This window comes from Diuraphis noxia, unplaced genomic scaffold, assembly GCF_037042655.1.
Source record: "Diuraphis noxia isolate RWA-SAM2 unplaced genomic scaffold, SU_Dnox_SAM2 contig0003, whole genome shotgun sequence".
NCBI classification, from domain to species: domain Eukaryota; kingdom Metazoa; phylum Arthropoda; class Insecta; order Hemiptera; family Aphididae; genus Diuraphis; species Diuraphis noxia.
The window spans coordinates 40,418,200-40,562,378 of record NW_028301713.1 but is presented as its reverse complement, the minus strand read 5'-3'; the positions used below and the strand labels follow the sequence as shown (position 1 = coordinate 40,562,378).

Sequence of the window (144,179 nt, the reverse complement as noted above, 5' to 3'; positions counted from 1 at the left end):
GATAAACAATCAATTTGAAACGAATTTAATAATGGCTGGTAAGGAGAATGTGACTCACGATTAACATTACATTTGAATGCTAAAATACGTATGAAACGATTTTGAACATTCTCTAAGCAGTGAATTTGATGTTTTTTGTAAGATGAGTAAATCACAGAGTTATACTCTAATTTTGCCCGGACTAAAGAAGTAAATGTTGTTTTTAAAGCAATGGGATCAGTGAAGTCTTTGCAGTTCCTTATAATACAACCTAATATCATAACTAACTATAGTTAATTGTGATAAGTGTTTATTGAATGAGAGATTGGAATCGAATATTACACCTAGATCATTGATATCATGGGCACGTGCTAATGGAGACTTATTTATATGATAAGAATGGAGAAGTGGTACACGATGAGACCTAGAAAATGTTATACATTTACACTTTTTAATGTTGAGTGGTAATTTATTAACTATACACCAGTGGGACAGAATACAAAAGTCTATTTGTAAAAGTGATGCATCATAAGATGAATTAACTATTCGAAATAATTTCAAATCGTCAGCGAAAAGAAGTTTTCTCGAATTTGTGAGTTGATATCATTGATCAATAATAAAAATAGTAAAGGAGCTAAAAGAGAGCCTTGGGGCATACCAGACGGAATATTAAACGGATTAGAAATGAAATTTTTATATTTTACGATTTGTGTTCTGTTAGATATGTAGGACGAAATCCAATATAGTACAGAACCACGAATACCAATTGTATGTAATTTAGATAATAGTAATGTATGATTTATCTTATCAAAAGTCTTTGAAAAATCTGTATAGATAACCTCAACTTGAGAGCCAGATGCGAAGGCATCTAAAATATATTTCTGGAAAACTAAATAGTTTGTAGCAGTTGTTTTACTTATGAAACCATGCTGGTCATTAGATACCGACGAAGAAAGCAACGGTGTTATTTTTTTTAGATATAATTGATTCAAACATTTTAGGTATAATAGAAATTAGAAAGTAGGCAGATAGGGCGATAATTCGATATACTAGTTACAACTCAACTCTTTGAAATAGGCATAATATAACTTAACTTCCAGACTGTTGGAAACAAATCGGTTGACAAAGATAGATTGAATAAATGTAACAAAGGAACTGTTAATACAAATTTACAATTCATAAAGAAAATACTCGGTATCATTTCAGGACCTGGTTTGGCTGATGAGTGATCATATCGAATTCATTAAGAACTTCAGTGACATTTAAGACCAAAAAAAATAAATTTTAACTGAGATAAGTTAAAACCTGGGGAGATTGTAGTAGGATCATGTGAGTTGGAGGCTGGTATTGTCACATCATAAACACTTGAAAAATATTTAGAAAAACTAATCCTTAACTGACCTAACCTGAACTATATATCCTTACCGCCGCTTATAAGTTGATTATTTTACGTCATCGAAGTTGGAATAGAGTTATTTGAACGTTTACTTTTTAAAAATTACCGAAATCTTTTTGAATTTGATTTTAATGAATTCTGAGTATCTATAATATATTTACTATAACTTATTGTAGAATGAAACTTACATTGAGCTCTCAGGTAGTTATTATAATTAGCTTGTGAAGGAGATGATTTGAACAATTTGTGAGTTATTTTTTTTTTTTAAACTAAGTCCCTCAATGTAGAACTAGACCAGACTGTATATTTGATACTTAGCTAGTATACGCTTGTTTTTTTTTACAGTTAGTATCAATGTGCACAAACTATGTGCACGTATTACACTAAAAATTCAGTATTACGATTTCCGTTTTCTTAATTCTTATACAGTCCACAGTTTGAACAATATTTTTTGATATCTACTGTCAAACGGATGTATAATATTTATTTGGAGTTTACCCCGCGTGTTTAGCTTTAATTGATGTATAAGTGTATACTGCGGTATTTAGTGTTTACTCGTGAAACCAAAATGGTTAATACGATTATCATTATGTTAATGTAGAGTCATTGTTGTCTTTAGGTAATTACATTTCGTATGAATAATGCTCGATTAATAATTAGTTATAGTATTACTATATGATATTAATATATTATTTTAAATACAATTTGCCACTTTTCGGTTTTAACGTGTAGGTGAAATATGAAATAGTATTTAAAATAATACATTTATAATCTAAAGTACGAGTAATCTAAATAATAATGTGAACAATATAGGTATAGGTAATAATATCTAGATGACAAGATATATTAGATATTATTATATATTTTATTACAATAAATTATAATTATGAATTTCATTTATGATATCGTTACTCGATAAAGGTCACATAATATAATTAAATACTTGTGTACGATAAATTGGTTTAATAACATTAATTTTTTTCGTATCAATAAGTCAAAAAGTCAGAAACCGTATTATTTTTTTTTATCAACACACTTATTATAAAAATATAATAATCATATATTGTATACTGTATAAGCTTCTCCAGCTGTAATTTACATTTCTTTAGTGATAACTGATGACCATTGGCATAATATATGTAATGTATGTAGAATTGGCCGTTGAGATTTCTATAAAATTCTGTTCACGTTCATATAATAATTATATTATGTTGAGTGTTTATATAGTTGTTCAATCACGCGTATAGCTGTAATTAAAATCGAAAAATAATAAACTGAAAATGATAACGGTATGAAAAAGCAATATTAAATATTATAATTATTAATCGATTGATAAAACAAAAAGATTTGAAAAGAATTTCAAAAATATTTACAACAAGTAAATTTACTATTACACAATCGCGCGTTTAGATAACACTACATTACACATTACACTACTACGTCAGAATTATATTTTATATTATATTATATTAAATAAATACGGGAGATATATATTTTTGTTTTTTTTTCTGATTTCTACAATCGAATTAAATACAAAGAGTTGGTTTGTTATGCTTGGTCGAATGTACCATAATATATATAATATATATATTATACAATAAAAATACGTAAATATCATTGGAAACATTCTTCCATAAACACACTAAAATATAATGTATAAATGTATAATATAATATAGGCATAGGTATAGGTATAACAATATATTAAAATATTTTTTATTTTTTATTGTCGTTTAATATTTTGGCTATATGGTATATAAATAAAAAAGTCCTAAATATTTAATATAGTATTTTTTTTTTTGTATATGAAATATGCGTATTTGTGAAAAAGTGATTAAAATTTTCATGAAAACGTTAAAAAAAATGATAATGAAGTTTTCTTGTATACATACTCGTAATATACACAGTACATGTTTCAGCTCACATTTATAATATGTATCTACTCTTATAATATACGGTACTACGGTAGTATAATTTTGGTTATACAATAGTCAATAAGAATATTTCTAAACTAAATGTCGAAATAACTTACTCGTTTAAAGACTGAGACTTTTGATCGTGAACAATCAACAACTAATACTACTAATAAATAAAACTATATGGTTTTAGATGACTAGTTTGTATTATAATTTCACGACTGATCATTTAAGGTTGATTTTCGAAATTTTTACAGTTTGATGTAATAGATAATATGCTACGAATTGTTCGAAAATTTTTAAATACTCAAACTTAACCAAATACATAATAGTTCGTAACCAAACTAACGAAGTCAAAATGTATGCCAAATTTGACGAAAAATAATAATATAGATTAGAATTATTGTTTGGATAAATATATAATGTCTTATTATTTTTCATCAGAATTTTATTGATGTATCGAATGATTTTAAATTTTTTATAATTTTTTCAATTGTTCTGTTTTGGTTCGATATAATATATTATTATTTGTTTTATTTTAAATTAGTAAATATTACTAGGCCTCACTGAGTTTTAAACTCTTGTGGAGGATTAGAATAATAGTCGGTTTAGTTTGGGTTTGAATACAAAAGAACGTGCTTGATTTTGACCATCGGTTCAGATTCACTCTAAAAATAAAGTCTCTTAAACATAAACCTGTTTATAAAACATGTAAGTCAATATCCTTGAGTTAGGATCCTCTCATATTTGTACTTTTGTGTTGCAGAAGTTCACACATTTCTATTGGTGTGATCTGGGATAGCAAGGGGGGTAACTGCTTCCTCCCAAAAATGTATCCCAAATTACGTCTATGCAGGTCTCTGCACGAGATCTTGTTACTTCTTACAGTTAAAACTGGGTTTTTGTCCTCAATGCGACTATATATATTCACTTTTGAAAATTTTGAACAGTTTATAAGCATTATAACTTAGATAAATGTCAACGTCTATATACTATTAGGACAAACTGCATGACTACATTTTGACATAAACACATTTTCTTGGACTGATTAGTGGTTCACCACCAGAATTTTCATTCACCTTAGTCGATTTTATCGCAAAACGTAAGACATACGATAATTATGGTTTTAATGTAAGAAATTTCCCCTTATATTTATAATAGCTAATTTAGTATGTATAACAAATTGTTGTATCGTGTCTCTTTGATATTTTAATATGGTCTTTATTCTTTTGGTTGAAAATTGTGTAGATAATTATTGCGTTCAAACGAAAAACTGGCAGTTCTAATTTTCAAATGTACACGTCGTAATGCACGTGTAGCATTAATTTCAAAATCAGCCATCTGCTATCTGCAGGTTCCTATAAAAATAGGACTAAAAATATGTACGAAATGAATAAACAGTAGTAAATGTTTTTGAAATGGTAATAAACTTATTAGAGAGTACTTAACTTTAACGAGTACTGTGAACCATAATGTAATATCTAATGGTAGATACCGTAACTAATGTCTGGAGACGTTCTAATGACACACAAATGATGAAAGGTAACAGCTTCAACTTATATAGGTTATTGGCGATGTAAGTACCTATTCTTGTGAAAATAAAATAATATTAATAATTGACCTAAATTCCTATAATTAATAATATTATTATTATACACTATATTTTTTTGTTATTGGTAACTTCAATATCTTCCACAAACGGCATTGCAATTTCAACATGCAATGACATTATTATCGATCAAAATCAAATACCAAAATGTTGTATTAATTTTATTGGAGAATTGTCAATAATATAATGTACTACGTCATTGTGTTCTGCAGCATATACGGTATGTATAATACTATATATTATTATTATTATTTTTTTTTTTAATTCTCATATACGATTTATACATTACAATATTGGACAATAAGCATATTTTTCTTTTCTTTTTTAATGTTTTACACAGAGTCTGGATAAATGGTTAAAGGAGTCAATTGTCGGTGACACTTTCATGCAAGTTTCATCTTTCATAAATTAAATTTTAGTGTAGGAAGTCACGACTTTTTTCACGAATTTTCTTTTGTGATGTCGGGGACAATTCTCGTAGGTACATAGTTCTGACAACTATAATCTACTCATACATTTGGATTTTAGTGATTTCGGAGTGAGCAGCGATAGCGACGATTAGACGAATGGTCGTATATTATTCTAACGTATGCATATGGTTATCAGAATGGATAGTATAATGTGTGACATATGTTTGTAATTAAACAAAGAGTTTTTGACTGGAATGTTTGGATTTAATTAAAATTAGATTTTTTGGCTGAACTCCAGATTTTGATGCCATATATTGTATATACTGTATGTCAATATTCTCAATATTATTATTGCGTTGCATTATGTTGGAAAAAAAGGTTTACCTTTCAAAAATACATTATAAAAAATATTTCGACTTAACATAGATAATATCAAAACGTATAATATAATATAATAATTAATGGGCGTATTATATGTATACGTATATAGGTAGTACATTAAATGACGATGATATTCGATAGTTATGAGTTCATGACATACACACACACACACACATATACATTTTTAATATATGTAGACTATAATGTTGCTACTTGCTATATTTTAATGGTTCCAGTTATCGAAAATCGTGAAAAGAAAGGATATAAATATAATGTTGTCGACTCAAAATATTTATTTTAAATCAAAATATAGGGTAATCGGTGACTTACCTAAATCATAAGACAAAGCTATAGGTAGTGCCCCGAGTTTCCAGAATTCAGGGGCCCCACAATAGTTAGTGTATATTTTGAATTTTCATGAAGATAATATTAGTTAGGAGGAGAGGGCTAGTTTATTTACTTCCCTGGGAGCTTTTCCCACCTACCTATGCCGATGAGGGGTGATATGGCATTATTATATGAAAATTTCGCAACAATGTAAGCATATAAGATAAGATTAGGTATTGATAAAAAATGTGCTTCTATTTTTTATTTACTATTTTTAGTCGACGGAAGAGCGTGAAATAAAGTTTTTCGTAGAAACTATGGCGTATTAATTCAAAATATATAAATAATAATTTCACAAGAAAAGATGTACAAGACTAACGAAAAGAAAATATTATAGGTATTATATATAGAACAACGGTTCAAATAGAAAAGGCAAACAAATAATTAACGAAAGACATTGAAGAATAACATTATATATAGGCTTTGAAATGTATTTTGAAGATTGCAGTTCGTCCGTATTTATAAATAATTTATTGTGAGATTGTAGCAGCCGGTCGGAATGTTGAAATAATTATCACATTATACCTACTACAGCATGCCCATTATTATGGCGCACTGTAATAAATTTACTGTTGAGTATGAGAAATTGAAATATTTTAGTGGCCGAATCTTGTATTTAATGCTATGTGCGCGCTGCATTGAGGTGAATAAACGTGCATATTATTTCAGGAGTACTATGCAGATGAATAGATGATATTCTATTTGTTATGATGTCATATTTATAAAATACGTTTTTTTGGAAAACTTTTTGTGGGAGTTTTAACCACCAAAAACTTTTATTTATAATATGCCAGATGCGTACTATGCAACTAATTATGCCAACAGTGTCGCACTAGCACCGTCAAAATCTATTACCTATATATAACAGACCATCAGGCGGCGGGGATCAGCTATTTTATATAATATAATGAATGTTCTTAAAATCAGTATGCTGTAAAGCGTTTAACGCTATATGTTTTGTCATTTGAATGTCAAAGAACTTTAAGCTGTCATCGTCACTGAAAGCTGTGCGCACTGTTCTTTGATTCGATCGTTAATAGCGTCTGTTGTTTGCAAGTATACGTTTACAGCAGTATACTCAAATAGGCAAATTTAAGCTTTGGGTTCAGATACGTTTTTTATCATCTGACGTTTTTTGAATAAAAATTAAACGTTTTCAGCATATGATTTCTTCTTGGATTAAATTAGTCTTGACTTATATCCTTAGCAGATAAATAAATGACAACCAACTTAGTATTCTTTCAAAAGTTGATAGACTGATGCTTCTTCTATCTTTTCTCAAATTAACTTTAAATAGCAATTAACAAATCACTCTCAACTCTATGGAATTTATATCATATACATTTTTTGTTTCTTTTCTTACTACTAATTATGTAAAAAGTAATCTAATTTATCGGACGGTGCTTCGTGCCAATGGACAACCTACCTACTTTGTTCAGCGTGTAACAAATAATTATTTAAAATTGTATTTAACATCCAACACGTTTGTGTTTGTTAATTATATGTTATGATTGTTTTAATTTTTAACTGTCAACTCTATTAAGTAATTGTACTGTAAAATAATAATATTGCGTACTCTGTGATAAATTTTACATTACTCATGCCCGTTTATCAATAGTACATAAATAAATAATCACGTGTTGACTGGCCGTGGGGGTACCCGCTAGTTATATATATAGGTGTATATATGTTATGCATTATATATAGTGTTACTGCTCGTTAGGTCTATAGATCGTTTACTACTCGTGTGTATGCCAATTGCCACATACGAAAAAAAAAATAGTAAAAAATATATATATATTATATATGATATCTTTCTGACGATAGGCCTTTCTTTATGAAGATGGCTTATAGCCGTGCGGCCACTAACGCTGTGTGTGGTACACTAATTGATAGTTAATATCATGTATTATATCCGCGCGAGAGAGAGTACAATATTAATAATATAATTAAATAGCGACGTATAATAAAAATATCGTATATTTCGTATATTATAGGTATATAACGCGAGAGGTTGGCTCGTTACATAATATTATAACAAGTGCTGTAGTACTTTTATAGCTGAAACACAGCCTAGGAAACGTGCATTTCCCACCCCTTCTCCAAATATTAGAAAAAAAAATGCATTTTAAATTTAAACATATCTTTATGTACGTTTATAAGTTAGTTATTTAGATTCGTAAATAAAAATTATTTGTTAGCAGAGAAAATCATAAAAAGCATATTTTTTAAAGTATTTTAGGATGGAAATGAATTAAATATGTGATATTTAGAAAACTCCAGTTTTTTTTTTACAAAATCGTCTGTAAACAGTTTTTAAGGGATTGTACAAATGGCTTATACAACCGAATTATCTCGTTTTTAAAAATTTTAGGTAGTCAATTTATATATTCTTATAAAAATATAATCTACGTGTAGAATGTCATAATGCACAATTTCCATCGAAAAGTTTGATAGTTTAAAATTTTTTATTAAGGGGCTAATGCATATGACGTGTTTGAAAAAACCATGTGATACACAAAACACCCTGTATTATTATGTGATACTAATATAATATTAATATTATACTCTTAAAGACTTGGAAACACATCGACGACACACATATTATTGTAATGACTTCGCGTCGTGACGTACGTATATAGCCAATGACCGCCCGAATATATAATATAGGAACTCGTTTTTTGGTTTTTTGGTTTTTTTTTTTTTTTATTCTGTATACCTACTGTTTTACGACCGTTGGTTTTCTAACGGTTTTTTAACGTCACCAGAACTATTTTTATTCAACTTATTATATTACTATACCTGTAAATAAGTAATAATTTTTATCACGTTTTCGATATAGCGATTTATAGGTATCTGGTATTTCAATACATTATTATAACGCGTTTGAATATAATCATACTATCATGTTTCGCGATGTTTTTTTCGATTTATATACTTTCTCGTTCAACGACGACCGACCTGTTATATGTTTTCGCCACGATATGCAAATAAATTAACCGTTGAATATTATATTCTCAGCATCGAGTGTTTTAAGGTATAGGTAGATACGTGGCATGCCTTAATTATTATTCAAAAACAGTAAACGAATGCGTTCTTTTTGATTGTTTTTGGAATTAAAAGATTTGAATATTTCAACGAGAAAGACGAAAACTGTAAATTATTTTATTAATGTCTATAATACTCGGGACTAGAGAAATCCGCAAAAAATATGACGTTTCTCGAGCATAAGTTATTTAGTTATATATAATAATTAATTGGTAAACAAACGCCATAAGTACGCACACGCACACACATTCATTATTCATATATTAGTTCATGTGTTTCGGTATTACCATAATCAGTTTATTAACTTAATAATGGCTATAATGACTTTATAGTTTATAAACGATTTAATTATTAGGTAATTTAAATTTTACCACTTTTTACCTGTTACCAGAAGTCATACAACAGTACCTATTATAGGAGGTACACAATATACATGTAATTATTAGTTTACTAAGAAAAATTTAATAAGTTTTATGAATTAACACATATGTTGATATTCATTCAATGAGTATATTGTTAATTCTATATTATCAATACATTGTGGAATATAGAATATTGATAAGATATTCATAGTTATATAGAACGAATCGATGATGAATTAAAATTAATAAAAGATATATAAATGTTTTAATAAACATAGTAATATTATTAATATTAAATTAAAATATTAATGTTATTTTGATTGTTATCTTTGACAAACGTCTGAGATTATTGAGTTACTAATAAAACGGAATGATTTTGGCCTACCTTTAAATAATATAATATAAATAATAAAAATTTTATTATTACGGCCAAAGACCAAAGTTTACCTACTATGGAGTTACATTTTATATGGTTTTGTATTTATGTTTACCTACGTAATAAGCTTATATAAGTATTTGTAAATATTTCATGATGTTTTTGAAAGAAAAATTATATGCTTATGACAAATTATTATTATTAAGTGCTTTGGAAAGCATAATAGACCATAATTTTTAAACGTAAAATGTTACAAAAGAATCATTAACCTATTTGTTTTATTTAACGTGATATTATAGAAAGACACATAAGTTACTGCAATTCGTTATTAGTGGGATAATATGTCATATTATATTATTATAAATTATAATTGTTTGAGATGATACTGCACAATCAATTTACATTTAAATTGTTTTAATTGGAGAAAATAATAATTTGTTGTATAGGCGTGAAATATATTGTATAATTTCGTACTTTCGACACTTAATAAAAATTAAAGTATAACATGGAATCCATGTACAAACTCCCCAGTGCCTGCTCCGTCTTCACAGCTGAATCATTCGCAATAATCAAAGCCCTCGATTTAATAACCGTTCACCAGCTCCAAGACACCATCATATTCACTGACTCCCTCAGCGCCATCAACAATATTAACAATACCAATAACCCATCAGACATCGGTCTTCATATTCAAAACAAAATATATACTCTACAGAAAAACAATAACTTCAAAATCAAACTTTTCTGGATCCCCGGTCACTCCAACATCATTGAAAACGAGCGCGCCGACCTTGCCGCTAAAACTGCAATCACCTCTACACTATCGTCTCCCACCAATATCATCGCATACGGGGACATACAAGCACTGATAACTAACAAATGTCATCTAAGATGGCACCAGCAATGGTTATCTTACTCCACCAAACTTAATCAAATAAAACACAACACAGACAATTGGACATTTCCCATCGAAACACCCAGAAAATTCGAAGTCATCATAACGAGACTGAGAATCGGCCACTCTCAAATTTCGCACAGTTTTTTAATGGCTAAAGAAGATCCTCCAACATGCGCAACATGCGGCGTCCAAATTACCATAAAACACTTACTCACCGAATGCCGCACATACCACAACATCCGATCAAGCCTCAACCTTTCCGAATCACTCTCCGAAATACTTCAAAATCATCCCAAGGCCATAACAGACATCATCCAATTCATCACAACAGCAAACCTTCAATCCAAAATCTAGAATTAAGTTCTCTCGTTTATGTTTCTTACTGTAAATATTTAATTTAAGCTATTCATATTTTGTATGCCCAATGGCCTATGCTGCCGAGGGCTCTTTCCTAATAAAAAAAAAAAATTAAAGTACATCAACGAAATTCAAACCGCAACTAAATACTAAAATCTTGTTTAAGATAAATTATAAAAACGACGCCCCCGGTACGCGGATGTGACTAATACGTTTAAAATAGACAAAGTATGATTAAAATAATTAGATTTAAATTGCATTTTTAGAAATGAGTTATCATATTATATTATTTATCGATCAACTAATAAATAAACAAGTAATAACAACGCTACACAATTACGCATAATCGTAGGTTCAAAGTATAATATATTTGAAATGCGAATTGAAATATTAGACAAATGATTATTCATATTAATAGCATACCTAGTTTAGTAAATTATCGATATTATGCATTATATCTACATACGTTACATTAAACTATCTCACAGTAACTTTTCGAAAACAAAATATTTAAGTCAGATAATTTTGATTTGAGCTTTTTAAATTAGACTTAAAAATTAATCAATACTATTTAGTATTCAATACAATCCTATGCATATAAACATAATAATAAACCCAAATATTTAAACAAAAATTGATTTAACAGACAGTATTGCAGCATTTCTGCAAATTAATTTGCTTGAAATGAGCTGTACTTTATACATAATATTATGTATATATAAAACAAATTTGATGTGAAAGGGAGTGTTTGACATTATTTTAACAGAATTCGCTTAATTAAAACTAACATTATTTTATATAATATTTTGTTGCTGTTTACTGCTTTTACATTAAACATACTAATCAATATTAGTTAAGACCATCATCAAGCTACTTTAACCAATCGTTTTGTCTTAATAATTTAATTTGTAATTTTTAAGCTTCTCGTTCTAAGCCTAATTAAGCATTTCAAACCCAGAACGAACTCCACCATGTAAAATATGGTTATTGTGTGTAGTTAAAAATAATTACATTACGTAGGTATATCGTATATCCATCGTGAAAAAATATTTTTCACGTAAATCGTATATGACACAATGTATTTTGGCATCATTTGTACAATAAATATGTGTGATTAACTATAATAATTTGTAATCAGATGAAAATAATTTTAAACATTAAATATATATGATTATTCTTTGCGAGGATTGATTATATATTTAAACTTTTATAGGAAAACTATTTTCAATTTTTTTCTTTTGTGAACAAAATATAAAAGTATATAACCGTAAAACTACTTCTTGAATGTGATAAACTAAATACATACCATCTTATCTGACATAAATAATAAATAAATAAATAAATAATAACTGATCGGATGAGTTTATCGACACATGTATGAATGTATACGACCAAATGTATTGAGATAAATCGAAAAGATAACCCGTAAACTATTATAGTATGAGTTTATTGACGGTTGGAATTGTTAGCTATACTGCGTACATGGTACATATATAATCCATAATACGACAATTGAGCGATTATACTGTGTGGAAAGCTGATATTATAATATATAAATGGGTGTGCGATATGAAATATATCATCAAGAGTTAATAATAATTATTATACAGTGAAAAATTCATTGTGCAACAATCACACAACGCTGCACTCTGCACTTATAAAATATATAATATTATAATGTGACTGTATTATATTATCCTTCCGCTTCCGGCTGCAATACGACAGCCTATATAGACATCGACTGGTTATTCTGTGTATTATATTATTTAGATTCAATATTGTATATGTATAACTCTGTCACGTGTATGAAGATTATTTTAATTCAAAATAGCTAGCTTATAGTGGTTTCTTTGGCATCACAATAATGTTCAACATTTCCAAACAGACGAGCTGACTGTTCTAACTACTTAAATACCTACGCTTAAAAAACATAATATTACATTTCAAAACGATAATTTTTTTAAGTGTAATATTTGAAATGGAATTACAGAAAAGTGCATTAATTACTGGGATGCAACATAGTATACAACTTTATTTATTCATATTATAAATTGTGTTATGTATTTTTATGTTTTATCGTGAAATCTGAATAAGGAAATGAAACCATTGTCCGATTACGTCATCTGTTCAGACAATATATTATACTCGTTATCAATATGTCGCATCAAATGGGAATATCTATATGAGGTCGTAGGGGGTTAATAAACTGCGACATTGCCAGCATTCATGTGCGGGTTACTGTATTTGTTAAAAAACTTCCTGAAACGCGTTGAGATGTGATACATAATATTATATCTATAAAATACTAATGAATAGGTACCTAGAATAATAAATATGAATATCGCATAACACACAGCGACGGTTTGCAACATGCGGAAAATGGAAATGTTCAAATGTATATACATATATAACAACTGACTACCAGCAATTCGTATATTATATGAACAGGAAAATGTATATAAGAAAAGCACATGGTAATATTATATATTACAGCACACAAGGAATAATAATTACAGAGGTCATCGGGCGAAAAACTCTTTCGGGTCATAACACTTTAAATTTATTAGATGACAGATGATCTAATGATCAGGTAGGTAATATTATACATTGCCAGCTTATTAGTACTGATTCCACTCGGACCATAACACTCCACCGATATAAATAAATTACTTATAAACAGATAAGATTGTCACGGATCACAGTCCACAATTATATTATAACATTATGAGTTATAACTTATAACTGTTTAAATGGTTTGCAAATTGTTTAGCATAAAATCGTGAGCGAAAAGTGTGCAATCGTTATTGTTTTAAAAGATGAAACCATACTGTATCAGAGAAATACTTCTCTCAGGTAATTACAGTGACATCATTTTATCCGGTCCACGTTATAAAAACGAAAATTTAGAATTTTTATTATTTTTATAAGAAAATAGAAAAAAAGGTGATTTATTAAGATCTCAATATGGGGCTTTTGAGCTTTAAAAACGGACCGTTTGGTAAGTTTGCGAGTAGCTCAGCCCCGTATATTATAATACACGTTATCATAATTGTATACCACAGTATACCGTGTATAACACCGTTCATAGGGATGACCGTTGATTGGGCCGTCGTCATTCTGCACAATGCGTGCCATTTAAACACTTATCCGCGTGCAGAGCGTACGTGGAGGAAAGGTTTTTCAAGAAACAATGATAATATTAGTATAATAAAATATGTTAGAAAACAATTTTAAATCCATGACAAAATAATAAAACATAATATTATTATTATATTATATTGAACCCGACGCAATATTATATCGGCGTGCGCATTAATTTTGTCCGGCGCAACGGCCTGCGCGTAACCCCTTCACGCACCTACCCACCGACGACCGCCAAGGTTCGTTCTCCGCGTGCGTATTACATTATATATATATATATATATATGTATGTATTTTATATGTGCGTGCGTATATACTATATAATACAACACATCCCGAACCGATTATATACACCGCGTGCGTGCGGCGGCGGCGTACGTATATATACAGAAAGAGAGAGAGAGAGAGAGAGAGCCGAGAGAGGTCTATGACCGGACAACGTCCTTTCACTATTCTCCCGCGTCGCTGCCGCCACGGGTACACACATATATATATATATATATATAATACACGTACATTATATTATATATACGCACACTCTCCGATGTGCATATTATGTATGTATATAAAATATTATTATTATTATTATTATTATATGGTTTTTTTCTTTCGTTCTCTCCTTCCTGTCTGTCCAGGATTATATTATATGTATATGTTATTTCTCTCTCTATCTATCTCTCCTTGGTTTTTATCATTCTCTTACTCGATCCATTTCTATCTCTCTCACACGCTCTCTATACCACGGTCTTTCTTCCGCCACAAAATCGTATTCATTTATATATATATATTATATATATATATACGCGGGTTCGTGATGCGGTGCAGTTGTGGCCCGCGCGTGAGACCGCCGCGAGACCGATGACCAGAAAACACACACACACACACACATCGGCGGCGGCGGAAGAATGGAAGGGTATAACGCGCCGATGTTGAACCGTATACATCTAGAACGTCGTACAATGCATATTATTGTATACGAAAGAAAAATATTACGAGGAGAGGAAAGAATAAAGAAAAAAAAATAGGAAACCGTGAACGGGTAAAAAGAGCGAGCGCGTGTGCACGAACAGAGAAGGCGCGCGTAGTGTACAATCATCGCGGAGTCCGTGGACGGAGAGCGGCACCGAAAATGTGTATATTATAATATGATTATTATTATTATATTTAACGCGCACGTTGCGTGTGCGCCGCCGCGCGTAACACAAAAGAGTTGTTGTGTGCGGACGGTAATAATAATAATTCGCGGGCCGCACACGTTCGCGCCGGCCGAGGGGGCACGATGATGGTCGGCATCGTGACAGCAGCAGGAGGACTCGGTCGAGTGCTCGACTCTGTGCGGCGTGACGTCAGTCTCTCCTGCGTATTACGCTGCACCAACAGGTATACCGAGGTATTCACCAATGCATACCACTCAAGCTGCAACGGGCACCGGGGAAAAAATTGCGAATTTGCAGCTTTTTTGGGTTTTTGCGGTTTTTTCGCCAACGAGTTGTGCCTATCGCTGCTGACGTCATACAAGTTCATAATATTTTGTGATGTCTGGTGTGTGGCTTTACACACATCTCCTGCAGCAAACGAATGTTGCCCAGACGAATTTTTCGTGGTACCATTTTTGAAGTGACTTATTCCCCTTCCGAAGTGACTTATTACTGCACTTTACGGCGGTTCAATAATAATGCAGATCCCTCCGTCTCGCGATACACAATCGACATAATTGTGTGAAAGGTTTTGTGTATATTGTGCGTACATTAGATAGCCATAATTGATGAAACCTTTCTACAGGTTGCATCATTCAACTAAAATATGTTCGATATTTCAGTGGTCAGCGCGTCCTTATGTCTTTTATAAATTTAAAACTATCGATTTATAATAAGTTTTTTAATAATTATTATCAGTCGAGTTATGAATCTGAGTTCAACATGACCCGCAGAATGTTAAATTCTACATACAGAATTTTTTATAAATATTTAAAAAAAATAAATACATTTTCAAAGTCTATATAAAGGTTTTAGACATATTCCTATTTATCGGATGGGCCAGTCTATGAGTAAGAGGTTTATGGTTTTAGGGCACCAGTTGAAAAATTTCAAGAAAATGCCATACAATTCTAACAACAATATACAATATCATTTCTTCATTTAAAATGTACCTACCTATTCATAGGATATTAAATCAGTTTCATACTTTTTTACAGGGGAACCACGATCATTTATTAAAATTAAAATAATTTATTAATAAAATGTATAAGTTATAGCCATGGAGAATAAAGATATTCTTTATAGCCTATAGGTAACCTACATAGTTTATACATTACATACATTTTTTGTTTGTATTTGATTTCATATTTGCTCATATCCTACAAAAACTATGTTTTGTTTTGTATAATATACCTAATTAAAAAATAACACTAAAAAAATGACTGACACGTGAAAATATTAATTTTTTAATCAACCTACAATTCATGTTTGAAATTGATTATCTTGTACGCTTTTTAACTATATTTACAAGTGTTCCAACATGTGCTTTACACAACATTTTAAAAATAATGTGTGCTAACATTTTAAAAATTTGGTATACAATGAAACTATTAGTCTTATGTATCGATACATGTTATAGTATACAATATACGGTTATTATCACATTACTGATATTATTTTAAGTATGATTTGTAATACATTTGAGTAGTTACCAATAAAATATGTCTGTAAATTTTAAAGAAAAAATATTTTTATTAAACACCATTTGAGACGGTAACATAAATTAATATTTTGTGTACGGTATATTATGTTTAAGCTTCGTAACACAGCGTCTGGCATAATTACTTTAAATCAACTACATTGGAAAAAATATTATAAACACTATATGCTATTTATTTTAAATACCTATATATCTTTACATGACCTGAAGTACTGGCTACTGAGTATATATAGACTATATAGTTCAAATCCACTTGACGGTACTATACTGTAGTTTAATATAAAAGAATACAAGATAGTATATTATTATACAAAATAATTCTTTCACGTAGGTATAGCCAGAAACGCCAAGGGATCACTTGAATTTTCATCGAAAAATATACCTATTTTAGAAGTTTGTATAAAAACCATTCGATAGCAAAGTATCTACTTTGTTATTTAAGTAAAAAATTAGATAGACATAATATCATTCATAATTAAAAATATTGTAACCGGAAACGCGTTTATTTCATTCATAAAACAATTATAATATTATCTATGTTATTCGAATGTATAATATATTATAGTATTTAATAAACTTTAATTTGAATAGTTAATAGTCTATATATACAATCCAGATAGTTTGTATTTAAGTGTAAACTATTATTTGCTTTCAACGAAAACCAAGTATAAACATAATAGAGAAGAATAATTTATAATATATAATCTATACATAATATATATAGTGATTCACCAAGTTTGGTCACCCCAATTTTTTTCTTTGATGATGAATTTATTTAAACTCTGATTTTTGGAGATTTTATCTACTCAGTAACCATTTTTTTTTTACACTTTATATAGTGTCTCATATAAACTACTGACTTTCAAATAAGAATCCTTTTTTTTTTACCGTAAATTATTTAATGAATATTTTTTTTGGAAATGTTAATGTATCTTATTCGAAATTCAAACGAGTATAGTTTATCAGTTATTAACATGTTTGTACTAAAAATAAATGATATTAGCCTTTAAAAATTATTATTCAAAAATATAAAATATATGTTGTATTTAATCTAATATATTTACGTATTTATTATAATCGGGCCAATTTTACAAGTTATTCATATTCGTTTCTTAAAAATTTATTGGTTTTGTATCTTCACAGGATTTAAATCTTACGCAAAACAAAATATGTCAAGAATTTAAAACTATAGTCATAAGTATATTTAAAAATTCTAAAAATGAGATTTTGAAGAACTGCATTATTGAATAAAAGTGAGTGAGTAGGTATGCTAAGTGAAATTCGTATACTCAATACTCATATATAATGATTTAACTGTATGTATATAGAAATATGGATCTATATAACTTGGCAACAATATTGAGTCCACTGCACGACGTATTGTTTACCAATTATCATCTATTTTTTTGTCCATTTGTTTTTTGAGTTCTATATGTTTGGACATTGACTTGTAAATATTGTCAGATATTATATCGGTACACTGTAAACAATGTTTTTAATTTGTTTGAAAGAGAATATAATATTTCATTGGTACTACAACACTTTAGAAATAAAACGAAAATAACTCTGTCATAATAATTCAACTAAATAGCTAGATACGATTTATAGTAAATTTATTGCATAAAATGTCCATGAAAATCATTATTTTATGCACCTTAATAACCAAAAAAATAGATGAATATAATAATTAAAATCAAATACAAATCGCCAACATTCAAGTGTATTATTACGATTATAATTTTAAATGAACACCTTTTTATTGCTACAAGCAGTAGCTTAAAGAAGGTGTTCTAACTATGTATATAAATATATTTAACTATATAGTTATGTAACATTTGTGGAATAATAAATAATAATTACTAATGCAAATAAAAATGCTTTGAATTTTATTGGTGTGTGTATTATTGTAAAACAGAAAGCGATATAATATATTTCAGCCTGCAGAGACGCCAGTTTAATATCGTAATAATATTAAAATTAAAATATAACAAAGTCTCCGTCACTAACTTTTTTTAAATTTATATTTTTTAAATACGATTTAAGGAAATTATTACGGTATTAGAAATTATAAAGGTATTGCCACAGTTATTATAGTATGCAGCCATGCAAAAATAGGATAGAGGAGTACATATAATTTGTATACGTATATACAAGGATATAAACACTGTGAGACATCACTCTGTAATCTATTTAAATGTCTGTAGGTACTCGGCAGGTTGTATATTATAATATGTATTAATATTGTTAATCTAATACTGATAAATCAATTTGTGTTTTGGAATGTCTTTTGCAGGACTTTAACGATCAATCATCCAAAATCATAATACTGGATACCCATAGAGTAAATTAGCAATAATAAAAGTATAAGTACTGCAGTCGGATTGAATTATCGGAATGATGATAATGTGTCACGGTTGATGAACCATTAATGCCTATAAAATGTGATATATCATTTGCAATAATATACGAATCAACTATACATTTATGTATTGTTCCAGTAAATCACTACCTAAACGAACACACATGTAAATGTATGTCTGCAAAAAATTGTAATTTTTTTTTAAACCAGTCTATATTCAATATTGGTATTAATACATTGATTTTTTATAATAATTTTGGTATTTGTATTAATATTAATTGTATGTTTAATTTGGATTACGCTATACACTACATAATTTAGGCGTACGGCGCCGAATGTTGCTGATAGAGTTGCTACTAACGTGAATGATGTTGAACAATTAAAACAAAAAATACCAACAATATTTCTTTCAGAAAATCTCGTGCAAAAAGCTTTAGGTATAAGTGTCTAAATCGTACAAGGGTTTAATTATTCAAAATGGAGTTTAATATTTGTTTTTGAAATAAGCGAAAAGAGGACAAAAAAAAACGATCGTGACAACGAATGACAGATGTACGTCCGTCACGAATTTCCATACTTATGCAAATTAAGATCACTGAAATTCGGATAAAAAGTATGCATATTATAATATTATACGTTCTACGTGATGCACGTTGATAATAAATCATAATAATATGTTTTTTATGCACATATTCATTACAGTAAGTCATTGTGTATCCGGTCACTGGTCACTATAAAAGTCTGAACAAATGTTGTATGTTATTTAATCTTGCCCAACATAATATTATAATATTTTGTATACTGCAATATGTTAAACTGCATGGGCGATATATTATATATTATTTTAACGTTAGATGAAAAAAAATTACTTGTCATGCGTTTTATATTAGATATAGATGTATGCAGACATCTGACTTATATTATGTTTTTTTTTTTTATCGTCCATTGGTTTTTTTTTAAAGTGCATCGTTTTCTAATAATGTACATTAAAATTTATAAACATATTGTTTGAATTTTAAATTGAATGTAAAATTAATTATACATATTGTATATACATCATGTATACCTATGTCATCAACTTTTAAAATTTACCTATATGATATAACTGGTGGAAAACGAATTTATTAGCCAATGAATATATTTATGATTTATGTAATACATTTAGAAATTTGTGTAATTTTATTATTGTGTTTAGGTAAATAATATGTAAAGTTAATTAGAGAATAATAGTACAAACATATACTTTTCAACCATAAATATACAATAAATAAATTATAGTTATGTATAACCAAAAATATGTGATTCTACATATATTTTTTTATTTTTAAAAACCATACATAATTGAGATATCGTATTTAGATTTCAGTAATTTTCTATTCAATTACAATATATAGGTATGTGTTTTTATTTTACACGTGAATTCGTTCCTTTGTTCTCGTGTAAAAAATCCACTCCAAGTACCTACCTATATATGTGAAAACCATGTACTCGTGTACAGTTATTTTTCAACTTGTTCGACAGACCATGAAGGCATTGTTGGGAAAATAAACCACTGTAGGGCCATCGGAATTAGAATCATTTCAGTCATGAGAGAATATTATAGTAACTATAGTAAGTATATATATGTATAATGTATATAAATATAATATCATGTTTTCTAATTTATATTTTACGGCTATTATATGTGGGGCGACAATGCAAAACGTACTATTTGCATTTTTGTCAAAATGGAGTTATACATTGAATTATATGTTTGAAATGGCGGCGGATCGATTGGCATCATCAGATTAGGTAAAAACGTACTATTTCCCATTCAATAACCGTTTTTAAAATAGTAAATTGAAGCAAAACGTACTATTTGCACAATATACATTTTGTCAAAACGAACAATTTACTGTTTGATGCAGAACGTACTATTTGCTATAGATTCCGTAATAAAAAGTAAAAAAAAATTTGTCAAAACGTGCTAATTACATCAATTTTTCCAAAACGTACTATTTCCATTCATAATGCAAAATGTACTATTTCCAATGTACACGGTATAGGACTAAAAATGTATTGATGCAAAACGTACTATTTACAAAAACGACTGTGTTTTAAAATTTGTTTTTATTGTTACATTTTATTAAATTATATAGATTTAATATATGATATACGTATTTTGTTTAACATATTATCTACGTGCTAACCTAAATTATAAAAAAAAAAAAATCGTTTATAACTTTGAAACATTAATTATTATGCGCGCCAAAACTTAGTGATAAGGTCTAATCAATGAAACTATTTCATTAATTCATTTATGATAACACATATTCTATTTTTAAAGTACCTTACTCTTGCAGCTTGCTATTTAGGTACTTAATGTTTTTTATAATTATTATAATTTATTATAATTTACCATGTCGAAAAGAATAAAATTGATGATGGACAAGGCGAAAAACAAGGTAGGTACATACATCTAGTAAAACAATATATATTATTGTACTATTTAAAAAATAACATGAAAAAACTTTTAATATTTTGTATACTACCAATTCTATAATACAATAATCAATAACTATTTTTTAATTTCTATAACTCATATCTTCAGGTAGTTGATGCTAAGAAGCTGTAGAGCATCAACATTCTTAATACTGCTAGAAATAAGGTAATGCTTACACCTATACAAATTGTTTTCTAACCTATTAGAAAACTACTATTTTATACTAACTTATTAATTTATTATATGTATATTTTGTCTAGAGTAGTAATAGTCATCTACATTTTTGTTCTAATGCAATTATAATAATTACTAATTATTATATTATAGATACCTATTTTAGTTGCCAATGATTCAAATCATGGACCACTGACAGTAAGTTCATTAAAAAAAAAAAAAGTTATGATTATGAATCACAACAAGCTGTATCTAATGACAAGATATGTGCACAATGGTTACAGGTATCAGATATTTGTATTTGTATTTTATAATAGTCACCTACTTTATTTAAATTAAATTAAAGTTTATAAATATAAGGTTTTAATTCAGTTAAAAGTTGTATCATTATTTTGTTTATATTCTTAGATATGTATGGTAAACTATTTAAATACAACAGTGCTTTTATTGGATATAACACTAATTCATTATTATTTTAAGAATATATTTTTCTAAGCATATTATTTATACTATTTTTAAACAACCTATTTTTGAAAAGGAATATATTATTATAGATTTTTTACAAATTAACAGTTAACACTAAAATTAAAGATTATGTAATGCACTTAATTACTGCATATTATATTATGTTGAGTTAATTTTTTTTATTTTAATTTATAATTTTCTTCATCACATGTAAGACTAAACTTTAAAATAATACTGATGGATGACGTACATTAAGAACTATATTTTGATTTAATTGTAGATAGGTACAAAATATTATTTTCCTAACAACACTAATGTTATCATTAACTTAATAAATAGGTACTTAATAGATATTACTTCTAAATAAAAACTTAATTATACTTCATAACTTAACTAGATGTATTCTATCATAATACAGTACCTATTAGTTGTTTTATTTTTAAAAATTTTCAATTATAAGAACATTGTCTAAATATATTTTACACAATTTTTACATTTTAAATATTTAAAACTTGATATTATATTATTCTTTTTTTTTACTTTTTTAAGTGTTCTTTAATCTTTTATTTACCTTGTTTTAGTTTTTATTAATTAAAAGTTATTAAAAAAGTGTTTTATTAAAATATATTATACCTAACTTGTATTCCTTTCACCTATATGGATGCTACCATCGGTTCCCTATATGTTATATATTTTCTTAATTTAAATAAACTTAATTGAATAAGTATAAGTAACTAGTAAGTGTAATATTATTACACTTAGTTGAGTCAAAGTATTTTAATTTCTTAACATATAATTATATTAAATTATATTTATTGTAAAATGTAATTTATGCAAATAGAACGTTTTGTAAAAATATTGGTCAAAACGTACTATTTTGGTTAATCAAAGCAAAACGTACCATTTGTTGTAAATAGTACGTTTTGATCCAATTCAAAATTTAAAAAGTTATATTTAAGTACAAAAAATACATTTTAAAATACTTTTACCTGCAGAAATTTATTTCATAGTTTTTTATCTATTTTTAAACATTTTCACAACATGTATATCTCAAATATTTAATGCACAGCAGAAAATGACCTTTCCTGAAAAATATGTAAAACGCAAATAGTACGTTTTGCATTGTCGCCCCACATATAGGAATCGAAACTAAAATATCTTAAGTACCAAGTATGTACTCTTATAGTTTCGTCTATGTTTATTGTATAGCTTGTGTGTATAGGTTAAAGCCGGCGTATAACCTTGTAAAGTTGTAAGTCATAATGCTCGTATAAAAAAATTATAAAGATTTTTTTTTAAATTAACGAATTATTGAAGTATTCCTCGGTAAAAGTTGAAGAAAAAATCCGTTTAGTAATTATTATGTTCAAGTAATCTTTTTCGTGACTTAAGGATTTTCAAAGTTAAAAGTAATTTTATAGATAATTACATTGAAGCCGTTATAAACGTTTAGATATTATTGTTACTATAACGAGCTATTGTTATTACATTCCTGCATAAAACATAACATTAAAGACATCAAACTTATTGCATAATAATTAATAAATCTATATATAAAGAAAACTATACGAGTCTAAACTGGTTATGTACTTATCAATGAATTTATTAGGGTTTTAAACGCATGCAATGCCGGTAAAAGGAAGAAACCAACCATAAATGGTCCGTTGAATATTATTTTATTGTTCTCATTTTAATTGTAGTCCTCTTTAAAAGGTGTATTATTATTTTGTACAAAATATTTTATTGGTATATAAATAATTTTATTGGTAAAAAAAAAATATATATATATATAATAATAAATCTACGTACATTATTATATATTTTAAATATAATTTTTTTGCATTTTTAAATGTATACAATTTTGTATAGATATAAATTTCAGATTTTATCTTACTGATATTGATATCTTAATTATAGGTTTTAATATAATATAATACAATATGTGTACGTTACGGTTTTAATGTCGTAGAAAGGTACAGTCCGAATAAATAACAGTTGATTAACAACCAAGTGCATTCTGCATAAAGTGTACTTTCGTAGTTACATGGTTATTATTGTATTTTACATACGTTAACCTATTTATGTAGATGGCAGTACCGATTGGAAAAGTTTTTGAATAAACCGTAGGCGCTACTTGCTTGGATATGGAAACAATCGTATTCCAATACAATATATACCTACGATTGGAATAGTTTAAGTGTAGTGCTCTATATACACATCCACTATGATATGATATCAGTATAAGTGAACGTATATACTTGATGAATTAGTTTGTAGATCGTAGTATTCGGTGTATATATATATATAATATAATAATATTATAAATAAAAAGTATTTAATAATAGATAATATTATTCTTTTTCTTTTTTTTGTATAGGTACCTAAAATCTGAATTCATCATTTTTTGCGCGTCTCATGATCGACGAACGGATCTGTGACTTTTTAACAATTGGGTGATAAAATTTAAATTTTTTTCCTCATCAAAACCAGTATCAACTGCTGCGAGAAACCTGTTTTTACGCATACTTTTTTTCCGCCCCGAACAAGTTTGCTATTTTTCAAACTACAGTACTGCAAGCGCTTGAAAAATAATACTACCTTTACATTATATTCATAACGTGGAACGCATAAACGCAATAGTATTTAATAACCTACACTTTAAAAAATATATTATGCTAATATACTAATATGCTTAACAAGACATGCACTTGGCAGCGATGAGGAGTGGCCGATATATGTACCTACCATCTACCCATAATATGATATAGGTAACGGACGGCGATGAGACACGTTTGAAGATATTAAAAAAATATAAACTATAATGATAAAAATCATGTTGATGATAAGAAAATCGAGCTTGAAAATTGTTACATATTTTGCATAATTTTACTTAGGTATAATAATGTGTTAGGACATCAATTGTTCAATATATTTTATACAAAAGTGAACAACATTTTGATTAATAAATACGAAATACACAACATGATTTTGAACTGTTTCTGCTCTTGTATGATTTTTAAGAATATAAGCATTTTTAATACTTTTTGGTCGTTTTAGGAGGAGTTAATTTTTTTTTAATAATTACAATTGCGTCATTTTAGTATTTGAAATATAATTATAGGTACGTACTGTTGTTAAATTCATTGTACAATATTGAAATAATTTGATAATAATCTAGTTTTTAAATGTTGCCATTAGTTTCACATTTAATGATATTGTATAATATAGTTTCATATTTTTGGCTAGATCTTAATGCTTCGTTTTCCTAGCTCTTTAATAAATAATAATATTTTACGAGCATCTATATTCTATATAATGTATGTAACTACATTATATTCTCACAATTAGTAATTTATGTTACAATATATGACTTTGTATAATGTACATCTATAACACGGCGTTATACGATGAGAGTGCAGTTGTAAGTGCGTTTTTTGCGTTTCTATATATAAGAGCACACTGCAGCAGTATTATAATATATTATATAGATGCGTCAAATTATATACCTTTATGATTTACCGCTCCCACCTCCTCGCCTGTGAACCATTCCACCTGACCCGAAAAAGAGTAATCGAAAAATAAAAAATTCGACAGCCTCACATCAACCCCGCTCCCCCAACCACTACCCGCACCCACCGCACAGCCGAGTTATTTTGCCTCTTTCCACCGAAACGGCTACTGTGCGACGGCCTGTATTATAGTTGCATCGCGTTCCGACGGCGACGCACGCGGAGCTCGTTTTATCACGCCGGGGTCGTCGACCTCCAAATATTTCCTGAAGGCAATGCACGCGGCAGCGGCCTACACCACCCCGCAGCCACCGACGATGACGCCGCGCCGCTGACTCCGACGAATGCGTTTTCGAAAGTGTGCGCGCCGCCCGTGGAAATCTCTTCACGCGCGTCCGGTGGACGCTGCAGCACGACGGCCGAAATATATAATGTTGCTGATTATAATGACGATGATGATGACGATGATGATGATGATGTCATGATGATAATGATGATATTCGTGCGATTAGTACTACAATGCGCGTGGCGTATTATATTATACTCTCTGCAGCTGCAGCAATGCGCATATTATATACACGACGAACTCCATAGTATAATAGTAATACAATTTACTGTACTCTGTATAGTACTAGTAGTAGTAGTAGTAGTAGTAGAATAGTGGAAAGCAAAATAATAATTTTCAAACTCGAGGCAATAAGATTAAAAATTAAGAACTCACCAGGTACCGAAAATATGGACTTCTATATTCTGAAAAATAACATTATTTTATTATAATATGACGTATTTTTTGGATTTATTACATTTAATCACACGTGAGTGCACTCGCCCATTTTAGACTTGAGGGAATTGTCTCAAAAACCCCTTCATCGGCACGCCACTGTTCTGTAACGAGAGCAACGTTGTATTAAACTATATTATAATATTGTATCACTGCAGTTGGGCATAAATTATTATTACACGTTTCAAGAGTTAGTTGCAAATTTGCTTCGAAAACGCTTTTTTTCCATAGGAACATTGTTAGTAATTCGTGTCATCGTTTTACCGACATTATTTTTCCGGATAAAAGCGTGTTTTTTGGACGAAAAATAATATTTCTGAATATTTTCACCATGAGGTTTTCCTTTACAGACAAAAAAATTACAAATAAATATCACAAATTATACTATTAGGCCGTGTATTATTAGTACGCTAACTTAAAAAAGTACCACTTTCATGTTTTTTGTACATAATATGGCAGTTGCAATGCTGAAAATCTAACAATGTATTATCCAATATTTTTGATTTAAATCTATATGATATACGCTATTGAATTTAATAAATTATCATTATTATCTTTCGCTTAAATAGATCGCAAATTTCAAAATCGTGATATTGTGCACAATATACGTTTTAGCTGTAATATTGAAGAACAGCTCGCTGCCCCGCTCCGATTTTAAATTGAGAAAAAATCAAATCTATACTATTCGACCTTACTATTGTGATTAAAATGTGATATTCGATCAAGTATAAGTTCGATGTTACATAATAATAATAATACATTGCTCGTCGAAGTATGGATATTATGATTTATAATGTGCACCTGTATAAATATAATCCGCGTGATTTGCAAACTGTACACCAGCACACACCAACGTATAGGTCCTACAATATATTAATAATCACATTTTAATAACTGCAGCCGTCCGGTCCGCCACTATAGGTATATAGTTTTTCGCGTAAAAATACGATATTGTTCATTTTCCAATATTTATATTGACGACAGCATAAAACATTACTGTAACAAAAAACATAAACGAGCGCTCGTATATTGTAATATAATATAATTTGTTTGTCGTGCACTGTAAAATATTATACAAAATACAGTACACTCTATTGGAGCGAGGAATTTATGTACACTATCAATATCATAAGGTTAAAAGTTCCCAAAATGATATTATAAAATATTCGTGTTTCGAATTCGAAAACGAACAACACAATGATCATTCAATATGATTCTAATATTATATCACATTATACAGATAGAAACAAAACAGAAATCTGGAAAACGTAATAGTATAATAATACTTCAGCAGAGACACCGCATCTGTGTGACTGCAGTCTGTGATGAGCATTAGAATATCGTCTCGCTTCGTTTGATGGCCCAGCCGATTACGATGAACATGCAGTGGTAAATCTTATGTATTATGTATTATAACATATAATCAGTGATAAATCATATTCACATTCGAAAACTACAGAGAATTGCCGGAACTCGGTTAACCATCATGGTTTAAACCGTTCTGGGTTGATATGAGATTCGCTATACATTTTTTTTTATAAGATATCGGTGTATATCATATATACATATATGTACATATAAATACATTTTCCTTACGCTCAGAGGAAATCGCTGTGATATCGATTCGGTTCGTTGAAAAACGATAATGTAACGCACCTGGATTTCAGATAAAACGCTGTACATTACCTATTATATAATATTATGTTAGGTATTGCATTTGATCGTTCAAGATACCAAGATACGATGTGATGTAGTCATAACAGCAGGGTTGGAAAGCGTTTTAAACAAAATATTCTAGATAAATTTAACAGTGGTTAATTAAAGGTTATAAATAATTTAATATAGCCTATAGAGTATAGGTATAGGCACACCATATAGGTATATATATATACGTACCACAGTGGTACGTACTAAAATCTCCATCACGAGTTATGTAATAAAGTTGAATATTGCGTAATTGATATTAATGTCAAGTTATATTCTTCTTAATAGAAATTTTTATAGGTACTGCAAAAAGTCTCGTACGAAAATATTTCATATTTGTATCAACCATATTATTATTTTTTTAACATTTGATTAGTGAATGGTCAAAAGCGGTCAAATCAACAAATAGCGTTAAATATATTATAATAATATAGCGTACGGTTAAATATAAAAGTTGTATTATAGAATTTGTCAGGGCTATTTTATAGGAAGGAATAAATTTATTAAGTGTTGACTTGTTAAACGGTGGTAGATGAGGTGGTACGATCCTAAAAATTCTATATATCATGGTCAATTGTTTGCTTGAGATTTATCTGCCCTACCACGCCCATACAGAATTTGATTATCCTTGTTAGTTTACATATTATCTTATTTTCGGTTGCAACTTAATTTCTAGGTAATCAAGATGATAGACGTAGTCATTATAATAATATGTGCACCGTTTAAATTGTGCGTTGAATATTTTACTCTACGTGAATTGAGATGGTCGGAGATGAAAGCTATTTTAAACGATAACAATAATTATTAATATAATACGTGTTATGGGGGTCATCATACATCGCAATGTCGGATGATGAGAAGCAGATGTCGACACGTGTTAGACTATATTGTTAAAAAATCAATTATTATGATATAATATTATATCGTATTCTTATAACTCGCTTTACTCACTAATAAAATGTATTAGAATATTAGTAACATTACACTTGTATAATTTTGTAAATTTATTTTGATTTAATGTTTACAAAGTAACAACGTATGTCATTGCTCAAGATTCCTCAAATATCGTATGAATTTGATGTCGTAATTTTATCTAAATAATTTTTGGTGCGTACGCGCGATCAAAAATATACAACCTAAACTTTTCTACAGTCTACATAATGTGGTTTATTTCAGTTGCTGCAGGGTGTCTCTCGTACTTCACGTATTTCAGTCGTACGTGCCGTATAAAATATTAAACAAGAGTCTAAATTTACTGCAATATTGTATTATACGATGAAATATTGTACCAAACAAGTTGACGAAAAGATCTAAAATTAAAGTTTAACTTTTCTCCTTAAAAATCTAACCAGCAACCGTTATAACGATGATGGTCAAAACTAACAATAATATAGGCAACATATAATACATTTAAAATTTAAATTCGATAATTTTCGAACCTACATACAGGCGGAATACAATAAAATAATAGCTATTTTATACCAGATGGCTGATATGTCATCATTTATATTTATTAAAAGTATATATAACACGGATAGTGTCGATAGTCGATATACCAATAAACTTTTTAATATTTTAGTTATACTTGCTGTGCCGTGGAACGAACAGGCGGTTAATTATTTTTGTACGTCATAAAATTATTATGATGGTGTTCACGCTTTATCGTGTTATAAATTATAATAGAAGTACGATTTGACTATTATAATAATATTATATTGTTCAATATTATTACATAATGTTATTGCAAATGTACACGAATTAACCAAAACCGCGTTTCTCGGACGGGTCTTTTCGTGAACAAAATGCGTTTATTGCGTGTACAAGGACTGGTCGCGGTTGAAATTTCGCGGGGAAAACGGTTCGGAGCGAGGTGGGTGGAACACACGACGACGATACCTACGGGTAGCGTAACTGAAAAACGCGAAAAACCGGAAAAAGAAAAACCTCCCGAAATGTCGCGAAATCGATAGCGCGTTTTACCTGTGTGCCGGTTGCCGAGCGCGCCGTGCGTGCGTGCGTGCGTGCTTAGGTTGCGCGTGTAGCGGCCTGGCCGGGTCAACGAACTCGCGGAGAAATGCGCGCGTGTACCACGCGGCAACGAACGACGACGACTCAGTTCGGGGCCGATTCCGACGACGGCCGAACGTCGCTGCCGCAGCGAGGTCGTCGAACCCGGCGACGCAACAAAAGCCGCTTTGTGTCGTGGTGCGTTCGAACGCTCGCTCGATCGCTCGTTCGCCGGCCGCCGCTCATCGCTCATTTCGCCGCAGCGGGCGCGGCGTGCGCGTACGACGACCGCGGCGACACGACAACAAACGTAATGATGAAAACGCGGCGTTGGTGGCCATCGCTCGCGAAACGCACTCCTCCCTCCACTCGTCCACGGCCCGACGGCACCAGCAGCGATGATCACGCGCGTTCGTTTCGCTGTGCAGCATAATAATCATATAATATCGCAAATTGTTCTAATATTATATGACGCGACTCCGAGCTTATAAATAATAATAAAAAATAGCACACGCCTCGATTGTGCGGAGTCTGCCGAAATGCCATCATGTCAGTAGCTTTTGTAGGGTTCTTTCGCAGTACCTTTTTTTCGGCGTCCAACATTTTTTAAACGTATTTTCCATAATACAGAGCGGTTCAATGACGTGATGATTATAGCGGATTCGCGATCGCGGCGAATGAGAGCGATGAATGATCATAGTTCGAACCGGATGCCGGACGTTTATGGGGCGTTCCGACGTAGATTTGATATTTCATCGAGAAAACAGATCCCATCGCACGAGCCACCTTCATGGGTTGATGGAATAGCGTACTGTGTAATGCATTCCAAACGCACCTGTACAATTTCGAGATACCATCACCTACGATTTAGATTTTAAATTAATGTTGATACATACTCCATAATTCGATACATAGTCTGTGATTCCTATAAACAATATTTGCTTCCGTAAAATGTATCAAATGGAAATATATTATTTATTACTATATTAACATATAATAATACATGAAAATGTTATGTTATAACTTTACAAGAACAAGACATAATATCATCATTAATCCTGTTACGAGGAGAGTACCTACTTTTTAAATAATTCGTGTTATACTGAAATAATTTATAATAATTATAATATGCTCATCTAATATCGAAATCGATACGTAAATTTAGGTTCATAAGTAATTTCAGTTTCCAAAAACGCATCACGCATGTACACCACGGAGTTGATGACGATTAATTATTTATACATCGCAATAAGTTTTCTTGTCCAATGCATCATATTAAGAGAACGTTACACCCGCTTATTTTGTCTCCGTCTTAAAAATGTGTAACATAACAAAAACTGTTTTGCTCTGGCTAGAACCACTCAAGCGTAGTCCAAACTAAGCAACCAAATCTTCACAGTATGAAGAGGAGAACATGTAATGTGCAACGTGTTTTATTTTTTTGATATCACAAATGTAAAAAAAAGTTATTCAAGTTTGAAAAATTCAAAAATAACGATATTTTAAACACCAATAAGAACTTATATATTTAGTAATATCGAAAAAAAAATTAACAATGTTCTCATCTTTATAATTAAAAGATTTGGTTGCTTAGCTTGAACTATACAGCCAGAGTGGTTCTATTTTTCGCACTAAACAGTTTTTGGTATGTTATACATTTCAACATTTGTAAGATGGAAACAACTCATATGGGTGTAAAACTGTAGAGCCCTCTTAGTACATGATATATGTATATTTTATATAATGTATATATGATATTATGTATATCTTACAGGCAAGGCGCTAACAGTGCAACGGTATAGGGTATAGCGTTTTTAGGGACCACAAATATTTTTCATTTAAAACATTTTTCTTCTTTTCTTAACCCACATAATAGCTACAATTCAATTATATTATTACCAATCATAATATTATATATATATTATTATATTATAAGTTTTATCATAATGTTAATAAAAGGCATCAATTTTTGTTTTTTTAAGTTAGTGAATATTTCCACATTATAGAAATTATAAGATAGGTATAGTCAAATAGTCTACCTCCGAAATTTCATAATAAGATTCAACCGATTAAAAAATCAAAATAAAATACCATCACTGCAATCGTCATTATTATATTATATGGACATTAACTATATATTATTTAAGCTATTATTTAGTAGAAACAAACCGACCGTACACTGACGTAACGTAGGCCGTAGCTATTTGTAAAATAATTGAACTGTTTCACTTATGTTTCAAATAATAACGACAGCAGTCATTTTCATCGCATTTCACCCGAACAACAAAGACGATTTAATAATTTGTTTTTTCACTATTCTTACGAGAAGTAAAAACCTAACTATTCAGCGTTCCCGTATCATACATACATAGATCTTTGTACATCTCAGGCCATAAAATGACGATTTTCTGTTCGCCCACCCAAACATCTTCGGTTGTATCACACTTACTTTATATAACATAATAGTACATAATACAATATATAGGTATTGAATAAGGGTACATATATACACAGGTGGGTGCATCGTAAATAGTGATATTATATTATAATATTATACAGTTTTACGGCTGTGAATTTAAATGATTATGTTGTCCACTGTCCATGAACTATGCACACTACGTGTGACTGTGTGAGTAGAATTTGTCTGTGGTGCATAACAATGAGCATTTTTTAAACAGTTATTTGATTTATTTATTTTTATTTAATCATATATTATATATTTATATAGTATATAATAGTGACCACAAAACACTGTCAACGTTACACCTAGGTTACTCCAGAATAATCGACGCTGCACTCGTATTGGACGAAGTTTTTTTTTTCATATAGTAAACTTGCCACGACCGATCGTGATTTTCACTCTGGCTTTGGAGATTATATTAAACAATTACTATACATACTATTATATTATATATTATCGTTTCGTCACGAACTGCACAGCCGACCACCGAAATAATCGAACAGTCCGTCATTTTTTCAAGTACCTATATATCTTTAGCCTACGAATATCATTAATATCGTACCAAGATATCCGGTGTACGGAGAAAATGGAAACGACAAAGTCACGAAAACGACGACGAATTGCCGATGTAGTAGATAAAAAACATAAAAAAAACATTTCGGAAATTAACTGAAAAAATGTACACACTTTATACTGTGAGTGTTAAGTATTTACCGCTGCAGTCCGTAATGGCCAAATATTTAGGTTGTGTAGCTGCATCTAATGATGTACACCAAACGTTAATAAAAAGTGGACTTAAAAACACTTGAAATATTAGTACGTTTTGTACGGTTCTCGGGTGCTAATATATGTATATAGTGTAATAATTCACAAAAAAAAAATTAATTTAATAAATTAAATAAGATTTAATTATAAATTAATTAATAATACAACTAAAGCCAATAGTTATATTGAAATTAATAAATTAAATAGGGGAGATTGAGTTGATGTTAATAGGCTCTGTATCGTTCTCTACTTTTATAAGAGCTGGGCAATATTATAGGTACCAGATATATTATAAAAAAGTATAAATTTGAGTTATTATCTTCCTCCCGATCGTTGGAGGGCTCTCGAGGTCGTAATTCGAGAATATGATCAAATACACCGAAATTAATAAAATATTTATAAATTAAATTTAAAAATAATTAATATGCGCAAGATTATAATGCTCATGCACCTTACCTAATACGCAGTTGTATTTGATTTATTCAGGTGACTTAATAAAGTTAATAAAAAAGGTTTTAAACATTCAAATCGAAATAAATTTTCGTTAAGAATGGAAAAAAGTCAGTTGTCGCTCGCAGGATTCGTTTGATTGACTTTGCTGGTGCTCGTGCATTCTTGAATGGTTGTTGCAGTGGTGGTTGGTGCTCATGCACTGTGGAATGGGGCTCATACACTGATGAGAGGAGACGACGTGGTAAAGCCAGTCAGAGTCGCATGCAGCTCCATGAAAGGCCTCTACGTTTCCAAAGATTTACCGTTATCCTTGGTGGAAGAGACCCTTATTGGCCCATCCCTTGTATCCGGTGACACACGAAATAGCTCACACGTGCGGCGCCACATTGTCACTACTTCGTCTGAGTTCCTACATGACCAGACAATGCAAATCGTTCCTTTCATCAGTGATTAAAGGAATTTATTGTGTTTTAATGGTTATCTGCGTGCGACAACTTAACCGTTATTTATTTTATTAAATATTTAAATAACTTATTAACCTGATATATGAGCATAACATTACAATATAGTATTCAAACGTTTCAGTGTATTTTATCTCGAAATATATAAGAAATAATATCATTTTGTATCTTAAAATCTTTTATAAATCAAACTGGTACCTATATTGTAGAATTAATTGAAAATCTAAACGGGAGTGCATAGAACTTATTTAAAAACGATCCTTAGCCGCACTTCAGAACTTGCCATTACCGACTATCGGTTTCTTCAGTTTTTGTTATATTTTCATCTTCGTGCAAATTGCTAACTAAATACATACTTCAAACAGCTAGATATATAATTGAGGTGATAGTAAAATCATACTTTACACGAGTAAAGTAACAATATGTGAGAGTATAAGACTTATTTATAATATGATTGTTTGTTGAAACAAGCTCGAGGACATGTTAATCGAAAATTTGCGATTAAATATTTTCAATTTTACCCTTTTATTTCAAATCGTTTGTTGGTACAATAGGAAATTACTATTTTTCAATCCAAAAATATCTAATTGTCTACTTAAAAGTCTTGTTGTATGGAATATTATTACATTTTTTCATATAATATATTAAGTAATAACATCTTTCCCTGTATTTTAAACCCTATTTATTTATATTTTTGTTAATGTATTTTACTCATTGTAGGTACAAAATGTTTAATTTATAATAATAGCCAAAAAAATTCATGAAAAGTTATTTTCACCGTATTTTTATTTTGGTTTATATAGTTGTTTTATATATTATACAGGTATAGATAATATAATAATATATTTGATAATAATAGTAATATATATTATATTTTGTTTTTACGCACGTCTAGCCACTACCATGAATCATGTACGCTGCAGATTACCAAATGTGTTTCCGTGTAACGGTGGTTGCATCGAAAACTATTATACGTGTATAATAATAATATAACACAATACACAACCGGGTGAGTCGTGATAAATTATTACATTTTATTCATCGTATACCCCGTTTGCGGTTAAACTATACAGCACAAATTAAATGACATGGGATTTACGCGAGGTCGAGTTTATTTTTTTAACACTGATTATCACATGAAATATCGTATACCATGAAAAATTACACGAGTTATTCGAAAAATGAAAAAAAAAACGGAAGGGACATGACTGACAACCGTTTTATATATTTAAATATTTATGCATATATAATATATATGTATGTATGTATGTATTTATGTATTTATGTGTCATGTGTGTGTGTAGTGATCCTCGTAGAAAACAAAGAATTTTGTAAAACGTTTAGAATTACTTACGAAGAAGTATATGCAATGAACAAGGAATGTTGGAAAATTTTAGGCATGAAGTTATGTGTTAATGATGCATGGTGAGTTATAGAATTTATTTTTATTTAGATAATTTTCGCGGCTTTGTTGCGATGATGAGTAAAGAAGCTAATTCAAGTCAAGCGTGTTTCATTTTAATTATATAGATATTACTTAGACTAACTAAATTTAAAATATTTTACAATATTTATGACCTAATATATTACGTTTGACGGGAATAATATTATCAGACGACAACGACGTTGAGTGATTGACTGCGATATTGCTAATATTTTTGACGCAGCTGACCGATCATTTATCATATTTTCATATTATATCAAGTTGCTTATGATCGTACGAAAGTTAATCGATGTTATTTGGTTCTTATGGAATTGAAAAAAATAATAGTTTAATAAAACGTAAACAGGTTTTTTTAAATATATACATATTACTACATATTTACTGTTTTATTGATGAAAATCTAATAAGGTTAGACTTTAGAGTGGAATATTTGAGAGTAAGGTCCTATGAACTCAATACCAATATCAATTCCAAGAGTAAAATTTAAACATGTCACATTATAATTTCTAAAAATAATTAGGCCTAATAATATATGTATTTCTATACGGCCACCATAGTACCATACTCAGGATATACAGCTGTCTTTAAATATCAATTATTTTTATATTTCCGATTTCCGAACAATAAGTGAATTACGTATTTTCATAAAACAACTAATATTATTTTATCGATATATTAAGCCGATTTTTTTTTTTTTTTTTAGTTAAAATTTTTTTTATGCACCTATTTACGATGGTCGAGGGCCCCTTCAAGTCCAGGGCCCCGGGGCATTGCCGTGCCTTGACATCTCGTAGTTACGCCACTGTATATAGCTAAATTTGAGTTTTCATCATATCGAAGTTACCATCAGCAGTTTGAAAAAACAAGTTATAAATTAATTTTTCTGAAAATTCGACAAAATCACCTGTTCAAAGTATTTTGAAAAGCAGACTAGAAATTAATGCTGAAATATGCTTAAAAGCTTAAAGGTATATTATCTAACCTTATAGGTGTATAATATTTACCCAAAATTCAAGTTCTGCCGTCATGAAAACGCAGCAAATTTTACACTTTGAAACGGTACTTTTTAAGGTATTTGTCCGTTTACTAATGATGTGAACGCTTTTGTTTACATGTATGTAATAATTCACTTTTTTATTTCTATATAATCATATATACATAACAATACTAGGGAGTGGGAAACTATTTCCCATTAAATTTATACAAAATGAAAGGAGATGGTGTTTATCTTACATTAATGGATGGGACAGCAACTATATTAGGCCCGCTCAAGTAAGTGGCGTTTATTATAATCACTGTCCGGATTATGCGAAGCCTAAACAGGCGCGCTCGGGGGGGACTTGTTTTATTAGGATTGTCCTGAAAAGGACAATTTATATTGCAGCGTGTACGCCTTCCGCTTGTCGGTACCTTCTCCGCGTGTTTGATAGGTTGATTTGTTCGATGTTCTATGACCCCCTCACTGCTGTTTATTCCGCCCGATCGGGTCTCTATGTCACACGGGTATTGCGGAGGCGCGTCGAGTACCCGCGTCGGAGTTCCGGCCTAGACCATTCTCCGACGTCAGATATAACGAGAGGTTACCGTTGCGTTACTCCCGTGGACATAGAGGGATAGGCAACCAGCAATGTTCTCACTTGTTGGTGCGCTGGAACGTCGTTGCTCGGGATCTGCTTAGTTACTGAATCGTACGATCTATTTGTGGTGATACTCTAAAAAAGTTGCACACGGGATCGTACTTGTTCACGATGGGTAGCTTCTCAACTCGTTGGGACGCTGGAACGTCGTGGCACGAATTCGGCGAAGTCACCGATTCGTACGATCTGTTTGTGGCGATGCTCTAAAAGAGTTGCACACGGGATCGTACTTGTTCACATTCGGTTGCGCACTCAGGCGTCGTAGGCCGGTGATAGTTTCGTCGTTAGACCGTATGATCAAACTGTGGCGATGCTCTAAATGAGTTGCACACGGGATCGTAGCGGTCTGTGCCCACCGGTGCACTTGAATGCTGCGTGTCGGAATCGGCGTTGTAGTTGAATCGTACGATCTGTTTGTGGCGATACTCTAATAGAGTTGCACACGGGATCGTACTTATTCACTCTCGTTCGGGAACACTGACGATGCCGTGGCCGGAGACTGCTTCGTTGTTAACCCGTACGATCAAATTGTAGCGATGCTCTAAAGAGTTGCACACGGGATCGTATGGGTCGTTGTCCTCAGGAGCTCTGGAATGCCGCGTATTGGAATCGATGTCGTCGCTGATATTCGGGTCGGTTGGTTCACTGGATTACTCCTCTTGATGTTTCTTCGGTTCTTCTGTCTTCGTTGGGGTTGAGTTGAAGTTTGAAGAATGAAAGAAAAAATGTATCTGTTCCGATGAATCTTACTAGTCTAAGTACTACTATCCGTACCGACTAGTAAACTCATCTACTGCCGTGCTGCGTGTTGTGTTTTCTTTCGTAATTGATTTGATGATATCACCGTAGTTTTTAGGGTTACGACCCTGGGGAAAGTACTGTTGCCTTCGTCTCGATTTCCCCTATTCGTTGATGTGCTTTTTATGACTGCCAGATGACCGGAAGTACTTATAACACCTCTCAAAGTCCAAAAAGCGGTGTTGTGCTTACGATCTGCCCTGTGATTGGCCGTGTTCGTTCTCTACTGTGATTGGCTGTTGGACATACGAGTTGTTGGCTCTGACCAGAGCCTTTTTATGATATTGTTCCGTTTTACGTTCTGTTACAACTTGTGCCTATAAAATGTACATATATAAAAGTTCACGAAACATATAACACTACGCAAAAGACTTTTAATAAAACAATAATAATAATCTCATTAAAATTCCAATTTCAAAACTCCAAATTGGTACCTATTGTTACGTTCTATAGAAATACACAAATAGCGAATAAAACAATTCGAAATTACTAAGATTAACATAATAGTTGATATCAATGATTTATATTTATATTTTTTTTTTTACCGAGCTTTGTTACTGTTTTTAAAATTCAAAATGTTATTGGTATAATGGTATATAGTATAAAATATACACACATGAAACGGTGAATTAAAATATATGTATGTTCATTGCATATAATATCTGTCACGAAGAAAAATCTATACATTTTTTATTAATATTTTTTCTACAAGGATTACATAATTATTCAAAAATAAGAATACAGGACACTCTATAAAATGTCCGACAAAGGATTTTATATTAAAAAGTAAAATAAAAGCATTAGAAGATGTAAAAATCTGCAACTTATGTAATAGACAATAATATTTAAACTAAAATCCTATTTAATTATATTATTTTATGGTAGTGTATTGTATACTAATCCAACACTTGCCTATAGCACTAAATAAATCAATCAATTTTATGTATATACAATACCTAGCTATATTCATCGACCGTCTGGTAAAAATAATTAAACAAATCAATTCCCTAAAAACTCTACCTGTCCCCACATTTTCAAGAATGCATTCATAGACTTTTGCTTACGCGCCCACCCACAAACTCATATATATATACAGATGCCTCCATCACCGAAGGGCGAGTCGGGATGGCTATCATATGCGATAAAACCACAATACAATGGAAACTCTCAGACAAATGCTCTATTTATACAGCAGAAACCCTGGCGATTCTTAAAGCTATCGAGTTTACCATATCTGACATAAACGACAACAATATTACAATATTTAGTGACTCCCTCTCAGCTCTTACCAGCCTCCAAAATCTGTATTCCCCTTCTGATATCGTTAGAAAAATTCAAAACACCCACTACATAGCAAAACAACAGGACAAAAACATCACATACTCTTGGATCCCTGGCCACTGTAACATAGACGGCAACGAACTTGCAGACACAGCCGCCAAACTCGCTCACCCATCCCCAAATTCTATCACCCTACCCATTTTCTCTCTTAACGACATAGAGAGGGTCATCGAAAATGATACATTACTTCAGCGTCAAAAGGAATGGAATGAAATGTCAACCAAACTTAACGAAATCAAGAGATCCGCCTTACCGTATCCTTCTCCAGATAACATCTCAAGAAAACACAAGACCTCTATAAACCGTCTCAGAATTGGCCACACCCACTTTACACACTCCCACTTAATGAAGAAGGAAGACCCCCCAGTTTGCACATGTTGCGGAACACTCCTTACTGTGAAAAACATCTTAACCGAATGCAGAATATACGACAAAGAAAGAAGACTATATCAAATATCCAACCACCTTGCTGAAGCACTCAACCCGGACCACAACAATATACACAAGATGATACAATTTCTCAAACAAACGAATCTTATAAACAAACTGTAAATTGTAAATAATACTAATCACTTAACTCCTAATTATTACTACTTTGTCTTGTTTTAAATACTAAATTACTTTGTATATCTTTTTAAATATTAATGTAATATGTAAATATACTAATAGATAATGTACTATTACATCCAATGGCCATAGACGCCGCGGATAGTTGTTTAATAAAAAAAAAAAATTAAACAAAGATTTTTCCTTTTCATAGTAGGCCACAACTGAATTATATTCATTATAATATAATGGGCATCAAGAATGTTTTTGCTAGATAACTCGGTTTCCATGTAATTTTGAGTTGAAATATGGGATAAAAATCGTTATGAATAATAGTATAATAATATGTACCGTGGGAATAATATAACAATATTCATCGTACTAAAAGTAATTATTTTAATAATATGTAAATAGAATATGAATATAAACGTTCTATTTTCTATTTTATTGTAGATATATTATATTAGAAATATTTCATGAATATTTTAAGTGATTAATATTATCTTAGGTATGTACATACCTAGTTTATTTTTATTTTTTAATATTACATTATTTAATTATTATAAATTTCATTTTTTTAGTTGTTTTTTTGAATAATGGTTAATTTTAACATAAAATTCCCGACAAACACGCAGAATATCTCTGTACAGTTTAATAATTTAATTTTTCGCAACACTCACCATACATATATAAAAAGCACAATCAAATTAGAAAGAACTGAAGAAAAAAATCGTATCCGACCTAATAACTTATTCAGATTTTCTTTCATATATATGCATTCGTCCTCTTTTCTAATAACAGTAAAAGCCGGGCCGTTTCCATACGAGTACAATGCGTGGTGCATGCATAATACATTTGTGTTTCTTTTGAAATGTTTTGTTCTATACAATTCGGATGTTTTATATTATATTTATTACGTTTACTGCACATAGATTAAATTATTTCAAGATACTATGTTTTGCTTGCTTTTTTTCTATGCCAATGCGCATTTACTTTTGATTTTCGTACGTGTACATATTTTATGTATTACGTAGTTGTGAACATTTAAAACGCAACAACCGAAACATGTTTATTGCATTAATAATATAATGTAGTGTTTATTGACTGTATTGTAATAAAAATAACAATAACAATAATAATAAAAAGAATAAGAAGTTGACAAATAATAAGTAACAAACTCATTTTATGTCGAACATGGGTTAGAATACACTAACGACTTCACGAGATAGTAGATTAAAACTGATTATACTATTGTAACATTCCTATAAAATTTTCCGCTCGCTTATTATTATAATATGAATATATGGTTATTGATTATTAATAATTATTACTAATTAATGAGTTGTTCTTAGGATAGCAATTAATAATATTTTACATAGCCGAATTTAGTTATCTCCGATAGTCAGGAATTTAGGTTTAACACGTCATATTCTACGGTAGGTATATAGATTATTGGAAGCCGTGCCAGACGTCTTTAAGACTTATAACTTATCTGTACTTTATAATAAGTTCGAACCGTATGTACTAAGCTCATAATAAACATTCGTAAGTCAACTGTATTATATAATTGGTCATAATTTCAGTGTACAGCCGGAACGTTTTTACGTTAATAACTTTATAGTTTATATCGTGCATAATATATAGATATTATATAGTAGGTAGGTAAGTGTACCTACTTAAATAATTCATTTTCAGAACTATACGTTATCCTTATCAACGATTCCATTATATTGTAGACTGTAGTCATAGATAATAAATGAATGAGAGTATGATACATAAATGCTTATCGTGTAATAATTGCATGTTGTCTGCTATCTCATAAAAAAAAAAAAACCAAAAACTGTATACAATATCTCTTCCTCGAAAACGACCACGACTCCATATAATGCATACCTAGTTGAAACCATTAATAGTGTCCATTATTGTATTATCTATAATTGTATTAATATCGATGGATTAGAAATTGTATTTTACGTATTAGCCATATTTGTACAATAAGCGCAATGATCGCAGGTAATTGCTTATAGAACAGTGTCATATATATTATTGGCACACCCCGAACAGGTCCGAATACCGAAGTACCGTAGCAATTTCAAAAGTAAAAAGTATAACCAGCGGTCTGGCGGTCAACCAAACTTTCAGGGTTATGTGAATATGTATATATATTATATATAATATAAAAAATACCACTCTCAGACCAATAATAAAACAATGTGATTACATAACTACCTTAAAGCAGAACCTAACCAGTGAGTCGCGTCACAATGATATTACCATGATCCATGTGGCCAAAAAATTGTTTATTTATGTGTTACATGTTAAAAGTATAAATAGATGAAATTATTATGGCAAGCGATTGAGATAGGCTACCCGAAAATCTGTTAAATTTTCGTACGAAGTAACGTTATCTGCTATTAAAAACATTATTATTAATACGTCGTGCAATATTCTGCAAGTGAGTCACTGTAACTATTAACCGTGACTGGCGTATAATAGAATACCGAATTAAGATCAGTACTGTTTTATCCCGTTTATCGTGGATATAAGTTTTATTAACATATCTATACCTACACCGGGACATGTATGCTATCTGAGTCGAGAGTGGCCGCCAAGTACTACATCAGCATCCAGGTTAGGTTCAGGACACACTCTCGTGCATTGGCGTTTCTACGAGGGCAGCAGGGTGGGCAGTTGTCTCTCCAACAAAATGTGTGACATGTTATATTTTAATAACTCTCAAGGACGAGATTTCAGAAGAGATCTATCTTAAAAATGTATTATCCGCCGCTCTAGTCATGAATATATGGAAGCGTCTATGCTTCCGAACGCACCATTATCGCTTGCCAGCGGTGGGTCAAATCAAGAATAGGCGCCCATGGAAAAGTTCCTCGGAAGAACCTCTAAGCCCTGGATCTTATGGAATTGCTGTGTGGAATGGAGATATACTAATTGACCATCATTCAAGAATAGTTATTTTGGCTAAATCACCGTTTAATGAATTCTACCATCACCATGAGTGAGAACAAAAACCTTCGAGAGAAGAAGCAACATATAGGTTATGATGCAACGCCATTCTGGAAGGTGACTGTGACTCCTCCATTATTTTGTGTTTGTTTAATCGTATTTATATATTTTTTAAATTTAGACTCTGGCCATCATGGCGCATATGTTGTATATATTGGACAAATGTATTTGTTAGATGATTTTTTTCATTATTTTTTCTGGCAATTATTGTACAGTAAACAGTGATTGGAGGTAGAAGTAATATTATCTTGATTCCTGCCTCAGAAAAAATCATCTGAAAAAAAAGAAAAATACTTCGAACATCATAACATATAAAAGGTCAATCGTTGGGATCGTTCCCAAAAATAAAGGAAGTCGTTGGTGGAATAATCCTTTTTTTTACTGCTATAGCATCTTTATTTAAACGATCAAAAGTCTTAATAAATACAATATGTTATGATTGTGTATATTATGATAATTTTTAAGTAATAATAATAATAATATAATCAAAATAATTACTTACACACACACACATATATATATATATATTGTACAAGAACATGTCCGGAGTTGTACCTCCAATGAGATTGATGAATAGTTCTGTATAATATTAATTTCGGTAAAATTATGTAATATTATATAAATCCGACTGTGACAAAATGAGTGTATTACATTATATGTTCTATAGTCTATACCGCACGTGGACGACAACGTGCGATATTAATATACTTATATATATTATATAATATGCGACACAGGCACGTGTTGGCGTCGTGCGTCGCAGGCGTTCACTTAAAATAGGCACCGATTGTCTTTAATTATTATTTTATCAAAAATATCTAGTTACATTATCGCATGACATTGTACAGAGATCAATGAACACAATTTTATCTTAAAATCTAACGTATATGAAGTTAAAATCACCACGTCGATGGAGAAAACATGTTATAATAAAGGAAACATATATACCTGTGCCTAATTATGCATTAGGTATAAAACTTTTATCCAAATAAAATATAAAACAGATGGACTATCGTGGCCTTCCTGGTAGTTCTCAAACAATAAGCTACGAGGTAATATATTTTCTATTTCGTGAATGAAATGCATTGCTTATTACTCTTATTAGTTATTAGTGATTGGAATTGTGGTTATTGCCTAATGGTTAATGGTGATGGTAATATAACGATGAGGCATTTTTACAAAACACGGGAACGTCAGTCTATCGGTATTTATTGCAGAAACGATCGTGTCCATTCTATATTAGATCATACAAATACACCTTTACGTTATAATTTATAATTATGCTATCAAATATCGTATCGATATTATTAGATTTATGGCATATATACATATAATTTGATCAGTAGACTATTTGGAATAAGACCACTACGAGGACCATGTCAACGGTGAATGAACGTGTAGAGAATGATTTATTGAGGATAGACTAAGCTATTTTAAAAAGTAATTGACATAGCTGTTAAGGTTATAGATATGTAGATTGATGTGATAATATTTTCGTCACAGAGAAAATCGTTAGTTTAATATGCCTGAATAAGCCGAGTGTAGAAATTCATTTTAAACGTAGGTACAAGTTCATTTCAAGCTCATCTGCAGAAGCGATCCATATATCAAAATATACTTATACCGTTATACTATAGACGTATACGAATATTGTATATAGGTGGTTTAATATAATATATATAAATCTATACCCAGCAATTGATTTGGCAAATTCTAATTAAAATGTTCATTAATGGGATATAATATGCATTATGCATATATATGTGTGTGTGTGTGTGTGTGTATTGGTATACTCGCACTGGAATTGCTGTTTCAAAGTTAATCGACTTCATTGTTTAATATACTATATATATTATAATACGCACTACATGCACATTTACAACACTATACGACACGGTTTTATGGTTTTAATGGCGAAACGCTCGACAAGTTTTCGTCACCGAGTCTTTTCTTCTGACTTAATTAGTGTAAAACGAACACTTTAATTTCTTAGAAAACCATAGTAGGTTTTCAAACAATTATGTATTATAAAATACCGTAGCAACATTGCTGTTGGTTTCTCTAAAACATAATTTCGTTGTTCTGCAACACGTGTATAATATATATTCACTATATTGTATAATATAAATAATTTACTCTGACAAAGCAAAGACGAATTTTACCGAAATCAAGCCGTGCCTATTAAAATTAAACTACTGACGCAATTATAACCCACCCATCATACTTGCAGCCTTCTATATATAATATATATAATTAAATACTCATTTCGAACAGTGCATGAAATTACGACGGTGATTTTATTATTATTAGATACTATTATTTTTTTTCTGTGTCATTAATACTAGTGTATTGATAATATAATATTATATTCACATGTTTACGTGGAAAAAATGAAAAATTAATTTTCCTTTTGATCGCCACCGTAGTCGCTGCCGCGCAGTAGGATATATACATAAAATGCCTTTTAATGTGATAATTTTACTCGTTTTCTGAGAAATGTATATGTAATTATATTCGGCTGTTTAATAATATGTAATAACATGAACGTTGCGTGTTTAGTAGACATTTTTTCAAAAACACGTAATAATGAACGATAATTAAAAAAAAATTAAAAGAGAAAATTTAACATTAAAATGCCGACGCTTGCTGATGATATAATATAATATCATACTCGTCGTATTTCATAATTTATTTACAAGAGGAAAAACTTCCGTTTGGCCAGTTATTATTGACAAGACGGACCGATAATGGTATCGTAGCATGTAATTCCATAATATATAATAAATGTCAGCGTTATTTTAATGCGATTTTAGTTTCGTTTGACTTGCAGGATATAAAGTTGCTGTTGTATAATGAAATAGTTACGATTACACGGCGTCTTAAATAGGCCACTTGGCTACACCACTGTCTTACTATGGCAGAATACATCAATTATTAAAAATTCAATAATTTAATGGTCAAGGTTTGTAATTATGGCAAAGGAAAAGTTGCAGGAATTATTAATTAATTGATTTCTACTATATACCGTCGATTTACGATGACTGTGACGATTTATAAATAATAATATATTGTGTATAAATACAATACTGAATTGAACTATAAATATGGGCGCCTGTATATAGTCTATGATATGGAAGATTAGACTAACTATACACTCCAGTTGTATTGTATAGTGTAACATTACAAATAATTTTAAACAAAAATTAGTGTTTCGATTCTTATTCTTATAAGTATATGATCTGAATAAATCGGTGTGTATGCCCGTAGAATTATCGGCTTAGTATTTTAATTATTATAATCATTATCATTTATGTTATTTATTCATTCAGGTAATACATTGCTATATAGTGGTTAGGAAGACATTCACAATAAGTTAAACTGAATAATAAAACAAAAGCATTTCAATAATCAAAAATTATTTTTCATATTAAAAGATTACGCTTTGTAGAACAATGAGATTCTGATAATTTTATTTTTATTTGAAAGAATACAACTTTATTCAGATCGTAAAATAATGGACTTCAATTTCTGAATTAACTTTCTATAACACCAAGAAGTTACAAACTTATGAATTTAAATATATTGTTATAGTGAAAATTACAAATTCTAAAAATAATGTTTTTGAAATTAGGGTCAAATTTGACTGGCAGCATAATTTCATCATATTTCAAATAAAAAATAAAGTAAAAATTTGACTTACACGAGGGCACATGATATTTCCTGTGAAGCAAGTTTTTGAACTATACTTAAATGTGTATATATAGATTCGACTATCCTTAAATAAATCTAATGTAATTTTAAAAAAGAATGTAAGGATGGAATTTTTTTTAATTTGGAACACTTTTCGGTACCGCTACGTGGATACCTACGTTATATTTTGCAAAGAGATTTGTCGGAAAATAAAAATATTTACCTCCATTCTGCGTATTATTTGAAATAACACGTAGGTATGTTCTGATTTTCAAATGGAAACATTATTTTTTTGAACTACCTAGCTTTACTTATAAAAAACTACAACCTTGAATCATATAATATATTGACAAGTGAAAACTTAAAAAAAAAAATTAAAATTTTCAGAAATTATAATATATAAGACTGTGACATAGTTTCTTAAATATTAATTATGGTTATTTTTTAAAGTATATATTGAATATGTTTCCACTTTATAAATAAATATGTTATGTTTGAAAAAATATATTCACAGAATTGAGTGACGTAACCGGTATCCTGCAGATGAAGTATTTTAAGTGATTGCTAATGAAACTTTTAAAGCGTATAACTGAAAAAGCTGTCACGTACATGACTGGCTAAAAATAAGAAAAAACGAATGTTTGTCAAATTAATAAATACTATGCCTTACTTCGTTTTTATTTTAAATTTAAAATAAATAAGCAGAATCACAATAATATTATTTATTTTAGTTTCAATATTATAGTCAAGAAACTAAAAAATATTATAACGTTTTTAAATTAGTATTATGTGAACCAAATTATACGTACACAGATGTTTCGATAAAAATCTTCGACGAATAACAAACAAAAAATTATTCAGGGTTTTAACGGCATAAACAAATATTTGTTGATAATGTACTACGTATATTTTGATGTTACATTTTTAACAATGTTTATACGTCGTTCGATTGTGTTTACAGACCATGATGTGAAAAAAATAATACGGACTTCCAGTCTTGACAACATAATGGCACGTCAACAGGTATTCAAAATAATCAAATATCATATATTATTTATGGCTATTACAGCATTAGTTCAACAATACATTAACCCTGAAGTAGTAAACCCTATTCGGTCTTTTCAATTTTTTAATATATTTACTTACAACTATGAATGTAAGTGTTTGTCTATTTCGTTATAATAATTCAGACTTTATGTGATATCGTTAAAGTAATTGCCGTTTTATTATTATATTTATTTCATTTCTTTTTTTCTCATCTCGCTTTATTTGTATTCATTATATTCTATAAACATCTAAATGTGTAAATCTAGTCAATTCGTTATGCTTTACTTTTTCCTCATTCTACATTGTTATTATTACGTATTAAACTGCACCCTTAGGACTTAGGTCTTAATCGGTAGTGTTTAAGCAGTTGAATTGTGAGGTAAATAAAAAATGCAGGTTTCAAGCGAATATACATATATTTAAGATTAAAATCAACGTGAGTAACCAATTTACTATATTGTGCTTCAATATTTTATATACGCAGGAAATTCTTTTAAAAAAAAAACATCAAAAACATTTTTTCAGTTTTCAGTAGTTTTTAACTGTAAGTGTTTGTGTTCATTTATTTGATGCTTTGCGTCCGAATATTTTATATACCTAACGGTGCAGTACTCATATCTTTGGTATACATGAGGTATTTATATAATTGACATATATCTATTCTGAAGGGCCTTCGCAGGTTGGTTCTTCCCTCAAGACACTCAAACTAATACATAATATACATAATTTAAAAAAAAAAGATCATTTATGCTTAGTGTACTTTTTTTATGTACAGATTGTATAAAATCTAAATAATAAATAAATATCTATAGAGCCCAAAACTTGTTGCATTTGTCTTTTTTTAAACTTTAATTACGTTATTTACACAAATTTGATTCATTGTGTGTATAGTGTTTAATACTATAATGTGATGATACAATTTTTATTTTAAATTTTAAAGAAACTCAAACACTCACGCATATATTACTTATCGTATTTATAGTGTATTTTTAACTGTATAATAGTTTTTTGTTAATAGTGTGTACTGGTTAGTGAATAATGTCTGCAGGATCATTTACAATTCGAATCAACTTCAAAATGCAAAACATTTAATATTCAAATATTCATGTAAAAGAGCATTTTAATTTAGTATATTGAATAGGAATAATAATATATATTATATTCGATTGACGTGACATTCTTGTTTTTTAATTAATTAAATTAAATTAAAGAATTTGTATTTTAATAATTTTTACGGTAAATAGACATTTTTATTTTTCATTGTTTGAAATCTTTTATCATCAAGTTCTAGTCAATAATTATGGCAGAGAAATTAATGTGATAAACTGCTTATTATAATAGGTAAGTAGTAGCATTTAGTAATTAAAAATTGTTGTTCAGTTTTGATTGATAACTCATAATATTAAAGATAAGTTTCTAAAGTAAGTTTTTAATTTCTAAAGTAATTGTAAAGTATTAAATAACTTAAATATTTTAGGCTTTTTATACAATATTTTAATGATTGTGTTAAATTAATTTTTTTTTTCATCTTTAAAAATAATTTATTATTATGAAGTATGGCTGAACGAGTAGCCATATATTTTATTCACATAATAAATTACTCTAACAGGAAGCTGTTCTAACACGGCGAATCGTGTAGGCAATTTCGCAGCATCCATGCATTACACAAACTCAGGCACGTCATAGTAAATCAAAAAATAAATGACATTAACGGATTATTTATCAGATGAGCTGCACGCTGACCTGTTAATAAACCTCAATAATTAAATTATAGCACGGAGGTGAAAAAATAACGAAATTACGTAGAACGTTTCTTAGTCGAAATTCGGAAATAGTCTTAAACCGGGCTAATTCCGTTTGCAAGAAAACCTTAAAAATCACAAACCAGTTTCTTTCATTATAATGACAGATTTTATTGAGTGGATATTCGAGGCTATGTGCTACCAAGATAATCGTATAAATTATGCATATAGGTATTATTATTGTTTATTATTACATGTATTAATACATTTATTATTATATAATATGTATTATTCTTTTAAATTTTGTAAACATAATAGTAATGCATACGCGTGATACAGCCATCAATTCATGCTTTTCGTTCAGACATGTTATACAATGTAATAAATGAAGTTCACATACCAAATTACAATTTAATTAAATTAAAAATTGTCAATCTTTGAAATAAATTATGTAACGCATTGTTGTACATTTATATTGGTTTCATTTTTATGTGTACATACTCTCTGCTATACATATCGATAACATAAATTTATAATATATATTTCTAGAAAACTATGACGGCGGTGGTGGCGACGGCGAGACTGCGAGGTATGGTGTATATTATAGCTGCTGCTGTTTCTGCTATGAGTCATCGTATAGTCCCGAGGACGACACTACGTTAATATAATAATAATAATTATTATTATTATTGTTTTATATAGAGCACGTCGTCGTGATATTTTGGAACGACCGTGGGCCAAGAGGCCGTTGCCAAAAATCACCGAAAAACCATCGTCTTTCCGCTAAAACATTGCACGAGTTTTTGGACGTGATTCAAAAACTCGAAAACGTTTCGCTGGCCAGAAACGACGATGGCGCGGGGATGACAGACGATCACCTGGTAGCTATGCATAAAATATACACGTTAAACTCACATACACGTAATAATATCTTACATAGGTTCCTAACCATGCAGTACATTTGTATTTACTTACACCTTCAGGTTGATGACTGTCAGCCAATGATGGTATTTACAGTTTTGGATTTAATTTTTCTCCCAAAACTTAGCGATTTGAATTGCATTGTCATTTAAGAATTGTCCCACAAATTTTTTTTAAAATTGTATTATCTCACCGGCAACTCTGTCAATTTCAATAGACAAATCGATGTTTACTTACTTCCCTGCAATCATCACCAACCACATCGAAGTATGTGTGTATTAGTATGCTTCATTGAATATATTATTGTCATTGAACTCTAGCTGAACCATAAGTGGAGATAGACTTTTTAAGAGTATATTGCGGATATTATAAGTCCCTTAATCTAAACATGCTGTAAAATCTATTATATTGTTGCATCATTTACGGTAGGGTTACTCGGACGGAAACAATAATCGTCTCGAAAATAATTTTTAAAACGTCTTTACGATGTATCTATAATATATTAATATTTCAATACATTATTGACTAAAAATTGAGATAAAATTATTAATTGCACATCACTCATCTTCTAACATTATCTTCCACACAATCGATCAAAATTTAAATTGAGTTACAATATTCAGAATAAAAATAATAATAAATCGTATAGGCATACGACGCAACACACCGTTTTATCCCGATAGCCTATACATGAGGTGCACAACATTTTGCATATAGTCTTCTGAAAAGAAAGTAAATTTATATTAACACAAGATGTATTGGATATAAAAAATTGTAAACATTAAAGAATAATACCAATACGGTCGCTTCTAGACACGTATTTCAAAGTATGTCTGCACTGAGAAAGAATTTATTTTTTCACTTATACTTACGTATGCTGTATGCAGACATGTTATATTTTTAAATTAAAATTAGTCCCTATATGGCTCATAATTTAATACCAAACGGATTATTATATTGTTTAAGCTGAATTGGTAAAAATAATTCTAAAAACTAAATTAGTTTTTCTTGCCAATGGGTGGTGACTTATAAAGTTAAAAATACTAGCTGAAAAAATATGGAAATTCTTAGTCAAATATCAAATAGATACATATTATTATATTAATACTATAAAAATATGTATATCAGTAAACTACTGAACTCAGTACCTATTATCCTCATCGTTTATTTTTATTAACTTCAATTCTCTTCTGAAGTTATCATCATTTTAATATGCGAGGTAGGTACCGAGAACAAGAAAAAATTTAAATATCTAATCAGATATAATGGGAACCTTTTTACTGCATCATAACGGCTGAGTAATGGCAGTCAATCCAGCAAGGGATGATAAATGTCCTGTCGTAGAAAAAATTAATCAATCAGAAAGAACGGTATAATTATATTAATATATTATTCACATTGTTCACATTATTGACATTATATTATTGAATTCACGTACAACAAAATTATTTATTTTACATTCAAACGTCACAGCATCCAGCATATTACACAGAAGCCATCAGACTCCGTTTGATCATACGCATTCAGCGAAAGTCTGATTGAAATTCGAATTTTGTTTACAAATAAATCCTATGGTTTCCTATACTAAAATAAGTAATATATAATGTATCGTAACAGCAGTCCTCTATTTTCCTTCTAAATTATTCGACCCCCACTATAACAATATAATAATTCAACAGAACTATAATATAGTTTATCGTATATGAAATCTATGCATAGGATGTTTTATTAATAACAGACAAAATTGATGATGTTGCACAGTAATAATGTTACTATAGATATTTTATTTTACTTTTTTTTAGGATTTTCAAAACCTGATACGGAAGCTATCGTTTAATATTCATTTCGCAAAATTTTCATCTCAGTGCACAGCATAATGCATCTAACTTGATCGTGCAATATATTTCAATTTGCGCTTGCGGATCGCGGATGAGACGCGGACGAGGCGACGATTCAACCGTCACATTTAGCAAATAATTAAAAAGCAGCTAATCTGAAAGAGAAAACAGAATCCTGCACCCGTAATTATTGTTGTATAAAACTGATGACCGACGGAAAATATTATCTTGCAAGTTACCCTCGCGTTACGGATACCTAGGTATATTTACCGCATCAATGGTTTCCAGCAAACCATGTCGTGTCTCATGTACCTATTTAATAATTAACAATACGTACTCAACACAAAATGTCGGTAACACGTTACTTATATTCAAGTCGAATACACGTCACGGTGTATATATAGTGGAAATCCGACTTCGTACGATTATTGGACGTCAGCCGCCTAGGCCGAGCTCACTGCAGTTGGGGCGGATGTGTACTTCACTGTGAAATTTGCGAACGAACGCTTCTGAAAAGTTGGTCCCGATACATGCTATATTGGTACTGAATATTACACCTATAGACTATCGGCGGTATTCTGACGAACATCAAACGATGTTTTGGTAAACGTTTTTGCATAAGTAGTCATTCCGTCACAAATATCCTAAGTAATATAAACATTTATTATATTATGTGTATAATAATATTGTGTGTAACTATATATTAAGTAAACACTAAATATTACATACCATGGCTAAGTACTACATATTTACATGAACATCTATTTGTTCATTTATAATACTATAAATAGGCAATATAACTAACTTAAAGTTTATTATCATTAAGTTTAATCTAATTACAACAATTAATTATAATTTAAAAATATCAATATGTTTATAAAAATTGCATTTTATATTTAATTATGTTCAAAATAATATAATTGTTGTACTCTCGTATTTAAAATAAACGTCAAAAATATTGTTGGTCTAAACGCGTCTCCAACAATGATAAAAATAAATTGTTATTATTTTTAAACTCCAATTCTTGCATTGTTTATATTAATTTTTAAATTTCTATTGCTTTATAATTGTCGAGCTAAATAAAAAAAAACTAAAAAAAGAAATTGTTAAATGTATAGAAAAATATTATATTCATCTTATAAAATGTTATAAATTAGCAACGATAAAATAATCACTAACCTGGATCGTCCAACCCTCTTGAACACTGGTATAACCTCTCCCCCCCCCATGAAGTTAAAAGCCCTTTCAATAATTAAAAACACAAACGTCTATAAACTTTTATATTATTAATCAAACAATTAACCCAGAAGTGTGAACACAGATAGTTCATTATAAGTAACTAAAGGGCCTTGCCTCTTGTTGCTTTGCTCACCAACCATCTGAGGGGGAGGGGGGGTTAAAATTACCTGTCAACACAAGCCGACTCCCCACGGGGTCCATTACATTTTGGAATTTAAAATACTCAAACAATGTTTTTATATACCTAACCACATGCAGTGACTAAAAGAAATAGTAAAATAATTAACACTAATGTAATTACTAATTATTACAACCATTATATTCTACTTATGGAACTTAGTTTTTAATTAATTAATGATTTAATTAGTCATAATATGCCAAAAAAAAAAAAAAATATATATATATTACTTTGAAAAATATTGGTAAGTTCACTACAATTGATTCATTAAAATATGTTTAGAGATTTTTCGTATAACCCGACATAAGTTTTAATAACTATAATTTATGCTATAAGCAAGTAGGTACCTATCTATTGACCAGCTAGGTCTAAATTTAGGTATACCTTCGGGCTTCGTTGGCAATATTGTGATAAACAGTTCCCACCCGTCCCTGGTTTTCGAACTCGAAAAACAAAAAGGTATTACCTAATTTTGTTGATTAAAATTTATTAGGTATTTTAGATACGGATGTGTTTTTTTTTTGTCTCTAGCTTCACAAATACGCGTTATATAACGTAAATAGTTACGTAAATTACACGAACAACAACGCATACTTCTTACAATATATCTGTTGATATTATAATACTAAACATCATCTACATAATATTAATATAGTATGTATAAAGGTACATATTGTACGAAAAATCGTACACAAACTTAACACATATATATTTTTTCAAACACCCATTAAACACAAATTGACGACGTACAGCAGTTATATATTCCAGGTGCAAATCGCACGCGCGTGTCGAACAAATAAAAATATGTACAAAGTTGCGTTATTCGTAACGGCGAAACTTTGGTGTATATATGTTTATAAATATTATATAATATTATGCATAATTATTATCGTCCGACACGCGATATCCATCAACAGTGACTCGCACAGCAGTGCCTACTCGTGAAATAAATCGGTCATTTTATTTTTATTTAATGGTGCACCATAACACGTTATACTTAGGTAATGTTCTAGTGATATATAAAATATATACCAGAGATATTGAAATTGAGCGTTATAGCGGCTCCCAAGGGCATCACGAGGGTTTGCAAAGGGAGCCTTGTATAATTATTAAAAATATTATTTGCAATCATCATGGAAATGAAAACGATACGCGATCATTTGAAGTTTTATTTCTAATACTAAAGTCACATGTTATTATCGCCCATATACATATGCATAACATATTGGCCGTAGTGTATCCATGTGTCGTTTCAATTCTTTCAATGTCATTCGGGAGCCGTAAAAATATTGTGAGCACCCAAAGAAGCCGCGGGATGAAGAAGTTTGAATACCTCTGCAATATACGTCAGATCATATAAAACACGGCGAAACCTCCTACATGATGGACATCTCAGAATAGTGGACTTTTTTTTTTTGATGACCAACAACAAAATTAATTGTTGGAGAAAATTTCAGTGACTGACAGTGTCCTGTATTTATTATTCAGAGGTTCAAATAAATTTTAGACGCCAATTAGTTGAGTTATTTGATGTGCGAGGTCTGCGGGTATGTCGAACACTAAAGACAACAACGATAATATCTAGCTATAGTGTTATGTGATTGTAGCTCCTCAGTGGCTGAAAAAGTTATGGAAATATAAAGCTCGAGTAATTTGAGTAAAGTCGATATGTATTAGGAATTTAGGAACGTTCAATAACATAATATTTTTTTAATCGTTTATTTAAATATACACAATCTGTAAATGTTGTTTTACAATAAGTGCATGTGATGGAGGTGACATGGCTTGAGATAAGAAGCCGCCCATTGGAGGCATTTAAGGTTAGGATTTTAATTTGCTAGTAAGAGAGGACGGGATTACAAAATTAAGGGGAGGTAAGGGTATATACAATTTTAGATTAGTAAGTCACGACACCAGGTACGTTATTTAGACGCCTTCTGGGGTCACCAGGAATAGCGTTGGTAGATAGCTCGGAAATCAGGGGATTACGATGGCTGTGGAACTTGGAGTGTGTGCGTTTGCAGAAAGTTTTTGCGACGTTTTGGACTGTTGGGATGGCTAGATCCTTATGTAGAGTTTCGTTAGATACATAGTAGGAAGCTTTAGTTATTTGACGGAGACATTTAAATTGAAAAATTTGAATTTTGTTTAAGTTGGACTTTTTGGCTGCACCCCAGAGTTGGATACCGTATGTCCAGATCGGTTTGAGTAGGTGTTTGTATAATAGTAGCTTGTTTCTTAAGTTGATGTGTTGTAATGTGAGGAGAAAACGTAATTGGCGAGAGCGATTATTTAAGGCAAGTCTTTTGTTGTGGGTGTGAGTTGCCCAAGTTAACCTGCGGTCTAAATGTAGACCTAGGTATCGGACATTTTGGGCGGTTGGGAGAGGTACATTGTTGAGGTAGATGGGAGGGCAGACTATTTGCCTTAGTGTGAAAGTACAATGGATGGATTTTGTTTCGTTGATTTTTTATTCCCCAGTCTACCAGGTTGATAAGAGATTGAGATGGTTTTATACGAGATTAGAGGCTTATTACATAATATCGAACAACATGTAATGTAACTCACAATGTTAAGCTGTATACTATATTATAATATCTCGTATATAAATAGTTCAATTCATGCTTATGGACTAGTCTGTATATGATAAATTACATATATTAGTTATTATAACAAGCTGTCGTCTAAATAACAAAAAACATCGAAAACAATAAATTTTAAACTTTAATAAAAAAGTTGTACTCAAATTTTAGAAGAAAAAAACGTGCAGAATATCAAACAGTCTTATAAAATAAATATTTCATGTAAAGAATAATTTCTTTTTTAAATTCTTTATACACAATTCATATTCATCTATACATAGATTGCTAATGTATAATATATAAATGTAGACTGCATATCAACACTATGCGCCGTGTTGACCAGACCGATTTTTTGCAGGATTCGTCAAAGATGTAGACGTCAATCATCGAGTTCGGTCTTCGTTCACTTCGGTGGAGAGAGCGGATATCGGCTACGTGAAGAGAGGCGCAGCTGATCGCTGGTCAATCGACCGACCGACCACTTTCCGCGGCGTATCACGAAGTCTCCATGAACTCGACCGGCGGCATCGGCGACAACGAAGATTCGCGACCACCACCGCCGCCGTCGTGTCCATGCTCTTGGTCGTCGTCGTCTTCGTCTTCGTCGTCGTCGTCGCGGCGTCGACGGTGACGGCGATTACGCGATTCTGACTTGCACGCATTCGCTGAGGACGCGTTCTTCCGTCTGCCGGTCGGCGGCGTCTCGATCCTGGTGTTGACATTTAACATGCCCATCTGGCCCAGAAACAGAACTTCGTTGACCAGCCGCTTGGCGATGATCACCGACTGCCTGTCCATCTGCCGGAGCTCGTTGGCCGCGTACCTGCCAAAACCGTCGTAGTAGTCGGCCACTGGAGGGTCGGCAGGGTCGCCACCAACGCCACCCAATATTTGAGGTTCGTAAAAGTCGGCGGTTCCGGTATTGCCCGAGAACCGTTCCAGTGGCGTCAGCGGCGGCGGCGGTGGCGGCGCTCTGCTGGACAGTCCGTTCGGCGCCGCCGACACGTCCAACACCCGTCGCCGTCTTTTGGGTCTCTTGACGCCATCTCCGGCGCTGGTGTGCAAATTGCTGCTGGTCGCGGTACATGGCTGTTGGTACTCGGGTTCGGTGGAACACGAGTCCTTGTCTTCGGACCCAGCTCGGTCATCGACTTCCTCGTACACCAAAATGTTTTGCGTCTGTAATTTCGTAAATATATGTATGTAGTAAGGTATATATGGTAGTGTAGGGCTATGTTTTAATTAGGTTGATGACTTTTTTTCTTTTGAAATTTTGAAACTTTTATTTTATATTTTTATATCTAATGTTATAGATATTTTTGGTGTTTAAACGACTTCTCTCATATTTCATACTTTTTCCTATTATGTCTTTAATAATTTCCATCGATTAAAACTTTTTTAGATGGATTTATAGTGCAGTTTTTGAGATTTTATGTGCATATATAATGTTTTTTAATACATTAAATTCACAACCCTAATATTATAATAAGTAGGTATACAGGAGTACAACTTTAAAATCTAGAATACGATTTTTAACCATCAGTTTTTGATCATTGATTGATAAGGTTCGTTCTAATTTCTATATTAGGTTAGGAAAATCGAGTGTTCTGCAATAAAATACATGATATGATCAAAAACAAAATGTTTGTTACTAACTGTTTATCTTATGAATAATAGGCATTTAAGCTTAAAGCACCATTTAATTATATAAATAACAATAAACGTTTGATGTAACATAATCGGAGTTACAGAGTATACGATTGTGCAATTGCAGTCTTCCATCATTTATCAAATATTCAGATGATCGTGCAAGTTGAAGTCAACGTTTTGACTGCAGATTACAACATAAATAAAATATATGATTAGCTTTTGTATTTTTTTAACTCTCAGTGGAAAATAAAATATAAAATTTAAGAAACTAAATATAATGATTGAATAGTGACCAGTATATCCGTTTTAAAAACTTAATTAAAAATAGTAAAACTTAAATAATTATTGTTACATTAAACAACGATATAATAACAATAACAAATTACGATTATAAAATGGTTCCTCTATAAGCCAGCTATATTAATTATTACTCGGTATACATAGGGTTAATTAATAAATAATGTGTAGGACAAATAAAAATGTAAAATAACATGGAAACGGAAAATATTCAGAAGAGCGAATAGAAAAATGACATTGCTTTAATACTTGAACATTTATATCTGAATTAATATTGCTGCATATTACCAATAATAGTTGCCGATATCATAATTTTATGTGTAAACTGAAGTGTACTAAAATACTCATGTGTCAAAATATGTATACGTTGTATACGCAATATAGTATGATAATGTGTATAACAATAATAACATTGAGGAAATTTCGTCGATGCAATAAACTTCAGAATACTCAATACAGATTATATTATACAGACGGAATAATCAACATACCAGCGTTATTATTTTGAACATTATACTTATATGATTATCTGCATATTGGTTATATAGTAGAATAATAATATAATAGATACTCGTATATAAATTTCTTTTATTACTATATGTGCCAAGAAATAATTTGTGTAATAATGTGTAATGTCTAAAATGTGTAATAATATTGTATTATAGATGTCAGTACCTAAGTATTATATTGTAATATCGTAATCGTTAATTTCCAATTTAAAATCATCATTATTGGTGGAAAATTCGGTAAATCGCATAATATGGCACTATATAAAAGTTATGACGTCAAAAATTTATGTCACTAAATCATTGATAGAATATCGCTTGTCACAGTAAAACGCATTTTCTAAATAATTATATTTGCATTGGTTGTATATTATATTATACCGACGAAATGCATGTCAACTGAATATAATTATTAGGTTCAATTGCGTCGTAATCGGATGCTCCATAGCTAAACACATTTACATACGACATTACGATGGATGAAATTAAAAAAACATAAATTACTTTTGTCGGTAGTAAACACTACACATACGAACGAGCAACATACTCGCACAAATTTCCGTAAACCAATTATTAGTGTTCTAAAATAAATAGGTGATAATCATAGGCGAAACTAGAAAATTGTATTAGGACAGGCCAAATGAAAAATATGAAAAAAAATTCTAATTCTAAAATAAGTTTTTTTATTTAAATTTTAAATTGTATTATATCAGTATATTATCCAGTTAGTATTAGGTCAGGCCACGGCCTGCTTAGTGGCCTGGCCCGTAGCTCCGGCTATATGGTGATAATAATACTTGAACATTTCTTGTATTAACTTGATGATGTACGAGTATGTATCATATTTATAATATAATGTTCAAATAATATGATATATAATGTTAATTATTTGAATATTCTAAGTATCGGGTTTATGATTTAATTGATTTATTATCTTTAAAATAATTATCAATGTTTTACATGTTAAAAACCTTTTCTGGATTTATAATACGAGTCATCAAAACTCAACTATTTTATACTAGCTATAAACTTATTTTTCTTTAAAAACTATAAAATGTTATCGAATACATATCGCTATCACCTAAAGTAATCACTATATTATTAATTGTAAATAAAACATAACATATATATTACTTATTGATCAGTTTCATCGCTGTAGACGTGATTATGTGAGCATACCTACTCCCTAACTAGCAAATATCTTCAAAACACAATAATTAATGAACGGATTTATCACCATATATTACTATTATTAAATAAATATTACATGTTATCTACAAATATCTGGTTATAGAGGAAATTCGAATTTCAAGATGAGGAAGAGACTGTGAGAGAGATACTATAGGTACCTTATACTACTTATCTAATATTTATAAGTACAGAACAAAAAAAAAATGCTTCTATAAATGATCATACATACATACATATATACATACATACGTATTATGTACATATTTATGGCTCAATATAGTAACTAGTACCTCGTTTGACTCATTATCTTCGTCACTGTTATCCGGATAACTGCGGCCCAACCGCACCCTGTCTTCACTGTGATGCTGATCGTTTAGAAACTCTAAGGATCTATAACATTATAATCGAAATAAAACATATGAAACAAATTCAAAATTTTTTACCATGTATATAGATACTTAACAGAGTGGGTAGTAAACAAACTAGTATCGATAATAATGTTTTTAAACTCCCCTTCCTCGCAAAAGCTGAAATAATCATTTACGCCTTAAGGGTAGTTACTAGTTATAATCTTAAAATGCGTTGAAAATAATAATACAATAGATAAACGTATTTAATATGATCGTATGGTCAATAATAATTTCAAGTAGGTATTCTTGTTTATACGAAAAATACTAACGATGTAACATTCATACAATTCGTATATGATATAATATGTTGTGCTTTAGTACTATTATTAGTATCATTATATGCTTAATATTTGAAATTTAAATACCCATACATTGTTTTTAAACATTATTTTTTTATTATTTACTATTATTTTTGCGCACTCGTTTAAATTCTCCTCGTCGTTTGAATGTTGACACAAAACGATATTGTGACTAAATTTTAATCTAATCTTACTTATTAATAGTCGTAATTTGAGGACATAATAATTTATAAGTCCACGAATTAACTAACTATTATCTATTATAAATGTACTTAGTATAAGTTAAAAAAATTAGTAAACGTCATAATACGACCTAATTGCACTTAGTAACTACAGTCCATGTTACTTTTAATTATTGTGAAAGGCATTGGGATTTAATGAGTTTTTGGATATATTTACGTAGAGGTACATAACTTAATTACTTTATTCTAATATTTATATATTACATGATTTCATTATTTTTCAAAACTTATTTACCTCCAACAGTCCATACGTATGCAGTACTACTGATAGTATAAAATTATTTGTCGTACTATGTACTATTTTATATTATATACTATGTTACTATATAGTATAGTATTATAAGTGCATAACAGGATCTCTTACTTGTAATACCACAAACTGGGCTCGTATACTCCACCATATCTTTTGGCATCCATTACTTTTTTGAATTCCCGCAAGTAACAAGTTCTCAGATTCGCTATTTTACGTTTCAGGTCGTCCATTGTACAGCTCTCGTTATACCTAGATTCAATATATAATATAAGATAAACAAAGAACAGAACGCACTGCATAAAATAAAAATGTATAAGAAATGAGTTCGAGTTTACCATATACTTTTAAAAAAAAAATAAGAAATCTATATACCTTTCTGATTTTTAAGTAGATGCTTACACATAAAACTGTTGCTGACCTGATAGTATCAATCTAAAATATTTTATATTTATGCATCGATAATTTTCCTGGCGTCATCTTTTATCATACCTAGCAGTTGAAATCAACTGATTTGACTGCAAAACATATTTTTAATTTATTTCAAAATTACAGACTCTTCGTGTTAATGCAGTAAATTTTTTTTTACAATTACACAAAGTATTCATTTGAAGGAAAACGTAAAGAAAAACAGGAGTGCTAAGGTTTGTACATTATGGTTTAATTGTTTATTTTTTTATGATAGTCTTCTATAAATATAAGATTTTACTCATATTATTATTAGCCAATTTCAATAACACTATTCATAATAACTTAAGAAATAAAATAGAAAAAAGTTGGTCTTAGAACGTCAAAAAAAAAATATGGTGATAGATAAGATTAATCATATAGAAAATATAAAACGTGAGTACAGCGTGAGAAGCTGATTAAAAAAAATTACTCAGAACTTAGCAGCTCCAAACCAAAAGTCAGCAAATGTACATCATACGTGGCCTCCATTATAGCAGCCGTCGTCGACGTGCGTCAATAATATTCTTAAAAACGGTGGACGGTGGAGGGAAAAATCGTTATAGGCTTATAGCGCATGTGACATAACGCCGTTTATTATAATGATATTAGCTGCAGGCGGCGACAAAACGATAGATTGACACAATGCTACACATGGCAGTGACGTATCTAAGGGAAAATTTAGAAAGTCATTAGACCTGTACTTATTTCCTGATCAATTTGTCCCCTAAAAAATTTTTTACCTATCTATATTATAAATATATTTTTTTATTTAATATCCACTCATATACTCATAACACTCAATGGCTGTAGTGCTGTACATTAAGTGTCATGTAAGTCATTTTAATGGATGTATTAAATTTGAATTCAACGATATAAAATTATTGCATACAAAAAACGATTCTGAGTGATAGGGTCATTGGCCTATATACCTACCTATAGTTGATAATATACATAAGTAAAATGTATTATATTATTTCTATCAAAGTAATTTATTTGAATATTAGTAAAGCAGTAAGTTGAATTAATTTTTGCCGAAAACATTTTATGTGATATACCTACCTTCTTTTGAAGTTTCAACTGTTTCAAGTACCTCGTAATAATATTTTTAAATTATAACAAAATAACTTTATTCGTTATTCTTCGTTTAAATATCTAACTTCGTCAAAATTTGAACCTATAAAATGTCTATAAAAGGAAATTGTGTATAAATATTTTTTTTTAATTTCCAATCCATAATCTTAATTGAATATTTTATAAGTTTTTAACTACATAATTATTCACAAATTTTCAATTTCATAAACTTTGTCAACACTTGAACTTTAAATGTTTATGAAAAAAAAATTGTCTTTGTATTTTTAGTATTTTAAATCTGCTATTTTAACAATGTCCAATGTATAAAGAGCCATAATATTAGAGTTTCAAAATTGATCCATCGAATAACATTTTAACGACATTTATAGAAAAGAAAAAGAAAATTTTTAAAAATTTTAAATGTCATAATAGCTCAAAACAATCCAAAATAGTTTGAAAAGTATTTACAGTTATTCGTTTTTGAACTATAACAAAAAAAGAAAATCTTTCCATGATAAATCGGGTGAACTTCAAACACTCATAAAAAATTATTGTAGTTTTCGCTAAACTTTTATTAAATTGTTGGTGTTTAAATTTAACATTTTATAAATTATTAGGTAACTTAAAGTTTGTAGATTTTGACAAAATTAGAACTACAAAATATTTTTTTTAAATCCATGCCTATGTATTTTAAATATTTTTAAATTGCTAAAAAAACAATTTATGATATGCGATTTTGAATTACATTTTCAAACTTTTAAACTGAGTCTCTTAGCAATGCTGACTGCCAAACCTGGCTGACTTCCTTTATTTATTTATGTTTATAAAACTGAAGCGTTTGTATGTTTGAACCACAGAAACAATTGGTACAATTAAAATTAAATTTATATCAATTGATTAGTTGATTCTTGGAGTGTGATTTTAGCTTTTTTTTCAGTATCAAGATTTTAGAAAAGTTAACACAGAAATTTTATGTATGGTCGAAAATATAACAAGTGCCCGTTTCGGTCAAATTAGTTCACAAAGCACGCTGATACCGATTTGACTGTGAAATGAAGTGTACCAAAGCCGAGACACAACGAAAGGTATAACTGATGTGTTGTTAATTTTTCCCTCGATTTTTCCCGAGCAAAGTCGGGTATAGGTACAACACACTTATTATGTAACTAGTATGTACTTATATAGAATATAAGTACTATATAATATACATATATTTACTACAACAGAAGTGTCTGAAGTAAATGCCGACATAAATTGATAGTGGCTAGGAGGTCCCTAACGACTATATTGGCCAAGTAAATGAGCGGCGGTGGTGACGGAAATGCCATTCGTACAACTAGTAAGAACCTACGTCGCAACTAGCAATCTAAACGTGCGAATTATTATCTCAAAGGTTGTCCGCCGCTGCCGAAAAGCGCGCTCTCCCCCTCCCCACACTTCCTTTCTAATTCGTCTCCCACCCACCGCGGTCTACAACAAACTGCTGAGGTCGTTGACGACCTGTCACGCTCCGCAATCGTCCATCGCGTGTTTTTTTTTTCGTAATATCGGCGATATTATATTATTATTATTGCGCTCGTCCCCAACGTAACAGTGTTTATTATTATAGTGGTCATAATACTTTTTTATCAACTGCAGCAACGACTCGTACGCCTCGTTCTTCATCTCTTTGTTCTTATAGTCGGGGTCCTTGATCCTCCACAGGCAGGTGCACGTCTTGTACTCTTCGATCAGCTCCGATATCAGTTTCCTCTCCATGGCCACGATCATTTGGACGCCGTTCAGGCCTCGTGTGCCCCACCTTAGTCGTTTATAATCGATCGACGTAACACGCGACGTTCTCAGCAGCGAACACGACGACTACGACCGAATGTCGTGCACGAGTCGTACGGACTACGGTCGTGCGACGACGGCGGTACTACCACGGTCGAGAGTGTGCGCGGCGAACACTGTTACCACCATCGGTCGCCCGCCGACGGGTGTAGACAACGGCGGCGGCCACCGCGACACATGTATACGGACGGTCGGTCGGCCACCGATTTGTCGTCGATACGCGGTTGGCCAACCTGTCGGGCTACGCGATGCGCGTCGGCGGCGATCTGTCACCCGGTACCACCACCTCGCCCTACGCTGCATCATCGCTATGGCTGCACACAGCGCGCGCGCGCACGTGCACACTAACACATATACATACACTCAACCTTGCAGCCGGCCCGGGCACGATTTGCAGTCGGACAGACAATCAAGCGAGGGCTCTCGAAAAAGAAAAATTTTTATTTTTATTATTGTGTAATTTTTGTAATATTTAATGCTATCGTAAATTACCGTACCCGTATAGGTATTTAAAACATACTCAATTTATCACGCCAAACTAAAATACGTTTTTGTGAATGAAAATGTATAACAATTTAACATAATAAACCATATTATATAAATATTTACAGTAGGTTCCTATGCAAATTTAGCGCACACAAAAATAGTATGATAGGTACCATACAGTTTTATAAAAATATATGTCCTAATTCCGTACATAAAAATAGTTCGATACCGTACAAATTTATTAAAACCTATACAATTTGAAATTCAAAAACATACATAGAATTAAATTTTAATTTCAAAATAAAAATGTGTGTGTTTCAAACAAACAATAAAAAATAGTACCTATATATCAATATGGTAGATGTATATATTATGGGTGACATTACGCACCGTTTTTAATAGGATGACAGTTCTTTTTTTGTACCTTAATCCTGTTGTCACTATTGAGAGACACTAAAATGGCTCGTTTTCAAAAGGCAAACAAATAATTAAGAAAATGAAAAAAAAAAAATGGAACTGATGACCTGCAGATGGTATGTACCAGTGGATATATGCCACTGAAAGATTATTTCTTAAACATAAAAAAGTGTCAAACAAATTAAAAATTATTTCCTAGCAATGAATAAGGATCAATTACGACAAAATATCTTGCAATATAATATAGGCCTAGAAACTCGATAGCGGCTTAGCCGAATGCTACGTGAATACGTATGGTGACATTTTATTGGAAAGCGTATGACAAGAATAACGGATAAGATAGAAAACTCTTACTGAGGTTGATGCTATGATAACTATACATTATGCAAGCCCGCGATAACCCTGGATTATCACTCCAAATTCCAATCAAACCTCCCAAATTATACCTCGTAAAAGTTTTTCTCATAAATAAACACAACAGGCATCAGGCACTAGGCAGTATTGAGTGGTAGCTATATTATGAGATATTATAGAGAACAGAATCGTAATAAGAACGGAGGCGTTGTTTCATCGCTCATTTTTATACTTTTTACAAAATCGTAGTCCTCGTAGGAATGTATAGGCACCTGTAAATAGTAAATAAATATTACTATACAAATTTTTATATATTTTATGTATAGATAATGCCATATATAAATATATGCATTGATTATAACTAATGTTTTATTGTATTTGTATGATTATATTATACCTAAGTAGGTATTACAGTAAATGTTTTTTTTTCGATTACAGATTCATCAATTAAATTGATTCTTCTTATCGGTTATTCCAAGGACACTGTAGTCCATATGAAAATGAATAAAAGTTTCAAGTTCCAATGAATACATTGTTATATTAAAACAAAAAGAAATAAATTCCTTTTTTTTTGTGATATAACCAATTTTTGTCAACATTTGAACTTGAAATATCTATAAAAGTAGATTGTGTCTGCGTATTTTTGAAATTTTTAGGTTTCTGTGTAATTCGGTATGAAAAGCATATGAAGAGCCACATATTAAATTGTCAAAGCCTTGCAAGATATTTTTAAATATTTTTAACTAAGCAATTACCTGTACATTTTCATAATTTTGTCAATATATGAACTTGGAAAGGTTATAAAAATAAAATCGTGTATGTATAAATTTTAATAATTTTAAAACAAATTATGTGAGATTTTGTTTAACGTTTTCATATGTTTTGACGAAGCCTAAAATTTTAACCAAAATATCATGTTCTAACTGATAAATAACCGTAGTCTTAAAGTTAAATTAATTTTCAAGTACAAAAATTGACAAAAATTGACAAAACTAAACAAAGCTGATCCAGGGATGTCATGCCTACAATGTTATCTAGCTACGATTACAACTTTCGTGGTGTGTGGTGCCCGCCAACTAAGAAACGTAGGAGAATTTATTTAAAAAAATGTATTAAAAATAGCTATATAGAAAGTCAGGTCACAATTTTTTATAATCAGTAAAATAGGTAGTCCTTTTTATTATATTGACTGAAACTAAGAACAATAATTACAATAAATTGTAAACATTATGTTTTATTTTTATTTTAGATGTATATTATTATTTTTTTATATATACCTACAGTAAAAATGTCAAAACATTTAGATTAATTTCAAGCCATTTATACCATCATATACGCCCATTCACACTGTTCTATCGTGATACGATGGTAGGTATACATTTTGTTAAGCGTCATTATAGTAATATATTAAATATATGAAATCATATAAAACAATTTTAATATATTATTATGATATATGCGATTTTAATTAGAAAATATTATTTTTACATATTCACTGTAATACAGTGACTGTATATTACTAATAGAAAAATAGACGACTTACTTAAATCAATATATAAATATAAAATAAAATACCCCTTATAATATATGTTAAAGCCTTCAAAGATGAAAACACAATTGCAATCAGTACATTTTTCCATAATATAAACACAAAATACCCATTGTAAATAATAACTATAATAATGTAGTAAAATGTATTCCAAAATGTAATGTATACATATATATATTTTCCTTTCTTTTTCTTGTATAAATTTTAACTAAAGTAGGCTAAAAACCTGTGTTGTTGAAGCCTTAATAAACTTTGAAAAAAATAAAAATAAAAATAAATATATGTTAACAGACAGTCCTCGATCAGCAAGTTTCTATATGTAAGGATTTATCGTTGAGTTCAAATTAAAGTTAAACACATCCATTATAGTGTGACTTGTCGACTAAATCACGATAAAAACTATTTGCACCAACCAAACAACAGAATGACTATATCCCTGTTTTTTGTTCATGTGTAGTATAAATTAACCACTAGCAGGGCACTATGAGCCAGATAAAAAAAGTTTGGGAATCGCTGCTCCTATGATAATATTCTATTATGTAAATCATAGTAGGTAAAATGTACATAAATTCCTTGATCAATTGGTTATTTGACTGTGTAACAGTATATTGATGTTACTGGTAATATTAGCTAAAATATTATTTACTCGTATATTTATTAGGTTAATAAGGCTTCAACTTCTGAGGTCATTAACCAGTAATAATCACAAAATATTGGTCTTAAAATTATGGGGAAACAATATGTTTAATATTAGAGGGAGTATGTGAAATATATTATATACATGTGTTTTTGCATTAATTTTTCTAATCCTATATTAGTGAAAAAAGTGTACATGTTTTTGGAGTTCTCTTCGCCAAGTGCTTGTTGCATCGTTAATGGACTTCCGAGAATATTTGTGGCGATGTTGAAATTGGGACATTCTATAGTGTGATCGTCAGTTCTTTGTCAGGGCAATGCCTGTTTCTACCAAAAATAGATCTTTCTCTTTTCCACCGATGCCCGTTTCCACGAAATAAAATAATTTATCACGTTTTTACCAAAACAATTGTATACTACTATATAATAATAATTATGGTATAGTTGTAAATGGTCAGATATAAAAATGCGAAAAAAAACGACCAACGATACATTGATTATATTGTGTATTTGTGTGTATATATTATATATATACAATTTACATCAATTCGAAAAACTCATGAAAAGTATAGGTATTCTAATATTGAAAAAAAATATCAACCAATTATATATTCGAGTAGGTACAATAATACATAGCTAAATACACTAATATATCATTTTTTTCAATCCAGCATTAGTATTTTAAACAAACTTATTACTGTATTGAAGAATTTTATATAAGCGTAGGTAGTATACAAATTATTTTGGTAAATTAACCGTGGTTGAATTAGGTGGATCTCATTTGGTGGAAACGGATATTGGTGGTAAAGGGGAAAATACACATTTGGTGGAAACGGGTGTTGGTGGAAAAGGTAAAGGTCTATACTTTTAGTGGAAACGTGTTACGCCCCTTTGTCACAGAATTCACAAATCGGGCAGTCTTCTTTATATAGTTATAAGATGCAATTATGTCAGACGGGAATGTCAAATCCTATAGACATTGTGACAACTACTTATTTAATCTAAAATTGACATTCCTGAATCACAATCCCGTGTCTCATTTAATGTCCCTTCCCGCCGTACACGATCATCTGTTCCATTTCATATACCTTTCTCTTCCTCAAACTACTATCTTAACTCACCGATCATCCGTCTTATGCGCATTGTTAACACTGACCCTTCATTCTTTCTCCAAAATTGAGCCTCGTTTCCATAAACAAAACTATTATTATTATACTATTATAATCATGTACTAAAGGGTTCGTCCCGTATTGTAAAATAAATTAAATAAAAATTTGTGCCTGAATGAGGGTGAATGGGTTTTCCATGGGTTGATTGTTAATTTGATCTCTTCATGATATTATTATATAGTTGAAAATATTCACAAATGACCTTTAATGACTTTAATACAAAACTCAAATGCTATTTGTGATCCAAATTAATAAAATTACTCATAGTATCTATTGTACTGTTGTGAATTCGTATAAACTGTTTATAATTATTCATGTTATTTTAATTATGTTCAATAATATAATTATCGAACCAAAATTATACCAACAACTTATTCCAACAAAACATTATCAATTAGATAATAATTTTCTAAAAGATTATTATCTAATTATTTAACCTGCTATAATAGTTTGGTTCTGTACTCAAACCCCATGTCTTATATTATGTAGCACAACTACTATAAAAAAGACATCTGGAAATCAATGTATACTAATATTTTTAATTGACCTATAGGATTTTGCTATAAAAATAAAATAAGAATAATATAATGTCACATATTTTACCATTATTCGACGTGCAGTTAAAGTAATAATCATAATGTGGCATTATACCTACAGCTGGAGTATTCACGTTAAAAAATATCAATAAATTTATTATTCGTAAGGTAAATAATAAACTAGAAATAAAGTAGTAAAACTAATAGAACATAAGATAAGATGTCAGTAGGATTAGTATATATATGTATATATTATTTTAAAAAGTTGAAGTTACAGCTATAAAATATAATTTAACTTTCTTAACGATTGCGCCTGGTGTCGATGGTTTGACACCACAACTAACTTACTATAGTTAGAATGTAACGAACAAATAAATAAGCCTATATATAAACGAATTATTCTACGAAGCACTCGGACCGGACTATGAAAATTCTATTAATATTCTAACTTTCCTAAAAATAACCAAACTTTATAACCTCATATAATTTCATATGTTTTCCTAGATATTCCCCTACTTTAATTACACCTGTATATATAAGTAATATTTTAAAATATGTAAGCTAATAACCTTAGTTGTTGAGGCTTTAAAGTAATAAAAAAAAAAAAAAAAATAAACGAATTATAAACATAATAATCAATATTCAGTAAACTAAAATGGCATTCGTACAAATTTTGCTGTAATCATGCTTAATATCGATTATTATTGTTTATCGATACGCAGCTACCAGTCAACACTGCACCTGCACTGCCTATGTAAGTTTCTACGAATTAAAAGTGACAATTGATAATAATATTATTTTATCATTATTCATTAGTTTATTAAATATACGTCGTCGTATTAACGCACAACTTGTTGGGATGAAAAACAGTTTTTAAAAAAACTAGCACCTACACGGATTACGTAGGTCAATAAGTCAATAAAAATATTTGCTTATTAAATTATACAATATACGCATAATAATATATCGAATTCATTATTATCACCGCACAAAGACCAGTTAACGTTCAATACTTATGTCGAACTTATATACGTTTCTATACCTATCTATGTACAACCTTTTGATTTGAATTTCGCACAAAAGAAGTATAATATACCGAGATTAACTTACGAAAATAATTTAAAAATCTGTTCCGAAAACATATATATTAAATATTTTAATTTGCACAATACTATAATAATACATGCGACGCTGCTGATCGTTGCATTTATTCGTTTTATCGTTTTAATTTTTTTTATCAACAACAACGTTCTTTTCGGTATCTGATTGTGCCATTTGATATTGCCATTTTTTTTTTTGGCGCGTTCGATCGTGGAATATCGACATTACGAGTAATAATACCTCCGCGTGAATAATATTAATATTTGAACGTAAATAGTATATCAACGTGAGAAAAACGCATTAAAAAACAAGGGCCTGCGTTTGGTTTCAAGTTACTCTTCCGTCTTCTTAGTCGGATAAAAGCACAGCCATAGTCACCGTCTGCACCAGTATGGATCACTGGAAATTCATAACGGTAATGGTCACCGTTTTCACGTTCACGGTGGAAATACGACCGATGGATTCGTTTCTGACGGCTTACTTGACCAGTCCGTCCGTCAACGCTACGCTAAAAGAGGTATACAAAAAGTTATTAACACACACAAACTTATCAAGTATTAACGTCCATAACAGTGGCGGGGCGAGGTAAAATTTATATGTGGGCGAAGTAGACTTAAAGAGGCCTTTTAAAAAAAAATTTTAACTTCCCCCATATTTCTCTAGGGTTAATTATAAAGCCCTTTAGAACGCAATCCATTAGTATATTAAGGGTATCTGCTGTGTTAAAAAGACGAATATAGAGATCTAAATAGTAAATAGTGTAAACATTCTAGTTAAATCGATTGACTTGAAATGTTTTTCATTCAAATAAGAAACAAAAAAATATTTCGGTACTAACAATTTATGATTACAGTATAGGTTAAAAAATAAAAATAAAAATGCTTGATACAAATACTATAATGCACCTTCACCAAGAGTCTAAAACTAAATTATGCATAGTTTGATAAGCCGGGATAAGCAAATAAAATCAGGTTTTAACTTTAAACATTTATAACTATTATATAGGTGTATGTGTATCATCCTATTTATAAACCTGTTCAAGCTTATACTTAATAGTTTATAGTTAAATTTATTTCATTATTATCTATGCGATTATTCCCCACTTTAATAACAATAAAACTATCGATAAAGTAGTAATAATTGAAAATTAGTGGTAATTAGTAATATCTGAAAATACGATGGTTTGCAATATTATATTCTCCGTTTCGCATCACGATGTTGCGGTCCGATTTGATGATGATAATATAATACGTGCACTCGGACAGAGTTTACGTACGTAGATTCTACCATTAGTATAATCAATGATACTAAGTATACACTTCGATTCATTTCACTGTGTATACAGCTGAATACAGCATGACTATATATAATATTATATACATACTAATATTTGAATATTTCTCGTATAATACATGAAGTATATATAGATCAATATAAACATGCATGCAGAATGTTTTCTTTGTCTGACTTGTTCGATAAAAGTAATGCAACAGCCAATAAGTGTATGGAAAATAAATTTCAATAAATTTTACATGAAAAAAAAAGAAGTTATTAAAATATCACCTGAGAGGCTGAGATTATGCGTGGCACGGTACGCTGTTGCAACATTGCTATGTTCAATGTGGCGCACCGATATATGATAATGATATATTACGCAATTTATGAGCACTTAAACTCAGTTTCGATACGTCTACGGCCTATGCACAGTATGTACTTGAATGAGTAAACATCCACCGAATGGCTAAACACTAGACTAGACGTATATATATATTTGAATAATTCACGCGTACGCGTAGATATGAATAAACGACGAAATTGAAACGAACTCGAAATTATAAAAAGGCTGCAGATCCGACCTTAAAACCACTGAGCTGGACTCAACCTTCTACTCCCACCACAATTCAGTCATTAGTGAGCTAAGATGTTTAAATTAGGTGTGAAAAACACATAATTTTTTTGTATAAAAATAAATGTTTCATTACATAATTGATAACATGCATAATGCATAATGATATATACATCATTATGGTTGCATGAATCAGTCTAATTGAGTTACGATAACCGGCAACCCGATAACACGGTTTGTGCGTTAATGATTGGCATTTGATTGTTAATTAGGTCTGGGACAGTGTGGTGCACCGTTATACGTGATTGAATTTTTTTTTTTACTCGTAATGGAATGATGACTGATACATTCCCGTCCACTTAACCTCGTATTGTCATTTGTCTCACTACCTGTCTACTCGTATACTTCCGATTATTGTGCCAGACACACGTATCGACTAGAACTTAGCCTACGTATAAGTTACTTACGGGAAATTAGTTTTAACATTTTTATTACAAGGCCATTACGAAATGTGTGAAACAAAAAAAAAAAAATTGATCTTGTACTCTTATCAATTCAGATGAAACTCGAATCGATAAAAGACATTGAAAAGGATACGTTTAAAAAACTGATCAGCTTGCTGCAGCATAGAATAGTGGAAAGTCCTGTTAAGAACATTTTTAATCAAATGATAAATATTGATGAATTTTTCATCTGCATCGGACAATTATTGCTCATCATAGAAAAAAAGAAAACCATGAAAACCAGCACTTATGAAGTGTCAATTTGAATTTTGCGGATTATCTTTGCGATTTGCCATACGCCGCTTTATATTCTGTAGATAATTGATAGTACACTATATATGACTATAGTATCACAATAATTAATACATGGATTATGTGTGGAAATATTATCCAATATTAATTATATAATATTCTTACGGACAATTAATAAGAATCTAAATACTACAATGTACTTATTACTTTATATGGTGTTTTTACAATGTTATCTGACATGCCAATAAGCTTAAGCCGGTTTGGTTATCATAAATTAAATATAGGATATATTTAAAGTTTCTACACACAATTCACTTCATAGTTAGATTTTACCAACATTTATCCACTTTCCCTACAATGTGTACCTACTTACCAGTTACTAAACATTTCATTTTCTACAAAAACAAACATATGCATTTATAATTCAAATTATTATTTTTCTATTTTCTTCCTACAATTGTCGAGTCTCGAGTCTGTACTGTATTTCCACTGTAATATTAGATAGCTACACAGTTGTTAATGAAATCAGAAAAATAAATTAAGAGGATACAGCGCATTTAAAAAAAGAAAATTATTACCAAACAATATTCTTTGCACTAAAATAGCTTTTTCGAAGTCTGTGTAGATATATAGCTGAGAATTAGATAAAATGTGAGATTGGTAATAGTAGATTTCCCATTTCATATGTAAGGTATATTTTAAAATCTAGGTAGGTATATAAAACAATTCTTACTTTGACATATGTCTAAGAATTCTTCAAACTCTCAAATAATTTACGACTTGAACCATCTTTTATTTTATATTTATTTTTTCATTCAGTAAATCAATCAACTTTTCTGATTTGTCTACAAAAATTGATACTAAGTTAGGGCAGTTGTACAATGTACAAAAATCAATATCAATTCAAACAAACATAATACAGAATAACTAGTTACTTATATGAGTAAGAACTTATTGATGAAATTTAAATAGTAATTTACTCAGTGGCGTAACTATGGGGTAGCGGTCGTGACTCCAAAAAATTTTATGAGATCGCAAGAGTGTCATTTTGCTGCCACAACAATATTTATATAATTTAATAAAAAAAAATCCGCTACTTTACTATTTATTTATCTTTAACCAATTATCAGAAAAAAAATACGTTATTTTAGAATTTTCGTGTTATAAAACTGTAAATATGATAACTATTTTTAGAATTATTGAATTATTTTGGAGGAAGTTTTGCGTAAGTAGTACTCACCCATTATGCTTATTGTAGCTGGTGAAGCATATAAAAGTGTTCGCTACCCTAAAAATGTGCTGCTAGTTATGCCACTGAATTTAACTAGTCTGTATCCAAGAGGGTAGTGTAAATCCAATCCATTTGTTTAATATTTCAGTGGATGTGGATGCTTTTTGAATTTCATTCAACCTATAGTTTGTCGTAGCTTTCCAGTTAATCTCAAGATCAGGAAATGAACAATTTTTGTCATGCATAGTTTGATCTAATATGAACTCAATTCCTGTCTCTATTTCTGTACATAAAATAATATTAAATAGAAATAATATTTCTATACATAAAATTTAAAATTATAAAACAATAATTATACATAGTAATATGTAGTATGACGTACTGATGCTTCAGTGTACACTCAAAATCCCTAACGAGTTTTATTCAAGTATCCTCATGTTGTGTCAATGTTATAATAAAGTCACTCGAAAGTTGTTTGCTTATAAGTTTGAAGCTATATATTATAATATATATATAACTATATTATATATATTTTTTAAGACTAAGTCTCATATCCATATTATTATTATTACTCTTTTGTCTACATAAATTTCTTGCAATATTATGTCAATCCAGATGGAGTTTTTTTCTGTACTTTGTTCAATCTATTGTTTTACTATAATACATCGTATAATATTATTATTACTCATTCAGTCTACGGAACGAGAACGATATTATTAAGTCTTCTAACATTATGTTTTATAGTTTTTTTTTTTCTTTAGAATCTTTAAATAATTTAATATAATTCTAATAATCCCTATTGTTCGTAACTCAAAACGTTAATTGTATATTTTACCCACTTCATGTACCTCACTATTCACTGAATAGTGCATACTAAAAATGTGTTTAATCTTTGTATTTCGATCCCAGATTTTAGATGGATTCATACATGCATATATATATATGTGTGTGTAGATACGAGTACACTTGCTCAAAACGCAGTTATCATTGATTTTAAAATATAATAATACATATATTTATAACTATTAAATACAAAAAAATGTAAATCATCGATCCCCAAAGGAAACATATATATATATATTCTCAGTAAATCATTATCTCATATAGACGGCTGAGTTTATTCAAACAAATTGTATTCGAAAGCTTAGAAAATTCTGATTAAATAGATCGAATAAAATAATACAATTTAATCCTAACAATCATCTATTTATAACCAAATGTATTCATTTCTTTCCTATAATCAATCAGCAAGGTGAAAAATTTAAGAAATAATATTAAAACACGAAGTATTTAACTATAATTTAAGTTGTTTAAACACGAGTAAGTAGTCAAAATAATGACTGATTATATTGTGGCCACTGATCATCATTCGCATCAATAATGCCTGACTCTATAGCTAATTTGCACCGCTACAAAGCGGAAAAAATTCAAATTGCCAATTTATTTACCTTTTTTCCTCTACTGGCTTACTCTTTTTTATTACGTGGCTCTACGTGGCTGCAGCATACAGGGATTGTGCAACACGGTGTAAATGAGGCGAGACTCAACTAGGAAAATTTCAAAATTGTGTTTTTTTTTTTAGAAATCAATTCGAATGCAGTGTTTTTATAATATTGTCACTAATTTATATAGTTAATCATTTTATACCGATGTACTTAGTTAACATTTATTTTAATAGGTCAAAAAAATATACCGTTAGAATTGTTAAACATTTAAATTCAACCTTAAAATTGACTTCCTGGGAATTGGGGAATTTTCATACATCCAACTAAACTTACTAAACAATACACTTGACATGTCGATGTATAGCTGTTAAAAATCGTTTTCGTTTCGATTAATACATTGTATTATTATTCTGTGGGAGTTTGCCGAATCGATAACTCAAACAAATCCAAAGACCTTTTGTATTGTTCCCGGCGAACACGCGTCACTCTTGAATTATTAAGCATTTCCAGTTTTGGAAAAAGTTAACAAAAGTCACGTATATATAATATGACTGTCGTAAAATTAATTCTATATATAAATAATAAATAAATAAAGCCAAAATCATCAAACTCAATAAAGAAGGAAAAATAAAAAAATAAAAGAGAAAAAAAATAAAATCATTCTTTCTTAATTTAAAAAATCTATATTGTGGTTTGTGTTGAAGCGGAAAGAAAACACCAAAAAGAAACAGAAGTGAGAAAATAGGAAAATGAATTGTGTGGAAGTATTGAGCTTCCTGTCAAAACAAACGTAATCGTTAATGCGATTCCGAAAACCTTAATTGCGTTGGCGTTTTATACATATAAACTACAAAATATCATGTAAGAACGGAATTATAACAATAATAGCATTAAGCATAGATTATTATAACAGTGATGACGGACATTCAGATAACATCATAAGCGTTTTTATTTTATTTTTTAATTCGCAAAGTTCGGTGTACGTCGAGCGTCCCCCTCCCCATCCACTCGGCGGCATCAAGGCAGTATTCAATTTTATTAAATATAATAAAAAACATATTATGATAACAATTACTGGAATATTTATGTCTACATGCTACATCCGAAATTGGGTTTTTGTTTCTATAAACGGTGTTATTTAAAAAAAAAAAACAATTCAGGTCAAATATTGTACAAGCTTATAACATTTTATACGACATACCATACCATACCATGTGTTGTACCTAGTACCTGTCCTGTCTTACACACGTGTTACATAAAAAATAGACGTTACAGATTCTTACTACAACTCAGTTATAGTTAATTTTTAGTGACATATTATTACTACCAAATTTGTAAATAAAAATATGAACTATGCTCAGATGAAAAGTTTTTTTTTTCATATTTTAATTGCATTATGATATACAGCCATTCAGGTACAGTGACACCTCATATTCGGGTAAAAAGTTCTCTTAACCATTTATAAATAAAAATAACGATAACATAACAATATTAGTGGGCTCGTGACGTGTATATTTGATTTCACCACAAAATCAAAAATCCATGAATCCGAACGTAGATACATAATATTTACATAATACAAACATGGGAGAGTTTCATCCGATTTTAAAAATTCATAATTATTTCTAAAAAAAGAAGATACAGCGGTTAGTAGTAATACTAAAATATTATATTCTTAAGATAGACAAGTTTTAATGCAATTTGACTAGTTTGTTAATAAATGTTTTATGATATTATGACCCACGTATTTTCCACTTGGCGAAATCTATACACGATTTTCGAATTACCACGATCACCGATTATTGTTTTGTATAAATTCGTAATCAGATGAAGTTTTTAAGCAAACTAATTGAAACATGATTATCTTAAGAATGTATTTTAGTTCAACCCACCTTCTTTTATTAAAATAGATTATAGATATGATTTTTAAAATCAGATGAAAACTTTTGAAACTTCGAGTTTTACATATTTATTATGTAATATACCTATTATAGTGCAGTGTAATGGAGTTGTTGGTTATTGCATAGCACGTTATAATACGATCATATTTCATAATCTTATACCAGTACACAATATTCATCTACTGCAGCTGTTACAATAAATAACAAACCGGTTAAGCTTAGATTTATGTTTATTTTTTTCATTGTGCACAAAAAAACCTCGGGTAAGTCCAAAGATTTATATTGTATTATGAATTGTGTTATTGTCGTACACAGGTTTCCGACGTATTGACACCGATCAGGATATACTTTGGAGTGATTGGATCGTTTCTGGTATTCCTGTCGTCCGACTACTTACGATACAAGCCGGTGATGATATTAAACGGGATTCTGGGTGTGGCGGCATACGTAAACCTGATCAACTCACCAACCACGTTTCGAATAATGGTATAATTCGTATATAGTTCGTTTAACACGTAGGTATATAAAAGTACACCCCAAGTACCTATATTAAATATTTTTACATAATTATAATGTGATCAATATTAAAGCGCGTTAGAATTATAAACAAAGAACCAGACATTAAGGGTAGCCTTTTTTCCCGTTATCATTAAATAATAGTCGGCAATGTTACATATCAGGCAGTGACTCCACAATCTAAATAATATGAGGTACAGTTCAGTGGGGATTTTTCCACCTGCATATAATACGTCTAGTACGTTCCTGCAAAAAACTTCTGTCGATCTATAAAATCAAAATAATTGTTTTCTGTACAATAAAACATGTTTAACATTAAGATGGCATTTTAAAACTCAAATGGTTTCAGAGACAGGTTTAATATGTTAGCCAGAACGAGGGAGAGTGGAGGTTCAGGGAAAAATATAATTTTAATTGAAGATATACTAGGATTTTTTAAATTCATGAACGATTTCTCTCCTTTTTGAACAAGTTAATGTAATTTTTGCCGAACAATAGTTCACGGTGGTGAATTTAGGTAACATTATTTTTATGGTATTAATTATAGATCGTAGATAAATATTTGAAATATAATGTGATTTTAAATCAAACTATAAGGTTCCGTTTTTTTGTCTTTATATTGGAGATTAACAATATTTATTTTATGCCTAGTTAGATGTACCTACCTATACGGTCGCATTTGTGCGTGTGTCCAACAGGTGACCGAGGTGTGCTTGTCGCTGTTCGCGTGCATAGAGATGGCGTATTACGGCTACTTGTACTCCAAGATTGAGGACAAAGAACACTATCAGATAGCCACGGGGTTCGCAAAATCCGGGATGCTGAGCGGCACGTGTGTGGGTGGCCTCCTGGGTCAACTAGTAGTCTACTTCAATGATCGCAATTACTCCGTTCTGCCATACTACAGCCTCGCCTGTACGGTTTTCGAAGTAGTTTATTTTATAGTATAAAATTGTATTTTTTTACTTAACGCACAATCGACATCTGATTGCAAACCCGGGCGGTGGAGAAAAAAATCTCGCCAATATATTTTTTCAGATATTATGTGTGTTTATTCGCGCTACGAACAAATCCACACATAAACATAAAGTTTGAACCGAAAAACTAATTTCTATAAATAAATATATTTTACCTATTTTTAACATTTCTGGAAAATATAAGTTATGATAGTGTGTGTGTGTGTGTGTGTTTTTTAACTCTTTGTGGCAAGTATGAAATATACATATCACCCCCTCCCACGATGGTCTTTGTAACGCCAATGAAACTGATCGTCCTCGTTGCTGTTAGCGTACCTATAGTAAACGAGTAACTGGTTTATTTGATATATTTTCTAGTCGTGACATTTGCGACTGCATGGGCATGCTTCTTGCCATCCGTCGGAAACAGCAAAACGTTCGTTCACACGCAAGACGTCCGTGGCAAAGTTTTCTCAAATGCAACCATCCGAGACCCAGGCATATCCAAGTACTCCTCAACCGAAAAAGCTGACACACCAAATGTGAGCACACAAGTGACATTTGCAGACGATGACGTCTGGTCAAAGTGGTATTGTTTTAGTCTGAAAACAACCATTATATTTTCGCCCGAGACGATTATCAATATTTAGTTATTCTACCAAATATGATGCACTTATACCGATGTTTTTACTCTATTCGCCTTCGTTTCTACAGTTAATATTTTAGGAATCAAGCACATACATTTTTTTAGAGTATTTATATTTCAGTAAATTAATCTATTAAAATATTATCTATCCTAATCAGAGAAACTCAAGAAAACTAATTATTTTCATAAAATCAATAATTTTAAACACAATAGCTAGGTAGGTACTATGAAAATTTATTGTAATATTACAATGATCAATAAGTGCATATTGGTAGATAAATACGCAAATTTATTTTAGGTTTATTTTTAAAATATTTATCGTATTTAAAATGTATCAACATATTATAATGCTCTAAAAAAATTGATAATATATTTTTTGAATAATTTTAAATACGTTACTCTAACTTAGTACTTGATGCTAAAAGAAGTCTTATATGCTAATTTTCCTACCTCATACATTTAGTAAACTCTTCTTAGCATTAAGTAACCTGGTGAAAAGGGTACTTACTATTTTTGGAGAACATAACCGTAAATTTATTTTATTTAAATTTGTGAATTTTAAAATTGTAAGTTAGAGATATTATATTTACAAATTTAAGTAATCAGTTTCGTTTTCTATGGTACTAGTGTTGTATGCGATCTATCAGTATAAGGAATTATGTTGTATGGGATTTAGTATGATGGATTTCTTTTATGCAGGTAACTATGAGCAGCAAAAGTTGTTATGTAATTTTGTAATTACAAACATTTGAAATAAAATTGTACAACCCAAGTTAAAAAACCAATACTGATATGCAGTTGCTATACGCCTGGCATGAATTTAAATAATATTTTTAATTTAGGTATTATATCATAATATGTATTTACAATAATTTTTGAAAAATGAATCATATCAATTTTTGCTGAAGTCTAACAATATTTTCATGTAATATGCATTATGAGTATAAAATGTATATTTTAATGTTAACTCCCAATTTCGAGTTATGGATCAGTATTGATGTTGGTAGATGGTAGATCTCATACACACGACACCAGTAGGTTAGGTTAGGTTAGATCTTCAGATATCGTTATGTACAAGACATATTGTTGTATTTGGATACCTTCAAGTTTCAGATCGTGCAATCTGAGATCCAGTTTAATAACTTCTGCGACTTCAGATATTCGTACGCCGATCGAACGGTTTTGATGTGGTCCATTTGGTACGTCATAGCCATGGCAGCATTCACACAAGTATACATGATATTATTATATGTACTAGTACTGTCACACAGATTCTAAATTTTCATATTATACATTTTTTTATGAAGTATTTAATCATTATGATTAAAAAAATAATAATAATTAATTTAATTTTTAATTTTTAATTTAAAAGTAGGGTAGTTTCAGGTACTCGCTTAAGTGAACACAGTGAATTCTATGAAATAAATGTTGCATACATAAATAGATCATACATTACTCAAATTATAATATTGCGTGCTTAATAAATGCTTCAAAAGTTAATTTTTAGATTGTTAATTACATTTTACTTAATAATATATTCATTTTTTAGTTGAAAAATTATATTGAGGACTTAAAAGATTTTATTATTTTTAAATTCATGTAGTTAAATACGGAATCAACGATTATACTATGCTACAATATTATTTAATGCATAATATTGTCTACAGTAAAAATTACTCAAATCTAAATTTTCAATACTTTCATAGTTATTTTACAATCATTATAATAATTATAATCATATAATATGTAAATTACATAAGACGTTCCTATCATTATCAATAAGTCTATAACCTATCTAGGTCTGTTTTTTTCTATTAAATTGTAATATTTCATACTCATAGAGTAATAAATATGTGTGTGAAATGTTTAAAAAAGTTAGCATCAAACATACGCTTAAAAACTTATTGAACACTCTGTAGGTATGAAATATATTAATATAAAATACATGTACGATCAATCGCTATTATGATCGTTTGTTATAATTTCGTTAGTTTATTTGTTTTAATTGTTTCGACTTTTCCACAGACGAATTTGTACGTAAATATTTTGTACACATATATCGCAGACGAATCGAACGACAAGCACATATTGCTGAACGGTTTGGTCGATTCTTTGGCCACCATGTGTGGTGAGTATTATGTTATATATGTCACTGTCAATTAGGTAATAACATAAATTCCTAGCCAATATTATGAACTCCTGACATTAGTAGACAATATCGTCCTTCAGTCATTTCCTATAGCCTATATAGGTATTAACTGACAACACAGGCAATGTTATAAAAAATCATATATTTTGTCAACACACTTACCAGAAATGACTAAGAAATAACCTAAATGAGTGATATTGTTGATATGTTGATAATTATTTGTATAGCAAAATATCTAAATTGGATCAGAAATTTAATAATATACGATCAACTATCTCTCATAAATGGACATTATACATGTACATATCACTGCAAAGAGCAAAAAAATAATTCAAATAATTTTAATTGTACACAAACATTAAAAAATGTTTTAAAAATGTTTATACCCACTTATTATTACATAAATATTGTATATAATATAATAAATAATGAATAAATATGTACCAATTTCAATATATGTATATTATTTATACATATAATAACCAATTCTCTATTAACGTTTCCCTATACAGTGCAGATCAACTCCCTATGGCAGAGGTATTCAAACTGTGCGTTGTGGCTCCCAGGGGCATCGCGAGAGTTTGCAAAGGGAGCCACTTCAAAGCACCGGAAACCAACATCATACCTACGCCCTTGTATAATTATTATAAACATTATTTGCATTTATTATGGAAATGAAAACGACACACCTTACGACGCGACCATTTGAAGTTTTATTTCTAGCACTAATGTCACTGTTATTAACATATTGGCCATAAATTATTGTATCCGTGTGTTATTTCATAATCATTTGAGAGTCGTCAAAATATTGTGAACACCCAAAGGAGCCGCGGGGTTAAAAAGTTTGTATACCTCTACTCGTATATTATAGTGAATATTTTTTAATTCCCCATGACTGTTAACTATATAGAGATTTCACTGTAATACATAGTGTGTATATATATTTATTTATTTACAATGTATTACTATATTTTATAATGTTTTCCCCGTTTTGTATATTGTATGTTGATATAGGGATCTCACCGTTCAACCGTTTCTGGTTTTAATCCGGGCTAGACCCTAGACAAAAGGTGCGTCACCTTTCTCTATGTTTCTCTGTATCATATAAGAAACTATCAATGGAAAGATCACCCCGCCCCCCCGAAAACTTTGAATAGCAGAAACTTATAGATTGCTCATATTAAAGATTGTGTCTAATAGCTTATACCGAATTATATAGTAGCCATACAGAAAAAAATAATACATTCATGCCACGATATCTATATATTTATTACGTATAATATATAGCTGCGTTAAGTACTTACCAAATCGGCAAGGTGAACGTGAACTGGAACGATCATGGATTCGCGTTTTTGGCTCTCTGTTCTCTGGTGATCGCATTGCTCCTGTCCCTAGGCTACTATTCAAAAAACATCATTGTCGTGTACCTAATGTACATCTGCTTCGATACGGTTGTGCAATCCATTTTCGTCATCGCCATGTGAGTATATAACTTTATGTATTATTATTGAAACAATATTATAATATAATACAAAGTAATATGGCTATCATTTGAAAGGCCACGCGCCCGCCTATAATATACTTACTAAAAACCATCAAAGAATTTTCTTGGCAACATATACAGTATTTAAAGAAACGAAAAATTAAAATTAAAATTTTTAGAAAATCAATTACAATCTTTAATCTATAGTTATATTATTGGCATGATGTAAATACTTTCATGTATCTATTGTGTAAATACTAAATTGTAAGTAATTTTGATAAATTATACAGGGCAGTGGCGGACCTAGGATTTTGTTTTTTTTTTTGGGGGGGGGGGGGAGGGAGGCCAATATTTTTTTACATCACTACAAGATAAGACGAGACGTTAAATTATAGTAGCTTTCAAAGTTGACTTATAAATATAAAGTATAATATAATCAAATATTAAGCATCAAAACAAAATCAGAAACCTGAATTTTTCGTGAATCGTGATTATTAATTTTACGTCACAGTTATATACTTACACATCTTATGAGCCAAAGGGAGCCCAGGCTTCTTTGGCCCCTCCTTAAATTCGCCACTGATACAAGGATTTCAACTTTTCAACTTTAAATAGGTATAATTTGATTTTGTGTTTTATGTATATATATTAATGATATGACATTATAGGTATATCTTTTATGTACAACTATCACTAATCACTTTAATCATCGTATACGACTTTGGCAACATTTTGTTTCAGGTCACAAATCGCCAAACAACTGAAACACGATTTCTATACCTCGGTATTGGGGTTCAACGCTTTCCTGGGCATTGGTTTGTCAACGTGCTTGTCATCACTCCTGGTACGAATTGGAACGTCCCTGCCAGCCCGGGTGAGATGATATTTGATCTAGTCGTTTTTGTATTCGTATATATTATAATACATTCACATTACAAACATTATAATATACGTATAAAATCGCTTAGGTATATAATACTCATGTATCTTGAAAGCAAAGGGATGTAAAATGGACGCGTAACGTCATTGAGTAAATAGGATATGAAACGGTGCAAACACTGACAAATAAATAATCAAATACAACATCCGACTCGTCTACATTTTATTTTATTTATCGTTAATATATTTTAAAAGGGTCATGAATAAACAGTTAGTAATAATATCATATTTCCTGATTATTTGGAAAAGATCAAGCTAGATCAAAATATTATGCTACCAGAAATCTGTTTAACATTTAATATTCATCGTTATTTCTACTAGAAAAGTGTCATAAGACAAAAATAAAAACATGCATTTCGTGCCGTTCGTGGTAAAATAAATAGGGTAGAATTTAAGCTTGTCTATAGTAATTTTAGTACCCCCCCCCCCCCCACCCAGTCAAACTAAGTCGGATACGCCACTGTTGACTCGACTATTAACATGTTCGAGTATTTCTCTATTTGTATGGTGTAAACTAATATCCGGATTCGGGAATCGAACGTGTGTTACAGTTTTTGGTGTACAGCAGTATGTTTGTGATCCTTGGAGTCGTGTACGGGTGCACTGCAGTCATTCATGTCGCAAAGGATACGACCGTGAAGAGACGTTTAATTCGGCTCCCTTAACAGTATTAACGTATAGTCAGTTGCATACTATCCGCCATCGACGACACTGTAATCCAATAAGACTCAACAAAAGCAGCGGTGTTAAACTATAGGGCTTTACCATACGTCATAATAATTATTCATTCTCTTAACTTTTAATACAAACATTTCACATTATCTACTTACTTTTGTTACTTTCATCGAAAGAATTGTGATGGTTACTGCAGGTATAATATGTAGTTCAGCGTGAATTGCCTACTATGGACAAAATCAATTTCAAAAGTTTATTTATGGATGAATTGCTTTTGATCGAACGAACTGTTACGCGGAAGTGACATTATTTTAGACAAATAAATATTAAAACATATAGTAACATAATATTATAATTTATTACCTGTATATTAGATCAATACATTTATGTGTGTGTGTGTGGATAATAGTTATATGTATTAATATTAAATACATATAGTCAGGGTTAAATATTATTAGATGAGCTTGGTGAATTTTACAAGTAGGTACGCGTAAATGTACGTACATAATATTATCGATATTTTTCTTACCATTCATAAAAACGAATAATCTCAGATTTTTAATGGTTTTACTAGTGTAATAACATTTATTTAGATAGCCAGAGTAACCTATATGACTATAAATGCAGATATTGTATTTTAATGTATATTCTTAACTCTACCAACTCTATTCGATATTGAATTTAAATAAAATTGTTTAATGTTAAATACTAATAATACTATAGTTTCACGATTTATTTATGTATTGTTTTCTGTTCTGACTTTTAAATAAGATTGTAGCCCATTTCACATTTGCGCCCCAAAGTAGCCCATTTGCACCCCGAAGATAATGGATATTTGCGCCCAAAACGTACCGGTAAAAATGGTAACTCGAAAAAAAATGTTAACCATTTAGCGATATTACACGAATGATTCTTGTACAATTTTTTAAGATCTGACAAAAAATTTATTTTCAGTATCAAGATTGACCTAAATGAAATCTACAGGCTTTTATTTTTCTGTATGGAAATACGTTTAGAAATGGATTGATAATGGTGTAAATTTTATCAGTACATAATTGGTAAATAAAGTTCCACATAGCTGATTTTGATGGAAAGAACGCAATAACAAGTGGTATATAAATGGTATTTGAATGTCGCACATTTGATAAAAATGTGAAGGTCTATAAGTAGAAGTACCATCACCAAAAATGTCAAAATTGTTGAAAAAACATAAAAATTTAAATTTTAGGTATAGTCGCATAGGAACAGCCCAGTTATTTATATCTTTATGACTGTAATGTTGTAACAATACGTAATTTTTTGCACCTTATTTTTTATCATAAAATAAAATAATACTTTGTGTTTAGCCCCATGGGCTCACCTCTCTAGGTATCTATTTTGATTTTCGAAACCTACACTTGTCTACAGAACTGAAATATAATGCCATATAGTATTATAATTTAGAAGACACATACTGTGCTGTTTTGACAAAAGAACATAATATACCTATATATAAGCGCATACATATACAAAATAAATTATATATATAAATACCGAAACGAGAATACCGACCAATAAGGTAGTTATATATATATCACTGCTGGCCCGCGTGCAGTTATAGTAAAACTGTTTGACTTTATAATGTAATATTAAAATATATGCTACTGTTAAAAAATCGAAAACCCAATATAGAAACGCACATAGTGGTCGAAATATGTGTGTGTAGAACAATGGAACTTTATTCGAAAATACGAGTGAATTTATTTCGTTTTGATTTGTTTTTGGAGTGGCGGAGTGCTGGTGCAATATGGAGAAATGTTAATACAATACCGTAGGGATATATATTGTTATACTATATCACAGTAAATTCGAGAAGACTTGATGAAACTATAGTATGACACTACGGTGTTTGGGTGTGTGTGAGTATATAGTAATATAATATAATATACTGCAGGTAGGTACAATTGTGTTTCACGTGGATGGAATAACTAATGCAATGTGTAATATCAAACATAATTTTCATGATGTCGATGAATAATATAAAATACCAATATGACTATACATAGTCATATTCACAATCACAATGGACATTATTCACGGTAGAAATGACTGTTATATAATGACTTTTCTGAAAACTCACGCCTTGATTTCTTCGCAAACACGTGAAATACAATATATTATACCTACTCCAGCTGCAGGTACTATTATTTATATATTACAACCAGATACCAGGCACTTTGTTTCCCGTTAAAAATGACAACTCTATATCTATGATTCAAACTTTGTTCAATTCGTTGTTTAATATTCGGTGAATATAATGGTGTTTAAAACTTATAGACTTTCATCAGAACAATCGTCTCGAAAATTACGTCGAGTGTATATTATATAAAGCGCTAATCATACCAGCTAACAGATATGTATTCTGAAATTTGGCACTCCCCCACAAAAATTATTTGACTTTCTTTTCCACTTAACGAGCCCATTGAACATCACCTTCAGCTGACCATCTGTACGTTACCATTATATCCTTTCTGACGCATTATGTTATCTTTATAAATTAATCACAAATAATATATAAAGTATGTTTATTATTTTATCATTCGCTAATTATTTAAATAATTATTTAAAATATCTATTTTTTTTTTTTTGTGAGCTTTAATTAAACTATATGTTCATTGATTATGTCATAATATTCTAAGCTTTTTTTCGTCTGTTTAGTCGTTAATCGTTTATCAGTCATTCTTGACCGGAAAAACATTTAATTCGTTTTAATACACTAAATGAAGGGCTGCGCGTATATCATTTGTGCGTTGTCTGTTTACCCGTATCAAAATATCGTATATGGTATTATGGTTTGCGCATTGCGTCTGTTTATATTTACTCCAAATATATTCAATATTCCACAACTACCTATAGCCTTTAGGTACCTAAGTTGTAACCATAAATAATATTAAATGAATACACCATCCTTATAAATAGGTACCCACTCCGTAACCATGGACCCTGGACTTACAGATACCCCTGTTACTAGCAACCAGTAGGTAGTAACCTACAATAGCCAATAGGTAGGTAACCATTCCTACTCATAATAATTATTATCCATTAAATAATAACAACTAACAATTTATATTTAACGTTTGAAGTTTGAATAAGTGTATAAGCTTAAACATATAATAAATATAATAACATATCATAAACATATCAGTTTAAAATTTACATTAAAAACTACTTTTTATAATGCATAGGAAGTGTATTTTTTGTAAAAGACGAATTGTTCAGGAAATAAAAAAATATTTTACCCCGTAGAATCATCGTCATTTGGAAAAACTCGGGGAGGCTGATCCATTTTATTGTATCTATATGCTATGTATACTAATGTAACGTGGTCGGGGATGACCCGTTAAATATAAGATATTCAGGGAAGAAACTATACTTCTTTTGAATATATTGTCACCGTATAGCTCGCGGGAGCATGAATGGTATTAGGATCTTAATATTACAAATAAATAACGATTGGTCAAGATTATTATTAATACAAACAGATTTATTATTACTTACGGTTTACGAACCAAGTTACCAAGAATGTGGAATTGTACGGAGTTCAGGTAAGCGTGATGGTCATCGCGGATAACTAAACTTCTCCTACATATTCCTATTTGGCCGCAGCCTTACAATAATATTTATATTACTGAACAGGAGGGGCTTAATACACATTCAGCATAATATTATTTATGTTATCTATATGATATACATATATATATATATATATATATATATAGTATATAGGTTTCTATATCATGTTAATATAATATATATTGTATGTAACAATCGTTACAGTGTTACACTAATATGCGCCTGTAATATCATATCTATGATCTATCACCCAGGAAAAGCTACAGCGGCCATAGGTAGAATCATTTAGTCCTAATACTGCGGCATATATCATATCTCTTTTTATATCAATCCATCCAATTCGATAATAATAATAACGACCACCGTTACGACACGCGATTATTCAACATAATATAAAATTATGACCTCGTTATATAGCTCTATGGGGATCCGAATAATCACGGTAATTCTGTCCCCGGAGACGCGACACGAGGTAGGTATATACCCGCATATATATATATATATATATATATATATATATGTATTTATACATATATATATATATATATATATATATGTATTTATACACTTGGGGTAAATATAAGTAAGTCGTACTGCGTATAATATATGATAAGACTGGAGTTGGTTTTCCAACCTTACACAGTCCATCCACACACTCGATACGTCGTCGGCTCGGATGACAAGGGCACACGAGACCCAGTTAATAACACGCTTGTGGGTAGGTCGTAGGTGTACCATAGATATGTGTGCCTAATATTGTTGTCGTCATCTAAATTCGATGTAATAATAATACATCGCCGTAAACGCGTAAAAAATAAACTATACAAACGTACAATAACCTTATATATCACTATATATAAATATAAATATAATATATTATAATATACACAATAAACGAATTCTGTTTGATCACCATATATATGTAGGTATTATATATATATATATATATATATATAATATAAGTGTTAATATATTATACAATAGAATAATAATATCATAGTGGTGGTATACGTATATGTGCCGGCAGTGGAAGAGGCGACGATGCCACGGCGTGTGACCACCCGACAAGAAAATCATTATTTTATATCATTATATTATTATTTTTTTTTTATCTCCGAGAACACCGAAAGCTTATAATTGGACTCCCGACTAATTGGCGACAGTACGCATTTCATCCCTCCAAGCACGTGTATTGCATTTACAATACGTCAACGATGGCGGAAGTATATTATTACGAAGGTGAGGTAAGGTATTGTGAACGAAGAACTGCGCAATTCACGCCTCGCGGACAATAACAATAATGATGTACACAAATAAAACAATGTAGTCAGTATAGTTACAAGCGGAAATCAGCTTAATATCGCGGAGGAATGGAGAGAGGGTTTAGGGTATTTTTGTAACAACCCACTCAAATCATTGATGTGCCCAATGTACCTGCAGCTCGTTTAAAAAATAAACAGTTAAGATATTTTTTGTATTTGTGGAAAAATTAAAACAGACAACTTACTCACCAGGTGTTCTATTGACAGCTGCATCTTGCTTAGATTCTAAGCGATTATTGTATTGGTGCAATTACATGTGTGACGTGTGTTATTAATTTTTTTTTTATGGATACTTTTTCGAGTAGACAAAATGCTTCAACCGTCGCAACTTAGAGGAAAGATTTTGATATACCAAATTCTTGGAAGAAGAGGGGTAAAAAGTAGAAATATACCGGTATCAACTTTTTAAAGAATTTAGAAAAAAAAGTTAGGTAGGTACCTAACTGTTCTGTTATGCCTACAGAAGGAGTCGAGTGTACCTCGTCATCGAGTAGACACGCTGTAATGGATGTATTAATATGAATTCAATGCGAATTATTGTATAAGACGAAAAACGATTTTGAGCAAATATTTTTGGTAACCAAGATTACCAAATCAATTATTATTTTAATAATAATATTAAAATTTTAACAAAATTCGTTTTTTATTTTTAAAGTTTTTCCTATTATTTCGAAAGTACTAAGGATTTTCAATTTTTATCCTTCAAAATTATTAACTTGATCCAATTTCCTACAAAAAACCCTCCTTCAAAGTTGATCTGTTCAGTGTTTTTTCTACCTTCTAGAAAAATGTCTCCGTGCAGACAGTCCGCGCTCCTCTCAGTAACTAAAATTACTAACACTATAATTCTTATTTTAGATTCTGAGCGGAGCGATGAATGTATTGATTTTACCATGATGTGTGTGTGTGTGTGTTTTTTTTTAATGATAAAATTGTTTTGTTATCATTATGGTTACCAAAAAGACACCGTCTCAGTTCAAAATCGTTTTTATTGTATGCAACCATCGAATTTGAATTTAACACATCCGCTATATTACAGCTTGTATTGTGAATAGGATTAATGACGTGGTACACTCGACGCCTGATAATAAATATGTGGAGGGAAGCATCGTCTACTTGACGGTCATTTTTTATTATATTAATTTTCTAGCCACTGTAATCTAAGGGGAATAGGTGGGGCTATAAAATATGTACCTATTATTTGAATGGGTCCAATAGTTCTACAACATACGCCATCATAATCATCGTATATTGGACATTTTACAGGATGCCATGCAATAACTGTTCGGAGGTTTCGTCGTAGGTAGGTACGTACATGCAAGTGACAGTTTGAAATCGAACATATTATTATTATTATCCACATGTTATTACTAGACGTGCAGTGTAGGTATTATGTGTAGTGTGGGTTCATGATGGTGGCGACGAGGAGTTCAGGCGACGTATAGTATATATATATATAATGCGCGACGCAAATCCTGCGCACGAGTTGCTATAAATATATGATATCGCGTATATTCGCGTGTGTATATCACATTATATAATATCTATATACTATATACATACACATATATACTATATACATACACACATATATATATATACACAGACACACACACGTGTATTTTATTGTATGGTGCGTGTAGTAAATTTAATGATATATATTTGATGTATAATACATATAGGTAGTTACTATATGTACATATGGTTTTACACAAACTCGACAGGGAGAGTGCGCGGGCGGTTCATGCGCTGTGACCTTCGCCCGGCGTTGTGACAGGATCAATAATAACGACGCGTGCGAAGCTGCTGGACTTTTTTGGCGCTCTCCGTATATCCTCATCGTTTCGGGGCCGGCCGCCCTACAAGTTCGACGACACTAACAAATATATGCATACACGCTACGTGAGAGAGAGAGAGAGAGAGAGAGAGAGAGAGAGAGAGAGAGAGAGAGAGAGAGATGGCGAGAGGGACAGAGAGAGAGACGATAATAAGTGGTAAATATTATATCACGCTAGTTCTGCACGTGCTTATAAAAAGCGTTATATTTTTAAGACATACGCCCTAAAATGCCTGGATTGATAAAAATCGAAGTTAAATCAGAATAATTTCCTTTGTTAAAATTTATTATTTGTTTTCAAGGCATTATGATTTAAAATTATTTTATTTAATATTTTTCAGTTTGATAATAAATACTATTACATACAGAGTACTCAGTTTTTAATTTCTTTTATAATCTCACTATACCTAGCTATAATTATACAGGGTTCGATTATATTTTATTCTGTTGTTTTATGTTGTGTAAAACGTAATTGAGAAAACTTATATAGTTAACTAGTTAAGCGTAATCTCTATATATACATATATACACAATAAGTGTACCTAACAGATATAGAACTGACTTTTGGAATAACTTTCGTTCAAATTAATATATTTTTTTTTTCATCAAGTGGCTCTAGTGCTACACGCGCGTATAATAATTTTTTTTTTTTTGCACTGAAAATAAAAACATTTTAATTTAATAAAACAAATTCGCTAGCAAAATTAATGAATAATATGAATGCCTATACTTCCTAATAATTCAGAGATTGGAATTACTAAGAAAGACAAAGATTCTCTTTCCATCATCCATTGTGACAACGTAATAACATTTTAAATTTAAATAATAATAGTATCATCTAGGTATAGATGTATCACGTACTTCTTGCTGTTTTATACCACTTCAATATGGGCACCTAACCTATCTATATCGTTTTAATGATTTTGAGAAATGATTATTGCGTAATTTAGAGATCCACAGTTTTTAAAATCAATGTATTATCTGGTTCACGCCTAAACTCGAAATAAGAAAAAAAAAATATATTTTCACGGATTTATGTAAATAAAGAAACTGATAAAAAATTAACAGATGTTCTTTAGTGTACTTATTTTTTATTAAAAATAAATGATCCAATTAGTACAATAGGTAAGCAATTTTGGTTACATTTCGTGTAAACTTACTATAAAGTGTTGGGAAGGCATTCTGTTTGAGACATCTCTGGGGGTTATATTATTGTAATTGGATCTTATGATCTTTTGAAATTAATAAATGAAGATCTTAAATCAGAAAAGTGAAGAAATCAGGGGGTCTGGAATTAACTGATTTTATTTTATTTTTCAGATTTTCAGCCCAAGTTAGTCGTTTATCAATTGTCAAACCTAAATATTTTATCGTAAAATGTTTATAATATAAACATTATATTTCATATTAATATAGTATGTGGTATGTACATGTGTTCATTATTAAAAAAGGAAGTTTCACTATTTTTGTATTATGTATTCTTGTTTTCTTGCCACTTTCACAGATTAAAATGGGTCATGTTTTCTAAGCGTAATTTTATCGTAAAAAATTATCAGGGCCCAATCATCCTATTTTCATCACTTTGCATTTGAGTGGCATTCACAAATTTCACTCAATCCAAATTCCTAAAAATCTAAAATATTCATTAAAAAAATACAATTAATTCGTACATCGTGTACCTATTTTGCCTATACAACACGCCGTGCAACGCATTAGGTATGTCTAATATTTTGACATACAACTGTGCAGCATGACGTGTTGTGGATATTTTACGTAACTTACGTAAAACCACGTCATTTCCTTGTTGTATAGTTAATTCGTAGGTTGCGTTTGCATAATACTTTTGTAAGGTTATGGTGGTGATGGTGGAGGGAGAGGATGGATCGGTGAAAAACAATATAATGTCTCACTTGAAAAATTCAAATTTAAAAAATTCAGATAAAAACATATATTTTAAAATTTAGGTAATAGTAAAATGTTGTCTGATATTTAAACTATTTTTTTTTTTTTTTTTTTTTAATGACACCACATTGTAACTGATGAACTCAAATGCATATTCAAAACAGGAGTTGCATCATTTTTACAAGTGGTTATGAGATTTGGGAATTGTCTATTCCATGTTTTTTTAGCATAGATATTTAGATATAAATGAAGATTCATATTTGTGTTTTTAAAATAAATCAACACCTGAATAATTATAACTTTTCAATTATTTATTTAGATTCTGAGTGATAAATGGCTTTCCATCATCTATTTAAACCATGATCAATATACACCGTTTTTCGATAAGTTGGTATATTGATAAAAAAGTAACAATAATATAATTAGATAGAAAGACCCAAATACACACTGTAATAATAATTCAGTATTAAATAATATAATAGATGCAATGTTTTTAACAAAAAGCAAATCTACGTACTGTAAGTTACACCAATATAAATATCAAAAATTATATCAGCAAATAATAAATTTGAAATTTAATTCAATTTCATATAGCCTGACAGACCACTTCCTCTAAGAATCGTTTTTCATATAAAATTAGTCAATGAATTTAAATTTAATACATTCATTACAATGAAGAATACAACATTCATAAACCTGGCCACCTTTTTAAATTTGCGATATATTTCTCATTTATAGGCAAGTCATGGACCATATCAATAACATTCTAAAATTTCATTATTTTCATCATGTAGCTATTGCTGCAGAGAATAATTTTAGTCTTCAATTCCAAAATATTCTTATTGTCAGCAGGTGAAAAAATTCTAAATGTCAATATTATATGGTGTTATCAAAACTTGCAACATACAATATATTTTTAAGTCTTTGACCAATTATCATAAACCGCCGCCACCTAGTATTTAAAAATTGAACACCAGAACACTGATGTGTAAGTTATTGAGGTTAACATGAAATTCCAAAGAACCGACAAAATATACTAAATAATTAAATAGTTATTCTTTACACGGCCCACATATTTTATTTAACACCAATGATTCTACAATTCATTATATTAATATAATTAAGTACCCAAGATATGGCAGACAATATAATTAAGGTATTTACAAATGAATTACTTAAATTCAAACCAATCATAATATACATAAACATTCAACATTACATTAATTACCTCTACTGTAAAAAGTGTATAAATGACAAAAATTATGCCATGTGGAATTTTTTTTCAGAACAATAGAATATTTTTCAAAAGCTAAAAAATATTGTTAAATAATAATGAAATTATATATATATATATATATATATATATATATATATATTAAATAAAACAACTATTGTACTCATCTGTGAAAAAAATCACATTATATTTATCATTACGGATATCAATCATCATAATAATATTATACAAACTTACAATAAAACATTGCTATGCAAGAGTCAATATTATAAATATAAAATTATACATGTATTGTTGTAATACCTAATTATAACAGTATATAATAATTATAGTATATACCTCTTGACTAAAACAATTATGACAAAAAGATCAGAATCAAGATTAATTTTATATTCGTTAAAATACGACCTAAGTACTACTATATACATGGGCAAAAAAAAAAAAAGAATATAAAAAAAAGAAAAATATTTTGATTTTTCTTTAATTTTGTTTACATACAGAGATTGTATATAAATGATTAAGAAAACTATGACTCTAGATAGTTGAGAGAGATGGATATTAATATTTATGATATATCAAACAATTCTTCTAATGAGAGCTGATATTTTTAGCATCTTGAATGAAAGTTTACATATTTCTTTCTGAAACAAAAATAATACAGTTTTATTAATTGATGGAAGTTATGATATGAATAAGAATTGCTGTTATTGTAGTTGTTTTTACACCTACAGACATATTTAATAATCTAATCCATTTAAATTATCCTTTCACTATTTGTATTATAATGGTAAATAGTTTATTATCATTAACAACCATTCTATAGCAGTTAAATTTATTTCATCAAATTGACTATAATCAAAAAGATAAATCATTCCACTTCTCGCATCAAAGTACATATATCTATAAAATCATAAATAAATTGAAAAATGTAGAGTACATTATAAAAGTATTAAATAAATTCCAAGTTATGGTTGATAAGAAAATTATAATTATTATTTTACGATCCATTTCACTATACATAATAATTCAATATTCATATTTCATTGAATACCTAATTGTTATAATCAAAATATAAGAATTTAACCATTCCAATTCTTGCATTAAAATGATTTTTTTTTTTTTATTTGAATTAAGCCTCAGCAACTATGGCCATACAACAATGGGTTTAACTCTAAATTATTTACAGTAAGTTACATATTAAATTTTATTGAGATTTGTTTTTAATAAACATTAACAAATTGAACACCGTATTAAAAGTATACCAGAATTATTATTCAATACATTTCATTAGTAAATTATTTTAATCAACAATTTATATCATTCCACTTCTCGCATCGAAATGTATTTTTATGATAATCATTAATGTATTGAGTATTAGGGTATTACAATAAATTATAGGGAGACACTAAAAAGTGAATTTAAGTTATATTATCAATACGTAACTAATCCTTAACACGTATCATAAAACAAAACCGTCTCAAATATTAATTGTTTATAGTTATTTGATAAAAAGAAATAATTACTATAAAATTCTATTTAATGGTTTCTTGCTGAAGTTAGAGGAATACAAAATGTGTCTTTGACAATAAAACAGATTTCATAATTTTAAATATAATAATTAAGCTATCATTCCACTACTTGCATCGCTATAAGTCATTAATCATAAACTGTTTTCTGTCTTTATATACAATAATTATTATTATTCAATACATTTCATTATACAATTATTATAATCAAAAATTTATCATTCCACTTCTCGCATCGAAATGTATTATTTTTTTTAATAATCATTAATGTATTGAGTATTAGGGTATTACAATAAATTATAGAGAGACTCTAAAAAGTGAATTTAAGTTATATTATCAATACGTAACTAATCCTTATCATGTATCATAAAACAAAACCGTCTCAAATATTAATTGTTTATAGTTATTTGATAAAAAGAAATAATTACTATAAAATTCTATTTAATGGTTTCTTGCTGAAGTTAGAGGAATACAAAATGTTTCCTCGACAATAAAACAGATTTCATAATTTTAAATATAATTCATTTAAGCTATCATTCCACTACTTGCATCGCAATAAGTCATTAATCATAAACAGTTTTCTGTCTTTACATACAATAATTATTATTATTCAATACATTTCATTATGCAATTATTATAATCAAAAATTTATCATTCCACTTCTCGCATCGAAATGTATTTTTTTTTTTAATAATCATTAATGTATTGAGTATTAGGGTATTACAATAAATTATAGAGAGACTCTAAAAAGTGAATTTAAGTTATATTATCAATACGTAACTAATCCTTAACATGTATCATAAAACAAAACCGTCTCAAATATTAATTGTTTATAGTTATTTGATAAAAAGAAATAATTACTATAAAATTCTATTTAATGGTTTCTTGCTGAAGTTAGAGGAATACAAAATGTGTCTTTGACAATAAAACAGATTTCATAATTTTAAATATAATTCATTTAAGCTATCATTCCACTACTTGCATCGCTATAAGTCATTAATCATAAACTGTTTTCTGTCTTTATATACAATAATTATTATTATTCAATACATTTCATTATACAATTATTATAATCAAAAATTTATCATTCCACTTCTCGCATCGAAATGTATTATTTTTTTTAATAATCATTAATGTATTGAGTATTAGGGTATTACAATAAATTATAGAGAGACTCTAAAAAGTGAATTTAAGTTATATTATTAATACGTAACTAATCCTTAACATGTATCATAAAACAAAACCGTCTCAAATATTAATTGTTTATAGTTATTTGATAAAAAGAAATAATTACTATAAAATTCTATTTAATGGTTTCTTGCTGAAGTTAGAGGAATACAAAATGTTTCCTCGACAATAAAACAGATTTCATAATTTTAAATATAATTCATTTAAGCTATCATTCCACTACTTGCATCGCAATAAGTCATTAATCATAAACAGTTTTCTGTCTTTACATACAATAATTATTATTATTCAATACATTTCATTATGCAATTATTATAATCAAAAATTTATCATTCCACTTCTCGCATCGAAATGTATTTTTTTTTTTAATAATCATTAATGTATTGAGTATTAGGGTATTACAATAAATTATAGAGAGACTCTAAAAAGTGAATTTAAGTTATATTATCAATACGTAACTAATCCTTAACATGTATCATAAAACAAAACCGTCTCAAATATTAATTGTTTATAGTTATTTGATAAAAAGAAATAATTACTATAAAATTCTATTTAATGGTTTCTTGCTGAAGTTAGAGGAATACAAAATGTGTCTTTGACAATAAAACAGATTTCATAATTTTAAACATAATTCATTTAAGCTATCATTCCACTACTTGCATCGCTATAAGTCATTAATCATAAACTGTTTTCTGTCTTTATATACAATAATTATTATTATTCAATACATTTCATTATACAATTATTATAATCAAAAATTTATCATTCCACTTCTCGCATCGAAATGTATTATTTTTTTTAATAATCATTAATGTATTGAGTATTAGGGTATTACAATAAATTATAGAGAGACTCTAAAAAGTGAATTTAAGTTATATTATTAATACGTAACTAATCCTTAACATGTATCATAAAACAAAACCGTCTCAAATATTAATTGTTTATAGTTATTTGATAAAAAGAAATAATTACTATAAAATTCTATTTAATGGTTTCTTGCTGAAGTTAGAGGAATACAAAATGTGTCTTTGACAATAAAACAGAATTCATAATTTTAAATATAATTCATTTAGGCTATCATTCCACTACTTGCATCGCTATAAGTCATTAATCATAAACTGTTTTCTGTCTTTATATACAATAATTATTATTATTCAATACATTTCATTATACAATTATTAAATCAAAAATTTATCATTCCACTTCTCGCATCGAAATGTATTATTTTTTTAATAATCATTAATGCATTGAGTATTAGGGTATTACAATAAATTATAGGGAGACTCTAAAATATTAAACTAAAATATAATGCCAATAGTTACGCATTAATCCTTAAGAGGACATGATAGCCATGTGTTGTCTTACAAGTGCGTAACCTTCCAGCGGGCGCACTGTTTTAAATAATACAACAGTATTTAACTTATTTGTTTATTCAACTTTTATTCTATTTTTATCTTATTGGCGGTCATGGGCCATGATAGACGTTCTAGACTATTATTGAAGTGTTTCAGTTTTTTATGTAATAATAATAAGACGTATTGATTTTTTAATAAAACATAATTATAATAGTATTTAAATAAAAACAACTTTGTGAACATACCTATTGTTTATTTAATTATTAGATATAATATGTACAACTATCACAGCATATTAGGACTATTGTAAAATTTACAAGGCGCGACTACTCTTGTTTCAAATAATGACGCTCCCACTGGAAGGGTAACATAGCAAAAACTGTTTAGAGTGGAATTAGAATCACATAGTTTATGCTCTTAGTAGAAACACCTAAAGTTAAAACAATATAGAAGATAATATTTTCAGTGCAGTAACATTTTTATTGTTTGATTTCATTTATTTAGATTTAAAAATTAAACTTGACCAAAATGTGTACTTTTTAACATTGAACTTTTTAGTAAAACTATATATTATTATAAAAAAGCTATTAAACCAGTTATACATTAAAAAAAAAAAATATATAGCTATTTAAATTATTACTTAAATACTAACTATGTAATATATTTAATAGTAAACTATGTATAGGTACATTAGTAATAAGGTAATTGAAGTTTTACATTACATTGTACAATATTTATTTATCTCATATGGTTACAAATTAAATCACATGGAATCAATCCACTTCTCGCATCAATATTGTATTTTAAATTTTAATCATCAATATAAATTTATTTTAGTTAATACTTAAGTATTATAAAAAAGTTCTTCCAAAATTAACTATCAAGTATTCTTTACTAGACATTATTATTAATTATAAAAATCATACACATGTTAATTAATAGATTTCATAAAAATAATATTCCAATCATTAACTTTTCAGTCCACTTCTCGCATCGATTATGAGTTAATACTTATAAACCATTAACCTATTCGATTTTACAGTTGTAATTTCACAACAACTATTAAATTAATTTGAGAAAAATTTTTTTTATACTTACAAAATGTTTAATAATTTTCTAGGGAAAGTATATGATCAGGCTTTTCCCCTTTCTGATGCTTATCCCACATTGCTCTGTACAGCCTTTCTAAGCCATTTGTGTATATTGAACAATTAAACAATGGACTTTCAGACCGTGCTCGCCAGACTTCTGCTCTCATAGTTTTCAGACTAAAAAAGATATTTTAAGTAAAATAATATAATATTCATTAAAATAATACTTATGAATAAAACACTCACTATTCCTTATCAGTTCCCAGTCTGATAGCAATGTCTTGATACTCCTCTCTAGTCCGTGCAATGAGTTCAGGGCACCCAAGCGTTGCCAATTGTGACGCAGCTACTCTAGATGCCAATGTTTCTCCTATACCGATATGATGATTAAAAATGTATCAAAAAACTTTAAATGACTATGTATAATACCTGGCAAGGTAACAACTGGCGTGCCCGTCCATAACACGTCCATACTAGTAGTGTGGCCATTACAAAGAGGAGTGTCTAAGCATACATCAGCTAATTGTCCCCTACGTACATGTTCTTCTTTAGCGGCAACATTACTAAACAATATACGGCCCGGTTCAAGTCCTAAACTAGCAGCTGTGCTTTGAATATGGGTTTCACCAACTGCAGGGAAACGTAGCAACCATAATACAGAATTGGGTACAGCTTTTAAGATCTAAACACAACAAAATATTTAAATACAGAAAAAAGTGTACAAAAATAAAAATAAAATATATATCCTGCTTACATTAACCCACATAATAAGAGTGTTTGGATCTATTTTGTACAACTGGTTAAAATTGCAATAGACCACAGCGTCTTCAGGCAAACAATACTGTTGGCGTGAAGTAATAACAATATTTTGCGGAACTTCTTCTCCTGTGGCTGCTTTATTATTGCCATTATCGACTACTGCTAATCCATTTTGTAATACAACTCCGTTGACAGAAGTTTGAGCCTGTCCAGAAGCAATCATAGTCTGGAAATTAAATAGATTTTTAGTTTAAATAAAACATTTCATTAGCTTATTTTTTTAACTCATACCTCAATAGGTGTAGTAGTTGGCAATTCAGCAAATTTAAAATTAACCTCAACGGGTCTAGTTTGTTTTGAATCTGTTAGTTCTGACATGATAACTTGTTTTATTTCTGTTACATTAGTATTTTCAATAATTGGCGATAAATCTGCAGCATTTATCACTGCCACATTGTCTGCCATATCTTTTCTGCTGGTCACCTTATCACATAAAATGATTCGCTCACTCAAATGAGGGAACATTTGTCGATGATCACCAACAAAATATGTATGTGGCATGTAAGCCAATTTCTCGCTGTATTGAGATGCAAGTTCAATAGGTGATGTAACCATATCAGTAATTAAGTAGTCCATGAAAGGAGCACCGCTCGTGCCTGGATATCCAAGCCACATGACCTAAAAATGAATTTGATATAATAGTAGTCGCATAATGCACATATTATGTTCTTATCTAATATTTAAAACCCTAATATAATTAAATCAATTTACTTGAATTGGAGCAGGGCGCAGTGCAAATATTTCATTTCTTGCGCCTTTTGTGTATCCATTCATATTCACTAAAATGTGAATACCATCATTATTTATCTTATCAGCAGCTTTTCCATTACAAGGGATCTGTAATAGAAAAATATGGTAAATATGTTTGAACATTAAACATTATTGTAAGTACAAAAAATAAAAATGTAGTAAAATTAAATTCTTACATTTGATAAATCAATAAAATGTTCTGCTTCTCTAGCAATTTTTGATCTAAATGTAGTAGTATCATCTGTTGATAAAGCATAACAGAATATTTCGACTTTTTCTTTGTTGTGCAGACCTGGTATAGATTGCATTAGATGTGAAGTAGGATGATTTCCAAAATCTGATGACACGTATCCAATACGTAAACGATTCCCAGGAGCCAAATCTTTGGTATACTTGTATGGAGGTTTATGCAACACTTGGATTTTTTCCAAACACAGAGCAGCATGTCTTCCAGCAATTGCCTTTCGAAAGTTGTGAGATAATGGGTATAACATAGAATGATGAGGATGTACAGAAGGCAGACGGTTTTTCTCCAATTGTTCAGCAACAATGCTCACTAATTTCTTCATGCGAGATTCATAATCAGTCCAGTCACACACAATTTGTAAACAATGAGCAAGGTTGCAATAAGCATCGGGAAAGTCTGGTTTTAGCCTCAAAGCCGTTCTATAGGATGCAATAGCTTCTGGTATATTTCCAGAATCCTTGTGAATAGAAGCTAAATTACTGTGAGCATCAGCAAAAGCAGGGTTAATCTGTATAGCTCTTGAATAACATTGTAGAGCATTCTGTATATCTTGCATCTCTTTGAGAGTGTTTCCCATGTTTGAGTAGGCATCTGCAAATGTAGGCTGAATACGAATGGCTTCCTGATAGTGATTTAAGGCTTCCGTTAATTTGCCTTGTTGTTGAAGAACAGAAGCTAAATTGGAATGAGCGGCAGCAAATTCGGGGAAAACTTCCAGAGCTTTCAAATACAGTCGAGTCGCTTCTTCTATGTAACCTTGTTCTCGTTTTATATTGGCCAAATTGTTTAGAGAATCTGCATGTGTTGGACATAACTTCAAAGCTGTATTGTAGCATTCTTCAGCATCTGCAACCTATGGTTAATAACATTATAATCAAGGCACTATAAAATTTAGAAAAAAATGTTCAACATACCTGTCCCTTTTCTTTTAAAGCATTAGCCAAATTGCAATAGGCATCGGGGAAGTTGGGTTGAAGCTCTATAGCACGGCGATAAGTATCAATAGCTAAGTCGATAAGTCTGAAAAATAATGTAAAAATTAAAAATTAAATTTTTGAGAAATAAACAAATGTTTAATTTATACTCACCCTTGTTCATAATAAACACAAGCCAAATTCCCATGCACAACAGCATTGTTTGGGCTCAATGCCAATGCTCGAAGATAAGCAGATACAGATCTGAAACAAAATTTATAATAATTATAATAATTTATTTCAAGACCTTGAAGTAGATGAAGCAGTTAAAAGATATTTCAATATAATTTAAGAGGACGCCACACGGATATTTGTTTTCTCAGTCTTATAAAACGTACAACATTTATGAACATTACAATTAAAGTGAATTTACCTCTTATACAATTTAAAGGCAAGAATATTATGCAGGGTATCTAGAAGGATTTTATCGATATTATTATTTTTAAACTGTTTTTTTCATACTTTTTAAAACGATCATCACTTAAAAATATCAATAAAATTCTCTGAGATGCACAAATAATATTTTTGGCTTGAACTTTTATAAGATATTAGTTTATTACGTAACAATAATAGGATCCTAATTCACTTGATCGTTTCGCTATCAATGTGCCCATAACCCATACGTAGGCGTTGTTTGTATCACCCCCGTAGAATAGGTTATAAAAAAAATGTAACACTTTCGTACACCAGTTTTCCCTATTCGCATACGGTCGTTTAAATGGATCACTCCGTATAAACATTAAACGTAGGTACCATACAATTTTGCGACGACACGCGAAGTTTAATTTGCTTGGCCTGAAAAGACGACGATGTCGCCCCATCCCCTTGCACACAAAAGCCGCCGAGCTTAATGTAGCCGAACGACAACGATTTCAAATAGGATATAGTCAACGGGCTGAACGGGGACAGAATATTGTTGTCGGCCGACACCGGTGTTTAATAATATTGTATATTGTGTATTTATGCACACGAAATCTCAATTATCAGGAACAGAATTCCCAGCAGTCGTGCACACGCTGCTGTTATGTAGGTCTATGAATGATATATACATAGTCTCTCGATAGGGTCGAGATATTACCTCATCGAAGGATACAAACAGCGCGAATTAAATTTCATCCGATCATATGTTATAACGTAGATAAATTTATCGGAAAATACGACACGTCGAGAAGCATTACACACGCAGTATTGTAACGAAACACATTCAAGAGCTGGAGCGTTAAATAGGACGAAGTTCGGAATATAATTATATGTAAACAGTCTGTATTCTTATAATATGTAACTGTATAACAAGAATATATTATTATGCATGCTTTAGTGCAGTAATATTATATTAACCACATCTAAACAAAATTTATATTTTATTATTAATTTTAGATGAAATTAATTGAATTATCAAACTTATAGCATTAACCTTCAGGTATTGCAGAGCATAGCCTGCACGGTAGCATGATTTATAAAGAGTAACAGTTATCTAATATTAGGTAGTTATTAATAAATTAACATTACTTTGATTTTCTCCTGCAGTTTTTAATAATACAATTTAAGCCTATAAATTAATATTTCATTACAATTTATTTACAAAACTTTGACAATATCAAAATTATCACAACGCTTATAACGTTGTCATAAATTTAAAAATATATATGAGATGTGACTATATAGGATAAATATTAAAAATAGGCCCATTGCAATATTATTATTGTAAGAATTGTTATATTTTATGATGTTAATGGTATACATTTAGTACAATCGATGGACTATATATATACCTACTTAAGGTTTTAGGTAAAACAAATGAGTTAATAATTCTGAATGTCAAAAATACAACCAGTATCGAAATCAATTTAACATCTCCGAACAAATCTGTCAAGCACTTGGACCAAACTCACAGGATGTAAAAAACTTAATTTTATTCTTAAAAAAAAAAAAAACAGAATTGTACAATTTATTTTATGTAGAAAATTTAAATATTTAAAAACTAAAAATGTAACCAAAAAAAAAATTTTCTTTTACTAATGGCCTAGTTGTCGATGTATTTTGATCAATAAAAAAAAAAAAAAAAAAAAATGTGTTAATAATACTAATTCGAAATCAAATTTTATTTTATTTTATCAAATACAATTATTCTAATAAACTGTTAATTTTTTAAATGCTATAATAGTAAATATAAAAGTATTGATCAACAATATACATAGGTAACAACAAAATGTAAAATATTATTCCAACACATTGGCGCACTGAGAAAGGGGATCTATAAATAAATAGTAAATATATGTATTCAATAAATATCCATCATTTACATTCGGAACAGATGTTCAAATAAGTTGCTTTTTTACGTTTAATTAAAATTTAATAAACATATTCTTGGTCGTTTTTTCACGATAACATTTAAATCAATGGTACTTCCATGTTAAATGTATTATTTTTATATTTCAATGTAATTGGTCGGTATTCAGCTCATAATTTACACTATAAGTAGAATTATTTTTTTATTATTATTTATTAGGTTTTAAAATTATCCCAGCTCTTTGGTATACTGCTATATATTTTTTCGTATTCAATGTTAAAAAAAAATTGTTTTTTTTTTTAAAAAATTTTTTGATTATATATACTTAAACTTCATGATTAAATAAATGTTTACGATTTAATTTATTTTATACCCGTTTACTAGCATATAAACAGTATATTATTTATAAATAAAGAAAGTTATACAAAAAAAATAAATGTATATTATATGAGTTCAGTTTTAGTAACTAAATAAACACAAAATATATGTATAATAATATTGTAAGCCGATTATTAAATAAATATCACAAGATATCTATATTTAAAAAAATTCAATTAGAAGTACGGTTAAAGTTTAAAATAATAAATTATTATGAAATCAACTTACTATCAACTAACTACATGGAGGGTTGACAAGGAAAAAATACAAAAACAACACGAAAATTCTTTAAACAACACCAAAAAATAAAAATAATAACTTAAAGTTATTATATCGATTATTAAACAAGAATAGCGTCTTGGATATTATATATATCCATCAACTTTGGTATCTATATAGAAGTATTTTAATTGAAATATTTTTATTTAGTTCGGATAACACGCCATCATCGAAAGACACGAAGTATTTTTATGACAATGTTACGAATTTCTAAATAATCAAGTTCGCTTTTACACGAAAATCTATCGATTGAATTTAGTACCCACATTTACCTTTTGGTAATATTTTAACTGAAAAATAAATATGAAAATATAAAGCGATACATAGGATATTACATATGTTGAAACGGTTAACAACATTGTAAATGTATTACACAAGGAATGGAAAGAACGAAAGAAAATAATAAAAAGAAGTCCTAAGCATACAAACAGTCTGTTTTCTCCATCATTATTAGATGCAAAACATTTTTCAGTATTCATGAGTCCGTGTTGTTCAGTTAGACATAGATAAGAACCTACTAGTAAAATATATTTTATCGTCACATACTTCATGAAAATTGAACTTTTATAACCGTTAAATTAAATATTATACAATACCAACTTTTATTTTGATCAAAATCTAACATAATTTAAAAAAATTAATTTAAATTTTAAAATAAACCGACAAACGAATTATAGTAAATTCGAAAAATTTCAATGGCCCAAATTATTAATAATCAATAAATCAATAAGATGTTTTGTTGTATATCGTACACGTGGAAATAAGATAATCAAAAGTGTAACCTTCAGTCTGACTGCCAGAGTTTGAGAAATTGTTGTATAATATTATGTATATTTTATTCTCGTTTATAAACTGTGAATAGAAAGAAAGAAATGTGATGCATTAAACAAGTCATATTTTGCACATGACAGATAATATTTACAGACACAATACTAAATAATTGATGGATTATAGTATATAAATTATTACTAATGGACAATATGTTTAATGACACTATTAAATAATTCATGTGTATAAAATAATATGTTCGAACAAAAAACTAAAATGTAATTAAAATTTCCCGTAGAGGCCAGAGGGTAACAAATTTAATTCATGGTAAATTAGAATAAATAGTCAAAAATAAAAACAAAAAGAAAGAAGTTGAAAATCGAATGAACAACGAAATAATATGACATAATTCGTACACCAGATTACTCTTTGTCCAAAGATATAATATAAAATATTATTACGCGTATGTATTGATAATCTGGAAAAGCTCATTAATTAAAAATAAAGTTAATTCTATTTAAATTGTCATTATAGTTGTTGTTTGGAAGCAGGATAAGCTTTATAATAAGAGGTTAAAACGAAGTTGATGTAATCCTTTTGAGTAATGCAATATAAAGGGTAATACCTCGGGTAATACTATATACTTTTCTGTAAGAACAGTCACATCACGAATAAAAATACTTCAGCACCATGCGCGCAAAACGACGACAGAACCTTGGCCTAACTCTTATACATATTACTACTTCGTACTTTTATAATATTATGTAGATTCATCGTTAAAAAAGATGAATAACGTTTTCCAAAAAGTTATATTTAGATAAAATCCTGGCGCGAGTCCAAGCAGTTGGCGAAATTCAAAACACGTTACTACGGCGAGAATGACTCAACTAAATTAATATTATGCTTATTTTACGTATGTATACCTATATGTATATAATTATAAATTCATGGGTTTTAAAACTTTTGATCCAGCAAAAGTCATGAATAAAATAGTAAACAAGAACACGCTGCCGCTATTTTCTATTTAAAGTTTTAATCTATTAATCGGAAGTTACACGCGAAATACCACCTTCACCGCACTATCCATACACCACATATGCCACACGCGCGAGGGTGTTATCAAGGTTTGTGAAACTCCTCTGGAGATATTAAATTAATATTGTATAGTAGTATAATTAATATTGCGAATGGAAGGTTAATATAGAAAATGATTGCTTTCGTACACACACATACACACGCATATATATATATTATAGGTATACAATCTTATTAAGTTTTGTAAAAATAAAATGTAATAATATAATACAAAAACGGTGGTAGACGATGCGAAGCGCAATATTGTTTAGAAAACGGGACGAACGTGCATGCACGCATGAAGGTTCGACGAAGATGACCACATGCGGCGGTGGCAGGGATCGTTAATGTCACCGATACAACAATAACTACTAAATAACAGTAGCCCTACTTATCCAACAGCGGGGGAAGAGACTTTTCCCGCAGGACAAAAGACCAACGACGCCAAAGGTATAATAATAAACTATAAAAACGAACGAGTGTGAATGTGTGTGTGTTCGAGTGTATAGGTCCTTCGCCTCTGCAGTAGCGACTCGACGAAACCCTTTAAAGAGAAATCAATTCCATTCTTGCCACGGCTTGAAGAGTAACGACAGGTCGAGTAAAATAAATTAAAATCACAATATAATTATATTTTCTTGGCGTTCTTCAGTTTTCAGTTAAATTCACCAAGCAGGAGGCAAAATAATAAAATCTACCACCACCATAAACGTTTGGACTTTTGACCTAACAACGCAATGCGTACCTACACTATATAATATATATTTATTACTATATATCTAACGTCTCCTCTATCCTTAATCCTTGCTATATATAAGCCATCAAGACCTAGCTAATTTTTAATTGAAAGGGTTCATGTAATCGGGGAATAGGAAAACGAACTATTTTATTTAGTGGGAGGAATATTTCTATATTAATTAAGAAAAACTGATTCACAACTTACACTAGTGACTAGTACATTATGTATAGAACTAATAGTAGTAGTGACTAGCCAAAATATGTCAACCAATATCATAAAAATTCGGAAGCACTATCCTGTACTTCAATAAAATATCATAATATTACAACTTTATGGCAACAGAAGAACAATGCTTAGTTAAGGCTGAATTTCTAAAACGGAAAATGGGAATAAAAATTATATCCAATCATCAAGGTTTGCAAACTTTAACGAAAAAAAAAAATAATAATAAATACGAACAAGATAAACCGACAACGCGGATTAAAAGAACACGTTTTGAATAAAATATACACAATACCTTTAAAGTTCAAAAAAAATAATATTTTACAAGACAAACTACACAACGAATGTGAGAGCTACTTAAATAAAGATATTAAAATAGGAACATTTTTAAATAATATAGTTAAGTGTAGAAATAGTTATAACTGTTTATAAAATACATAATATATATATTTTATATTTATTTTACCTGCTTACTACCTACTTTGTAAGTATTTATTTGGTTTTTTGTTCATTTTGATTGCTAACTTTATTTTTGTTTTTAACGTATTATTTAAATTAAATTTATTGAAACTATATCAATATTGTAAATACTTTAGAATCCCTGAAAGTTACATTTTTAGGGGTACCTGCATCCCGCGTTTTATACTTCTTTTTTAATATGATATAAATTCTATGGACCATACACCAATATTCTAATAGTCCAATTGATTATAGGTACTCAACGTTCTCGCTCAGAAATTTAACAGCACATTTTACCTAATAAAACTAAATTGTATTTTAATTATTGTTGATCGAAAGTATGCCAATAAACATTGAACAAAGAAAATACAATTTTTGCAATTCATATACTTATATTCGTCGTGTGCAAACGTTCATTCTTCTCCAATAATCCACAACACATAGCCCCGTGCTACTCCCCCCCCCCAACCCATTATGATCAATGCGTTTATTATTATATTATTATGATGACGTCGTGTACCTTTTCATCCACCGTTTAACGACGCCCAGACATCCGTCAGCCGGGCCGTCCCGCAGAGCAGCGGAAAACCGCGACTCGTCGTATCTGCGTTGCTCATCGGGCGGCAGTATAGTTATGATAGTGTACACGACGATGCACTGGTAGTCCATTGCGCACTACCTCGGTATAAGATTTAACACGCTGACGGAATACTGCACCGCGACGATCGTAAATTGGGGGATGGGGAGAAGAGTGACGGACACGCGGTCCCAAAACTACTAGCTATAAATGTATAATATAATATTAAAATACTCGCCAAAAGTGGCCGCGGACGATGTTGGCCGTCGGCCACTCTCTTGAAGTCACACGTGGGTGGGAGGGGGGTGGCTATCATACGCACGCGGACGCCGCCGCGAGCGTAGGAAAAGCGCGCGTCGAACGTGACTCTCAACTGCAGCGGCGACACGGACAGACGGCGCCGACTTTGTTATATTTTAATATGGCGTATCTCCGCTCTCGATTTTGCCCGCTGTCGTACAACAAAGTATTCGCGCCAGCGCGTGCTCAACGCCGAGCAACAGGCGTCCGCGACAGTGGCGCGCCGTGCCCAGCCGTCGCGGTCGCCATGGCAATGTCGCAAAATACCTACCTATATTATATACGCATAGTAGACGCGAAGTTGAACGCTCTTCTCACGAGGAGGGTTCGAAAATGGTGTGCTCGAGGTGGTGGACGAAACATTTCGATCTCTGGATGTGATTTTTTTGCTCTGCACTCATTCACCCGCATATCGCCCACTTGATTCGATAGGTTACAATATGTAATAGAAAATATATTTCATCGTTGTCACAGCCTCGTCGCCGATCCCCATCTCAATAAATGTTATTATCAAGAAATATATAGAATAAGCAAAGTTCGCATTATACACGACTATATATAAATTCCCCGAACATACAGAATAAAATCTATATCGTAATCACGGCACAAGTTCGTAAAAAAATTGCTTCCTTATTCACGATGAAGTCCGGTGTCGCTGCTGGGAAGCCTACTTATATATATGATACCGCTTTCCCATAGAATAAACACTGCCGCGACGTTCTATGATAACTTAGTTATAAGCATTTTGAATTTAAGCTTTTCTTTATACGCTTAACTTGTTACAAAATTGAACCAACGTAAAAAACCTACATACAAACCCACACACAAATGTTATTCATCTCTATTGTAAAAAATGGCATAGTTCTTAATTTAACCATAAATAATTGCATCATATACCGGTCGTCATACAAAACTAAATAATTGAGTATAAATTATAAATGAAACGAATACAGATTAAACACTGTAAACTAGTGCATTATTTACATTCATAGAATACAATGAAAAAAATCAAATGCTCAGGTTAAAAAAATAGTAGTTTAGTAATAAACCAAGTAAGCAATAAACTATAAAATCACAAATTTAAATTTGTTTGGAATTTCCATTAGGGTTATTTTTTTTTAACTTAACATTTAATTTCCGCGCGAAAATAAAAATATGCAAGTGCAGCGCGTCAGTTGAACCATTATGTATGTTCCCAAACATAACCAGTATGTTCTCACATTTGTATTTGAATGTGTTTTTTTTACTCAATGTTGTAGCAAGTTATGCGTAAATGAAAAAGGATAAACTAAAATTGCTCATAATTCACTCAAAAACTAAGTTATCGTAAAATACCTACATATACAAACACAGAAAATGTTCTTATCATCAAGTTTAATAATAAGTCAATTTACTCTAATTTTAAAACTAACGGAGCTAAACGTGATCAGATTAGCGTAAATTTGCTATGTTATGCACTTAAAAGACGGAGATAAGCAACATGTGTGTAGCGTCCCATTAAAGAATTTAGTATTAAGTATTTGAAACAAAATGATAAAAAACTAAATACAATAATTTATTATCATTGGCCATAAATATTAATTTCAACATTTTCTCCATGTTTTAAATGAATTTTGAAAAAAAAATAACAGAAGTTTATTTTACACTTTCAAGAAAAAACAATAATTAAAAAAAGGAAAAATCTAACATTTCGTTAACTTTTTTCTGCTTGTCGAATTCAATTGACTAAACTTTTTATTACAACAAAAAAACAACAAAATCTGGTGTATAGAACACTAATTACCTTTCTACTTTTCTAATTATTAATTATTGCATTTATTAATTAACATAACTAATAAAATAAATTTATTAATTATAATGTATGCAAACAATATAATACAAATAATTAATTTTCAAAGTTCAAGGAACATATATATATATATCTAATATTTTATTAGTCATTATGTAACCTTTACAAATACAGTAACTTGTGGGGGGGAAGAATGATCTGTACATGTGTACTTATAATTTCAATAATTTATTTTTTCATTTTTAATATTTAATTTAACGGTATTATATACAACTTGTAAGTAACATAGTACTTATACAATTATGTTAAAAATGAATTTTTGAAACTCTTAAGATATAATACGAATAAATAGACACGTGGTGCTTTATGAATATGCATTTATATTATATTTTTGTAGAAGAGGACAGATTGCTAGTCGTCAGAATTATAATAAAAACTGTACATTTAATATATAGGTAGAGCCTGTAATACCTTTAGTTACTATGGTAACGGGCAAATGTTCAATAGGGGTTCTCAAAATACATACATTTAAAATAACAATACATTCACGGAAAAATTAGTGAAATTATTGAAGTTTTTAACTATTTGATAAATCACCAAATGTACGGATAAAAAATTAAAAATTTTGTTTTATAAAATTACAATTTACATTAATGTTATATCGGATTTAAACAAAAAAAAACACAGAAATTCTTGTTTTCATGTACAAATAATAGAAACTAGTTTTCTTATTTTAGAACAGTCAACATTTAAAATAGAACTACTTGTACAATTCATTAAAACAGCTTTTCGAAGGTTAGGTTAGGTTATTCAACTGAATAAAAATTATATTTGCTTGATATCTTTATTAATATTATGTTTTTCCATTTAAAATATTTTTAAAATATAATTATGTAAAATTATTATTTAAGTTTATTGTATGAATATAATATAATGTTCTAATGTTTCACGCAATTTGATCACTATATAGTATATATTCAGTCATTAGTAACGGAGTGAAGAAACTCATCCAGCAGGAATCAATCAAGTAACTAATATGTATCCTAAACATTCGATCTGTTTGAATTGTTGATTGCCCTTAATCTATAAATGCGTCCCATTTATCAATATCCTGGCAAAGCTGTCTATGTATTTTGACTGGTTTTTATAAAATTCTTTCAAGTTTTATGTAATTTTGCAGAGATCTTAATCTCAAAAACCATTCTCGAAAAAAGTTTTTATTTTTAAGAGAAGCCGATGAGATAAGAATATTGTTGTACAGTGTATACCTACCAATATTTTTTTCTTTTAAGTTTAAATTGAGATTGCTTAGATATCAAACATTTTATTAGAAAATTAATAAATTAATTTTCTTTTTTATGACTATTCAATAAAAGACATGTTTATAATGTCCTAATATAATCTACCTAACATAAATTATATTACAAATAGGGTTGCCAACCGGCCGGTATTTTCCCGGCCCGGCCGGTAATTCACATCCATAGACTTAAAAAGCCGATATTTTCAAAATAATAATTTTAAAATTATCTGAACGAGAGTTTCGATATATATATATATTAATATTATATCGTTTTTGTAAAATTGGTTATCATATTGCTGTCAAATCATACCTATATAATCTTAATGACATTAGATGTCTATCGTCAACTTTGACACTTTTATAAGTAGTAGGTATATATAACGCCGTGAAAAATACCGCTAAATATACATTTAAAAGTTTATAATTTACTTTACTTTATTTAATTATTTTATCATAATGTAATATTAATATTATTAAATTTATTATTTTAAAACTATGTAATATATCATTCAATTTATTATTTATACTAATATCAAATCAATTTATCAATTATACTTATATCAAATAAAAATTTACTGAAATTATGCCTTTTTTTTTTTTACTTACACTTGGGCTGGTATTTTCCAAATTGAAAGTTGGCAACCCTAATTACAAAGCTTACATGATATTATATGAAATATACCAACAAAAATACGATCATTCTACAACTTAAGTTTTTACTGAAATCAGATTTTTAAATTAAGGTATAATTAAAACAACATTTTCCACACTTATAAAAAATTGATGTTTGATTTTACGTAAACATAAATATCTTAATGGACTCGGAATTCAGATTTAAAATACTATTTTTATTACATATTCAAATTCTAACAGATATAATCATGTACTGGTTTAACAATTATATCTTTATAAAATAAGAAATGAAATAATGGTATATAAATAATTTAGAGTATTAATTAAAAATTATCATTTTAACACAATAATATACCCGAGCAATTAATCAATAAGCTAAGCATCTCTCCACAATTATTACAATATAATATTATAATATCATTATATTGTATATTAACAATGAATATTTACTCTGAAACCAAGTCTTAATATATTTTCTTTATTATAGAATATCAACCAAATAAACATGAGTTTTATAATAGATATTATATGCTAGACAAACAAAATCAGTTAATATTGGATTTGATTTAACTTAAAAACATCAGATTTCACTCAACTTTTAATTCATGACAAAGAAAATGAATAAGAACTTAAAATATTGTTTTAGATAAAAATGAGAGCCAGTAATTATCAATCTTAATGATAAATATATATATTATCAAGATAAAGTAATTAACTACTTACCTATCAAATATTCTTGATTCTTTTAGAACGTTCCCAAGATTAATGTATGCATCCAAAAAGTTTGGATCCAAAGCAACAGCTTTCTCAAAATGATGAATAGCTAACCAAATTTCATTCAGTGAGTTGAATACACACCCTAGATTGCTCCAAGCAACAGCAAAGTCTGGTCTGGTTTCAATTGCTTTCAAATAGCATGACTGTAAATATAAAATATAGAAGGATCCCAGAGGAAATTTAAGGAAAGGAATTAAAGAAAAAACAATTAATAAAAAGCAATAGCTGTGTCTTATAGTTTAAGTGTAAACGGAAAAACAGATTGAAAAGTGTTATGTACAAATTCCTCTCCAAAAATTATTTAAAAAGTTGGGAAAGCGCAGAAGAAGACATATAATATGCCAGTCTAAACCAAGACTAAAATTTGGCTGTAAAGGCTGCTAAAATAATTTTACATGGGAAACTTGTTAAAAAAATATTTAGTTTTCTTTAATTAAGAGAGAAAAGAAAGGCATTCATAATAATTTTAACAGCCAGCAGACAAAACGCGCAACTACGCTGCAACATAATACGACAAAAAATATTCTGATATTTTTGAAATCGTACTATGTTTATAAAGGGACCTAAACGCGCTTAAGCCATACTTTATATTTTATATTTAACACAATAGAAGTGTTAGGAGAGAAAATGTACACTAGCGCGCATGCTTCGTCATTAACTTCGCATTCCTTGACACATTCCTATAAACAAAAACAAAAAATGCACTTGTTAAGAAAAAAAAATCCTAACATCTAATATATTTGTCTACTTCAATTAGAGAAAATTATGACCAATGACAACTTAAAATTAAGTACCTATACTTTAGTGTACTCATAACATTTTTAAACATCATAATTTTCTCAAAGAAGTTTTGGAAAATTATGATATAACAACAAAAATAAAATAAATTTTTGGCCCTTTTGTGAAACCGGCATTGACACCGTCGAGATGAACATTGTTACGAGAGTGTGAGGCGAGTGGTTACCAATAAATTAAGTACTTTTGGTGTAATTTCCCGTTTACAAAATTTGATTTTAAGAGGTGTGAATTAGTTTGTACCTATTAATGTATGAGGTGGTAGCTATTCAGGAAATAGGAACACACTCGCCGTACATCCTCATCAACTAAATACACAACATTTTCGTATCATGGACCTAGACAAATTGACGATGGTACCTGAAATTAAAAAAAAAAAAATCCGAATGATATTAGTATGCACTGCTTGTTCTTAAAATATATTTATAAGAAAAACTAGTTTCTTTCATGAAAAAAAGTCATCAGAGATTTCGAATTTAGAAAAAATTTAGTTTCATTGAAATGGTTGAGATGAAGTTTAGTTTAAATATAAAAATGTAATTTCAAGACTGTATTAATTCAGATGTAAAAATGTTCTAGTTATATTGTACTATGCAGCGAATTATAAATATTATGTTGAACTACAAAAAAAAAAATGTTATAATTAACAAGTTTAAAACAGTAGTATAAGGATTTAACTGGAATTTAAATTGAGCTCTAATAATTGAATTTTAAATACAGTCTTGAAAGAATACTTTCTCGATCAAAAACCCATTGCACAAATGTTTTTTTTTTTAATTAATTGAATCTATGCACTAAAAAAAAAATATGTAACCAACTTCCCAAAAACAAGAAATTAAGACTTAAATATAATTATTATTAGATGATAAAATTCCCAGATCGAGAAAGTGGCAAAGATTTGTTATAATTACTTACCATCAATAGTAAGGAAGGCAGGGTTGTCCATCACTTTTCGAAACCAGGAAAACGATTTGAATAAAAATGAAAAGAAATTGAAGGAAGAGAGATTAAAGATGAAAATCAACGAAAGGTATATTGGTAACTTTTTGTTGTAGATCGGCGCATTGAAAACTTTAAACGAAATCTCATCAACTAGATGAATCAAAGTTATAGATATGTTTATCTATTGTAAAGACTTAAGATAATTATCAATATTTTTAAAATATAGATGTTGTAATATAAGAAGTTAGGATACATTTTTTTTTATATATAAAAATAACTACAGTAATCTCAGTCATATTATATATATATAGTGCTGAAATATATATCACATGGAATTTGATGAATACATGAATTAATTGATAATGAAAATATTACATATGTAATAATTCAAAGATTATCATAAATATGACCATGTCTTAAGTAACAACCGTAACAATCTAACACAATATTAATATTTTTTATTTTCTTAAATTATTTTAATAATTTAATATAAATTTATTATTTATGTTTTCACTGCTAGTTACACATTTAATGGTCGTTACAAAATTGAACACAATATTATATAACATAAGTGATGACAACTAATTAAAATACAATAATAGATTAGGCCATTTTAATGAAATTATGTAACTTGATTAGTTAAATTAAATAAATCAAAAAAAAAAAAATCAGAATGATCTACTGATCATATTGAATTAATAGTTTATACATGGTCGAATTACTGAGACTTCTGTGGATTAATATGATTATTTTCAATAAATATTTTACCAAATAATATTTTACTATAAGAAGTTTAAAAGGAATAAAAAGTTTTTAATTGCTTTACAATAGATCTAATGTAAATAAAAATATACTTAGTTGCTTAATATTGAGTAAAACTTACTCTATAAAAATTAAAAGACAGCAATTGGATATTCATCACCAAAAAAACACATAGGTTTCAATACTTAATCTGTTATTCATCTCTATTGTAAGAAATGTCATAGTTCTTTATTTAACCATGAATAATTGCATCATATACCGGTTATCATACAATGCTAAATAATTGAGTATAAATTATAAATAAAACGAATACAGATTAAACATTGCAAACTAGTGCTTTATCTATATTCATAGAATACAATGAAAAAAATCAAATGCTCAGGTTAAAAAAAATAGTGGTTTAGTAATAAACTATAAAATTACAAATTTAAATTTGTTTGGAATTTCCATTAACCTTGTATTTTTTTTTTAACTTAACATTTAATTTCTTTCCGCGCGAAAATAAAAATATGCAAGCGCCGCGCGTCAGTTGAACCATTATGTATGTTTTCAAAACTCATCTATTTTTTACATTATAACTAATACAATAATAAAAATAATTATTCATATAAATATTCTAGTTTGATTTTAACAAAAAAAAAAAAAAAAAAAAACATACATAATGATAAAAAACTGAAATTCCGCAAACAACCAAAAAAAATACATTATTGTTCACGGAATAAAATTATTTTGATAATACTGAACATTTTGAAACAATCAATCTAGAATAATAAAGCCACAGCTAGCAAAATTCATTCAATTTGTTTCAAAAAATTCAGTCATAATTCGCGCAATAGATGAGATCCAATTGCGGTCTTGAGATGTTAAAATAAAATAAAAACTATAATTCAGTAAAATGTATGCTATTTTTTATCAGTGACCAATCTACAACAGAACACCTGAAAAATTAATAAAGTAATACAATTAGTATTTGTTTTTACCTTAGCCTCGTCCAATCTGCCTAATGCTTTCAACAAATTTCCAAGATCGCTTCGAACGCAATATAATTCCTAAATAAATTAAATTTATCAATCATAAATTTTATTTAAGAAATCACTATCTGAATAAAAATTAAAACTTACAGGGTTATATTGTAATGCCGTTACATAAGCTTGAACAGCTTGTTCCATATCCCCTGCAGCTACTAGAGCAGCAGCTAGATTTATGTAACCATCAATAAAATCTGGCTTCAAACGTACAGCATGCCGGTAATTATCAAGTGCATCTTGAAGTTGTCCACGTTCTTTGAAAACATTTCCTAGATTACTATAAGCTTCAGCTAGTAACGGATTATGTTTAATAGCCATTGATGAAAATTGAGCAGATCTAAAGAAAAATTAATAATTAAAAACAAAGCATAATATTATAATGTTTAAACAAAAAGTAAACTAACTTATCTAAACGTCTGCATTGGAAATGAATTGATGATAAAAGTAATAGTACACCGGTATTATTAGGTTCTTGACGCCAGAGCTGCATACAATGTCTTTCTGAACTTTCATAATCTCCAGATTGGTATTCTCTATGTGCCAATTCTAATAATCCTATAAAAATGAAGTTTATTAGATTTAAACTTAGTCACTCAACTAACTTTCAACCTAAATAAAAATTTGATTCTGAATGTACACTCGCTGTAAAATTATTCTAATTAAATAAAATATAATTACTGCATAGATTATGATAATGTAGAAATTACTATGACATGTTAGGTGAATAGGTAGGTTAAAAGATAGATTTTAAAAAGCAATTGTAAGGGCTGTCATGTTATAATAATAGGACAATAAAACAGAATATAGGTGTTTAGAGATGAGAATTCTAAGGTTAATGTGTATTGCGTATATAACCTGGGAAAATGGAATGAGAAATTAATTCATGAAGGGTAGTGTAGGAGTGGCAACAATTAAAGAGAAAATATATTTTAGTCAAGTTATGAGGATATGTATTTCAGAGAAAGTGAGAGTAGCTAGGATATTAACTAAGAAGAACAGAGGAGAGGAAAACTGTTAAGTAGAATAGGTGAGTGACAGAGATATGCAGGGGTTGTATATAGAACACGAGTGGTCAATTCCATATAATTAGAAGCAAAAGGTGAAAAAAAAAAGATTTAATTACTATAAATCTACATTGTGCTCTAGATCTTTTAACAATAAAATACTAGTTGAAAAAATAAATATCTAAGAACCTATATTAGTTGGATTGTATTTAAGTAAAATATGCAATGAAAATTGTACCTACTGTAGAAATGTTTTCATGAAACATCTAATACTCTGGTATCGTTTAACCACAATTGATTTATTTTTGTTGATAATGATAAGATGATTTTATAAGTAATTGACATAAGGTACAACAAGTGACAATAAGTAATTTAGTGTATCAAAACAAGCTTCCATAATGATCTTAAAAATCTTTATTATAAGACACCTGGGAGGCTAGAATATAGATAATTTATCAGGTGTTTTGGTATAATAAGCTTTTTACAGGATAAATGTAATCATTTCTATAATGTATGAAGGTATGAAATGATATTATTTTTTTTTATATTCAAAATGTATATAGATACCTATAACCAACCAAAACATTTTAGAATTTAATAGTAAATTCAATGTTGTTGATTTAAAAATTGAATTGTACTTAAAATTAAATATATACATGAGACACATACACATATACATGCACTATATATCTTTTTCTAATATGTTTATTTTCATTTAAAACTATTAAGTTTAGTCTTATGCACAAAACTGGTCACTTAAAACTAAAAAAACATTTTTTAAAACCCATCAAAAATTTATTAAAGAGGCAGAATGTACATAAAAATTCATGTAGTTTAAGGTATTCTGCACAATGTCAGTGCACATCAACTAAATAGACAACATAGAAATAGCAGAAGTTTATAAACATGTTGACTTTCGACAATCTTGTTGCAATATGAACCTAATATAAATAATTATTAATTCCATAATCAATAAGTGTACACAATAAGCTCTTGCTCACAAAATAACACTGTTAATGACCAAGTTGAATAGTTCTTATCACAACCTTGCAATAAATCACTCACTATTTATACCCATAACATTAAGATTTACTGCTGAAAAGGTTATTGACTATAATTTAACAATAATTAAGACTACAATAGGTAAATAGAGAAAAATAAAATGAAAAAAATCAAAAATAATTCTGTCAATCAAATTGCAATAGAAAAAAAATAAACACTTAAAATAATGATAAATGTAAATTTAAAATAAACATTGACTTGATAGGTATAAATCTTGTAATCTTCAAAATATTAAGGTTATGGAACTTGCCTAATAAGTCAGTACTCAGTTTTAATATTCAAAAATAAATAGTGTCAATGCAACAATATATTCATTTTTATTGAATATACGGTTTGTACCTCGATTTGTACCTACATACTCTGTTAAATATGACTATCTTAATAATAACAGAAAAGAATACAGAATAAAGTAAATAATAAATTAATGGATACAATTTAAAACATAAACAAGATAACATTATATAATAGTCTTATTATTATACATTTCCAAATAGATACCGACATTAGAAATGAGTGATCTGCGTTTGCACTAGACAATAAGCGCCTCGTTGGGGCGTTAAACATATGGTTGGTAGTAGACTGAAGAATATTGATATAATGAAACTTGATTTATGTTTAGCGGCAGATCCATAGATGCCTTGTACCCTCAGTTAAGAACAGTACGTAAATACAGAGGAAAATACATCAAAGATGTTGAATGGGGAGGGGTGTCTAGTGGAGCTACAACCCTCAGGAATGTTATTTAGTCCCCATCTCATAAATTTTATTTAGTTACATTTTTAGAATATATCTTGTGAACCAGAAATATAATAGGCTATAATCCCATTATATAAATTCATCAAACTACGCCTTTGACATAGGTACATACAATCAAAGATTGTGGGAAACACCAAACCATAAGGTCTGTCCACAACATATGTTGTATTCATTTACTGACCGTAATTCATGTGGACCACTATTGGATTTCTGTCGATCGAAAAAATTGGAGGCATCGAAAACATTTCTATTAAAACGAGTTGAAAAACGTATTAAAAATATGATATCTGTAAGGATGGCTATTAAGTCACGTGAACCGAACACGGCGAACACACAGAAAGAGATAATTTTAATTATACTGCACAAGTGCGGTCAAATGATCAAATTGAACGATCCACGAACGTGGTAAACCGTTTAACGAAAACAAAATAACATCTTGCAATTTTACTGCATTGGTATACGACGAAACAAAAAAAATCGATCTTAGATAGCCGAATAATTGATTAATGCTTGACGTAGCCATACAGGTAGATAGGTCTAACTGTACAATATAATACCGTGATGTTAGGATCGAATATCGCGTGGCTGGAAATAGGTACCCTCTATGGGTTAATGATACAACGTAATAATAATATTGTATTTCGTGATAATATTTATCGTCTATCGATGGTTACGAGTGTTACGACTAAGTGAGAAGTCTATTTCTGTCAGCCGTTAGCGTAGTGTACACGTCGTGGACAGAACGACTAGCGAGTAAAGCACTTCTTTAAGTCACCCCCCGCACTATCACCGATGTCCACGTTTTACACACAAACGCTTTTGGGTAAATAATGACGGTGATAATAAATCTGACGATACCGTAATTGTTATTCGCGCGATACTTATCTTGGAACTTGAAATAATAAAAATATAACAAGTAACGGCGATAAGCGCTATGGACTCGACGACACTTACCAGCAGACGCGTTTTCTTCGAGTTTCAGAATGACCGTGGCTCCGGGGAGCTGGTGGTGAGTCTGGGACTGCATCGTGTGGTGTGTCCTGTTATGGTCGATAACTTAAATCTTCACACAGGCGACTACGGTCGTTCGAAACTATAAAAATTACGGTCGTCGTCGCTCCGCGGTCATGCGTTAAGCGCGACACGTTTAATATTCGTGTCTTCGTGGTTCGTACGTAATGACAATTTACGGTAGTCACACACACACACACACTCAAATGACGAACACACTGTGACTGTACGGCTCAACACTCACACACTCACGTTCGTGTGTATTAAATACACGCGGACACGGTACACACTCAGTGGCGTTCACACTGAGCCACTGAGGAGTCGGTACCACTGTGGTTGTAGCGACGCGCCGCGCGGTGGTGGTAGCCGACAATGCGCGCGCCGTTCCGGTCGTGGACGGTAAAAACAATGGTGGGGTGAAAGCCGATCGGTTTTCGTTTGAATCGGGGGGCGCAGTGGTTATGGAAATATAGACGACAGCCACAGCCGTCTTATTCTCTTGTGCGAAGGGCGCCGAAAACGAACAGACGTCATTAGCGGCGTCAGGGTAACGACATGCGCGCGCAGGTCTGATCGGTTTGTATGTGTGGTGGGAAACTGGGAAGGACGTTGGTGCGCTGCTGCCTAGGGCCGTGACTTTTGGCGTGCGAGATGAGTGGGGTGCGCAGTGGATAACATAAAAAATAATTATTATGCTTGGAGCAAGCAGCTTGCTACAATAAGTACAATGGGCAATTGTATAGCTATAGCACCGTAGGCTGCAGCGGCAGCTGTTCTCTCGCTCGTCCGTCCGTCCACCGCGAGCTGAAACCATCACTACTGCCACAACACCGGCTGCAGACGCAGTGTCGACCGACCACAAACGTGAAATTCTCGCCAGCAGCACGTCAAGCTCAATCGATACAAGACCGGGCGCGCGCTTGAACCGCTTTTTTTGTAGATTTTATATAATATATTCCATAGTACACTAATTTTGACATTTAAGGCAGGGCCGTACACTCATGATCGGTGGCCGCATTTAAGTTAAATGTATTTAGGAGCAAACCTTTAAAGACACCCCCCTTCGTATTGGTAATAGGGCTCTTTAATATCATATATTATTAAATTCTTTTTCATGTGGGGTCCCTTTTTAAAATTTTCTGGTGGGCCAAAAATGGCCTATCCGCCCATGGGTTTGTTGTGTTCATTTTGCAACCACATTGTATTTTCATTCCAATTTTTTTAGTAAAAGTTTTAACTAGTTGTATTAAATGTTCAAGCCTTAGTTATACAAATTTAATATTATATAATGTTTAGCTACAATTTTGATATTAATTGTGATTTTCCATATTATTTTAAAATGTATGGAGAATTTTCAATTTTTACCTCCCAAGAGTAAAAACTAGTTTCAATTCGTTTCCAATAATCTCCAGTAAAGTTTATAACTAGAAAATTGTTTCTGTTAAAAAAGTTGTTAAGTTAAAGTTGTACAAACATTTTTTTGGATTTAAGTCGTTTTCTACTATAAAACGTAAACATTTTGGATTAATTCATTTAATTTATATAGTTTGTTATAGGCGTTATAGCCCACCCAAAATTTTTTTAAACAAATTTTATATTTAAACAATGTTGTAAACTTGTAACAACACAATAGTTCAATAATCCAAATAACTTGAAAACGTTGACGTTCATGTTGTAATCGTGATTTGTGATGTTAATTAACCTATGATATATTATAATTTCTATAATATATTTTATATTTCTATGGTAACGCAACGGTCAATATTTTGTATTGTGTGGTCATGGGTTTCGTGTAGGTACCCAGTTGGCAGTTACCCATTACACACCACAGAAGATACGTACTATTATTTATATTTTATACTGCATACCTACTTGTGGTATAGTCCGTTATCTATTAGTGTTGTATGGTCAGATAGAATGTTATGAGTGTTTGAAATTTAAATTTTTACAACATTGGATTTTCACTAGATTTCTCATTTAGCGATTTTCTTATTTTGGTGTAACTCTAAAACAAATGACCGCAGATACTTAAAATTTTTACTGAATGTTAATTAATAGGGATAGAAATTTTCTATAATATATTTGATAAAATTTTCAAAATATTTACATTTGTTTTGAACTGTTTACTGGCATTTTAATTTTTCAACTTTTTTAGTTTTTTTCCTATAAATATCGATAAAAATTTATTTGTTGGGTAGAAAAGCTTGAAAATTTAATATAAGGCTTCTAATACATTGTAACAATAACAGTTGAAAAATATTAAAAATACATAGGTAGGCATGATTTTTTTTTTATAAGCATTTAAAGTTCAAATTTTGACTAAATACGTAAAAATTATGGCAATGTTCAAATTATCTTAGATTGAAATTCATAAAAGTTTTTCTTTTTAAATCTAAGATTTGAAAATTTAATTCAAGATTCCTTTTAAGTTGGCTCTTGGCTACCTTTATTGGGAAAAAAATGGCCTCCGGAAAGTCAAATATTTTAATTAGTATTAATAATAAATAATAATAATAATCTATAATATATCCTAGACAGATAAACCGTCTCCGCTCAGAATCGTTTTTCGTACCTATACAATGATATAATATCATTGGATACAAATTTAATACCATTCATTACAGTGACGTACTTGTAACTTATACTGTACAGCAGAGCGATATCCCCTTTCTCGCTTTTTTTTTTTTAATTAGTTTTTATTTGCAATCAGTTATAAACAATAAAAACGTAAATGATGGATGAGCGTCTTTCTTATAGCACCCCCTCAGAAAAACGCCTGCTTCAAAATAACAAAAAGGCCGAACGGGGGTGATAGCACCCACGTTTGGAATCACTGTTCTAAACTATTTAAATTATTATAGACTTAGCCACTTTGGAGACTTAAAATTATAACACTTATCTACTTATCAACAAATGTCTTTGGAAATATTTAAAATACCAACATTAAACGCGTATAAAAAATAACTGTTTGAGCCAATATTTATGAAATATAAATAGAGAACTGTGTCTGTGTGGTGAATATTTTGGTGAACAGACTTTTTTTGTTCGCTTTTATTAAATTTTAAATGGAATTTCAAACTGAATTAGATTTCAGATGTTTAGTTTGGTCTGCAAATTATAATGGAATAACTTATAAGTTATAACTATGTTTACATCTAAAATATCAATACATCCATAATCAATACAAAAAAATATTAAATACATTAAACGCATTATAGTTATTTTTGCAAGGACTTTGTTTAAATGCCAAGGGGGGGGGGGGCAAGATGTATATTGGTGGCTCAATCCGGGAGAAAAGGAATTCGTCACACCGACGGGTTTATTATAATAATAATATACAAACAAAAGTACAAAACATCACAAATAATTCCATTTTAATTTAAGCAGTATAAGCACCCAAGTCATCAGGGCCTCATTGGAGTCCTCAATAAGTGGTATCTATTATCTAATACACTGATGCTACACAAAATCACTAAAGGACAAAGGTGCAAGGTATACTCTTTTACACGGTTTTACATAAAATTAAAATAATATTTTCATACTTTTCATGCTTTCATCTAGTATCATCGTATTTAATTTGAAGGAATCATAACAATATTCTCCCGCGTTCTTATTATCGACGCTACCTAAATGATAAAAAAGTTCTTATAACTTTCACTGATAAAAAAAACAACCATAATTCCATATTTTTTAATGTAGGTACTAACATTCACAAACATAAATATTTTAATTAATAAATGTATGTAAGGTTTACGAAAGCCAAAGGTAGGTACTTTGGCCATAATCAGTTGAAAACTCACCTTGTGTTATTTATACTGACTGATGTTCTTACAAATTTTTAGTGATTGTATTTATTGAATTTCAAATAAATTTGCAAATAATTAAATAAAACTGAAATCTTTTAATGAAAATGGCTTTTATATATTAAAATGTATACATAGGTAGTATTACATTTTTTTTTGAGAAATTATTATTTTATATTTATACCTTATTAGTGTTAATACCTACTTTTAAATCCATACTTTGTTTTATTATCAGTTCCGTAGTATTATTTATTATATTATATTACATAGTTACTATACATAGACACATAGTACCTACATACATCGGCGCCCGCAGGGGAGGGCAAGCTGGGGCATTTGCCCCCCTGGCTTTATCATAATATTTTTTTTAATTGAATGTTTTAAGATAAATTACTATATACTATACAACAAATTTAAAGTATAAAATAAGTTGTAATATAATAAAATATAATCCATTGTATACGAGTATAATAAAAAAGGTTATTATTTTAAAACACCTAGTAAAATTATAATATTTATCCTCAAATCTTAAGATTGCCCCCCCCCCTCCCTAGAAAAATTTCTGCGGGCGCCTATGCCTTTTTTTTCCTTTTATATACCGGAAACGGGTGGGAGCTGTTTAGCACAATACTGCCACCTGAACCCGTACCTATCGTTTATTCACCATGACAAATAACAATATACAGCGAGCGCCTCTATGCCTACATATTATATAGTATTAATAATCAATGGTAATATGTATAAATAATTCAATAATTGTAAACCTTACCTGTTATAATTTATAACTTCATAAGTAGGTAGAATAAAACACAAACAACTAATATAAAATGAGTTAAAATGTGATAGTGATACCTATGTATTAGGTATGTCCTTATTATTAGAACATTTAGACGCATTAGGTACCTAAATTCCGTTTATTATTTTCTAAATATTTATGTACTTTGAATTTATAATCTCATTCTACGACTCATAATAAATCATAATACTTACACTTATTTTCGTTGCAAAATACACTTAATTGATATACATCACCGCACTTGTATGAATCGACAGATATTGTAAGATATTGGAGAGTGAAAAAAATATAAGCCTCTAAATGGTTCATTTTTTTAATTTAAAAAATCTGTACCTTCTACAATTGAATAGGTAGCACAAATAAAACACAGTATAGCCATTTTATAGTTTTAAATAATTTAACAATTATGTGTCTAAAATCAAATATAGATACTTTATGTTGACTTTTAGCATTTTATTTACCATGTTCGTTTTTATATTAATGATTAAAATTTGTATGTTTGAATAATAAAATAATATTACTGTATTTTAATACAGTTGTATACACAATATATATATCACCCATATGGCCAGATCTATGATAACCTGGAAAAGTATATTTACAATGTTGACTAAACATACATTTATACATTGACTTACAAACTATTTTATTTCTATAGGTGTAGTATTACCACTACTACCCATCTAATTTAGTCGATTTAGACGTGATATTTTTTAGATTCTGAGCGGAGTAATGGAAGTGCCTATACCTATTGACTTTGCGGTGATGTTATTTATTTTGTTATCTTTGTGTTTGTATAGGTGTATATATTTATGGTAAAAAAAATGATTTGACTATCAATTTTACAGGTTTATTTCTGATAGTAAATTGGATATACTTAGTACTTCGGGAGGTAAAAATTTAAGATTCCAAATTTCCAACTATTCCAAGTTGGTATCAAATGTTTTGATTTTGAGTTGATCGTGGAGTAGTTTGTTCGTTACGACCGTTACGTACCATGGAGCTTTGTCAATGTTACGCAGACAAATTGATTGAAATTCTTGGATCGTTTAAGTATTTGATTGTTTAGCTGAGCTGCAGATACGACGCCGATGGTTCATAAGGGTAAGAGGAGGAATTTGTATATAAGGATTTGTTTTAAAGGTTAATGATGTTAGATCTTAGTAATTATTGTCTAGGACTCTAATTAGCCAATTAGATGAAGTACAGTTAATTTTGTATGGTTTTATAACATAACCATTGTAATTGAAAAAAGTGGGTATCGTATAACCCTAGCCTGCTGGCTCTCAAATGTTTCGGTTTGGTACAATGGTGACCTTAACTACTACCCGGTGTTAAAACCTTAATTACTACTAAATTACTAAATTAATATATAAGTACATCTTTATTTATAACTAAAACATGAATACGTATCTATTTAAACATTGTATTTTAATCTATAATAGGGAAGTATCTGTTATTCAAAATATGTAATTGGCAAAAACAAAAACCAAGGAAAAGTAGGCATTTTTAAACAAAACTATAGTCCTAAATAATATTGTTTTTTTTTTTTTTTAGTTGTTTTAATGTTGCTTTCCAAATATTCATACAATAATTTACTTGATATTATTTAATCAAAATGTTTTGACTTTTTTTGTGCTATTTATAGCGTTTTGAAAATGTTATTAATTTATTTTCGATTTTTCTTTACAGTCAAAAAACCTTGAAAATTTAATATTAAGCTCCTGTTAGTTGATAATTATTGAATGAACAGTTGTTGATAATATTATAATTTGTGATTTTAGTTATTTTGTTGTAATTGTTTTTGTTTTATACATATTATATTATTGCATTAGTGAAATTTTCAAAATATTTAGATTTATTTTAAATTATTGCCTATTGCTAATATTCCTATTTAATCCACAATTCTATTATTCACACCATTCTAGCCGAATAGTGGAAGTCAGCATTGACATAAAAGTAACGATGATTTATATGATATTGATATATATTATTAAATATTTAAATGCAATGTTTTCAGAAAAAATTAATTCACCTACTCTACTTTCCCACATTTTTAATAAATTGTAAAAGATATTTGTTCAGGGCGTTCAGGCTTATATTTGTAGCAAGTAAAAAACATGCGATACTAAAACTAAAATATAATATAATATAGGTATTTTTGGATCTTCTTACAAATTATGTGATTTGGACCCTATTGCAGCTGGAAGATAGGTATAATTTATTAAAGATGGCCAAAATACATATAGTGCTGAAATTAAAAAGCTCAACACTTACTAACATTTTTTATGAAAATTAATTTTTTTTATTATAATTATATTAAGAAACATCTCTGATTTAATATATATAAAAAATAGCACAAGCTAAAGTATATACTATGTACTATATGTAGTATCGTAATATTGTAGTCTGCATAATATGATTGTAATAGTCTCCCAAAGTGGCACGACATTACAGAATTATCCGAATGTAGAAGTTGTTGATGAAATGATGACTCACCCACAAACATATTTTTAGAATTGTATGATTAGTACAATAATTATAGGGTAACAGCATAATCATTAAAAATAAAAATATTGTATCATACAGCGAAAATTCTTCTTATTTAAAAAAAAAAAAACCATTCGATCGGTGTCTTTGTTTTCTTTGGGTCGTTGACTGTATGGAACTATCATCTTATATTATATATAAAATTACATAACTACAGTCTACAATTAAACTATAATGTTATATAATAACTATATATAACTATAATGTTAAAGTAGGTAATTTTGAATTGGTATATTATAGGTGTATATAAATTATAAACTGACAGTTACATATACATCCATATAATGTATAGTCAATGATAGGTACTTAACTACCATTTACCAAGGAAACTTTATCATTGACTATATAATAATTTAATATGGAAGTGGAATTGTGGAATTGCAAATATTATAAAACGATAGTTGCACATAGTTAACGACCCAAAGAAAACAAAGACACTGATTAGTTTTTGAAATAAGAAGACTTTTTTAAAAATAAATTAGTCTTATGATACAGTATTTTTGTTTCGAATGGTAGGCGGTAATTTTATTGTTGTACAAATTTTTACGGCGATGTCTTTCGTCAGAAATCTGAAATCATTATGTTAAGATTGTTATGTTCTAGGTATTTTTAATTTTCGCTTGGTAGAAACTAGAAAATAGTAGTAATAGCACAGAATATAATAGGTATTATTATAGGTACCTATTTTATGCCATAGTTTGATTTTACAGTCCAATCGTATTTCCGTTTTTCGTTGAGGTAACTTTCTTTTTCTTAATACCAAAATAACATCGTTATAGTCGTTGTTTAGTCTAAAATTAGGATATAATTTTTGTATCTTCTATTGCGTTATTTAAAATCAACAATTTACTGGTTTTCGACGTATTGCACAGTTAATTAATAATTATTTAGACTTATCAGTAATATACTAATATAGAACAAGAATAATGTGAATGATTTTAGTTTCGGGAATATAACAATTTATGTATTAATTTTTGTTGGACACCTATTTGTTTATATTGTATTTTCTGTTAGGTTGTCCGGACTACTAAAAATGAATTATTATTAATATAATAAAACAAGATTTAATCAGGCCATCAGATCAGCTGGTACTTGGTGCCATTTAACTGTGTTCAATATACGTTTAATTAGTTTATCAGTTAAGGTTTATAAATGACAGTTTTCTTTGAATGTGTCATATATATTATATAACATAAAAATAAAAATATTATTAATATTTACAATCATTTAATTGTAATATTTTATGATGGTGACAAATAAACAAATACAATCAATATCTGGAATCATTAAAACTATTTTACGTTTTTCCTTGTTAAACTAGAACCTATTATAATATTATGAAGTATGAGTGCTAGTTGATTGCTTTTGAGTTATTTATGTAAATGTTAAGTCATATTTCAACTGTAAATCTGTGTAAGCAATATACTGAAAATGCATTAATATTTTATATACAAATTTCACTATGACAATAGTCAATATCAAACTTTATTACTTTTTTCAATTATAAATCATTATAAAATGTGTTAAAATATTGTTATGTCAAAAATAAATTATAATAATTTAATATAAAGATAACTTGTTTAAAAATAAATATTTATAACATAACTAACTCAATCAGATATATTCACCTCATCTTTAAATGCCCCAAATTATTAAGACAAAGCGTTTTGATATTGTTTTTTATATTTTATATTTTTTAATATCTAATATTATACAGCAATATATTGTATACTCAAAATATATTTTTAAATAACAAAAATGCAATATATTAAATACTTTATGCTTCTAAATTATCATAAATAGCCATATAAATACCTTGTTTTAATAATTTAAAAATACTCATTTTTTAATGGTACTGGCAATTTTTTAAATTATACCAACAGATTATTGATAAGGATATAAATTGATTAAAAATTGGGTTGATATGTTTTATTGATTTTTTTGGAACTATCTGCACATGTTTTTTATAAGTCAGTAAGTAACTTGCATTATTTTTTAGTTGAATATGGTACAGTTAATTAGGCAGGGCTTTAAAACAACCATTGTAATTGAAAAAATTTTTTATTTTAAATAACTAGGAAGTTGACATTTATTATAAAATTAAATGAAAAAACAGTTAAAAATAGTTCTAGGCAATGGTAAAATTTCCTGGTCCATAATCTTGTATCATTATTCTTATCAGTTATCCATATTCAATCTTCAGATTAGCTTTTATTATATATACTATACAAATTAATATTTTAAATTATAAATAAAAATTGTAATAATAAAAAAAACAATATATACATTATTTATCAATAATATTGCTTTCTGAAATTATTAATGATTTACAAAAATACAAATATTGATAAAAACAAAATTTTAGTTTGAAGTTTATTATGTTTAATGACAAAATTATTATACAATCTTAATATTCCAGGTTTATAATGTTTCATAAGTCATTTTTATCCAGATATTTTTACAAAATCTACATTTATTATTTTTCCAATATTGTTTAGACGTTCGACTTTACCAAGTTTTGAATTCAACTGGTGCTTGATCATTTGACTTTTCAGTACTAAAATGTGCATATACCTACTATATTGTTGAGCCATTGACATAGCTTTCTCAAAAGTTTCTACTCTTTGATTTGGATGTTTAGCGTAAAGGATCTAAAATAACAAAATTACAATAAGTAAAATAATAATAGTAAATATTTACTGAGTAAAACCTAAATAATTATTTTAGGATATTGATTTTTACACACATTTGAATAACATTTTCATCAAATGTTTAAAACAATGTTTTCTTATTTTCTATACATTAAATAATCAATATATATATGCACAAATATATTAGCTTTACTAAGCTGTTTATAGTTGTGTGAAATTTACAATTAATTTTTATATAATACATTTTATTTGGTTGTTCAAAAAGTTTTAAAATATAATACAAGGTTTTTTATTACAGAGTTCTGAAGAAAAGAGACTAATAACACAGAATTATTGTTGGTATCTTAAATTTGAAGTACACTCAAAATCTTGTTTTAAGCTGAATGATTTTCAAGGCTTTAATTAAGGGGATGCTACTATAGGGCCATATTGCCCCCATTACAAGTGTATTTTCAAATAAATTCATTTTTGTTACAAATATTAGTTTAAGTTAATGTATATAATACTGAATTTGTAATGAAGTATCATAAATGTTACCTAACTTAACTAAAAACGGGCTTTGTGTACATGTTTAAAATCTCAGGCACTAGATGCTACCTGTGGATTTGTTGTCTCTGTTTTATAAATGTGAGACAAGGCAAACTTTTGTTTACTAGTTTCTCAATAGTGTGTAGTAAGTTTTTATAGTATGAATGGTCCTACTATAAAATTTAAAGGTAATAATACTATTATTTTTTAAAGCCCCGCCTAACCTAAAAAGTTGTTAGAAAACAATCTTACCTTAAAGTTTGTAATAGGCCAAAATTCATTTTAATTTCAAAACGGACAGCATACAATTTAAGCTAATGAACAAATACTTGCCATGTCACACCGTGATATCAGGAAAAAAAGGTCCGAATAAACAGAAAAAAATTATTGTAATATAGATTTTAGTCATTTTTGCAGAATGCTAGATGGACTAGCTTTTTACCATTACACAAAGTTTATGAAGATATGAACAATTTAAAAACTGTTGTTTTACCAGAAGCTAATGAGTTAATGGAATATTTTGATTATATATACATCACGGGTTTGGGAGTGTAAAGCTATGCCATATAAAAGCGTTGTAACCACCAGAGGTATGGAACGTGCATGAATCAACATTAAATGTGGAACATCAAACAAACAATATTTAAGAGAGCTGGAATAATAGATTCAAACATGTGATGGGACATAGTCATCCTACAATATAGAAGTTAATTGATAAAACGCAACAGGAAATAAGTATCGATATCGCAAAAATAGAATTAAATGATATTCGGCTAACATCTAAAAGGAAATAAAATACTTTGGAAGACTGCCTTCATTAATGTCATTACATTATGACAAAGATCTGCAGATAACGAACCACTGGAACTGATGTTACAAAATACATAACATAGTTTACAGAAAAGGAATAGGGAGTATTAACGATAATGGTAAATTACATGTACTTATGTAGTTACCTAAATTTAATAAAAATAATAAAAAGTAAAATATTTTTTTGTTAATTTTTTACAAAATAATTTTAAAATAATAATATGATATATTATAAGTAATTTTAAAATAATGATAAAGATTAATGCAAATTATGTATATATCTAATAAATAATACTTTTTTTAAACTATTTTTTTTTTTGGACTTTTTTACCATTTACTGTCACACGTCTTTTCAAATTTCTTCTTAAGAAAAAATCAGTTTTTTTAGGATCAAAGTTTGAAAGTCAAATACATTAGACTTACTTTATTAATGGAGTCAATACGAGCCTTGATATGACCATCCAAAATTAGTTGCATAAGTTCATTCTCTAAATCAGGCAAAGGAGTATTGAAACATAATGCCATTTTTCTTAAATCAGCAGAGTCGTATGGACTAAAAATAAATAGTAAAATTTATTGTTATTAAAACTATGATTTAAATTTTAAATGTTGTTTAATATATTGCTCACCAGAAATATTGAATCATTGCTTTACTTCTTATATTAGAGTAGAGCTGGTTTATGTGAGATCCAATGTACATATCAAGAAGTAAAATTGGCTAAAATTAAATATATTACTTAGTTTTATGTAAAGATTTTATAGTCATTCATAACAATGTGATATTAATATACAAATAAATGTTAAGTACTTTTATTTTGTTCAAAATTGTTAAACAGACTTCATATTTGGACTCGTAAAACTTGAAAATCGCATCACGTATTTCAGGTTCTAGTTCAAGGAATAATTTGAATGAGCTATAAAAAAACATTAGTAATATACATGGTGATAAGTGTTAAAAAATAATAATAATACTGTAAATAAAATATCTACATGTATTTTAGTCTTTGGGAAAGAATATGATATTAAATCAAATCAAAATTATAAATATAAATATTGATACACATATATTATACAGTAAACATTGATTTTAGTTATTAAAATTTTTAGTATACTAGTTATTAGCCCATTATAAGTAATTGAATAATAGAAAATGTACATTATTTCTTTGATTTTTTTATTTATTAACACAGTTATAGTATAATAGTTGAGTATGTGTTATTTATTATGAATAAGTGCGGAGATATAGAGATATAAACATAAGACAAACATCACACAATACAAAATAACATACCTTGGGTTAGAATTAATTAAAATATGAGTACCTATATTCTAAATTAGGAGTCATGGATATGATTGATATTAGAAAAGGTATAGCCAAGAGTGAAAGAGAGAGATATAACATGAATAATATTCATAACAGTGCATTTTCTAGGTTGTCATATGACTTTCGTTTTAGGTATGTTGTCCTTTTAATATAAAAAGTAATCAGTAGTAATAAAGTAATTTTTTTCTTTAATAATTCAGTTAGTGATGTTTTCAGTCAGGCGTTCATGTCGTAAGCGGTCTACCGGGTTTTTCGTCTGCATGCGATTATGCACGAGTAGCCACCTTAAGTAGATAACAGTGTTAAGATGGCAGCCCGAGTTTTTCATTTATTGTCATAACAATTTGGTAGTAACTCTGTGAACTACTTGAGATCGTGTCGCATATCAAGTAGAGGGATATTTTTGTTTGTTTTTTTTTCTGAGCGCGACACATCGAGCAAGTGGCTATATGCGTATTATTAAATGGGCATTATTAACATCAAAACATAGTAGAACACATACACATGAATACCACTTGTCATATAATAATACAATTATACAATAGTAATATTAAAAACATGTATTTAAATGCATAAGAAGCTAATTTAATGAGATATTAAAGTGTTATTGTGTATTTTTTTTTTTTTAAGGCTTAATCCAGGCCATTTAGACCTATTGCCGCATCCGCTATCTCCTTATTGTGTATTATACTATTATAATATTTTTTATTTTATAATTGATTTAACTTTGATTTCCATGTCCCTATTAATTTTAGATGATGTAAACAAGTATAATATCATTATACTTATAATAATATATACATGTACTGAATAACTTACTTGTTGCAAATTACGTTATTTTGAAGTTCTAAGCGATTAAAAGTAGCCAGCGCACAAAGTCCTCCATAAATAGCAATATCATTAGGCGTCATTATGTCATAAGAATCCCAATAATCAAGATTAGTTTTCAAGAAATTTTGAGCAGCTAATTTATATTTACGACCAGCAAGTTCAGCTAAACCTGTCATGCATTTAAGTGTAGAACTATATGTGGTCTGGAGTTCAGAATTCTAAAAAAATCAAATACAAATTATAAATATGTTTGAAAATTAATATATTATTAATAAATATAATAATTTGAGTTATTATTACTTCCATATAGTCTGGAGTAGATTCAGCTTTAATTATGTAATTGATAACATGTGACCAATTTTGCAGATAAATGCCAACCTGGCAATGAACAGATAAATTTTTTTTATTAAAATGAATACTTAAACTAATAAAAAATAAATTGATCATCAAAAATTAATGTTACAAAAAAAAGTCAACTGAATATTGAAAATAAAATATTATAGAAGGTACTAACAATAATTAAAGTAGCAATATTATTTAAAATTTGGAGGGAACGAGACATCTGCAGAGAAGAACAATAGTTATTTTTTATTAAACCCAAATGCAGCAATATTAAGTAGAAAATTACAAAAATGTTAATATGAGCATCAAACACAATTAATGTGCAAAATATTAGTTAAATTTTGAGCATACACTTCAGTCTAAAATATCAGGCTTTTATAAATACATTCATTGTTTCATAAATACACAATATTTACATAATATAGCTAAGTACCTTCAATTAGGCAATAAATTTAAATTATATATGACTCTTATCTATACAATCTGATGCCAGTAATATATAAATGTTCAAAGTTCATTGTCTATTAAAAATACTATTTAAAAAAAAAAAATCATGACCGTGGGGGACTGAAATTTATAATTCCATAAAAACTCAATTAAGGGTTATTTTTAAACTGTTTCCTAATAATTGTTTGTCGATAAAATGATAGTGAATGTAATTTATTGAGTTTTAATTAAAATATTTCAATATGCGGTCAAAAACATAGTATGCCTTTATTGTCGTGAATATTTTTGAGTATCTGTGTGTATTTTAAAGTGAAAAAATATTATTACTCTATCTAAAGGAGACAGCAGAATTATATAATTTTATACTTGATATGTACATACTTTTATTATGTTAAGACACATTGATATAACATGGGAGGAACTAGTACAATAATCTCGGGCCTTAGAATAACTTTTAGTTGCTTCAATGAGGTCTCCACAATTGACGTAATGGTCACCGATTTCATTATGACCACGACGAATGCTTTCCTTAATCGAATTACTCTTATAGTTTTTAAGATCTCCATCCAGCTTTTCAAGTTTCATGGCTGATTTTTGATTTGTAGATTCTAACCAAACATTATTAAACACTGGAATCGCTGTATCTGCTGGATTAACTCCGGTAACATCTGGTAGTTGAAGTCTATATCATAATACATTTTTAAAAATAAAATAAAATTTATAATATACATATATATTATATATAAACAAATTTATAGTTTTTAATAATAATACCCTTGAAGCTTATGATGTAGCGCTTGATACAGATTAGTATTCATAGTAGTAATAACATGTGATATGGCCAGACGTAATGCATCATACCGGAGTTTTGGACAATGGTCAGCTATATAAATTAGCCTGTAAATGCGAGCTAATCCAAAGTAACTATTGGCATATGTGTCAAGATCCTAAGTTCAAAATAATAATTATTATTATAGTTCAGTTCTTAATAAAGCACATTAGTTCTTACAAATGAATCAATGTCCACTTCATATGATTCTTCTTCATTGTTGTCATTTTCTTCAGGAGGTGCATCTACTTGCATTGGATCTATGGCTCCAGCTTGTGCATTTCGTAGAGTGCGCTGAATTATAATAATAAATCATTGTTTGATTAATTACACCGTATTTATTGCAGAACAAAAGATATACGTACATTCAAAGATCTCAACGATGCCATTTTCTGTATAATATAATTCGTTGTAATGTATTATATTAACGGATACGGGATGTCGTTCTGGTATCTACCACTATCTGCTAACGAATAATGTTTTTATTTGTGAATTAGTTATACTCTACAACAATGTAATCACGTAGAATTTTTTAAGATTTAAGATCGATATGATTTGGTTTAACACTAGAGTATCTTGATTTCCAAATATAGAACAATAATATTATTACAACCCCAGCGATCTAGTACTCCAGAAGTCCGGTGAAACGGTGAAGTGAATATTCAATATTGTGAACTGACCGGACTGAAGACTAAACCGAGTACTGACAGACGGCAACGGCAGTGATGCGGTAACATTGCCATATTGGGTATTGGATTGATAATGATGAAATAGAGATAAGGGCTGGTTTTTTTATTATGACCATAACCATGGTAGAATTATAACCATGGATTCGGTCGTATTATACTGATTATACCGTACCACAGATTTGTGACCGTTTTTTATGTATAGGGGTACGAAACTCCGTGCGTTACGATTGGATCTGCGCCGGGACAAATCCCAACGTTCCTAGTGCTTACCGCACATGCGTCAGGACTTAGCATTTTGACAACATAATTTCTCATCAATGAATTCTATGCTTATCATAGTCGAGAAGGTCACTATTCTTATTGGTCTATATTTCCCGCGCAATATTTGAAATATTAAATATTCTGTCATGTATAATATATATGTTAACTAATAATGTAGTCAGTAGCTTTTTTTTTTTAATGTAATATTTGAATAATAGCATACTTTTTTTCATAGTCTAAATAAAAATAAAAATTTCATTTTTATACAATAATATATTTTATAATTTTATTACCAAATATCATTTCAATTAATTGGACTTGTTCCTAGTTGTACATTGCCTTATGGTGGACATGTTGAACAATTGTATACAACTTGTTGTGGATTACTATTATGATTTAATAAATAATAACACAAACATATTTTACAATTCTTTATTGTTAACTGTATAAATCGTAGGTAATGATGCACTTTAAAATACACAAACTATTTAAAAAATTAAATTAAATGTATTCTTAAATGTTTTTACAAGGTTAATACTAAGCATTAGGATACAATAAGATAAGTATATGATACTACAAAATGTCAACATTTATATTATATTTTATATAATTTTTTTTTTTGTATTTTTGTGTGTTATTGTCATAGAATATGTCTATGGTTATTGTACAATGACTACATTGATTTTTATTATTATTTATTAACGAAATACGAAACGAATGTCGAATATTGATTATTGTGTAATGTTGTATTGTTCAATTATTGTTGTGTAATTAATAATTAATAATTATTATTAATTAAATTTTAAACTCTGATAAGAATAGAAATCGTTGATAAGAAATTATGTTGTCAAAATGCCAAGTCCTGACGCATGCGCGGTAATCACTTGGAACGTTGGGATTTGTCCCGGCGCAGATCCAATCGTCGTGCGTTGGCCGAATCAGGCGGTTGTGGCCTTGAACCACAGAACAATGTAGAAGCGAAACTCGATCAGCTGATTGGAGTTTTGTTTCCCTATGATCTGAAGTCTGAACCTCCGAAAAAACATGGAAACGTTTCCCGTACCAACATGATATTAGACCCAAAGGTCACCCGTATTATGTAAACGTTTCTGCCACGTAGGCAGGGTACGCTGTGCGGGGTCGGCTTGTTTCCCGTAGGCTGTGACTGCCGTAGCCACGTTTTGTTACTTTTGTAGTTTTGTAGACTGCTTATAGAGTATTGTTCTGTGCTATCGAGTATCGTTTACTTTTGCAAATTTTGCTAACTGGTCCCCAGTTTTTTATTCAGCAATTGTAAAATACGATTTTTGTTTACATTTTAATTTTTAAAATGGTTATTAAGTGTCTAGTTTGTTCAAATAAGTATGGACCATTGTCAAGTGTTACATTTCATAGATTTCCAAAGGATAGCGAAAGGTAAATTGAATTAATTAAATATTAATCTATCAATGTTGTAACATATAATTTTATGTTTTAGATTTTCTAAGTGGGTTGAAATCTGCCGCCGTCCTGATCTATTAGACGAGGGTCCATCCTATTGCTATCAAAAATATAAATTATGTTCATAGCACTTTCTGAAAACAGATTTTATTAATTGTCGGTTGAGTAGTGTTGCTGTGCCTTCAGTATTTAAATGGTCTGATGTAGGATTGCAACAAACCAGAAGTTCAGACGTTATTACTGAGGAGTCCATTCTTAGTACTTCAGGAATAATGGCTGATTCTGTTGACAATAGTGGGTCTCTATCGGCAATAAATTGGTCAAACATATCTGCCATGTCTTGTTCAACTCCTAAAAGTAAATATACCTATACCTATAATAAGTAAGTAAAATTATATTAATGTTGTATTTTTTTTTTGTAGCCAGCTCTGTATCGAGATCATTGTCATATTCCTCAGGCAATAGTTCCACATCAACTTCTAATTCTCAAACTCAAACACATCAGAGTCTGTCAATGAATACACCGGGAAAGGCTAAACTTCATCAACTGCTAAGTATCCAAAAAACTAAATTTAATGATCTTCATAAAAAATTTCTTACACTTAAAAAGCATTGTTCCGACCAAGAAAAAAAGTCTTCAACATTAGAGTTTTTTCATTTAATGTGCGATAATTTTCTGAATAAAGGTTTTGCTAATTTTGTTAAAGTTCAGTCCAAACTAACATCGCAAGATCCCCGTGGGCATAGGTTTTCTTATGAGACAAAACAATTTGCACTCATGATACATTTTATGGGTCCTAAAGTTTATAGATTTCTTCAGAAATCCTGGAGTTTGCCTTCTGTTAGAACTTTGCAAAAAACTACAGAGAATTGGGAAATTAATCCTGGTTTGAATGAATTTTTGTTCAAAGTTCTAGCAGTAAAAGCAAACTCCATGACAGCAAAGGCTAAAGAATGTGTCTTGTGTGTAGATGAAATGTCACTTAAATCTTTTCTTTTCTTTGATTTCAAAAAAGATGAAATAATAGGTTTTCACAATACAGGATTCATTAAATCTTGCGATGTTACCAAATCTGTTATGGTTATTATGATCAGTGGTCTACATAGTTCTTGGAAACAACCTATTGGCTATTTTTTTGTTGCTACTACTTGTACTGGATATGATCTGCAAAATATAATCTTCCAAACTATTCAAAGGTTGTCCAATATTTCTATTAATGTAGTAGTCATGATTTCTGATTTAGGCTCAAATTTCAAGCATTTTGCAGATCAACTAGGCATTACCCCCCAGACCCCTTACTTTAATGTTGGAGACAAAGAAATCGTTTACATGTTTGACCCACCTCATTTATTAAAGGCAACTAGAAATAACTTTTTCAATTACCGTTTCAAATGTCAAAACAAAATAGCAGAAAAAATTCATTTTACAAATTTTTACAATTCTGATAAAAATAAAAAACATCGATTGGCACCTAAATTAACAGATGTTCATTTAAATCCTAATAGTTTTCAAAAAATGATAGTCAAATTTGCATGTCATGTTTTTAGTCATACAGTGGTTGCAGGGATGACTACCCTAGTTTCTTGTAATGAATTGCCGAATAGTGCCTTCGATACAATTGATTTCATAGATTCTATGGATAAACTGTTTGATTTATTTAATTCCCATCCCAATTCTATTGAAGTTTCTAATCATGAGGGATCAAAACGTTATTCATTGCCATTTTCAAACTCTTCTTATCAGAAAGATTTTTTAAATTTAATGTTTAATTATTTTGAAAATTTAGAAATTCAAAAATTTAATGCTAAAAAAAATGAGTGGGTTAACATAGCTAGACACTATAACATAAAATTTATTAATGGCTGGCTAATATCAATCGCTGGATTAAATCGCCTTTATCAAAATTTAACTAATGATGGTAATTCCAAAATAGATTCGATATGTACTTATAGGTTAAATCAAGATAAATTAGAAAATTTGTTTGGAACTGTAAGAATTCAAAATGGAAATTGCATAAATCCTACATGCATTCAGTTTAAAAGAACTTTTAAAAAACTTTTTTGTCTGGATTACTTTGAGCACTCTGAAGGTGCTAACTGTATTCAAGATTTAGATGATGTCTTACTCAGTCTTGAAAAAACCCCTATAAGTGAAATTAAAATACTTTTCCCCGAAAAAAATTCAATTCAAATTCCATTACCTATTGCAAACATTAATAATTACAAACAAATTAATTTACCTGAACAAAATGCTTTGACATACATTTGTGGTTACTTAATCGGGCAATGTTTAAAAGTTCATCAATGTACAATTTGTTTAAGTTATGCACAAGCAACTACTTCCTTATCTAGTGAAACTTTTTATTCGCATTTTAAATCATACAAAGAAAATCCTTCTTTATTATTCGGTAATTTAATGATGCCCAATTCTACATTTTATCAGTATATTTTTCAAATTAATCAAGTTTTTGATAGACATTTCATTTCATTAGCTCCTCAGCCCAACGTGGGTAAAACTCTTAGAGATTTAATTATAAATACAATTTTTTTCTATCATCCGTGTAATAATTTTCCTAAAGACTTCTTAATTAACTTGTTCTTAAGATTTCGAATATACAACTCATTAAATAGAACCAACAAGGAATTTCAGACATTACGTACTGGTAAAATGAACAGAAAAGTTCAAATTCTTTCGAATTTATAAATTTTGAATTAAAAAAAAAAAATCCAGCTGTTGATATTAATTTATTTTTGTTTATGCCTATAACCAACGAATGTGTAACAAATTAATAGTAATTTCAGTATTATTAGCCAAATACATTTCACTAAAATTGTTCTTTTTAGGACTAACCTCTGGTCATGTTACAAATAATAAAATTGAATAGTCTTTTATTATATTGATTCAGAAAGCGAATACTTTACTTAAACAGTTCTTTTTAAGACTAAAATTGTTCTTTTTAGGACTATCCTCTGGTCATGTAACAAATAATAAAATTGAATAGTCTTTTATTATATTGATTCAGAAAGCGAATACTTTACTTAAACAGTTCTTTTTAAGACTAAAATTGTTCTTTTTAGGACTATCCTCTGGTCATGTAACAAATAATAAAATTGAATAGTCTTTTATTATATTGATTCAGAAAGCGAATACTTTACTTAAACAGTTCTTTTTAGGACTAAAATTGTTCTTTTTAGGACTATCCTCTGGTCATGTAACAAATAATAAAATTGAATAGTCTTTTATTATATTGATTCAGAAAGCGAATACTTTACTTAAACAGTTCTTTTTAGGACTAAAATTGTTCTTTTTAGGACTATCCTCTGATCATGTAACAAATAATAAAATTGAATAGTCTTTTATTATATTGATTCAGAAAGCTAATACTTTACTTAAACAGTTATTTTTAGGACTAACAACTGTGATCATATGAAAAATAATAAAATCGATGTATTCTTTTATTACAGCGAGCCATTTAGTATTGTTATAATAAAATGTATGTATTCTTTTAATGTAATATATTATTTTTCATTGAATAAATTAAATATATTCTTACGAAATTTCCAATGTGTTTGTTCTTTAAGCCTAGTATTTTATTCCAAATCCAATTACCTATTATTACACTAGTCATTAATTTAAGTATTGTAATATTTTTTCATTAGAGTAAATTTTAAATCTTAATACATAAACATAAATCTTGGTAAAATTAATAAACAATATTGTCGTATTCGTATTGTACAAAAACTACAAAATGGTACAAATGATATTGTGATATTGATATGATATATTTAATTGATAACGTATGCCACGCCCATCTGGAGACCGAGTGACACAGCTGGCAGTACAGCACAGTTTTCAGTGTTTTCACTATTTCACCGTGTCGCGGCATGTTCTATATATAAAATATAAATAAATTTAATATTGTATAGGTAACTGTAACATTGAGATTGAATGTCGATAACTTACTCGTTACCTGTACGGGCTGTAAGTTGAATATAATACATATTCATCTCATGGTATAGTAAAAATGCACCAGTGGTCCATTTTGAGATTGGAAATGAATAATGATTTATGAAAGCCGTTATATTATTGGAACGCTTAAGGATAATTTATCGTATTTATGAGAACGATACAGAATAATTGTTTAAATGTGGCTAATTGGTAGCAACTAGTAAAATGTACCAAATAATGAAATAATAATGAAGTACAATATACCTTGTAAATATAATTTAAAACAACTAAGGCCAAAGATGATGGATCGATGAACTAAATGCACTATATATTTTATCTAAAATATATTTAGTGAGGTGAGGTGGATCCAATACGATGTAGAGAAGATAATATCTTCTTCACGTACTGTTGATGCAGTGCCTAAATTTCACAAATGTTGCTATTGCACGCCGAATTCTATTCGCCAAAAATATAATAGATCTAATAGCAGTGTGCGTATGAACTTGACTTTAAACTTTAAAGTACACTACACAC

The 144,179-nt window shown here is 29.6% G+C and overlaps 5 protein-coding genes and 2 long non-coding RNA genes across 10 annotated transcripts; 3 read left to right on the top strand and 4 right to left on the bottom strand.

Annotated features, from left to right (window-relative positions):
• Nucleotides 1-26,124: 26,124 nt before the first annotated feature.
• LOC149057353 (uncharacterized) lies at nt 26,125-30,759 on the bottom strand. 2 transcript variants are annotated; one of them, XR_016190892.1, is made up of 5 exons: nt 30,163-30,759; nt 27,528-27,722; nt 26,906-27,068; nt 26,749-26,830; nt 26,125-26,695 (listed from the first exon to the last, which is right to left on the bottom strand). It is a non-coding gene; the product is annotated as an uncharacterized LOC149057353 (long non-coding RNA). The 2 variants fall into 2 exon arrangements; XR_016190891.1 differs by having other exon boundaries at nt 26,644-26,830; nt 30,411-30,759.
• Nucleotides 30,760-39,581: 8,822 nt separating this feature from the next.
• Nucleotides 39,582-40,349, top strand: LOC149057352 (uncharacterized). The gene has a single exon (XM_089223387.1). It carries the CDS (start codon nt 39,582-39,584, stop codon nt 40,347-40,349), a length of 768 nt encoding a protein of 255 aa, XP_089079513.1.
• A 15,373-nt stretch (nt 40,350-55,722) lies between these two features.
• On the bottom strand, nt 55,723-65,579 carry LOC107167411 (uncharacterized). The gene is made up of 4 exons (XM_089221946.1): nt 64,592-65,579; nt 61,564-61,701; nt 60,539-60,638; nt 55,723-57,783 (listed from the first exon to the last, which is right to left on the bottom strand). Exons 1-4 carry the CDS (start codon nt 64,738-64,740, stop codon nt 57,100-57,102), a joined length of 1,071 nt encoding a protein of 356 aa, XP_089078072.1. The 5' UTR covers nt 64,741-65,579; the 3' UTR covers nt 55,723-57,099.
• A 5,367-nt stretch (nt 65,580-70,946) lies between these two features.
• On the top strand, nt 70,947-86,328 carry LOC107171551 (thiamine transporter 2-like). 2 transcript variants are annotated; one of them, XM_089221944.1, is made up of 9 exons: nt 70,947-71,568; nt 78,545-78,715; nt 79,444-79,660; nt 80,080-80,243; nt 81,455-81,577; nt 82,373-82,475; nt 83,784-83,976; nt 84,721-84,853; nt 85,470-86,328. In XM_089221944.1, the coding sequence occupies exons 1-9, from the start codon at nt 71,443-71,445 to the stop codon at nt 85,581-85,583; spliced, it is 1,344 nt and encodes a 447-aa protein (XP_089078070.1). In that variant the 5' UTR covers nt 70,947-71,442; the 3' UTR covers nt 85,584-86,328. The 2 variants fall into 2 exon arrangements, with proteins under 2 accessions (XP_089078070.1, XP_089078071.1); XM_089221945.1 differs by having other exon boundaries at nt 70,948-71,568; nt 81,461-81,577.
• A 14,339-nt stretch (nt 86,329-100,667) lies between these two features.
• sxc (O-linked N-acetylglucosamine (GlcNAc) transferase sxc) lies at nt 100,668-122,714 on the bottom strand. 2 transcript variants are annotated; one of them, XM_015516589.2, is made up of 14 exons: nt 122,339-122,714; nt 118,967-119,117; nt 118,656-118,899; nt 118,515-118,583; nt 114,982-115,178; nt 103,565-103,654; nt 103,391-103,496; nt 102,406-103,329; nt 102,191-102,316; nt 101,711-102,097; nt 101,415-101,645; nt 101,090-101,342; nt 100,907-101,030; nt 100,668-100,837 (listed from the first exon to the last, which is right to left on the bottom strand). In XM_015516589.2, exons 1-14 carry the CDS (start codon nt 122,409-122,411, stop codon nt 100,675-100,677), a joined length of 3,138 nt encoding a protein of 1,045 aa, XP_015372075.2. In that variant the 5' UTR covers nt 122,412-122,714; the 3' UTR covers nt 100,668-100,674. The 2 variants fall into 2 exon arrangements, with proteins under 2 accessions (XP_015372075.2, XP_015372085.1); XM_015516599.2 differs by lacking the exons at nt 114,982-115,178; nt 118,515-118,583; nt 118,656-118,899; nt 118,967-119,117; nt 122,339-122,714 and adding an exon at nt 110,180-110,343.
• A 4,914-nt stretch (nt 122,715-127,628) lies between these two features.
• Nucleotides 127,629-133,841, top strand: LOC149057351 (uncharacterized). Its single transcript, XR_016190860.1, has 2 exons — nt 127,629-128,098; nt 132,494-133,841. It is a non-coding gene; the product is annotated as an uncharacterized LOC149057351 (long non-coding RNA).
• On the bottom strand, nt 131,587-138,035 carry CSN1b (COP9 signalosome subunit 1b). Its single transcript, XM_015516720.2, has 10 exons — nt 137,672-138,035; nt 137,487-137,600; nt 137,252-137,424; nt 136,859-137,159; nt 135,989-136,066; nt 135,677-135,906; nt 134,342-134,447; nt 134,163-134,251; nt 133,957-134,086; nt 131,587-132,195 (listed from the first exon to the last, which is right to left on the bottom strand). The coding sequence occupies exons 1-10, from the start codon at nt 137,693-137,695 to the stop codon at nt 131,989-131,991; spliced, it is 1,452 nt and encodes a 483-aa protein (XP_015372206.2). The 5' UTR covers nt 137,696-138,035; the 3' UTR covers nt 131,587-131,988.
• Nucleotides 138,036-144,179: the final 6,144 nt, after the last annotated feature.

Coding starts and splice junctions, on each gene's coding strand:
- LOC149057352 (XM_089223387.1), top strand. CDS start 39,582: ATGGCTATCATATGCGATAAAACCACAATACAATGGAAACTCTCAGAC.
- LOC107167411 (XM_089221946.1), bottom strand. CDS start 64,740: ATGATCGTGGCCATGGAGAGGAAACTGATATCGGAGCTGATCGAAGAG. Junction 60,639..61,563: donor CCCAGTTTGTGGTATTACAA/GTAAGAGATCCT, acceptor ATAATGTTATAG/ATCCTTAGAGTTTCTAAACG. Junction 57,784..60,538: donor AAGATAATGAGTCAAACGAG/GTACTAGTTACT, acceptor ACGAAATTACAG/ACGCAAAACATTTTGGTGTA.
- LOC107171551 (XM_089221944.1), top strand. CDS start 71,443: ATGGATCACTGGAAATTCATAACGGTAATGGTCACCGTTTTCACGTTC. Junction 80,244..81,454: donor AAAAAGCTGACACACCAAAT/GTGAGCACACAA, acceptor GATACCTTCAAG/TTTCAGATCGTGCAATCTGA. Junction 83,977..84,720: donor TCCATTTTCGTCATCGCCAT/GTGAGTATATAA, acceptor ATTTTGTTTCAG/GTCACAAATCGCCAAACAAC.
- sxc (XM_015516589.2), bottom strand. CDS start 122,411: ATGCAGTCCCAGACTCACCACCAGCTCCCCGGAGCCACGGTCATTCTG. Junction 115,179..118,514: donor GCAGATTGGACGAGGCTAAG/GTAAAAACAAAT, acceptor TTATATTTACAG/TCATGCTATTTGAAAGCAAT. Junction 100,838..100,906: donor CTGGGAACTGATAAGGAATA/GTGAGTGTTTTA, acceptor TATCTTTTTTAG/TCTGAAAACTATGAGAGCAG.
- CSN1b (XM_015516720.2), bottom strand. CDS start 137,695: ATGGCATCGTTGAGATCTTTGAAT. Junction 137,601..137,671: donor CATCGTTGAGATCTTTGAAT/GTACGTATATCT, acceptor ATTATAATTCAG/CGCACTCTACGAAATGCACA. Junction 134,252..134,341: donor CAATTTTGAACAAAATAAAA/GTACTTAACATT, acceptor ATTTAATTTTAG/CCAATTTTACTTCTTGATAT.